General features: G+C 42.0%; 1 protein-coding gene across 5 annotated transcripts; it reads left to right on the top strand.

Moving 5' to 3' along the window:
* Positions 1–33,045: 33,045 nt before the first annotated feature.
* Positions 33,046–107,420, top strand: LOC138815810 (fermitin family homolog 2). Of its 5 annotated transcripts, none has more exons than XM_070005163.1 (18): positions 33,046–33,128; positions 34,678–34,843; positions 61,162–61,395; positions 76,620–76,754; positions 80,904–80,936; positions 81,258–81,483; positions 81,604–81,706; positions 83,884–83,991; positions 86,307–86,441; positions 89,828–89,877; positions 90,936–91,060; positions 98,773–98,879; positions 99,022–99,243; positions 101,929–101,952; positions 102,455–102,475; positions 103,190–103,314; positions 103,612–103,753; positions 106,167–107,420. In XM_070005163.1, exons 2-18 carry the CDS (start codon positions 34,687–34,689, stop codon positions 106,338–106,340), a joined length of 2,121 nt encoding a protein of 706 aa, XP_069861264.1. In that variant the 5' UTR covers positions 33,046–33,128; positions 34,678–34,686; the 3' UTR covers positions 106,341–107,420. The 5 variants fall into 5 exon arrangements, with proteins under 5 accessions (XP_069861264.1, XP_069861263.1, XP_069861266.1 ...); XM_070005162.1 differs by lacking the exon at positions 33,046–33,128 and adding an exon at positions 34,186–34,335; XM_070005165.1 differs by lacking the exons at positions 33,046–33,128; positions 80,904–80,936 and adding an exon at positions 34,187–34,335.
* The last annotated feature ends 22,769 nt before the right edge of the window (positions 107,421–130,189 follow it).

Consider the following 130,189-nt stretch of genomic DNA (forward strand, 5'->3'; position numbering starts at 1 on the left):
GGGCTTGCCTGGCAAGTACAAGGCTTGGACTCAATTCCTGCCACTCCAAGGGGAAAGTAAAAGGAGAAAAAAATGCAAAGACATGCTATAATAGTGTGACAGCTAGATTCTCCAGTAATAGTGTTTGAAAAGCCTGGCTTTTTCACTCAAGGCTGGCTTTTTCACACATAGGCCCCAAAATAAAACTGCACTCATGATTGCCCGTTCTTTGTGTCTGGCACTCAAACATATTGCTTACACGTGCCCCAGAATGCATTAGAGTCAAGAACAAAAGCCATTACTCAATCGGACAGTGGGAGTTCACACCTGTAATCCTAGCTACTCAGGAGGCTGAGATCTAAGGATGGTGGTTCAAAGCTAATCCGGGCAGAAAAATCTGTGAGACTCTTATCTCCAATTAACCACAAAAATAACTGGAAGTGGAGCTGTGGTACAAGTAGTAGAGCAAAAGGAGACAAGCAAGAGCACAAGGCCTTGAGTTCAAGGCTCATGACTGGCCCATGTGTGTGTGTGTGTGTGTGTGTGCGTGCGCACGTGCATGCGTGTGAGTGTGTGCACACACACACACATCCCCCCTCCCCCCAGGCCATAACACAGAGAAGCTGCTGTGCATGGGGCAGACTTCTGATGTGTGTATATGATTCACTGGGCTGGCCACAGCAGTGAGTGGCCAGCTCTAACGTGGAGGGCTGTGTCTGCCAAGCTTCAGAGGACAGCAACCTACGCTAATAGAGTAAATGTCATAGAGAAGGTCAGTTATGTTAACAGGCCTAGGTTACAGTTCTCTGACTGTGATTCCAGGCCATCTAAACCATCCAGGCTTTTTTGTTTAGGTTTTTAACTTCTTTGATTATTAGCAGTATCTCTCTCTCTCTCTATTTTTTAATTTACTTATTTCATGGTACTAGGGATTGAACCCAGGACCTTATACACACTAAACATGGACAGTACCACTTGAGCTGTGTCCCAGACCTTCTGCTTCTATTTGCTTTTGAGACAAGATCCTGCTATACTACCTTTGCTGGGAATGGCCTGGACCTCATGGTCCTCCTGTCTCTGCCCTCCAAGTGCTGGAATTGCAGCCATGTGCCACCATACCCAGAAGGATATTTCTTGCAGATTTACTCCCAGAAAGGTCCCTTTAGCCAGCTACATCTCCTAACAGAAGTTCACCCTTCCCCACTCCCCTCAATCCTAGGGCTTGAACTTAGGGACTGGGTGTTGTCCTTGAGCTTTTTTTTGCTCAGGCTAGCACTCTACCACTTGAGCCACAGCTCCACTTCCATTTGTTTACATACTTTTTGGAGACAAGAATCTCACACACTTTCCTGCCTGGGTAGGCTCTGAACCTTGATCCTCAGACCTCAGTCCCCTGAATAGCTAAGATTCTAGGCATGAGCTACAAGCCACCAGAAGTTCATTCTTATCCACCACTAGCCCTGGTTTCCTTGACTCCTCAATACCGGACACAGAGCTGGGTCTCCTGCTTTGTATGCTGGGGCATGGGGGGGGGGTGTCCTCAACTACTCAACCTGCTTAGAGATGCAGGGTACTGCAGCATCCCTCGCAGGGACACCTAACTCACATCTTTGCATTGTAGCTCTGCAAATGAGCCATCTTGAAGTTGTCTTCCTTTGAAGGTGCCACTTGCTCCCCAGGAGCCATCTGTATGAGATAGTACAGATATCCTCACTATATCGCAGTTCACTTACTGTGGCTTCATTGTATAGCAGGTTTTAAAAAAAAATACATACCTAATTCTGTATCACGGAGTTTTCACTAATCACAGGATTTTGCAATATATAGATAATTATATAATATGTATTATTTTAATTATTTTTGCCCAAAGTTTAAAACAATATAAAATACCTTTTTCATGTTAAAAGAATATTAAATTGAAATAAAAGACGGTATGTATTTTCTCGGTGGATAAATACTGTATTGTACATAATGGAAATGTAGTACATAACTGCTGCTTATGCAAGTTTGCATAGTGTTGCGCTGTGGTGTTGTGTTTTGGGGAACTTTTCATGAAAGTTTGAATGTATTTCAAGCCCAGGATGCCACCCAAATGTACTACACTTTCTAAGGCTTCTGGCAGTGAAGCCAAGCACCAGAGGAAGATGCTTACCATCAAAGAAAAGGTGGAACTTCTCAACATGTTAAAGGAAGGCAAAAGCTACAAGGCTGTAAGCCACCATGAAAGGATCAATGAATCTACTGTTTGCTACATAAAGAAAGATTAGAAGAATGTTAGGTCTATGGCAGCAATGACTTTTAACAAGACTGCAAAGAAGGTATTCACTTCCCTCAATAAGGCCACGTGAGGATGGAGTCTGCATTGACCCTGTGGATAAATTACTACAGGAAGAGCCGGGCGCCGGTGGCTCACGCCTGTAATCCTAGCTACTCAGGAGGCTGAGATCTGAGGATCGCAGTTCAAAGCCAGCCCGGGCAGGAGAGACTGTGAGACTCCTATCTCCAATAAACCACCAGAAAACCGGAAGTGGCGCTGTAGCTCAAGTGGTAGAGCGCTCGCCTTGAGCTGAAGAGCTGAAGGACAGCGCCCAGGCCCAGAGTTCAAGCCCCACGACCGACCAAAAAAAAAAGAAAAAAAAAATTACTACAGGAAGGAGAATATCTGCCCGACAAAGGCCAAGAAATTTCATGATAGTTTCGTGGAGAGCACAACGTTCACTATGGTCATGAGGATGAGGATGAGGACCACAACACAGAAGCAGGACAACCAGATCAATCCCACTCAGTGCCGGCAAATTCCAGAGATGCTTTTGACTCAAGATCATTTCTGTGCATGGAAAAGTTGCCTCTGCAGATAAAGCTGAAGCCAAGGAGTACCATGAACAACACGTTCAACTCCATCATCAAGCCTGGCACTAGTGGCTCACACCTGTAATCCTAGCTACTCAGGAGGCTGAGTTCTAAGGATCACGGTTCAGAGCCAGCCTGGGTAGGAAAGTCCATGAGACTCTTATCTCCAATTAACCATCAGGAAACCGAACATGGTGCTGTGGCTCAAATGGTAGAGCACTCACCTTGAGCTGAAGAGCTGAGGGACAGCACCCAGGCTCTGAGTGCTAGCCCCATGACTGACATACATACATACATACATACATACATACATACATACATACATACATACATACATACATATCCATCATTGAGGAAGGAGGCTATAAGTCTGAACAAGTTTTTAACATGGATGAGAGGAAGTCAGCAAGTGAAGAAGAGCATGAGGAACAAGATGATCTACAGGTTGGAGAAGAGGAGGAGGTTGGCCTAGCACTCGATTGTCTTGCACCCATGGTCAGAATGGTCAAAGAACTTCAGGGAGTGGCTAAAGAATGGGACCCCAGATGCTTTGTTCATTGCGCTTCGTAAATACAACCAAGAGTGGCATGTCCATTTATAAAAACCTTCTCATTCAGAAGAAAAAGCAGCTCCAGCAACTCCCCATACCTATGTTCATCACTTGGAGGAAGAGATCAGTTAGGACTATGCCTTTAGCAGAGATCGAAGTTATGGCCCAGGGAGAAGATACTATACCACCTGATAAAGCGCCTGATGACGTGGTGCCTTCAGAAGAACTGTAATGCTCCTGTTGGCGGTGCAGTACATTTACATTCATCTCACTGTTATCGCCTTCATCACCATCAGTACTACACGGCTGCATGATTCATGATCTTCATCATTCAAGTTGTAGTAGACTTCACTAGTGGGTACCCATATAGAATTTTATATGCTGTTAAAATCACGTATGTTTAAGAGTGTAGAAACTGTTTAAGAGCATATGAAGTGTTTATAAGAGTGTGGGACAGGTTAATAAGAGAGTAGAAAAGGTTTATAGGAGAGTGGAAAATAATACAAATAACATAATACAATGTATAATATAAATATAATATATAAATAATACAATAAATATAATATAAATAATAAAATAAAATATAATGCTGCTACTTTGTGGATTTTTCACCTAACACGGGGATCTCTAGAACATAACTCCCACGATAGGTGAGGGATCACTGTATTACTCTGTCTTCACTCTCTAAAGCACTGAGAGCAAATACGATCCTTGTTTCTACAACCCATAGAGCCGTTGTCCATTTCTGAGCCATCAGTAACTATCATAAGCCACATTTCATAGTAGCTCTCCTTCCTAGGAGCTTCCAGGAGCTTCCATGGAGCTTCCAGGTGACTGGAAGTTCTCCTCTCCCTACAACCATCTCTACTATGTAAGTCCCCTTAGCACAACATTCAAAGCCCCTCCTGGACTCTGTCTCCTCCAGCATCCTCACTGCCATTTCCTAACCCTCCCCATGGCAGGCTCCCTGCCCCCCTGGGTCCCCCTCTAAATCATGTGACATTGTGTGCCCTGTCACCCCCATCTTTCTGCCTGCTCCTCACTCATGCACTGTGATCCCCTAAAGGCTTAGATTGGCTAGTATCACTATCTCTCTCCTGTCTAGGTGCCGGCTGATGCATATCCTCCAGTGTTGATAAAGCTGAGGCCCGGAGAAGCCTCCTCTACTCCCCACCCCCACCTTCACAGGAGCTGGAACCATGGCGGTTCCTCTGGCAAACTCACCTCCCTCTCCCCCCAGAATGAAGAGCTAACTCCACAGCATTTACCCTGTTCACCTCATCACAGTGCACAATGTGTGGGACCTGAATTACTAAAGCTTTGCTCTAATCTATTCTTAATTTCATCCTTTAAATAAGCAATACATTCCCATGAGTCAAAACAGAAATATATAGAAGGTTCCATGGTGAAATCGCAGCAGCCAGTGTCTCACACTTCCCTCAGTTCTGACACTCAACAAGTAAGCACGCTCCCAACTATCTTACATATACTTGGTTCCAGGATTGTTTAAAGCACTTGCAAGAAAACTGCAACTATGCATATTTGCAGTATGTAAAGGCAGTGAAAATATGCAAAAGGCATATTTTTATGAACTTTGTCTTTTTTTCTTGTTGTTGGTCATGGGATTTGAACGCTGGGCCTGGACACTGTCCCTCAACTCTTCAGTTAGCGCTCTACCACTTGAGCCATAGCACCACTTCAGGCTTTTTCTGCTTATGTGAGGCTGAGGAATCGAACCCAAGGCCTCATGCATGCAAAGCATGCAGTCAACGACTGAGCCACCTTCCCAGCCCAAACTTTGCCTTTTTTAACTTAACGTAGATGGGAAATATGTTTTCTTACCTGGTTGCCTTTCCCTTTTGTACAGCTGTATAGTATTTCAGAATGTGGAAGCATCATCACTTATTTAACCAAACTCTTATTGATAAACATTTGAATTACTCTTAATTTAAAAAAAATAGTGTTTAAATGATACGCATCTACATTATACTCTTCAAAAAAAACTTTTCCTCTCTAAGCCAAATCAATACATGACATTTGCTAAAGATAAATTAAGGTTAGCCTAGATCAATAAGCTAAAAAGCTCTTCAACTTGATGAGTTCATTTTTGGGGACTTATCCACAACAATATTGGAAGCTACAGCAGTTCATTTCAATGGAGCAGGCAGGGGTGTGTGTTGTCAATGTTACCATTCCTTGCCAGGGTCATTTAAACACCGCATTCCAGAGTTTTCCTTGGGAAGGCTCTCAATCAATCTGGAACTTTTAATGAGCTGCGATATCGAATGCTAATACAGCCGTGGTTTACCAAAAAGGGGAGGGGCCGCGCCCATCCCTCTGTAACCAGAGGACCCCAGGCCCTTTAGGAGAGTTCAGTGCCCCATTTTCAAGACCCTGGCTCCTCTCGGAGGCTGAGAGGTCCGCTGTGGGTTCCCTGGCTGCTCCCCAGTGCAGAAGAGATGTGTGTGGGAGTCCTTGTTTATCTTACACATACCTGCTGCTGGGGATGGAAGGAGGCCTGTGTTCCATTTGGCCGAAGGGGAAATTCCATGTGGCTGCCCCTGCTGTAAGGTTTGATTGGCAGGGTGCCCAGGGAGGAGCATGCGCAGACATACCAGGCACATCTGCATCTGGTAGAAGGCAGTGATGGACTGAAGAGGAATAATCGAATATGGCTGGAATGTATCAAAGGTTCATGAGAGCACAGTTCCTCAAAGGGAAGCAATAGGCGTCACCACCACGCTGCTCAGCCAGTGCAGTGCCTGGGCTCAAGAAACCTGCAAGACTAATTCCAATCAAGAGGGCTAGATTTGCTCTCCTAGCTAAATCCAAGTAAGGGCCCTCCAGGAGGCCTTGCTACCCTCCACCAGGGCTTTCCTACCTGGCCACCAGATCTAAGTTCACTGAAAGCAGTACAGTGCCAGAGGTCTAGCAGTTTGAGATACATATACATACACATATGCATATATATATATACATATACATATGATTTCCAATTTGATGATGACTCTCTACCCCAAGAAAACAAAACCAGGCCAGGCACCATGGCTTATATTTATAATCCCACCTACTTAGAAGACAGAGACTGGGACAAGCCAACCTGGGCAGAAAGACCTCAAGACTCTATCTCCAAAATATCAAGCAAAAAAACATGACTGGGTATGGCTCAAGTGGTAGAGCACCAGCTGCACACAGAAGCCAAGTGAGCTCAAATCCAGGTACTATGAAAAAAAACCTTTTACTGACACAGTACCTTTCTAGTCCAGTAATATAGTCTGCTATGTAATGGACACCCCCCAAATTTAGTAGCCTTAAGACTCCATCATTTAACTTGTTCATGATTCCATAGATAAGGAATTTGGCTTGGGCTGAGGGCATTAGCTGGGCTCACTCATGGGTCTGCATTCACTCATGGGACTGCCATTAGGTGGGAGTTGGGTTGAGTGAGAACATGAAAAGTTTTGGGGCTTCACTTGGCCCATCTCTCCAGCAAAATGAGGTCTCTTATGCAGCCGCAGGTGCCCACCATGAAGCCTCAGTCTTGAAAATTATTCATCCCATCTGCCACATTTTATTGGTTAAAAGTGGCCACTACATGAGCATAGATTCAACAGAAGAGGGGAACTCTTGTTGAAGGAGTGCCGGGGTCTCACCAAAGGCTGCGTGGGGCAGGAGAATGTGCTGCGGCCTCCCTGGAAGCAGGAGCAGCCACCTTGCACTGCCGTGTCAGCTAGCTGCTGAGGGCCAGCCCATAGAAATGAACCATGAGTGAACCACTACTGAATGGATGTTCTTCCACTTATTTGTCTGATTTTTACAATGTATTAGCTGGGGGGGGTTCATTATAACCCCAAATTCTATCACTATCAGTCAGTATTTTAAGCTTGAGGACCCAAGAAGTAAATCTGGTTGCCATTACCAAAAAAAAAAAAAAAAAAAGCGTGTCTTTGTGTGTACGCATGTGTATGTGCATTCATGCATGAGTGTGTGTGTGTGTGTGTGTGTGTGTGTGTGTGTGTGTGTAGTTATACTGGGGCTTTAACTCGGGGCTTCATGTTTTCATTTAGGTTTTTTTTTTCCTTAAGGCTGGCACTCTACCACTTGAGCCATGCCTCCATTTCCAAAAGGAATTTTCTATTGGTTTCACTGGAGACTCCTGACTCCAGTACAGAAGGCAGGAACACTGGAGAACTGGACTCAGAACATGGAGTAACTGAAGGAAGGCATGCCCATCCTGCACTGCAGGGCACTCTGGGTAGGGCTGGGCCACTGCTGGTGCAACACTGGCAGTAGGCTCTCCCCCCTGCTGCCCTGTCTGGGCCTGGCTTTTCCTCTGTGGCTACCTGCTCCCTGTTGACTGGGAAATGGGGAAGGGGCCTCTTCCTCATTAAAAGGGTGGGGCTAAGATGGTTCTATCTCCTATCAAGACTTACATCATGGAATATCACCCCCAAATTAAAAAAAAAAAACTACTAGCCAGTACTGAACAACTCAAGTCATAGCCCAAATCAGGAAATTGCTATGATCTGCTGCTTGGGAATTCTCTGGTCACACTAAGCTCTAGCTGTAGTGCAGAACATTGAGTGTATTCTCTCTTCCTCCCCCACTCCCCTCACTCTTCTCCCCCTCCAATATAGTTTGAACTCAGGGCCTCAAACTTAGTAGGCAGGTACTCCTCCATTTGAGCTACAACCTCAGCCCTTTGGCTTTAGTTACTTTTCAGATAGGGTCTCTAGCTTTTGCTAAGACCACATTCCTCCTAATCCAACCCCTGGAATCTGGGATTATATATATGAACCACCACACCTGGGTTCTTCCTTGAAATAATGGCTCACTAACATTTTATCCTGGGTTGGCCGTAATTGAAGCTCAATTTTTCCTGTTTATGTCTTTCAGGTTAGCTGGGCTTACAGGAATGAACCATTATACCTCACCCCTTCTTCTTCAACTATCTACATAAATGCCATATTTTTCATAAGGCCTTCCTATAGCCCTTCTATTTAAAATTATAACCCCCTTGTCAACATTTTCTATTGTCTTATGCCTTATTTCCTCTTTTTTTTTTTTTTTGTGCCAGTCCTAGGGCTTAAACTCAAGGCCTGGGCACTGTCCCTGAGCTCCTTTTTGCTCAAGGCTAGCACTCTACTTGACCACTTGAGCCACAGGGCCACTTCTGGCCTTTTCTGTTTAAGTGGTACATTCCTAGACTCATTATTTCCTCTTTAACATTTAACACTATCTAATAAACCTATGTATATTTTCTCTCTGGAGTCACTTTAGTCTAGGGACTTTATCTATTTTGTTCTGGGCTTATGTCTATAACATCTAAGTTTATGCCTGAAAAGTGTGTGTGTGTGTGTGTGTGTGTGTGTGTGTGTGTGTGTGTGTGTGTGTCTGCATGCACATGTACACCAGTCCTAGGGCTTGGACTCTGGGCTTGGGTGCTGTCCTTGAGCTCTTTTTTGCTCAAGGCTAGTACTCTACTACCTGAGCCACAGTGCCACCTCTGGCTTTTTCTGTGATTAATTAGAGATGAGAGTCTTAGGGACTTTCCTGCCCAGGCTGCCTTTGAATCTTGACCCTCAGATCTCAGCCTCCTGAGGATCTAGATTAAAGGTATGAGCCACTGGCGCCGGCTAAGCATATGCTTTCAATAAATGTTTTTCCGTAAGTGAAGGTAGAGCCAGTAAAACATAATCCTTTCAAAATCCCTTTGAAACACACTTACAATGTGGCTGACAGTCATTTTCTTTACAAGTTAATCTTACCTATGTAACGACCTCAGGGATATTTTTCTTGTTTTAAATTATAATACAAGACAAAATGGAAAGTTTCAGTAGGTTTAAAAGTGTGTTTAATTTATTATTCTCTTTCCTTCACTAGGCCTCTGCATCAGCTTTGAAGGAAATTAGACAAGTCAGACAAGGGTTATTTATCACAAAACCATACCTTATGCTTTGTTCTCTCAGCCTTTCTAAACTGGACCTTTGCTGATTTATGACACTGCTTTTCAAGAAATTGCTTCATGCTTCATAATTGTCAAGGTCATCCCTTTCATTCTTCATTCAGAGAGGAAATAAACTTGGTTTTTGTCCAGTTTGTGGGAACGTATTAGTCTCAGATGCAGCCAGTGAGCAGGCCAGTGACCTTAACTAATTCATGATAGAGCCCTGAAAGCAGGACCTCAGGGACTGTGAACTGCAATACATGGATGGCACTCAGTCATCTGGAAGGCAGAGCCACTTCCTGAGTGTCCACAGATTGCAAGTCCTAGCTCATCATTGGCTCTTCTGGCTTGAGCCTTGCCTCCACCTGATGTGGGACATCTGCAAAGGGTTCAGCTGCCTTTTGCCCAGCTTGGGCAAACAGGAGGCAGAGGGGAAAGGATCCATCAGGGTCTGGAAGGCTCTTCATCATTTAAAGAATAATGAGTGAAGATGATCTCACATTTATTCGGTTATTTACAGAACACATAGTGAGCATGTGCTCTTCAGCAGGCATCATCAAAATAACACTGAACAAAGCTATGTCGCAGCTGTCGGAATGTCTGCAAGCTGATTGTGTTATCTAGTTTTCATAATCCTTGCTGTAATAACTACAAACAAATACAGAGGAGAGTGTTGATAGCTGGCAACAAAACAAAACAAACCATGCCAGTGCCAGTGGCTCACTCCTGTAATACTAGCTACTCAGGAGGCTGAAGTCTGAGGATCAAGGTTTGAAGCCAGTCTGGACAGGAATGTCCATGAGACTCTTGTCTCCAATTAACCACTGAAAAGCTGGAAGTGGAGCTGTGACTCAAGTGGTTGAGTACCATTGAAAAAAAAGTGAAAAAAGTAAGGGACAGTGCCCAGGCTCTGAGTGCTGAAGTTCAAGCACCAGAAGCAGTGTGTGTGTGTGTACACAAACTTGAGTCCAAGATTAAAAATGACAAAAGTCAAGCTATACCTGTTCTTGTTCAGACCCCAAACAAGCATCATCCAGACATGGAAAGAACCTCTCCTCAAAGTCTCCCCAATGGTGCTCCCTGATGGGTTGAGTTATGAATTATTGATGCCAAAATATTCTCAATGTGTAGGTATTAAAGGCTATCCAATATTATAGAATTTATACCACAGCAGTCTCTCACAACCTCCAAAGTCCTAAATGCAAAACAATCTATTTCCCTACTCTATCCTGATCAATTGGCATAGCTCATCAAGTTTTCAGTAAGAATTTGCTTGGTTTTCCATTTCTTCTTTGCCCTTGAGAAGATTGCCCACAGCATGCTCTTCTCTCTCTCTCCCTTTCTCTCCCTCCCCCCCCTCTCCCACAAACACTCTCTCTCTGTAGAAAATGATACTAAATAAACCCCAGGACTTTTGCATAGGAATGGCATTCATCAGCACTCAGAGAGCTATGTGCGGTGAAGTATTTTTCCATTGTAGGTAATGCTGTGGTCTGAATGTTTGTGTGTCCCCCAAATTCATCCAGGTTGAACATTCCTATGCTGAAAAGACAAATCTAAAAGGTTCTGAAATCTGGAACTTTTTGAGAACTTACATGAAGAATTTCAGATTTGGGGTTGTTCACATTAGGGATTCTCAACCTGTAAAGTCTATGCAAATCAGAAAAACAAATGATCAAAACAGAGTATCTGATACACTTCTGGTCCCAAGCACTTCAGATGAGAGGTCTCATCCTGGGTGTTGAAACTTAGTCCCCACTGTGATGGTATTAAAGACAGCAATAATGAAGTCCGGGACTCCATCTCCAGGATCCCAAAGGAGCTCAACCTTCCTCACCCACCAGGTTGGAATCACAGCAGGAGCTGTCTCACCAGACACCAGATCCTCTGGGGCCTTCACCTTGCATGTCTTAGCCTCCAAAATGATCATCAAAGAATGACTGCACTTTACAAATTGCACAGTGAGCTGGGTATAAAGCAACTCATACCTATAATCATAGCTACTCAGAAGGCTGAGGAGCACATATCTGCAATTAAATAGCAAAAAAGTCTAAAGTGGCTCAAGTGGTAGAGCATCAGCCTTGAATGAAAAAGCCAAGTGGGAGCTTGAGGCCCTAAGTTAAAGTTCCAGAACCTAAATAAATGAATAAATAAATAAATAACCTGATATAAGTTATTTTGTGATAGTATTTAAATACACTTAAAAAATAGTAAGTAAAAATTAAAACAATCTCGGAGAGCCTGGATAAAAAGGGACAAAAATTAAGAGATACCTATTAGATCTTGAACTTATAGAACACATATGGTCTTGAAACATCCTTTATCCTTGGCTTCCACACTCTCTTTTCTTGTTAGTCATGGGGCTTGAACTCAGGGCCTGGAAGCTATCCCTGAGCTCTTTTGTACAAGGCTCACTCTCTACCACTTTGAGCCACAGAGCCACTTCTGATTTTTGAGTGGTTTATTGGAGATAAAAATCTCCCAGGGACTTTTCTGCCTGTGCTGCCTTTGAACTGTGATCCTCAGATCTCAGCCTCCTGAGTAGCTAAGATTATAGGCATGAGCCACTGGCACCTGGCTCTCCTTTTCTTTTCATCTCTTTGGTGGCTTTTCAGCCAGTTTTGTGGGTGACCTTTCCTCTATCTGACCTCTTTTTTGGGGGAGGATGCCAGTACTGGATCTTGAACTCAGGGCTTTGTGTCTTTTCACTCAAGGCTAGTGCTCTAGCACTTAAACCACTTACTGGCTTCCAGCTTTTTGCAGGTTAATTTGAGATAAGAGTCTCATGGAATTTTCTGCCCAGGTGATCCTCAGCCTTCTGAGTAGGTAGGATTACAGGTATGAGCCACCTGAGCCGAGTTTATCTGACCTCTTCTTGGAGAGCTCCAGGGTACTTCCCTCAACATCTATCCTTTCTGCCTAGGTAATCTCATAATCCACTTGTCTTAAGGAGCAATGCTAATATTTGCTAATATATCTATATCACATAATTGCAGCTATGAATGTGTATGTGTATGTGTTTAGTACAATGACCCACAAGTGCATACCTCCAGCCCTGCTGTCTCCTCTGAGGTCCAGATCCATGTGTTTAGTGGCTTTTCAACATCTCCACTTGGGTATTTCAGATACCACCAGACTCTACCTGTCAGACCTGAATTCACATTTCCCTGACCGAACCCGGTCTTGCTCCTGGTAGCTCTAAAAGGGAGCTCCCTGCTCCCCCTATGATCCAAGCTGAAGACCCAGGAGGTCTGGAATTCCTTCCAACTTTCTTACAGCCTATATCTGTTTATCTCCCATTTTGGCCAAGTTTTTTTTTAACTTTTTAAATTGTTATTGTAAAGATGAAGTACAGAGAGGTTACATTTTCATAAGTCAGATAAAGAGTACATTTCTTTTGGGGGCTTTCATTCCTTCCCTTGCTTTCTCCCAGTCTTTCCCTCCCATCCCCACCTACTGTATAGCTCATTTTCAGCATAGTGTCTAGTGAGTACCACTGCTACATTTGCTCACCTTTTGTCCCTCCATTTTTGTGACTCCCCTTACCCTCCCAAAGACAGATAAATGAACAAAGAAGACAAGAAGAAAGGAAAACTAAAGCACCAATAAAGAAAAAAAAACTCTTGCTTCCATTTCCTGAAGTTCATTTTGATAAATGTTATTCCAAGTTTACTCTCTAAACGTCTCTGTAATCCATCCTGGTTTTCATTATTTCAGTCCACAAAGAGATCATGGGTGCTCAGGGTTCGACTTCCCCAGCTCTGCACATGCACTTGGCCTCTCTGCTTTCCACAGAGAAGCCCACGGCAGCTTTCCATGGGCCCCTGTGCCACTCCTGGGTGGATGCCAGTGGCCCCTGCTACCCCCTGAAACCTGTGTACCGCACAGTCTCCATCCAGCTCCCTAAGCCCTCACATTACACATCCCCTGCCACTGTTTAAAAAAAGTCGCAATGTTAAAAAAAAAAAAACTTAAAAAAAAAAGTCATCAATGGCTCACTCACACTTACAGTCCTAGCTACTCAGGAGGCTGAGATCTGAGGATCATAGTTTGAAACCAGCTTAGGCAGGAAAGTCTGTGAGCTGTGTGTGTGTGTGTGTGTGTGTGTGTGTTGGGGGGGGGGGTGTCATGGGGCCTGAACTCTGGGCCTGGGCGCTGTCCCTGAGCTCTTCAACTCAAGGCAAGCACTCAACAACTTGAGCCACAGTGCCACTTCTGGTTTTCTGGTGGTTAATTGAAGATAAGAATCTCACAGACTTTCCTGCCCTGGCTGGCTTTGAACTGCCCACCGTGCCCAGCTTCTGTGAGCTTCTTATCTCCAATTAACCACCAAAAAGTTGGAAGTGGAGCTGTGACTCAAGTGGTAGAGTGCTAGCCTTGAGGGGGAAAAAAAGCTAAGGGATCTCCCTTAGGCCCCAAGTTCAAGCCTTAGTACCAACACAAATATGCCAATAAATGATTTTTTAAGAGAAAGTTCAAGTAGCTAATAAAAGAATCAAAAAAATGCTAGGTGTTCAGGAAAGCAATGAATATCAGTAGTTCAAGGCATGGATTTCCTTGAAGACTGAAGAAATCGATTGCCTACTTTGAGTCTGTGGATACAGATAGCATATTTGCAAATGTTTGCCTTCTTCAGGGACGAAGTGTTTCATCTCCAAGAGAACAAAATGAGATTTAAAAATTCAGGTTGATTACTGGAAACACTCCGTATCTGGAAGATAAATATTAAATTATGAAATGGCCTCCTCAGGCAAATTGTGAAAGTCATCATCCAAAATATTAAAAATTAAATCAGATAAAACATTAGATGAGCCTAATGTAGGAAATGATTCTGCTCTGGTTTGGGGACTGGAGAGATTGGAGGACATATTGGGACTTTTCTATTATTAATTTGAAAGATTTTTGCCAAGAAACAAAACCCACACAACATAAGCTCCAAACTGCTATTTAGAGCTCCTGAAGAAACACGTTCTTAGGGGCTAGAGATAAAGCTTTGGATCTATTTTTAGTGTATTAAAGTAGAAAGCCAACAAAGCTGCAGTCCACATCCTCCTGACAATTCTCAGAAGTGAAAAATGACTTCATATATATTCAGATGCCCACCTCCTTTACATATGAGAAGGTCAAGAATACAAACCCGATTAAAAACAAAAACAAAAACACAAAACCTGGGGTATTTGTGGCTTACACCTGTAATCTTAGCTACTCGGAAGGCTGCAATCCAGAGGATAAAAATTCAAAGCCAACCCAGAGGAAAAACACCTTTGAGATGCATTATCTCTGAAATAATAAGCAAAAAGCCAAGCTGAAGGCATAGTTGGTAGAGTACTAGCTGAATGAACAGTACTCAGTTGGTAGAGTACTGGCTGAATGAACAGGCGTGAGGCTCTGAGTTCAAACTCGGATACTGCCACATCCACAATTCTCTTATATCCTTCATTGACTTGAAAGAATATTGGTGTTTGAAGATAAAAGGCATTGTTACAACTGGAGACTTTTCTATAGTTAGATTATTAAGGCTATATTTGAATTGGAGATACTATACATTTTTTTTTTGCCAGTCCTGGGGCGTGAACTCCAGGCCTAGGTACTGTCCCTGAGCATCTTTTGCTCAAGGCTACAACTTGAAAGAGGCTATACTTTAAAAGATAAACAAATACACAAATTTCAGAATTAAGGAAGAGAAGTAGTAGTACATGGAGAATGGCATTGTCCTACACATATAATGAAGACTTTGTAAAGGTCTTAGAAGGAATGTAAAAGAAAAATATGCAGAAATATGGTTTGCACAAAGATGGCAAACACCTGAGGATTTCTCAGATAAGTCTTGAACAAGCCATGAATAAAAGGTTCCTATTCATCTGTCCACTTTGGGTCCGCCAACATTTATTAGGTGTCTATATTTGTGCTTGGCACTGGTGCTGAGGACAAACTAGATTGCAGGAGGATATAGAAAAGGCAATCTTCCATCCAGGTGGGATGATATATATTAATCAAAGCAATAGCAAAAACCTAACTATATAGACTGTAAAATGCTATGACTGGCCGGGCGCTGGTGGCTCACGCCTGTAATCCTAGCTACTCAGGAGGCTGAGATCTGAGGATCGCGGTTCAAAGCCAGCCCGGGCAGGAGAGACCGTGAGACTCCTATCTCCAATAAAACCACCAGAAAACCGGAAGTGGCGCTGTAGCTCAAGTGGTAGAGCGCTCGCCTTGAGCTGAAGAGCTAAGGGACAACGCCCAGGCCCAGAGTTCAAGCCCCATGACCGACAAAAAAAAAAAAAAAAAAAAAAAAAAAATGCTATGACTCAAACGAATGTGACAAAGAGCATACAACAGGGTAAATGTATATAATTCAGGAGTGAAGGAAAGCATCCTTTACAAGAGTATTTCCATTGTGTCTTTGTGTGAGTTTGCCCCACAACAGTAAATGAGACAAGGGTTTAGGCATAAGTGATTTATTTTAGAAGTGATCCTAGAATGTGTTGTTAAGGAGTAGGAAAGGGAGAGATCTTGTTTCTTTCTGTTACTGTAACAAAATAACCAGAAGCTGGGTATTTCTAAAAGAAAAGAAAAGTCTATTTAACGTATGAGTTCCGAAGCTAAAATTTCAAAGTTGAGTGATCCTATCTATTTGGCATCTAGGGAGAAGCCCCTTGGCTGCATTCAAGGTGGGTGGGTGGGATCAAGACAGAAACCTGGGCCAGCAGGGAGAGAACAGTTACATGGCAAAACAAGAAGGAGAGAGGGGGGCTGGGAAGGTGGCTCAGTGGTAGAGTGCCTGCCTTGCAGGCATGAGGCCCTGGGTTGGATTCCTCAGCCCCACCTAAGCAGAAAAAGCCAGAAGTGGTGCTGTGGCACTAGGGACAGCATTCAGGCTCTATCACTGACAAAAAAGAAAAAAGAAAGAGCTCAAGGGTCAGGCTCTCTTTTAATAACAACTTGCTCCCATAGCAGGAGGAAAACCAATACTAACAGAGGGTCACTAATGAGCAAATGAACCACTGAATAACTGGACTTTGTCCCACAAGAGATAGGGAGACTTTGTGAAACACCCAAGCCTCTCACGGGTAGAAGCCGGTACATTATCCATCACTCCCATCCCTCACTAGTTAGGGAGTCTCTCCAGGAGTATTAAATTCCCAGCACCTGCTGCCTCCTCCTGGAATGGAGACGCAGGAAGCTTACATGGATGCTACATATAGACTAGAAGTCTCAAACCATGTGAATCATCTGGAGGTCTCAACAAAACCAATCTCAGAACTTTACCCTGGAGCTTCCAACTCCAGGGATGAGGGTATGGGATGAGGCTTGAGAGTTTGTATTTCTTTTTCTTTTCTTTTTCTTCCTTCCCAGTCCTGGAGCTTGAACTCAGGGCCTGGGAACTGTCCCTGAGCTTCTTTTGCTCAAGGCTAGCACCCTACCATTTGAGACACAGCTCTACTTCTGGCTTTTTGTAGTTAATTGGAAATAGTCTCACAGACTTTCCTGCACAGGATGGCTTCGAACTGCAACCCTCAGATCTCAGCCTCCTGAGTAGTTAGGAGGTATGAACCATGGGCACCTGGTGAAAGTTTCTATTTCTAGTTTTTTTTCTGGTTGACAATTAGGCTGTGACTTGGGGATAACACATTGAGAAGAGCTAGTCTAGGCCTGTTTGCCAATCATAATATCCTATTGGTCACAGGGACCCGAGAGCCATCTAGGTAGAGGACTCCCTGTACAACAGCCCTGAGGTAGGGGGAAATCTGATTCCAGGTGGCAAAAGAAATGCCCAATGGAGAGAGCATATAAAAAGATGGAGCCAGCAGAGTGCACAGGAGTCAATCAGGGCTCTTGGGCCATAATAGGGTTTGAGGTGTGCGTGTATGCAAACGCGCACATGCATTGGACTTTAACTCAGGGCCTGGTGCTGTTCCTTAGCTTTTCCACTCAAGGCTAGCACTCCACCACTTGAGGCACAGCTCTGCTTCTGGCCTTTTTGGTGTTAATTGGAAATGAGTCTCAAGGACTCTCTTGCCCAGGCCGGCTTCAAACCTTGATCCTCAAATCTCAACCTCCTGAGTAACTAGGATTACAGGTGTGAGCCCCAGGAATGCACAAGTTTAATTCTTTTGCCCAATAGAAGACCAAGGAGAAGGTTCTAAGGAATGGACCATCAGTGTCAAATCTGCCCAGACATTAGGAAAGGTGAAGGTGTGACACTCCCTTCAGGATCCTTTGTAAGAAGCAGCTATCAAGTGAAAGTGGTGTGAAGGTGAAGGTGTGACACTCCCTTCAGGATCCTTTGTAAGAAGCAGCTATCAAGTGAAAGTGGACCCTGGCAATGGATCCCCATGGAATATATTTACAGAATATATTTACAGAATATATTTACAGAAGTCATCAGGATTTTAGGGGATGTTCTGGAATGGTTGGCTGTGTGAGGCTAGTTGTTCGGATGACCTGTCTGAGCAGGCTCTGAAGGAGCAGAACTGGCCATCCCAGCCTTGGCTGCTTTTGCATCAGAACTATGTTGAGCTAAGTGCAACCAAGAGTCAACGAACGGGCTGGGAAGGTGGCTCAGTGGTAGAGCGCTTGCCTTGCATGCATGAGGCCCTGGGTTCGATTCCTCAGCCCCACATAAGCAGAAAAAGCCGGAAGTGGCGCTATGGCTCAAGTTGTAGAGCGCTAGCCTTGAGCTGAAGAGCTGAGGGACAGTGCCCAAGCCCAGAGTTCAGGTCCCACGACCAGACCCCCAAAAAAAGAAAAAAAAGGAGTCAACGGCACAAGAAAAATTATCTATATGTGCCTTTTCTGCCTAAAGTAAGGCATAGGTTGCTGCTGGTGGAAGGCATCTCTTGTAGTTGGGAGACAAGAACTGTCATTTTCACTAAAGGCAGAGTCAACACCAGGATGATCGTGTGTAACTTGGTCCTTGTCTGCCAGTACTTTACCCACATATTTCTACAACGGCTCCTCATTCGAAGCTTGTCAAAGAAAAAATTGAAAAAAATACACAAATAGAAACATTAAAGCTCTAAACAGCTTTTTCCAGAATCTTCTCAAAATTTGTTAAAAATTATCTTTTATTATCATTTGGGGAGGGATTAAACATAACATAGTTAACCGACCACTAGACTATGTCCTCTTTCCCAAAGGGTTTTTCTCTTCTTTCTTTTTTGGGGGGTGCAGGTGGGGGAGGGGTGCTGGTTCTGGGCAGGCCTGGGCACTGTCCCTGAGTTTTTTTTTTTGCTCCAGGACAGCTCTCTACCACTTGACCCACAGCTCCACTTTTGGCTTCTTGGTGGTTAATTGATGCTTGGGAGTCTCATACACTTTCCTGTCTGGGCTGACTTCAGATTCTCAGATCTTGGCCTCCTGAGGATTACAGGTGTGAGCCACCAGTACCTGGTATTTCTCATTTTTGTTGTGGACTTGAACTCAGAGCCTCAAGTTCTCAATTGGATTTTTTACTCAGGGCTAGTGTTCTACCACTTGAGCCACACCTCCACTTAGGGTTTTTTTTATGGCTAATTGGAGATAAGAGTCTCACAACCTTTTCTTCATTTGTCTTCACTTTATTGTAGAACAATGTCATTCTCTATGCAGTACTACTCCTCTTCTTTTTTGTTGTTTTGTTTTTGCAATCCTGGGGCTTGAAAATCAGGGTGTGGGAACTGTCCCTGAGCTTCTTTTGTTCAAGGCCAGCACTCTGCCCCCTGAGCCACAACTCCACTTCCGGCTTTTTCTGTTTATGTGGTGCTGAAGAATCAAACCCAGGGTTTTATGCATGCTAAGCAAGCACTCTACCACTAAGCCACATCCCAGCCCCTATTTTTCTTTAATTCTGATTTTATGTGTTTATCTTTTAAAGTATAGCCTCTCCAACCCAAGTGCAACCTTCATAATCTAGCTATAGAAAGATCTAATTTGAAGACTGAAGAAGATTCTATTTGAAGACTTCTTTTTCTCATCTCCTGAGAACTAGGATTAAAAGTTTGAGCCTCAGGCACCCAGCTTCCCAAAGGGGTTTTGTTGTTATTTTAACAGGAGATGCCCTTGTTTTAACAGGAGATGCCCTTGTGCTTCTTCAGATAAATCAAATCCAGTCTAATGGTGGTGTGTTTCTCCTGTGTTTTAGAAAAATCATTTTGACATTTCAAGTTGTTTGATTAGAACCATGGGTTCTTACTCTAGTAACTCCATATTGGTTTGCTCAGTATGAACAGTGGCTTCCCATAAACACAGTTTAACAAGCTGCAACTTTGTTTCCTTATTTCCTCAGCAGAGAAGTAAGTGCCTGTGTCCAGTCTCTTCAATTATAGCCAAGCTATTTTCTGCGACCCCATTATGTATAAGCATTAATAAAACTTATTTTTTTTTAAAGTCAGGCTAGGCACCAGTGGCTCACACCAAATTACTCAGTAGACTGGGATGTGAGAATCACAGTTCAAAACCAGCCCAGGCAGAAAACTCCAACGAACTCTATCTCCAATTAACCAGAAAACAAACTAGACTGGAGAAGTGGCCTGAGTGGTACATCACCAGTGTAAGTGGGAAAAGCCAAAATGAGAGCTTGAAGCCCTGAGTTCAAGCCCTGGTACTAACACAGGAACAAAATTCTGTGTTAAGAGCTGGGAAAGTGGCTCAATGGTAAAGTGCTTGCCTTGCGTGCATGAGGCCCTGGGTTCGATTCCTCAGCACCACATAAGAAGAAAAAGCCAGAAGTAGTGCTGTGGTTCAAGTGGTAGAGTGCTAGCCTTGAAGAGCTGAGGGACAGCGCTCAGGCCCAGAGTTCAGGCCCCACAATCAGACGCCCCCCCAATAAAAGTCTGTGTTAAGGAGAGAATCTGAAGCTCCAATGGATGGAGACTCTTAGGGAATCTGAAGCTCCGATGGATGGAGACACCTGGGGAAGGGGATGCAGGTTCAGGTAGACTATGCTCTGATGGGAGCAGGAACACCCATTCTGCCTGATGGACAAGAGGACATCTTGTGCAGGCACAAGGGGTTTGGATGTCTGTTAGAGTATGTCAGAGGGCTATGTCCTGATGATTTCAGTTAGTGGAAAATAGGAGTAGGTTGGCAGGGGCCAGAAGGACTACTGAAGGACAGTGGAGGTGAATGGAAAGATGAGAACAGGCCACTTCTGCACAATGATACACTTGCTCATGGCTCAGCTCTCAAAGATGTCGCACTAGTATCTGCACCAGTGGGCCCAAGAAACAGCAATGTGTCACTCCTAGTCTAAGCTCTAATGGCCTTCTAAGAGTGCATGTACCTGGAGTTCCTCTGTTTAAAGGAGCTCACACTCCAATGATGGAAAGGGCATGGAGATAAATGAACAAATATGTGATCATTTCAAATATCTGATGTCTTATACCAAACAAAAGTAGCCAAGGATAGAAGGTAACTGGGAAGTAAAACAGTTCTGAGCTGAGAAACAGAAAGCCACAGAGAAGTTCCAGGGCAAGAAGAGTGGTATGTGCTAAGATGGAAAAATAGGGTTTTGTCTGATGGACACAGCCAGCAGGTCAGAGGAGTGGAGCAGGTCAGAATATGGGAGGTCTTTCAAGCTGTGGCAAAAACTTTGAGTTTCATTCTAAGTGCGATGAAGCTGCTGATGCTCCTAAGAAGAGAGTAAAGTATTGAGATAGAGGCTTATCCTAGATACTGGACTAGGTAATGGATTGGAGGGGGAGGAGTTGATGGAGCAATTAGGAGCCACTGAATAAAGAGGGAAGACTAGGGAGGGATGGTGGAGATGGAGAGAGGTGAATCCATTTGGATCCATTTTAGAGACAGACTAACAGAACTCAGTGCTAAATTAGTCACTGGAGAAAGGCAGTTCAGGGAAGTGGAAAAATCAGGGCTGATTTTTTGTTTGTTTGTTTGAGCAAATAGGTATAATGGTAACACTTGATGAGATGAACAATGTTGGAACAGGAACAGATATTAGAGAAAAAGCTCTGAATCCCACTGCAAGAAGAGTTCAACGTGTCTGTTACAGGTGGATCTGTAATTCTGGAGCCACAAGGGACAGATCTGGGGTAAAATCTTGGGGGTTTTCAGTTATAGTACCTTAATTAAGCCTAAAGATAGGAAGAGATTAGCTGGAGAGGACATGTATGCAGAAAACAAAACAGGTCCTAGACAGAGCTCTAGAGCAAGCTGAATTTAAAGCTAAGCTACAGGAAAAGCCAACAAGGAAGAATGGACAGACAGGTGGAAACAAAACAGGATATGGCAATATCCAGAATATGACCCTGAGTTCAAGCCCCAGGACTGGCCAAAAAAAATTAGTAAAGTGTTAAAAAGGGTTGAGGAAGTAAAGTGATTTTTCCTTAACATCTGATAGTTCTTAGCTGGGACACCTATAATAAAAGATAGATTGCTGGGCACTGGTGGCTCACGCCTGTAATCCTAGCTACTCAGGGGGCTGAGATCTGAGGATCGTGGTTCAAAGCCAGCCCGGGCAGGAAAGTCCATGAGACTCTTATCTCCAATTAATCCCCAGAAAACGAGAAGTGACACTGTGGCTCAAAGAGGCAGAGCACTAGCCTTGAGCAAAAAAATCTCAGGGACAGTGCCTAGGCCCTGGGTTCAAGCCCCATAACCTCCCCCCGAAAGAATAGATTAAGAAAAGGGGGGGGGGAGTATGGTATGCCAGGTGCTGGTGGCTCACACCTGTGATCCTAGTTATTCAAGAGGTTGAGATTTGAGGATTGTGGTTCAAAGACAGCCTGAACAGGGAAAATCTGTGAAACCCTTATCTCCAATTAACCACAAAACTCCGGAAGTAGAGCTATAGCTCAAATGGTAGAGCACAAAAGCTCAGGGACAGCACTGAATTCAAGCTCCAGGTCTGGTACACAGAGACAGACAGACACACAGACAGGCACACGCACCACACAGACAGAAAGAAAAGAACACGTCTATAAATATACATGGTACCCATCATGTGGGAAAAACTTCAAATTAAACAACTCCAAGTGGTGACTGAGAACTCTAGTTTATATGGCATCTTCAAAATAGAACAAACAGGGGTGTGTTGTGGTGTGAATAATAGAGCACTTCTCTGCAAAGCTTAAGGCCCTGGGTTCAATTCCCAGTACCACAAAACAAGCAAACAACTAATATCCCACCTCCACCCAACCCAGAGGGCTTGGGGGGGACGGGGGGTGGGAGTGGGGTAGTGAGCATAGCTCAGTGGTAGAGCACTTGCCTGGCATGCACAGGTTCAATTCCTGGGAACAGAAAGACAGATGATAAGATGACAGATAGATGGGGGGGGGGGATGGGGTTGCTGCGGAGAGGAAAAGAGAGAAAATATAAATAGGAGAGGGAGGGGGAGGAAAGAGAGAAAGGGGGAGGGGGAGAGATAGCTGAGAACTGACAGGATGAAAGAAAGCTGTTTTAGACTTCAAAGGATAAGAAACTGTGGGAAGAAAACGAATGGATCCTCCCTCCAGTATCACATCTAGGCTCTAGTGTGAGTCAAGAGTTAGACTTTGTTTCCAGTGCAGAATTTCTCTGCTATCATGAGCAAAAAGGAAGATTAGAGATCTTTTCTGTCATTTACTGCTTCTTCATTACTTTCAGATCAAAAACACTTATTTTTAAGTCCAAGAGGCATAAATTCTTGTTTGCTTTAGAGGCCTGGCCTAAGTGTGGGAGGTAATTTAGAATTAAAGACATAGGGATCCTACACATACGCATCCCAAGTGAGTGGGGTTTTTTATTTGTTTAAGAAGACTATTGCATTAAATAGGTAGTGGAGGGATATGTGTAATCAAGACAGCTTATTTTCTATGTTTTGGAACTAGAGATAGTAGAGTTTTTGAATAGGACAAGAAGAATGACCTAAAAATAAGGGGAGAAATTAGCTACAGCAGGAAAAATGAGTCATATGGGAATAGGGTATCTCCAAGAAGACAATCCTACAGAGAGACTGGATCCCAAGTGAACAGCTTTTTTCAACTTTTTTTTTTTGTGCCAATATTACAGCTTGAACTCAGGGCTTCACACTCTCACCTGGTTTCCACTCACGACTAATGCTCTACTACTTAACCCATGCCTCCACGTCCAGCTTTTTGCTAGTTAGTTGGAAATTAATCTGACTTCCTCAGATTTGCTTGCTTGGGCTAGCATTGAACCAAGATCCGCAGATCTCAGCCTCCTGAATAGGTAGGATTACAAGTATGTGCCACTGGCACACAGCTTTTTTAAAAAATCCAGTTTTTATTGGGGTAAAACATGTAATATTTTCCTCCTTAACTATTTTTCAGTTTACAGTTAAATTCATTCATAATATTGTGCTACCCACCAATAACCCCCAATTTCTCTCCCCTGGAAACCTTTTTATTATCTTTTTTTTTTTTTTTTTTTGTCGGTCGTGGGGCTTGAACTCTGGGCCTGGGTGCTGTCCCTCAGCTCTTCAGCTCAAGGCGAGCGCTCTACCACTTGAGCTACAGCGCCACTTCCGGTTTTCTGGTGGTTTATTGGAGATAGGAGTCTCACGGTCTCTCCTGCCCAGGCTGGCTTTGAACCGCGATCCTCAGATCTCAGCCTCCTGAGTAGCTAGGATTACAGGCGTGAGCCACCGGCACCTGGCAAAAATTATTATCTTTAAGTAGTTGTACAGTGGATTTGTCATTCAACAAAGAAGTTTATGAATAAAACATGTCTTGATCAATGTCACCTCTATCAACATCTCACTCACCCCTTCCCAGCCCATCCAAAACCACCTTCTTCTAAATGTCCTTTCCATATTTTGACTACTCTTAAGTACCTCATATAACTGGACCACATCTGTTATTTGTTTTTGTGTGTGTGCGAGTGTGACTGGCTTATTTCACTTACTATACAGACTTGCAAACATTATCCATATTGCTGAATTTCTACCAGGAGGTTTTTTTGTTTTTCTTTTTGTTTTACACCATTTCCAATGCTTAATAAATTCTTCATGAGCTATTAATGGAAATTAATTCAAGGGAGAGAGAAGATTTACAATGACACCTCCCAGGCACCAGATGGCAATGTTCAGCTATTGGCCAGTTCTCTGTCACCTGAGAATACCTTCTTAAGACCTAGCTGATAAAAGCACTTTTGTCCTGTCAAGTTGGACTGAGTTGGCCCCAGGGTAATTGGAAATGCTGGTGACTTTCTGGTTTGGCTCTTTTAGTGGTACTGCAACTTCTGGCTTGGATAGAATAGAGACTGTATGCATTTGAAAAGAGCCTTATAATACAAAGAGCAAGAGGTAGAAATTGATTCTCAGAATGGGGGTTGGGAGTTAAGAGTTTACCTGCCACCAGAAACTAGAAGGAACCAACTGGACAATCCCAGTAAAATCAGCAGGGAGGCCTAGAATATTTATTAACAAACAAACTCTAATTGGGGTAATGTTTTGCATTATAGGATGGAAGCAGCTGTAGAAACTGGCCTCTTGGCCTGTGTCCTTCCAGTGACACACAGCATTGGCCATACTGGCTGTCTCAGACCAGTGGATTCCCTACCCCACCCTGAGCACACCTGTAGTATGGGCCCTCTGCACCTATGATGTAACCACTGACTTTCCCTTATGGGCCTCTCAATCTCTGCCCTAGTTGAACCAAGATAATCTTTCTCGATCACATCCTTCCTTTCTTACATCCCCACCCAGATCTGACCTCCTGGAGGGCGTTCATCTGAGCAGCACAATAACCCAACCAGCCCCACCCTCTTCACAGACTAATATTGATGGTATTTGTTTAAATACATTTAGACCTCAATTTTCTCTATCCTGACAGCCTTTTCACTGTTACAGGGTATTCAGAGCCTCCCACTAACCCTTCCTGTCTTTGCAAATTACTGTGTATTTCTACTGGCTTGGCAGTGTTCACTCCAATTTCCCTCATATCTTTTGGAATTATCCCAATGAGAAATCTTGGTTTTGATTTTAAGCAATCATTTCCTCCTTGTATTGTCCAGAGTCTTATGCTCAGGTCTCTTTTATTTTTTTTGGGGGGGGGGACGGTTGGGTGGGCAACATCTTTGCTTCTGCTGTCCCTTCAAATTACAATCTTGTTTCTTGTTTTGCTGCTGCCCAGGACCTCTTGGAACTCTAGAACTGTCCTCTTCAAGGTCAACAGTAATTGTCACCAGTCTCTGTTGTCCTCTTCTGCATCATTCGATACTGCTGACCACAATCTTTTCCTTCTTGAAATTGATTCCCTTTATTTTCTTTCCTTGCCTGTTACTGGACTAACCTGATTTTTCCCCCTCTGATCCTTCTGTTACCTTAGATGACTTTTCTTCCTGCTTCTGCCCTAGTCTCAATGAGGGGGTTGAGCCATTCCTTATAGCTCACCTGTGTACTGATTTCCCAGTGCTTTCTGATCCGCTCCCAAGATCACCAGGCTTATATATCTAATTTCTCTCTTAGTTTTACTGTAGGATATAATTCCAGCAGCAGCAGTTAGACATTTTATAAAATTTCCTCATCTTTCTCTCATCCCTGAAATCAGCATCTACAAATATCATTTTCCAGTTCATTGCTCCCCTGTTCTCCTGGTCATTTAAATATAAAAACTTTGAAGGATTTCTAACCACTTTTTTAGGCCTAAATTCTAATCTCAATGCTTGCAAATGCCAGCAGTTTGATTTATAACAATTTATATATCTAGATAACAAATGTAGCCATCAGTTAACTTTATTAAATAAGGATAGTAACAACTATTACTATTACTACTACTACTACTACCCTCAGGGTTATTTTGAGGATATTTAAGGTACATTTAAAGCATAGCACATTTAAAGACCATTACAAAAAAAAAGACCATTACAAATACTCTGCTTGTTTATTTTATTTTTTGAGGTTATGAGGCTTGACCTGAGATCTTTTTGGTCAAGGCTAGCTTTCTACCACTTTAAGCCACAGATCCACTTCCAGTTTTCTGATAGTTAATTGGAGCAAGAGTCTAAGAGTCAAGAGCCTAAGAGGCTCACAAAATTTCCTGCCTGAACTGTGATCTTCAGATCTCAGTCTCCTGAGTAGCTAGGATTACAAGTGTGAGTAACCAGCATCTGCCTGGGAGATTTTTTTAAATAATAATCCTTTTGGAATCTTCTACATACCTCATTCTATTATTTAACATACCAGTTAAAGTGTTTTAGTTGTTGTATTTTTTTCTTTCTCAATCTAAGTTGTGAACAGATTCCAAATCAAGCTTCTGAATCTTAGTACCTATTTCATCATGCATCTATCTATCTATCTATCTATCTATACATACATACATACATACATACATACATACATACATATTACTAGATTAATCTTTGGACATTGACTTTATGACATGGAAGCCTACCATACAGCAACCGTCAAATGGTGTTAGGGTTTCAACCTCAGAGTGTAACTTTCTGTCCTCTCTCCATCATTTCTCTGGCATTTCCTCCTTCTTTCTCTTGGCTGGGAAGCAAGCAAGTTGACTTCTGCCTCTCATATAATCCCATAAAACATTCCTCTCCATAAAACATCCCATCACTTTGCTAATAACTTGTGTGTGTGTGTGTGTGCGCGCGCGCATGCGAGTGCACGTGTGCCAGCGCAAGCGTGTGAATAAGCGTGCACACATGCATCAGTACTAAGCCTTGAACTCAGGGCCTTGTGTGTTCACTTGGTTTTTGCTCAATGGTGCTGTACCATTTGAGCCACACCTCCACTTTCAGCTTTTGCCTGATTAATTGGAGATCAAAGTCTCCAATTTGTCAGCTCAGGAAGCTTTCAAACATCTCCTGGGTAGTTAGGATTATAGGTATGAACCACCAGCACCAGGTTGCTAATAATGTGTGTGTGTGTGTGTGTGTGTGTGTGTGTGTGTGTGTGTGTGTGTGTGTGTGTGTGTGTGTGTGTGTGTATGCACGCATGCGCACCTATACTAGAATTTGAACTGAGAGTCTGGGTGCTATCTCTGAAGTTTTTAGTTCAAGGCTATGCTCTACCACTTAAGCCACAGTTTCACTTCTGGCTTTTGTGGTTAGTTAGAGGTAAAAGACTAATGGTCTTTCCTGTCCTGGATGGCTTCCACAGTCCTCAGATGTTAGCCTCCTGAGTAGCTAGGATTTCAGTTATGAGGTATCTGTGCTAATGACCTTTCGAAGTCCACACTATACCAGACCTCAGAATGGATCTGTGCTTCACAATCTAGCCTTTATTTTTTCTCCCTTCTCATTTTTTAAAAATGAATCATTGCTTTTAAATTAGAGCTTTACTGAGGCATAATTCACACACCACAAAATCTACTGTAATTCAGTGAGATTTCTCAGAAACATGCAACAATCACTACTAATTGCAGAATATTTTGTCACCCCCCAAATAAACATTGCACCCATTAGGACTATTGCCCACTCTCTTTTTACATCTCACCCCCCTCCTGATGGCCACAAATCTACTTTCTACGTCTTTGGTTTTGTCTATCCTAATATTTCTCATACACAAGGTTTTAAGTTATGTGGGTTGTTGTTGTTATTTGGTTGGTTGGTTGGTTATTTTGTTTTGTCTGCTTTTTCCAGGCTGGAGAATCAAACCCAGGGTAAGTGCTCCCCCCCAATTGAGTTGCATGCATCCCCAGCCCATGGATACAAGGTTTTATGTATATTTTCAATCCTCTTGCAAATGTATACTTAGGAGTAAAATTAGGGGGTCCTATGATGCTTGATCCATTTAGGCTTCAAAATAACACTAAATTGGATGCTTATAAACAGAAGCATCTATTTCTCACAGCTTTAGAAGCTGAGAAGTCCAGCTTTGGGTCTGCTGAGAGCACCCTTTTGGTTGTGTTCTAGCTGTGCACCTTACACCACCACCACCCCGTTCTTTTTATTTATTTATTTATTTAAATTTTATTTTATTTTATGTTTGCTGGTCCTGGGGTTTGAACTCTGGGCCTGGGCTCTGTCCATGAGCTTCTTTTGCTCAAGGCTAGCGCTTACCATTTGAGCCATGGTGCCACTTCTGGCTTTTTCTGAGTAGTTTATTAGAGATAACAGTCTCATGGACTTTCCTTCCTGGACTGGCTTTGAACTTCGATCTTCAGATCTCCTGAGTAGCTAAGATTACAGGTATGAGCCACCAGCACCTGGTGTAAATATTTTTTATTGTTACTATAAAGGTGATGTACAGGGGGTTACAGTGAAGTCAGGTAAAGAGTAAAAAATGTTTTGCCTGCCACCCCTTTTAAGAGAGTTAGTGATATAATCAAAGGAGAGATTTCATGATCTAACTGGAATCTACACTTCTTACTACCATCCTCTAGAGAGGAAGGTTTCAACAGGAATTCAGTGGAGACATGAACATTCTGACCATAGCATGTTTACTTTACAAGGGAACTGCCAAACTGGTTTACAGTAGAACTGACCATTTTGCTTCAGCAATGTGTAAGAATGGAGGTTTCTCCAGATCTAGCTGCCATTGTCATATTTTTTCTTCCAGTATTTCCAGTGGAGAGGAAGTGCTATCTCTCTGAGATTTTGATTTGCATTTCCCTGTTGACTAATGATGTCAAGTATCTTATTTTGTGTGTGTACTAGTATTTGAATTCAGGACCTGGGAGCTGTCCCTTAGCTTTTTCACTCAAAGCTGACACTACCACTTGAGCCATAGCTCTCCATTTCCAGCTCTTTGGTGATTAATTGAAGATTTCCTGGCTGGAATTGGCTTCTAACCACAATCCTCAGATCTCAGCCTCCTGAGTAACTATGATTAGGGCATGAGCCACCAGAACATACTGCTCAAGTGTGTTTTTATGTGCAGATTAGCCAATTTTATGCCTTCTATCTACTCATGTTCTTTGCCTATTTTAAATTATTTGTCTTGGGTTACTGTGAAGTTTTAATGGGTCTTTATATTACTCTAGATCCAAGTCCCTTAATAGATATAGTATTTGCAAATATTTTCCTCAAAATAATATGGTTGGTTGACTTTTGTAGTGCTAGCATTCCCCAGGCAAGTGCCCTAGCAATGGGCTGGCTACATTCCTAGACTCTAACATTTTGATGAAATAGAATTCCTTTAATTTTCCTTTTGTTACTTATTCCTTGATGTCCTAAGAAGCCAAGGTTTCAAAGGGGTTAGTCTGACTTCTTATTCTTCCTCTTCCTCCTCCTCCTCCCTCCTTCATTGTTGTTGTGTGAGTACTGTAGCTTAAACTCAAAGCCTGGGTACCGTCCCTTACTTTTTCACTCAAGTCTGGCACTCTACCACTTGAGCCACAGCTTCACTTCTGGCTTTTTTTTTTTCTGGTTAACTGAGGATAAGAGTCTCACTGACTGCCCTGCCCCAACTGACTTCAAACAGCAATCCTCAGATCTCACCCTCCTGAATAGGTAGGATTAGGATTACAGGAGTGAGCCACCCATACCTACCTTTTCTTGATTTCTACAAGGAATCTCTACTAATTCCCGCCAAGTGCTTCTGTAAGCTTCCTTCCCACTCAGAAGTCACAGCCTACTTCCCATGATTCTTTCTCACTATCAGTTTTGCCGAGTTTGGCAAGAAGAATGAGGCTCACCTAGTGTTTGGCAGGAATGATTCATGACATTTCACCTTTGTGACTTCCTATTACAAATTTAAGCCCCTTTTACACAAGCATATGAAAAAGCATACTTTCTCTTATCTCTGACTTCTTTTCTTCGTTCAAACCTTTTAGAAATTTTGTGTTAGAGAATAGAACCAAGAGGCTCAGTGGAAAAGCTGAAGTCAATCTGAGGATTACAATGACCCAGGGCTGCGTTTGACTGCAGCTCTGTGAGATATCATTTGGTCTAAATCTAAGTCCAGTGCTTGGCACCTTATTTGGATATTGCTGCTTTTAATGCGTGAGCTGTTCTTCCAAACACTGGCATTGTCGGCTACTTCTCAGTATGATGTAAGTACCATAAGTATCACATCATCTTAGGGGGCCTAGTTAGGGTGGGGGAGTTTCTGATGAGGTCCTGCATGAAATACATTGGAAACAGAATGTGGAAGTAAATATTTAAGAAATGCACTCGAAGACCTCACTTGATAAGCTCAAAAAACAAAAACATTCCTGGCTTCAGAGGTTTAGAACTGGCTCCTTGTTAATCTTCAAAGCAGCAACAGCTTGAAATGCTCAAAACCAAAGCCTGAAGGAACAGCTGTGCCCACCCTGATCTATACTCCTCCTGTGGTACTTAACTGCCTCCTGGTGCACACACTGCTTAAACATCTTGCTTGCTTTTTTTTTTTTTTTCCTTTCTTCCCCCCCCCCCCCCCCGCCCCTCTCCCCCCATCCTGGGGCTTGAATTCAGGGCCTAAGCATTGTCCCTGAGCTTCCTTTGCTCAGGGCTAGCTACTGTACCACTTAAGCCACAGTTCCACTTCCAGTTTTTTTGGAGACAAGGAACTCATGCACTTTCCTACTCAGGCTGGCTTTGAACTGAGATCCTCAGATCTCAGCCTCCTAAGTAGCTAGGGTTACAGGTGTGAACCACCAGCACCAGCAGGTTTTTGGTTTTATAAACACATGTTTGAAGCTGGTACCTGTGGCTCTCACCTTTAATCCTAGCTACTCAGGAGGCCGAGTTGTGAGGATTGAGGTTCAAACCCAATCTAGGCAGACAAATCTAAGAGACTCTTATGGCCAATTAGCTAGCAAAAAGCAGAAACTGGAAGTGTTGCTCAAGTGGTAGAGTGCCAGCCTTGAGCCAAAAAGCTATACAAAAGTGGGGATCCTGAGTTCAAGCCCCACTACCAACACAGACACACATACACAATTTGAGAAGCTGCAGTTATTCCCAGCTTACTGGAGTACATGCACAAGTCATTACAGTGCAATTCTGAAACTCATTTCCAGACCCATTTTAAATCCCTAGCCTACTCTTCTAATTCTCTGACCCCCAATCTCGTTTCTGTTTTGTATTAAACATAATGTGTGTTATCATGTTTATGAATCCTTTATACGTTGCTATATAAGATGGCAGAAATACTTAAAACTTTAAAGTGTAAATTTCTTCTATTTTTTAATAAATTTTCTTCTAATTTTCTCCATGGGATAAACCTATAGATTCTTTGACATCTGTATGGATGTGGTACTGGCATGTTTTTCTATTTTTCTTGTTCCAACATATTCATAATGCATGTACAGTGCAAAGGATTGAAAATCTCTGCTCTTAAAGAACTTCAATTTTATTTGTGGATACTAAAAACACAAAAGGAAACCTCTAAATATCCTTACCCAGGAGTCCTGCAGCTGATTTAGCCACTCTGCCATGGTGAATGCAATTGCATGGACAGAGAAATTGTGACACTGGATGCCAAGCTTGATGGTAATAGAAAACACCTAAACGTGGTTTGTGAGTTTATAGAAAATAAGTATGAGAAAAATAAACCTCTCATGATTTCAACCCCAAGATGGTGAGTTTGGTGAGTTTCTTTCCCTCTTTTGTTCTGGTGTGTGTGTGTGTGTGTGTGTGTGTGTGTGTGTGTGTGTGTGTGTGTGTGTGTGTGTGTGTGTGTGTGTGTGTGTGTGTGTGTGTGTGTGTGTGTGTGTGTGCGTGTGTGCGTGCGCTATTCCTGGAGCTTGAATTCAGGGCCCCTTTTGCTCAAGGTTAGAACCTTTTGCTCAAAGTTGACCTACGGCTCCATGTCCAGCTTTTTAGGTAGCTGTGGACCTTGTCTCATGGACTTTCCTGCCCTGGCTGGCTTCAAGTCCTGGTCCTCAGATCTCAGCCTCCAGCTTTTTTTCTTTTTTTTTTTTTTTTTAATGAGTTCCACTACTGGGTCTAGAACTCAGGGCCTGGTGCTCTGTCTAGGTTTATTTTGTTCAAGACAGGACTCTATTACTAGAGCTACACTTCTGCTTCTGGCTTTTTGCTGATTAATTAGAACTAAGTCTCTCAGATTTGTCTGCCTGAACTAGCTTCAGGATTCTCAGATCTCGGCCTACTAAGTAGCTAGGGTTATAGGTATGAGCCTAGGTTTTCTCTGATATTTAAAACCAGATAATCTCTTGATTTCATAGCTTCATGTAGTTTTTTTTTTTTTACCCTCACAAGGATTTCCCTATTTCATTACGTTTTTCTGTGTATTTAAATTTTTTAATTGCTATTGTAAAGGCGATGTATAGAGGTTGGCTACAGTCACATAGGTCAGGTAAAGAGTACATTTCTTTTTGGACAATGTCACCCCTTCCCCTCACCCAATTTTTCTCACCCAAGCCCATCCACAAGTTGTATATTTTCAACATAGTGTCTAGTGAGTACCTTTGCTGCATTTGTTCACCCTAGTCTATGTTCTTTTAACATCATAATTTACATAAACACTTCTTCCTTCTTAGACAATTATATTGTGCCTCCATGAACGCTTTGGAACATTCATGGGTAGGAATAATTGGAGAGCAGCAAGACTAGAAACAACGCATCAATTTCTCCATGATGACTAGCTTAAATTCACTATAGTGGTTTCTCCTATTTGTGTGTGTGTGTGCCAAACCTCTGGCATTTTGACTAAATTTTACTGTGTTCACTTAAGAGTCCCACCCGCTTTCTTCAGGCTCTACCCTCCAGCTGTGGAGCAAGAACACTGGATTATTTGCCCGGTTGGGACAGTTGGAGACCAAGCGACTTAGAAAACGGGCATCTTTTGCGGTATCTGTTAGGGAGTCTTTCCTGCCCTGGATATTTTGGAGTCGTGCATTTGCTAGTAAGGCAGTCTGCCTGGGTTGCTGCTTGTGAGTAGTCCCGTCTACACAGCGCAGCAGGCACTGTGCAGAGGCCAAGGAACCGGGCTGATCATCATCCCCGGCCAGTCCGCCACAGGTAAAGTTCTTCCCTTCTCCCCTGGGCCTGCAGGCACGGGGCGAGTGGAATCCCTTCCGAGCGCGGCGGTGGCGGGGTCCACGAGGTCCCTCCATCTACAATTGAGGTTCCCAGTGGCCGGGGGAGGAGGGGCTGCACACAGGCGCGCGCAGGGCACGTCCAGGCCGAAGGACGCGACTGGGAGCCCAGCCACCGCAGCCAGGGCTTCTCCCTGGGAGGAAGACGTGGGAGGCCGCCCCGGAGTCGCCTCGGGTGGGGGCTTCCGTCCTCGGTGCCGGGCTTCGCTGGCAGCGCGGTTGGGGCGCTTCCCCTCCCTCGGGGGGATCCTCATTCCTCCGTGGGGGTGCTCAGGGAGCTTGCGTGGACTTTGGGGAGTTCGTGCACCACCCCAATCCTCTCTCCAGCTCCTGGGGGCGAGACGGCGCCCCTCACCACGGGGACACTTCTGGATCCGCTCCAGGGGTGGGAAGGGGGCGGGAAGACCGCATCCCCCCCCTACCCCCCCATCGTCCCGGCCCTGGGAATTTCCTGTGGCCTTTTCTCACGGACAAGCCCCCTTCTCTCCCGTCCACCCTACTGTGGGGAGCGAGGGGACGCACCGTCCCTTGGGGGGGGCGCACCCAGCCCGCACCCCGCGCTCCGCTAACCTGCGGCGCGCCCCGCCGGCCAGCCGCGTCCCCGGAGAGGCCGCCCGCGCTCCCCGCGCTCCCCCTCCCCAGAACCCGCCGCCCAAAGCCCGGATGTTGGATTCCATCCCTGCGCCGGGTCCTTCTCTTCCATAAAAGGGCAGCGCGCTGAGATTGCCGCCGCGGCCTCCGGCGCCCACCGGCCCCGCCCCTCCTCCCCCCCCCTCCGACCCCTCCCCGCCCCGGGGCCCCGCCCCGCCGCGCTGCCCCCCTCCTCCTGGCCCGCGGAGCGCGGGGCGGCTCTGAGGGCCGAGGGGGGGGGAGGAGAAGGAGGAGAAGGAGGGCGGGGGGGGGGGGGGAGCGGACGCGCCCAGCCCGGGTGGACTGGGAAGGAGGGGCGGGTAGAGAGGGGTGGAGCGCGGGGAGCCAGGCGAGGGGCTGCGACGACGGGACTCCATTAGCCACTCGAGCCGGGCTGGGACGGTGCGCCTCGCCGGCTGTGGAGCAGGACGCGGTCGCCGCCGCCTTCGCGCCCGCCTGTTGCCGCGCGCGCCCCGTACCCCGAGCGCTCGGAGCGCACGGTGAGTCACCCGGGCCCGGCTGAGGTCCGGCCGGAGGGGCGGGGAGCCGCGGGCGCCAGGCTGCGGCCGGCTGGAGAAGCCGCCGAGGTCCGCTAGGCGCGGGCTGTGTAGCACAGGCGACGCCGGGGCCGCAGAGGGCCGCGCGGGCCGGGGCCGGGTCTAGGGCTGGGACTGGGACCGGGACCGGGACCGGGACCCGGGCGCGCCCGCCAGCCCGCTGGTCGGTCCTCGCTCCCTCGGCGTTGGCACGGGTCCTCCGCCCTCTCCCGGCCCACGCCGCGAGCTCGGGGGGGATTGGTCTTCCTTTGACGCTGACGAGAGCCATTTCCTCCACGCTCGCAGGAAGGAGCCATGGCCCTGGACGGGATAAGGATGCCAGATGGCTGCTACGCGGACGGGACGTGGGAACTGAGTGTGCACGTGACGGACCTGAACCGCGACGTCACCCTCCGGGTGACCGGGGAGGTGCACATCGGAGGGGTGATGCTTAAGTTGGTGGAAAAACTCGGTGAGTAGCACCCTCACCGCGTCCGCGCACCGACTCCCGCAGCGCGGGGAGGGGGGAGGGGACGGGGGCCCGAGGCCGTCGACGGGGAGGGGGGGGCGCCGCGGATCCGCGCCTCGCGTCCCCGGCTCTGGAGGAAAAAAAAGGGAAATCTGGCAATGTTTAAGCCGGGAGACCTGTCCCCCTTGGCATCTGTTCGGTTCCATTCTTCAGGGTTTTCCTAAGTGCAGCCTGCCCGTTAGGGAGGCGGGCGGACTCCTGAGCTCTTCTCCGCGGCCGATCCTGCCGTTGGAAGCCGTGCGGGGTGGGGTGGGGTGGGTCGGGGGAGACGGTGTGTTGCGATCGGGGACGCTCCACGTCCCCTCGGCGCGCCCCCCGGTGTGGGTGAGGCTTGGTGTGGAGGGCAGTGCGCCATCGAACTGGAAAATGTGCCACTCACGGGTCTGGAGTGTCTGCTTGTACGTGACGGGACGGCATTCAGAAATACAAAACACGTCCCGGCCTCCACTCCTACCCCGGGGTGGGGCACTGTGGGGCCAACTGGGTCTCCGTGGTGCGTTTCGGAAGTCAGCTATTTCGAGCATTCCGTTTTATACTAATACCAAGCCAGAGAACGAACTCTGTGCTACAAGGCGACTCGAACTAATTCGGGCTGCCTTCGGACCCGGTGTTAAATGGTAGGATAGCTTACAGTCTTAAGAACATTCCCTCCCCCCCCCCCACATATTTTGTGATGAATGGAAGTATTTTCACCAGGAAAGATCCACCAAATAGATGAATCTGGAGGTCATTACTCAGGGGGACTTCTTTCTTGGGGTTCTAAAGCTTTCTCTGTATAATGTAGTTGTGGTAAGGTAGTATGTATGGGATTGTCTTTCTTGGGCTGTTTTTGTTGTCTGTTTTCTTTTAAACAGCACTTAACTCTTCAAGCCAATTAGGAAAAGTAGAGAAGTTAGTTATCAGGGAATGTATTTCTTACTAAGAGTATTGTTTGAAATAGCAATCTGATAAGGCTTACAGAATTCATTTAAGTGGACCTTCTTTGTGATCCTAAAGGGAATTTTTAATTATTGAAGGACTAAAGGAAAACTCCTTGCAGGGTAGTCTCCTCCCTAGGGCTGCCCCTTGTTAGGCTCCAGGGAGAGTCCTCCCTCCCTCCCTTTTGAAAATTACATTTTGCTGAGTTAACAAATTAACTGTCAGTTAACAGTTTTATCTGGTTGGGATAATTAGTCGCTGAAATATCTATGGACGCACTGGCATGAGATTATTTAATGATGAAAATATCAAATGTAATTTGCATTTCCTGTTTTAAATGGGAACAAGCGTTTGTATCAGTTTGCCTTATATGTGATAAAGAGACTTTATAAAAATATTTGTCTTTAGGAAGATTTTTTTTTAATATGGCTGAAAAGGAGCTGCTGAAGGTGACTGAGACAACTTGTAATTCTCAAAAGCCAGGCTTTAATGAATAAATAATGCTTTCTACTATATTTATATTGTTGTATTGATTATAATTGCTGGTTATGAAATCGGTCAAAAATAGACATGTAGAGGATAAAGTATTTTCAGTAAGAGCTGATATGAATTTTAAGTAATTTTAATTTGTTATTGTAATTGTAATCTTTTAATGCTAATGGATTTTCAGTTGTAATGCAGTGTAAAGGAGCCTAATGCTAGGAAATGGGGTGCATATGAACCTTTTCATCTGAATCCTTTCTTTTTTTGGGGGGGTCTGTCGTGGGGCCTGAACTCTGGGCCTGGGGACTGTCCCTCAGCTCTTCAGCTCAAGGCTAGCGCTCTACCACTTGAGCCTCAGGGCCACTTCCGGCTTTTTCTGCTTATGTGGTGCTGAGGAATTGAACCTAGGGCCTCATGCATGCAAGGCAAGCACTCTACCACTGAGCCACCTTCCCAGCCCCTGAATCCTTTCTTGAAGTGAATAACTAATCTCACTTGTTTTAAGCTCCAAATAAAAAGTGCTTGTCAGCATAATTCTGATTTTCCTGTTTGAAAAAGTAGGGCTTCATTTTTATTTATTTATTTTTTTGGCTGCAGATTTTTAGAATTAGGTATTTTGAGTAAGTTATTTTGTTACTTACTGGCAAGTAGATGGAGAAGTTGACCAGGGCAGCATTTAATGTGCACAAGACCAGGCTTTGTCAAATTAGGAAAGAATTTTTGTAATTTTTCAGGTTTGCCTTCTGAAGCTCTGACCTATGTCACTGACAGTATTGAAGGGCAAACTGGATGACTGCTTGTCAGCAGTGGCTAGCTGAGATCAAAGCAGGTTGCAGAATCCAGATAAGAGGTGGAGATGGTGGTAGGGTTGTAATGGCACACAGCCTGGCATTCCTGGATTGCAGAGCAGTGATGGGTGATTAACAGAACCTGGCTGCAATGGCCAAGGAGCAGTTAATGACAGAAGGTATTCAGCAGCCTCCACTTACAATTTCAGAATTCCAAATACCTGTCTGATATGCCTCTCAATGTCATTGGATCCTGAATGAATACTGAGGCATTATGTTTTCAGGCTGTCTTCCTATGTGATGTTCAAGGCAGGAATTCATTTTCTGGACTTCAAAGATCCCAGGATGGCCCCTTTCAACTTTACATTAAGATGTGTGCACATGTGAAGCTCTGGGAAAAGGCTACCTGACTTTTTTTTTTTTTGTCGGTTGTGGGGCTTGAACTCTGGACTTGGGCACCGTCCCTGCGCTCTTCAGCTCAAGGCGAGTGCTCTACCTCTTGAGCCACAGCGCCATTTCCGGTTTTCTAGTGGTTTATTGGAGATAAGAGTCTCACGGACTTTCCTGCCCTGCTCCGGCTGGCTTTGAACCGTGCTCCTCAGATCTCAGCCTCCTCAGTAACTAGTATTACAGGTGTGACGCACTGGCGCCCAGCTTGGCTGCCTGATTTTTGTCTCAGATTTCTCCTTGTGATCAGAAAAGGTTTTGAGATGGTAGTTTAGCCCTTGAATATCAGTTTTATTGTGAAGCTACAAACTGGTTTTTGTTGTTGTTGGTGGTGGTGGTGGTGGTGGTGGTTTGGGGCTTGATTCCAGGCCTGAGTGCTATCCCAAAGCCTCTTTATGCTCAAGGCTAGTGCTCTACCACTTGTGGGGGGCACAGTGCCACTTTTATTTTTTTAGTAGTTAATTGGAAGTAAGAGTCTCACAGAGACATTTTGCCTGCACTAGCTTCGAACCATGATCCTCAGATCTCAGCTTCTTGTGTAGCTAGGATTTCAGGTGTGAGCCATTGGGGCTGGGTGAAATGGCGATATTTTAATTAAGTGAAAAAAAAGCATAAATAATAATTTTTGCACTTTATAAAGCATTTCAGAAAGGTCACCAAGATATTATTCTTAGATTTATGACTTTATTTTATTTTCTATGTTATTGGGGCTTGAACTTGGTCTGGGTACAATGCTGTTTTGTTGGGGTTTTTTTTTGCCATTCCTGGGGCTTGAACTCAGGGTCTGGGCACTGTCCCTGAGCTTCTTTTGCTCAAGGCTAGCACTCTACCACTTGAACCACAGCTCCACTTCTGGCTTTTTCTGTGTATGTGGCACTGAGGAATTGAACCCAGGGCTTCATGTATGCTAGGCACACACTCTACCACTAAGCCACATTCCCAGCCTCTGTCCCTTAGCTTTTTTTTTTTTTTTTTTTTTTGTCGGTTGTGGGGCCTGAACTCTGGGCCTCGGCGCTGTCCCTCAGCTCTTCAGCTCAAGGCTAGCACGCTACCACTTGAGCCTCAGCCCCACTTCCAACTTTTTCTGCTTATGTGGTACTGAGGAATCGAACCCAGGGCCTCATGCATGCAAGGCAAGCACTCTACCACTGAGCCACCTGCCCAGCCCTCCCTTAGCTTTTTTGCTCAAAGCTGGCACTCTACCACCTGAACCACAGCTCTACTTTCAGCTTTTTGGTGGCTCACTGGAGATAAGTGTCTTATGGACTCGCCTGCTGAGCTTTAAACCTTGATATTCTGTCTCAACTTCCTAAATAGCTAGGATTTATAGGCACCTGACAACTTTGACTTTAATTCAAAAATTTGAAAGTTCTCTTTCTAATTCTTAATGTAAAATACATTTGTCATTCTGCATTAGTACTGAAGAAAAAAAAAGTGGGGATGAGAATGTGACCCTAGTAGTAGAGCACTTGCCCTCAGCTCAAGCTGCAGTAACACCAGAAAAAAAAGGATTTAAGCTAGTACTAATGCTTAGCCAGATGTAGTAGCTCACAGCTGTAATTCTAGCTACTTGAAAGATAGGGATATGGAGAGACCTCATCTCAATAACTCAATAAGTAGATAATGGGGGGCTGGGAAGGTGGCTCAGTGGTAGAGTGCTTGCCTTGCATACATGAGGCCCTGGGTTCGATTCCTCAGCACCACATAAGCAAAAAGAAAAAAACTGGAAGTGGCACTGTGGCTCAAGTGGTAGAGCGCTAGCCTTGAGCTGAAGAGCTGAGGGACAGCGCCCAGGCCCAGAGTTCAGCCCCACAACCGGACCCAAAAAAAAAAAAAAAGTAGATAATGGGGATGCATCTATGGTCCCACCTATACTGGGTACCACAGGTTGGAGGACCTTCATCTGAGGTTGGCCTGGAGAAAAAAGCAAGACTGTATCTGGAGAAAACCCTAAAAGGAAGAAAGGGCTGGATGTTTGGCTCAAGTGGACCTTGAGATCAAACAAAACATGAAAAAAACAAAAAAATCTTTAGTACTAGAAGAAAGAAAGGGATAAAGAAAAATAAAATAATGTATTCATAAATGAATGGTCTTTGTTTTGGTGTTTTCTGTTTGTTTTTTTGTTTTTGCCAGTCCTGGGGCTTGAACTCAGGGCCTGGGTACTGTCCTTGAGCTTCTTTTTGCTCAAGGCTAGCACTCTACCACTCAAGCCACAGCACCACTTCTGGCTTTGTCTGCTTATGTGGTCCTGAGGAATTGAACCCAGGGCCTCATGCATGCAAGGTAAGCACTCTACCACTGAGCCACCTTCCCAGCCCTAACATTTGCTTTTTTAAAGACCAATTTCTTCCTCTCTACAAAATTCCTTTTAGATGGAGAGTAAAGAATTGATAGTAATGTAGTGCTCACTGAATGGAAGTCTCCAGCTCCCAGCTCCATGAGCTTGGAGGGAGAATTGCCTATGCGACTTAATTTCTTCTAGCTGGTTCTGTGAGAGTAAGGAACCATGACATTGGGTTAAGTCAGGTCCCACGATACAGATGCAGAAAGGCAATTTGAAGGACTCAGGATGACTAAAAAAAGGGTATATGGAACTAACTAATTTGTGAATAGGGCCTTTAGTTTTGAAGTATATTATGTCATAATAACAAAGTACATTTCTGCCAGAATTGCATGTTGAGATCCAGTTCGATTGTGAAGTTAGCATACATGACACTAAAAAACCTCATAGGTCTTAATAAAATTACCATTAAAAATCCTGTTTACTCAGGAGGCTGAGGTCTAAGAGTCACAGTTCAAAGCCAGCCCAGGCAGGAAAGTTCTTGAGATACTTACCTCCAGTTAGCCAGCAAAAAGCCAGAAGTGGAGCTGTGGCTCAAGTAGTAAAGTGCTAGCTTTGAGCAGAAAAGCTCAGGGATATCACCCAAGCTCTGAGGTCAGGCCCCAGAACTGGCATGGGCATAGCATGCCCGCACGTACACATACCTTAAAAATAATTGGGGAAGGGAGGGAGGGAGGGGATGGTAGGGAGAAAACAATGGAGGGGGTAACAATGTTCAAGAGGAAGTGTACTCATTACCCCACTCATGTAACTGTAACCCTCTGTATAGAATCTTTACAATAAAAAAATTAAAAAAAAAAAAAATAAGCCTGGCAGAGATGGTGGCCGCACACCTATAATTCTACTCAGGAGACTGAAATCTGATGATTCCTGACTGAAGCCAGCCAGGGCAGAAAAATCCAGACTTCTAACCTGCAAAATGCGAGAACTGGAGACTGTAGCTTATTAGAGCACCAGTTGTGAACAAGAAAGAGCTCAAGGCCCTGAGTTCAAGACTCAGTACTGGCTGGCACACACACACACACACACACACACACACACACACACACACACACACACACACACACACACACACACACACACACACACACACACACACACACACACACACACACACACACACACACACACACACACACACACACACACTGGCTGGCACACACACACACACACACTTCCCTAAAGAGATTTCCAAGTATTAATTTATTGCATCTCCAAAAATACGTTTCTTCAGTGAGCACCAGGTAAAGAAGTTAGACGGCATTAGGAGCATTGTTACACAAAAAATGCTGTAAACACTGGGATCAGAGCTGGCAAGATACATACAGGAAGAGAGATGGGCGTAACTGTGGACAGTTACTTTCCCATAGTCATACTTTGCTCCCTGGCGAAGATGCATGCACTTAGTGGGACCACGTCCATGCTGTTATAATACTGTTTTTCTCTTGAGGGCTTATGGTTGATATCATAGAAGTTAAATATCTACATAATGCAAACTCATTTCCTTTGTGGTAAAATATATTTAAAGAAATTTTTGCTGGGTGCCATTGGCTCACACCTGTAATCCTAGCTATTCAGGAGGCTGAGATCTGAGAATTGCTGTTTGAAGCCAGCCTGGGCAGGGAAGACAGCCAGACTCTTACCTCCAGTAAATTACTCAAAAATACCAGAAGTGGCACTGTCGCTCAAGTGGGAGTACTATCCTTGAGAAAAAAAAAAAAAAAATCAGGGCCCAGAGTTCAAGCTCCAACACTGGCAGAGAGGGAGAGAGATTTTTTTTTTACAGGAGGCAACAGTGGGAGGATCATGGTTGGAGGCCAGTCTGAAAGTGGCAAGTTAAAAGGATCAGGGTTCCAAGCCATTCTGGGCAAAAAAAAAAAAAAAAAAAAAAAGCAAAGACTTTACATCCGTAAAATAACTAAAGCAAAAAGTGCTGGCACTTAACAAGGCCCTGAATTCTAAACCCCAGTACAACCACCAAAAAAGGTTTCGAAGAATGTTGGAGTTGGGGTGGAAGGATCAATAGTGAAAACATATTAAAGTGAATCAAGTCTTAATTAAGTCTGATAACAAATTCACTCAGTTTATACACTCAGTTTTTACACAGTTTGTAAATGAGCCACAGGAACTGAATAGAGGACAGTCCTTAAACTTTATTGTAATCTTACAGCACCTTTCAAAGTGTGGAATATGTAGGTACATTGTATGGCATTTGCTGCCTTTAAATTTTTTCCTGCTATGTTTTGTGCCTAGTTTTTATAAAGTCTTGCTTCATTCTAGAATATGGTTTCATTCTAAAAAGTGCTGTTTCATAACTAGAATTGACTTATTTATAGGGATACAGTACTAAAAAAGAATATATCAGGTTTTATTCAGTTACTTAGAAAATACCTTGTTGGTAATGTCTAAAAGCTTTTGAATAAAATTGAGAGAAAACACTTCAAATTTAACTTCTATATCCAGCACTTCAATTATTAAAATTTGAAACTAGGTTCAAAAGGTAATTCAATGATACTGTATAAACTTCATCTGGACCATGTGTTAGTATTTTGGCATTTGTTTTCTCACCTTTTGGAGCCATTGGAGTAAGTTGTTGGCATTGTGATCTTTTATCCCTGAATGCTGGCCCTATCACTTACTGATCTGTATTATCCTTGGACAACTAGTCCTACATGCTGGGTAAGCTCGGACTGTGAAATGGGGTTCCTAGTAGATTTTGATGAGAATTAAATAGACAATATATAATGAAGATGCTTTATAGACATTTTTAGTGCTAGGTAAATGAGAGTGGTTATTTTTTAAGTAGATTGAAAGTCTCTGAGAATATTGAATTGATGAGAGGAGGAAAAGATGGTTAAAAGGTAATCTGGAATGTTTTAATAAGTTTTGGCTTTATTAGTGGGAAATTGTATTCCTCAGAGTTTAGTTGGGGAATTTTCTATTCCCACCCGTAAACAACAGGAAAAATAGTTGCCATTCCACTCTTAGGCTTTTGAAACAAACACCTGTGTCAGAAATGTAACAAAGAACTATTTTACTGCTGTTTTCCTGAGATTTCTGAAATGCAGTAGACCAATAAGTAGAAAGTAGTATTTCAAGGACTTGGAAATTTTATAGCCATGATAGTTCAGCAGTAAATTAATTCTCTACTTAATACATTTAATAAGAGCATTTTTTGTTTTTATTCTTTTACTCATTTCCAACAAAGGAATGATACAAAATTGTTTTCTTGGTATGTGCAAACATTGGTCTTTTAAATACTGTAAGAAAAAAAGGTAAAGTATGAAAGGCTTTTTTGGTGTGTCCTTTGGTTGTTGATACTGTTTTAGAGATGCTGAAGATCAAACTCAGGTTCTGGAAATGTTAGGCAAGCACTCTACCATTGAGCCACAGGCTCAGCATTGTCTGTAGTGTTCTCATTTAAATAGTTTCTTCATTTCCTTTAAAAAGGATATACCGGGCTGGGAAGGTGGCTCAGTGGTAGAGCGCTTGCCTTGCATGCTCGAGGCCCTGGGTTCGATTCCTCAGCACCACATAAGCAAAAAGAAAAAAGCCGGAAGTGGCGCTGTGGCTCATAGTGGTAGAGCGCTAGCCTTGAGCTGAAGAGCTGAGGGACAGCGCCCAGGCCCAGAGTTCAGGCCCCACGACCGGACCCCAAAAAAAAAATAAAATAAAATAAAATAAAAAGGATATACCTGACCAAGAAATATTTTGAAAAATAAGGCAATTTTTTGTTTTTAAGAGATGTGACACTGTAATTTGATTTATGGTACAAATTTATCTCTGCTGTAATTTTTTTCTGAAATGTATACAGTATGTTCATTAAAATTAGCTTATGCTATAATTACATTGTACATGAGGCATCATTCTTTTTTTTTTTTATGAGGCATCATTCTTAACAAATTATTTGCAGCATTATAGTATTTTTTTTCTTAAAATTTTTTTTTCCTCATGCCAGTTCTGGAGCTTGAACTCAGAGCTTAGGCACTGTCCCTGAGCTGTTTTTGATCAAGGCTAATGCTCTACCACTTGAGCCACATTTCCACTTTCATCTTTTTGTGGTTAATTAGAGATAAGAGTCTTACAGTCTTTTCTGCCCAGACTAGCTTTGAACCATGATCCTCAGATCTGTAGTTAGGATTACAGGCGTGTGCCACTAGCACCAGGCTTTTTTTGTCAGTTATGGGGCCTGGGCACTGTCCCTCAGCTCTTCAGCTCAAGGCTAGCGCTCTACCACTTGAGCCACAGTGCCATTTCAGTGCTGAGGAATTGAACCCAGGGCCTCATGCATGCAAGGCAAGCACTCTACCACTGAGCCACCTTTCCAGTCCCAGGCTTGAAGTTTTATTTCTCTTGGATAACAAAAATACCTAATTAGGACCCAAAGTATGTGCTTAAAATTATAAGAAACTGCCAAGCTGTCAGCACATTATATTTTTAATTCCATTTGGTATAGTGTGAGAATTTCTAGTTTGCTGGGTTCAATCTCCAGCACAAAAATAATAATAACTTGTTGGTCCCAGTCCTCCCCAACCCTCAGAATTGTCAGGTTTTGTTGTTTCACTTTCAGCCATTTAAATAAGGATATGGAGGAGCTCTTCAGGTACTCACTTACCTTGTGTACCGTCTTTTGGATGAGTTTTAGTTTGTATTGTGGATACATGTTGTCAGTTTTTGGTTTTGCAAATATTTTCTAACAGTCTACAACTTTTCCCTTCTTCCCCTCCCCTCCCCTTTTCTCCCTCTCTTCCTTTATTTCTCACAGATACATGTATTCATGCCACATAGTAATGGCATTTTCGCAAGTGTAGAGCAATGCTCCATGTTCCATCTAGCATAGTTCGCTGCAATCTTTAATGAGCAAGTACAGGATCAGAACCTTTCATACCTTTGCCTTTATCTGTACTCCTGATTTTATAAATGATGACCTCATTAACCTTACTGCTACTCAAATTTCTGGTGAAATGGGTTACCAGAAGGCTTCATAGAGACACGACAATTTTAATAATGCATCTTGATAGGACTAGAACCTCAGTCAGCTGTATCTTCAAGGGGCAGAAGTTTGTGTGTGTGTACACGTGTGTGTGCATGTGCACTAGTCCTAGGGGTTGAATTCAGGGCCTGGGCACTTCCCTGAGGTTTTTTGCTCAAAGCTAGTGCTTTACCCCTTGAACCTCAGCTCTGTTTCTGGCTTTTTGATGATTTATTGAAGCGTATCATAGTCTTCCTGCCCAGGCTGGCTTTGAACCACAGTTCTCAGATCTCAGCCTCCTTAGATAGCTAGGATTACAGGTATGAGCAACTGGTGGCCAGCAAATGTCCTTCATTTTAATGACGTTCAGTTTATCAGGTGTTTTTTGTTTTTATTATTACTTGTTTGTTTTGTTGGTTCTGGTGCTTGAACTCAGGGCCTAGGTGCTGTCTCTGAGCCTCATTTTGTTCAAGGCTGGGGTTCTATCATTTGAGCCACAACACCACTTCCAGCTTTTTCTGAGTAGTTCATTGGAGATAAGAATCTCAGAGACTTTTTTTGCCCAGGCTGGCTTCAAACTGAAATCCTCAGACCGAAGCTCCTAAGTAGCCAGGATTACAGGTGTTAAGCCGGTGACTGATACTCAGATCTCAGTCTCCCAAGTAGAATTAGAGGTTTCAACCTCCTGAATAGCCAGGATTACAGGCCCACCTACTCAGGAGACTGAGATCTGAGGGTCTCGGTTCAACGCCAGCCCAGGCAGGAAAGATGGTGAGACTCTTATCTCCAATTATCCACCAGAAAACCAGAAGTGGCACTGTGGCTCATGTGTAGAGCACTAACATTGAGCTGAAGTGCTAAGGGACAATACCCAGAGTTCAAACCCTACAACTGACCCCACTCCCCCAAATTGTCATATGTGAAACACCTAAAGGTCTAAACGATTTTGTTCTATACATTTTATAAATGAGTGATTGTGTATTTGAAAGGAAACAATTATGTCAATTTAAATACATCATACCAAGTGAAAATATTATTTTAATTTTTAACAATTATTTTTATTTTAGAATAGTCTTGTTTGTTGATTCCATTGGAAACTACTTTCATTCATAAAAATGGACCTACAGTGCAGTTTTTCAAGCAAAGAATGATCTCTTGGTCTAATTCTGTAGAAGAAATGAGTTAAATTTAGTTCCAGATCTTGGCCATGTACTATGTAGTTAGAGGAGTTAGGAGGATGGGGTCAGAGGAGGGGAGGGGTTATTCAAAATTTGTCCCCTGCCCTTTGTAAAGTGTACTATCATAGTAGCTTTTGAAAATTGTTCTTCGAATATAGTATCTCTGTAGATTAGAAGATATTAAAACAATAAAACACCTAAATATATTTAAGTGTATCTGGAGAGATACCATTATGGATGAAATTCAGTAATGAAAGTGTGATCTGCTTTGTATGCTGAGAATATTATATTTATTCATGTTGGCTTGCCAAGATTTATATATAGTTTATGGAATATTTTAAATTTAGATTAAAATGATATCTTTTTTTTTTTTTTTTTTTGGTCGGTCGTGAGGCCTGAACTCTGGGCCTGGGCACTATCCCTCAGCTCTTTAGCTCAAGGTGATTGCTCTACCACTTGAGCCACAGCGCCATTTCTGGCTTTTTCTGCTTTAAGTGGTGCTGAGGAATCAAACCCAGGGCCTCATGCATGCAAGGCAAGCACTCTACCACTGAGCCACCTTCCCAGCCCAGTCTTTAATTTTTATACCATACTGTAACTTCTAAATGCATCAAGTTTTTAAAAATCCATTATAATTTTACAACATCAATGTAAGAATATTTTTCTTAAATGAAACATGCAGAGCTGGACACTAATGACTCATGTTAATCCTAGCTATTCAGGAGGCTGAGATCTGAGGATCATGATTCAGAACCAGCCCCGGGAGGAAAGTCTGTCCCTTAGAGTCCATGCTGCACACAAGAACATTCCACTTCAGCAGAATCCCTTACTGTCTGCAGAAAATATTTTTATTTAATTATTTAAAAAGAGACTTTCTCTAATTAACCACAAAAAAGCAGAAGTGGACTTGTGGTTCAAGTGGTAGCATGCACAAAAGCTGAGGGACAGTGCCCAGGCCCCAAGTTCAAGCCTCAAGATCAGTGAGTGTGTTCGTGCGCACGCGCACACACACACACAATTCTAAATAAAGCACCAATAAAACATCATTATTGATTATTGATTATATTATTGATTATAGATGAAGTTGTATGTTGGGTGTTTCCCAGTTCAGGATTCCTTAATACAGTTCTTAGATGCAGATGAAAGAATTCTTAACTATCAAAATTAAACTTGAAAAAAAGCACATGATACATCAATTTAAAAAATGTTTTGAGGAAGTAGGGCTTTGGTTCACAGGGTAGACTGCTAGCCTTGAGAACAAAGAGGCTAAGGGACCGCCCCCAGGTCTTAGTTCAAGCCCTATAACCAACAAAAACAACAAAAAAAAAGTGCTTGTTTGTTTGTTTTTGTCTCTGGGCCTGGGGGTTGTCCCTTACCTTTTCAGCTCAAGATGAGCACTCTACCACTGAGCCTCAGTGCTACTTCCGGTTTTCTGGTGGTTTACTGGAGATAAGAGTGTCACAGATTTTTCTGCCCTGCTGGCTTTGAACGAGATCCTCGCCTCTCCTCAGCTCTCTGCCTCCTGAGTAGCTAGGATTACAGGCATGAACCAGGACTCCTGGCTCAAAAACAGTTTTGAAGCCAGGCACTGGCGCCACACACACACACACACACACACACACACACACACACACACACACACACACACACACACACACACACACACACACACACACACACACACACACACACACACACACACACACACACACACACACACACACACACACACACACACACACACACACACACACACACACACACACACACACACACACACACACACACACACACACTTCCCCCACCCCCTGGCTCAAAAACAGTTTTGAAGCCAGGCACTGGCGCCACACACACACACACACACACACACACACACACACACACACACTTCCCCCACCCCCTACACACACACACACACACACACACTTCCCCCACCCCCTGCAGGATAATAATGGGTTCTGCTGGAGGTGGAGTGTTCTTGTGCGCAGCATGGGCTCTGAGGGGCAGTCTGCCTGTCAGATTCCCTGCCTGTCAAAATCCTGTACCCTGTTCAGCTATGTGTGTACTAGGTTCTGTGACCTGCCACCTGTCTGTACTTCTGGTTCCTCATCTATGAGATGGAGATAGGATTTTGTTAGTTAATGCCCAGGAAGTGTTATAATATCTGTGATAGTAATGATTGCATTTGGGGCTATTTTGGTGGTTTATAAATCTTATACCAAGCGGTGGAAATAATAGTATTTTGTAAAAGATTAAAACTATATCTTTTTTTTTTTTTGGGGGGGGGGCGGGTCCGGTCGTGGGGCCTGAACTCCGGGCCTGGGCACTGTCCCTCAGCTCTTCAGCTCAAGGCTAGCGCTCTACCACTTGAGCCACAGCACCACTTCCGGCTTTTTTCTTTTTGCTTATGTGGTGCTGAGGAATCGAACCCAGGGCCTCATGCATGCAAGGCAAGTGTTCTACCACTGAGCCACCTTCCCAGCCCTGAAACTATATCTTTTATGAAGCTGAGGCCAATAATAGTAATTTAATTCTCTACAACAGTAGAATTGTATTTTAAATTCATTGTGCTACTGTTTACCAATATTCACAATATCATAAAGAACCAAATGCAAAGGTGTTTTAGGAGCAGTAGAGTTTATGCTTTAGCACATCTAAAATTGTAGCTAAACTGTGCCAAAATGAGCATTTCCATAAATTTAGCTAGACAGATGATTTCTTTAGAAGGTGAGTTTAGTCTAAGACCTGGCCACATAAGTAATAACAGGTCCTTGGATAAATTATAGAACTTCTAATGTTTAATCTCACTTTGTTTATGTAACTAAGAGCTAATATATTAACTAAATGTGGTTCAACAAAATTTTTAGTATTTAGTAGAATTAGTATAAGTAGTAATAAAATGTTACCCTTCAAATACTTTTTTTTGGGTCCGGTCATGGGGCCTGAACTCTGGGCTTGGGCGCTGTTCCTTAGCTCTTCAGCTCAAGGTTAGCACTCTACCACTTGAGCCACAGTGCCACTTCTGGCTTTTTTTTTTTTTTCATTTTTGCTTATGTGGTGCTTGGGAATCGAACCCAGAGCCTCAGGCATGCAAGGCAAGCACTCTACCACTGAGCCACCTTCCCAGCCCCCTTCAAATACTTTTTAAGCCTAAAACAAATTTCAGTTGTAACTTAAAATATTCTAATTGTAGTGCTTAATTAGAAACTCTTTAACTCTTGTCAATAAGGTGAATATTGGAAGATTTTCTTGTTTTTAATCAATTCTGTTTAATGGTTATGGAGTCTTTTAGTCTTTCTCTGAAGCTAGACTGCATGAGTTTGAAATAGTAGCTTTATTCCATATGAGCTTTGTGATCTCATTAGAGGAGTCTAAGCAGCCCTGCCATTTAGTTGCCTTCTAAGTAATATACCTCACCTCCGACCGTTGTGGTGAAAATTACATATGTAGTGGTGTGAAAAGCCCTTAGAATGTTCTTGTTTTTGCTTTTGTTTTTTGTGCAAGTATGGGGTCTGAACTTAGGACCTCACACTTTTGCTTAGCTCTTTTGTTCAAGATTGGTGCTCTACTACTTGAGCTACACCTCCACTTTGGCTTTTTGCTGGTTAATTGGAGATAAGAGTTTCATAGACTTTTCTGCCTAGGCTGGCTTCAAACAACATTCCTCAGATATTCCTGAGCTACTCCTAGTAGGATTACCTGTGCCTGGCTTAGGACAGTTGTTTGGTTTTTTTTTTAACGCACTTAATTAGTAGTAGCCATAAATAACTCGTGCTTACTTTGAGGAATTCCTCTTGGGTGCTGGACTTCTCACTAAGAAAGCATCTTACCTCATGAGTCTGGGGAATAAATATCTTAACCTAGAATGCCAGAGGTGAGATGACCCATTCAGCTGCAAACATTTCTGCATGTATGAAATTCTGTACACGGATGGTGTCTATTTAGGTTGTGGGGATGGAGGTACGTGAATTTGACCTCATTGGCAGAGCAACAGCAAAGATTTGTAGAAGACCAAGTATTATTTTAGGTAATGCAGTCTAATTCCCATTTTCAACATGAACAGTTTTCTGGTAACCACAATGAAAATAGAAAATTGCTTTAAGTTGATAGTTCTGTTGAAAACTGCCAAATAGTTGACATTTGAGCACAGCAAGATGATGGAGATCTGAAAGTATGAGTAATGGACTGGTCTTATATAAAGAGGCCAGATGGAAAAGTTAGGAAGAAGAAAGGCATTCTGGGTTAGTTGGGGATTACAGTGTTTGTGATGTGTAGCTAGTTTGGGGAAGTAGAAGATAAACTTACTTTAAGTAAGTGCAAGGTGACGATCGTTAATGCCTGCACTTGTTCTCTCATGTATCTTCTTAGTATTTTTAAATAAGAAAACTTGGAGTGAACAAATTTAACTCATTTTTTACCTTCAGTCCACTTAAAATCTTATTTAAAATTTTTTTTTGAATAGTAATTACAGTAATGTGGTGAGTGTTCTGGTAATTGAGATCGTGTTAGTACTGGAGTACTTGACCTGATATGTAGGAAAGACTTTCTGCAGGAAAGTTGCTTATAAGCTCAGATCTGAAGGTAATCAGTATTTGTTAGTGTTTTCTGAGAGAAGTTTAAAATGACACTTAATCTTTTGAATATAGCTATCCTTTAGAGACAAATCCAAATGGGTTGTGGTGGCTTAACCCTGTAATGCTAGCTTCTTAGGAAGTGAGATTGGGAGGATTGCAGTTTGAGCCAGCCTGGGAAAACAGTTATCAGGGGTGTATCTTTAAAAAGAAAAAAAAAAGCTGATCATGGTAACAGATGCCTGTCTTCCATCTGCATAAGAGGTGACAGTAGGAGGATCAAGTTTCAGGTTGTCTGGAGACCTTATCTCAAAAATAACTAAAGTGCTGGAGGTATGGCTCAAATGGTAGGGTACCATTTTAGCAAGTGCAAGGGTGCAAGTTCAAATCCCAGTACTACCAAAATAAGTAAGAGAAGGAAGGGGAGGAAAGGTTCCCACCTTTCTAGATCTGGACTCTGACTTGTCCTCCCAGAAACCCCATCTGCTCATATCCTCTCAATGAGGACTAGGATTTCACCATAGGAATTTGAGTGGATACAGACATTCAACCATAGCAGTTTCTAAAGGGGTTTCATAATTTGACATTGTCTACAGTGGTTAGCCATTGAAGCCTTACTGTAAAATCATGCTTTCCTTAGATTAATGGAAGCATTACTTTAACTGAAATTTGTTGGGAATTTGATATGTAAACAGTAGCTTCTGCTAATAGATTTAAAATGTTTCTTGAAATACAATAGAATTTTCTTTTTTGCCAGTCCTGAGGCTTGAACTCAGGGCATTGGCACTGTCCTTGAACTTCTTTTTTTTTTTTTTTTTTTTTTATTGTGGAAATACTGTACAGAGGGGTTACAATTACATGGGCAAGATCCTTGAACTTCTTTTGCTTAAGGCTAGCAATCTTCCACTTGAGCCACAGCACCACTTCTGGCTTTTTCTGTTTATGTGGTATTGAGGAATTGAACCTAGGACTTCACACATGCATGCTAGGCAAACACTCTGCCACTAAGCCACATTCCCAACCTAGGACTGATTTTGAAATCACTGCTTTTTGCAGTCAGTAGGCACATTTCAGTTACCACTAAAATAACACCAGTTTTCTAACAACATGGCTCACATTTTAACTCCTCCCACTTTAATTGTGTAATGTTATCTTAGAGTCAGTCTGTGGTTGGTCACTGCATGCCATCTGTGATTATTTACTACATACTTGTCAGTGATTTGCCACTGCATATCTGGTACACAGTTTACATTCAGCAGAGTGTATGCTTGCCTTACCTCCTTATCTCCCAGTGACAAACTTGTGTGTTATGTTATAAAAATGGATAATTAAAAGAGAACCATAAAGATAAAAGTGCAATAAAGTCAGCCAGGCATTGGTGGCTTGAGCCAGTGGCACACGCCTGTAATCCCTAGCTACTCAGGAGGCTAAGATCTGAGGATTGCTGTTTGAAGCCAGCTCCGGCAGAAAAGTCCTAATGAGACTCTTATCTCCAGTTAAGCACTCAAAAACCAAAAGTGATACTGTGGCTCAAATAGTAGAGTGCTAGCCTTGAGCAAAAGAACTCAGTGACAGGGACCAGGCCCTGAGTTCAAGCCCCATGATCAAAAAAAAAAAAAAAAAGTACAATAAAGAAACATAATAGATGTAGTAATATGATGCAAATTATATGTAAATGGAGCCACAGAAGAAATAGTACATCCTTTGTTTGTGATACTCTAGATATGCATGCAACCAAAGGAATTTAGTAAAGATAAATTTACTGACATAAGGAGGGTGGTGTAGGAGGAAGATGTCCCAAAGGAATTGATGCCAGGAAAAACCCCACTCATTAAAGGAGAGCAATCAAATATTTCAGACATTGAAAATACTCAGAATAGACACTGATCCAAACTTAAAAAAAGAAAATATAAATTTTTTCCTATGTCAAAGCACAAGAGATGCTTGTTCTACATGTTAATTTGCTAGGAAAAAGCAGGCACTGTTTGAATGTATTTATTTGTTTGATTGCATTGATGTTGATGAACTCAGGGTGTCTTGCTTTCTAGGCAGGTGCTTGAGACACAACTCCAGCCCTTTTTTGGTTTTAGCCCCTCACCCCTAGACAGGGCTCATTCTTAGACTGCTGTCATCCTGCCCTGTGTCTGGGATGACAGGTATTTACAATCAATCCCAGTTTGTTTGTTTAGAGGTCTTAACTTTATGGGTATGATGGTAGCTTTGTACCTCAGTCTTCCCAATTTCTGCTTCCTGAGTAGCTGAGATTACAGGTGTGTGCCACCATGTCTGGCCTCTGGAAATCAGTTAGTCTTTTTGTCCTCAAATTCAACATATCCCTGATTCTTTTTTCTCTTTAAAACAACTTTATCTTGATTAATGGATGAATGAATGAATTTGGATTGAAATCCTAACTCATGTCATGCTAACTTTTGTTACCTTAGGCCAAATTCTAGAATTTTGTTTCTCTCATTATAAACATTATAAAACAGGTATTATAAAAGTACTTATTCTTAGTGTGTTTTAAAAATTAAGTGAGTGAGTGCCAAGTGCTCAGGATGTATTAAATAAGTGAATTATAGTGTTGTGATTACTCAATTATCAGCTTGGCTATTTCCCTTCTAGTTGTCCTTCCCCAGGTGCACTAAATGTCATTGAGACTTAGGATTCTAACTGAGCCATTGTTCTTGTATTTGTTGTCTTCCCAGCAGCTGCTGCCTAAGGTCAGGCTGTGCTTCTCAGAATAGTAAAGTTCCTGCTGCCAGACACTCATACAGATTTTATTCCATTCTCATGAGTACTTTGTACGGCAGTCTCATGGAGAGTCGCTGTGTCTATAGGATAGTTTCTCTTTCTCTCCCTCCCCCCCCCCTCTGGTGGGGGAAGGGTTGAACTCAGAACCTTCTGCTTGCTCAGCTGCTACTCTACCATCTGAGCCATGTCTCCAGCTCTCATTTTGCTGGTCCCTTTGGAGATGAAGTATCTCAGACTTTTCTGCCAACACTGGTTTCAACCTCAGTCCTCCAGATCTCAGCCTCCTGAGTAGCTACACTTATAGGCATGAGCTAGAATTCACATATCTTTTTTTTTTTTTAATGCTTGTATATAATGTGTTCCAATCAAGCCCCCAACCACTCCTTGGCCCTCCTTCTCCCCTGCCCACTTTACTAACACAATTTCAAGAGGTTTCATTGTTCTATTTCCTTACTTACCAACAATTTATTTTGACAGTATCCATCCTCTTTCATCCTGGTCAGCCCAGCCCCCTCTCAGTAATTCTTCCCCACCACCAACAGAGCTTTTCCTTATATCTTTCAACTCCCTATTGATGAACAACTTTCATTGAGGTTCTTTATGCTGCTTGTATATATAGTCCAGTGTATTTCAAAATCACTCGCTTTCTTTTTCCCTTTCCCTTTTTCAAAGTAGTCCCTTAATTAGATTCATATTCTGTGTTTGCCCATTTATATAATTAAGTATGCAGATATACTCTCTCTCTCTCTCTCTCTCTCTCACACACACACACACACACACACACACACACACTCACACACTCACACGAATATACATCTTTCAGGGGGTAGCTTCCACAAATGAGAAAATATAAAATATCTTGTTGGGTTTTTTTTAGCTTGTTTGGTCACATTCAATACATCCTCCAATTCTATCCATTTTCCTGCTAATGACATGATCCATTTTACGATTGAGTAATATTCCAAGTATACACATACCATATCATTTTATTTTTTCTGGTCAGATGTGGGACTTGAACTCAGGGCATGAGTACTGTCCCTGAGCTTTTTGGTTCAAGGCTAGTACTCTTCAACTTTGAGCCACAGCTCCACTTCTAGTTTTCTAATAGTTGGTTGGAGATAGTTGTCTCACTGGACATTTCTGCCTGGGCTGGCACACTAATTTCCATAGTGGATGCACTAGTGTACTGTCCCATCAACAGTGTTTAAGAGTTTCTCTCCTTGCCTCTGTCCTGTATACTAGCCAGTGTTTATTGTTGTTTGTTTTCTTAATGACTGATGTTCTGCTGGGATGATATGGAATCCTAGTGTGGTTTTGATTTACATTTCCTTTAGAACTAAGGATACTGAGCATTTCTTCATCTATCTATTAACCATTTGTATTTCTTCGTGAATTGTGATTCAGTTGGCTTGCTCATTTATGGTAGATTCTTTGTTCTTTTGTTTAATTTTTTGAGTTGTTTGTATAGTCTGGGTATTAATTTTATCTGTTGAACAGCTGAAGAAGATTTTCTCTCATTCCATGGGTTGTCTCTTGGTTCTGGTGACTGTTTCTTTTGCTTTTCAGAAACTTGTTAATTTGAGGTAGTCTCATTTGTCAATTCTTGCTCCCCTCCTCTGGGCAGCTGGTAGATTCCAATATCTTTTAAGACCTAGGTAAAATGTTGGCCCTTCCTCTCTCTGCCTTGTAACTGCACCACAAGTGCTGCCTCCTCCACAGAAGCCAAAGGCAACAGTGCCAACAGACCATGGGCTGAAACCTTCAAAATCACGAACCAGAACAAACCTTCCGTCCTTACAACTTGATTGTACCAAGTTATTTTATTGCAATGATGGAAAGCTAACACAGGGTAAGAAAAACTTCTCTAAGCAAATGCAAGATGGAGACTGGGCACCAGTGGCTCACATCGATAATCCTAGCTACTCAGGACGCTGAGGTCTGAGAATCATGGTTCCAAGCCAGTCTGGGTAGGAAAATCAGTGAGACTCTTAATCTACAACTAAAGACCAAAAAAGCCAGAAGTTGAGCTGTGGCTCAAGTGGTAGAGTGCTAGCCTTGAGCAAAGAAGCTCAAGGACAGAGTGCAGGCCCTGAGTTCAAGCCGCAGGACTGGCAACATTAAAAACAAGAATATGAAAGATAGAGTGGAATAGGATGTACAAGGCCACTGAGACAGAAAAGAACTTACTGAGGATCCAGGGTGTCTGGAGCAGAGGAACAGTAGCACAGAATGAACTTGGAGTTGACAGCCCTTGTCATGAGCCTCCATAGGCCATGATGAGGCATTTGGATTTGCTTTAAATGCACTTGGAAGCTGTTGAAAAGAATTTGGCCTTCACAGGAACTGGCATAAAAGTGCTGACCAAGTCACTCTGACTGTTGGGTAAAATGCTGTGGAACCAAGGCAGTTCAGGAGCTATTGCCATGGTCAGTACAGAGGCTGGCAGTGTGAGGATGTCAGTGGAACATGGTGGAAGAGAAGTTGAGGCAGCTTGTTGGTAAAAGTGGGGGAAATCTATGACCTAAGTTCCTGAGCAACTGGGCTGCTGTTTTATGCTGTTTAATAGCAGTGAGGGTGGGGGAAATTGCGTTAAGTTGTAGATATCTATTGTTATTTACTTCTGGAATCCACTTTCCTTTTAAAGTCATCATAATGTTTTTGATTGCTTCTGCTCTTTAAATAAAGGAATATTTAAGTATGTATTGATATCAGAAATCTTTCGGTACCTGTGATTTAACTTGTGCCAGTAGAAATAAGCTATACTGTAAAATACTAGACAGCTTGAGTCCTTTGATGCAGTCTTGCATTGCCAGGCACCAGTGGCTCACACCTGTAATCCTAGCATCTCAGGAAGATAAGATATAAGGAACAGGGTTCAAAGCCTGCCTAGGCAGGAAAGTCCATGAGATTCTTATCTCTAAAAAGCTGGAAGTAGAGTTGTGGCTCAACTAGAAGAATGCTAGCCTTCAGGGGGGAAAAAAAAAGTTCAGGAACAGTTCTCAGGCTTTGAGTTCAAACCCCAAGACCAGCGGGGGGGGAGGGGGGTACGGGGGGGCGGGGAAGAACTCTTGCCTTGAGACACCCTTCTACTTTTCTCCCAGTGGTGGTGCAGTTAAATGTTTTTTGATTAGCAGTTGGCTCTTAAATTTACTTAGGCAGTTGCTTCTCAATTGGTGTATGATCACTTTTCTCAGCGTTTTTTGCTACTGGTAGATAGAATGGAATATAGTCTAGGGTATCCTAAGGAAAGCCACTTGTGGGACTTCTTGTGGAGATACTGTGTGAGTGGAGCTTTAACAAGAAAAACCAAAAATATTCCTTGAATCTGCCATCTCCTTTCTGTGCATATGGTATCCATCTCTCTGTGCCTTATTATAGAAAAGCTGCCTGTATTCCTCTTTATACTTCCTCACTGTGCAGCCATTGTGTTTCAGGTAGGCATTGTTCCTAGTCTCACATTCATTTTGGCATTCTGTGTTACTATACTATACTATACTATACTATACTATACTATACTATACTATACTATACTATACTATACTATACTATACTATGGTTTTCTTTTTCTGGGCTTGGATTTTGATCTCGGGGCTCTGTTGGCTTGCTTTGCTGGCAGGAGCTCTACCATTTGAGCCACACCTATGTCCCAGCTTTTCATTGGTTATTTTGGAGATGGAGTCCCAAGGACTTTTCTGCTCCAGCTGGTCTGACTCCCATCTGATTAGCTAGGATTTTTTGGGGGGGGGGCGGGTCTGGTCGTGGGGCCTGAACTCTGGGCCTGGGCGCTGTCCCTCAGCTCTTCAGCTCAAGGCTAGCGCTCTACCACTTGAGCCACAGTGCCACTTCCAGCTTTTCTCTTTTTGCTTATGTGGTGCTGAGGAATTGAACCCAGGGCCTCGAGCATGCAAGGCAAGCGCTCTACCACTGAGCCACCTTCCCAGCCCCCCTGACTAGCTAGGATTACAGGCGTGATTCACTGGAGTGTGGTCTTTAGTGATTATTTTGAAACACAAGTCACCCCTGCTTAAAGCCCAATTAGTCTAATGCTAATATTCTATAGTAGTAATTACTTTATAAGTAATGTTGATGGGGTTGGTGTAGTAGGTGGAATCTTAAAAGAATGCCATCAAGGGACTGGGAAGGTAGAGTAGAAGGCTCAGTGGTAGAGTGCTTGCCTTGCATGCCTGAGGCCCTGGGTTCAATTCCTCAGCACCACATAAGCAAAAAGAAAAAAATCCAGAAGTGGCGCTGTGGCTCAAGTGGTAGAGTGCTAGCCTTGAGCTGAAGAGCTGAGGGACAGCGCCCAGGCCCTGAGTTCAGGCCCCATGACCGGACCCCCTAAAAAAAATTAAAAAAGAAAAGAATGCCACCAAAACATCTACCATTTAACATGTCAAAAACTCCCACTCTTATCCTCTACTTTGCTGCCAGAATGCTTATTTTTCTGTTTCTGTTTCTTTTTTTTTTTTTGTCGGTCGTGGGCCTTGAACTCTGGGCCTGGCGCTGTCCCTCAGCTCTTCAGCTCAAGGCGAGCACTCTACCACTTGAGCTACAGCGCCACTTCCGGTTTTCTGGTGGTTTATTGGAGATAGGAGTCTCACGGTCTCTCCTGCCCGGGCTGGCTTTGAACCGTGATCCTCAGATCTCAGCCTCCTGAGTAGCTAGGATTACAGGCGTGAGCCACCAGCGCCCGGCCTCTGTTTCTGTTTCTTGACATTCGGGATAGCCTCTGTTTTTTTGTCATCTTAGTGCTGTTACCAGCCAGTCAGAGCCTCTTCCCTTCTGTGGTAAACACCACCCAAACCACCTGGTACATCTTGTCTAGCTTACTAGACAAGATGGTGGACACAGGTGCATTCGCTGCCCCTTTAATGAAAAACTTGAGGTAGAATAGATGAGAAGAGTCAGCTTTAAAGGGAAAGATCCTTTTGTGATTCATAAACGTGCTAACTGGGTTTTCCTCTCCCACAAGCTTTGCTAATACCTGGGCACATTACACATTTGCTGTGAGATGGACATCAGAAAAGTTTGTCTTTATGAGGACACGGTTTAATGCTTAATTAGTAGAAAGTTGCAATATTATTGTATCACTATCTGCGTAGGTCCAGAATGGCGTTGCTTATAGCAGGGAAAGTCTTATGTAAAACTCTAGAATCAGTATGGTGTTGGGAGTATTGAGGGCCATAGAGTCTCCATCAGGAACATACCTATGTTGTCATACAACCATGGAAGCAATTATAGCCAGCCAGTATCTGGACAGATACTCCATAAAACTCATCACTTATGGACACAAATTTGAATTTTGCAACCAGTTAAAAATATGAAAACCACCCTGAGGTAGAAGGCAGTTAATAGTTTGCCACCCCTCAGCTTACAGTAATGACATCCGTTGATGTAGTTTTTTTTTTTTTTTTGGTCCGTTCGTGGGGCCTGAACTCTGGGCCTGGGCACTGTCCCTCAGCTCTTCAGCTCAAGGCTAGCGCTCTACCACTTGAGCCACAGCACCACTTCCGGTTTTTTTCTTTTTGCTTATGTGGTGCTGAGGAATCGAACCCAGGGCCTCAGGCATGCAAGGCAAGCGCTCTACCACTGAGCCAACTTCCCAGCCCCCGTTGATGTAGTTTTGACTTGAGTATAATTTAGACTTGGAGTCCTTTTAGAATGTAGACTGTAACTTTTCTGGTTGGCGGCACGTTGCTTCTTTGTCAAAACTTATCTGTAACTTACGTTACATAGCTCCATATCAGAATTAGGTTTTTGCCTTTATGTTTAGATCTCTTGCTGGGCTGACCACATTGTTTTGAGTGTGTCCCTTGTTGTGACTTTACAGCATTGTTTCTGCCCCGCTACTGCTATAGAAGCAGCAGCACTTCTTCCAGGCCTTGAACCATCTGCTGAGCCTCACCCACCCCACAGTTATGGGAGGCAGATTCCTAATGTGTAGCAGATTTTTGTCCTCACTCACGGGCATTTCTGAGCTTGCTGTGTCTCATTACCGGAGCCCGTGTGTGCCAGAGAGGGAGAGCTAGCAACTGAACAGCCCCAAGAGCAACCTTTAACCTGCCTTCTCTTTGCTTCACAGGTCAGTTTTAAGACATGTTCTACCTGGTTCCTCAGGACCAGCTTCATTTGTCTCCCAACAGTTAATGAACCCTTAAGTTACCTTTCTGCCTCCAGGGTTTCACTCCAGTGTTTCTCACACATGCTACAGATATCCAAGTTCTCATCTCAGTGTTGCCCTTTGGGGGAACCCAAATGATAAAACTTAGTATTTTGGGACCCAAACTGACGTTTGCATGCATGCCAGTGTTGGAGCTTTTGTTTTGTTTTGTTTTTGTTTGTTTGTTTTTGTCGGTTATAGGGCTTGAACTCTGGGCCTGAGTGCTGTCTCAGCTCATCAGCTCAAGGCTAGCACTCTACCATTTGAGTCACAGTCAGTGTCTCTTCTGGTTTTCTGAGTGGCTTATTAGAAATAAGAGTCTCATGGGCTTTCCTGCCTGCCTGGCTTTGAACTGCAGTCCTCAGATCTCAGCCTCCTGAGTAGCTAGGATTACAGGTGTGAGCCACCCATGCTGGGCTGGAGCTTTAACTTAAAGTCTGGATGCTGTCCTTTAGTTTTTTCACTCAAGACTAGTACTCTGTCACTTGTATCACAGCTCCATTTCCAGTTTTTTGGTGGTTAATTGGAGATGAGGATCTCACAGACTTCCCTGACCAGGCCGCCTTTAAACCCAGATACTTATATCTCAGCCTTGGGAGTACTAGGAAGGTCCTGGGTCTTAAACTCTGGGCCTGAGCACTGTCCCTGAGCTCTAATTGCTAAAGGCTAGCACTATACCATTTGAACCACAGCGCCCCTTCCAGCTTTTTCTGTGATTAATTGGAGGTAAGAGTTTCATGGACTTTTCTGCCCTGGCTAGCTTTGAACCACAATCCACAGATCTCAGCCTCCTAAGTAGCTAGGATTAAAGGCATGAGCCATGCACGGGAGCACAGTTCAGATAGTTTTATTAGTATTACAGTTCTTTCCCTCCCTTTCAGCCTCTGGAAAATTAAGTAGTTTACTTAATGTTGATGTTGATACTAAAATTTGCATAAATGACTGGATGAAATGTAGGGAAGAAGATTGTAGTTAAGACAGGCAGAAATACTGAAATTTCAGTATGGTGTTATAATCACAAGTGATTACTTGTTAAAACACATTACGACTACTACTATTTTTATTTTTGTTGGTCGGGTACATCAGCTGATTCCATCATTTGGCTATTGTGAACAGGGCTGAAGTTAACAGGTATCTTTCTAATATTATGATAAAATATTTTTTCAATGCATAGGGAAATGAAAGTCTACTCATGATATGTTTCTTCCATGTGGCTTACTTTTAGCATACTCTCTTAGTTTAAGATACTGCCTGTGAACATTGCTGTTTCTAGGCTGCTCTTCTACACCTACAATGTTGGGGCTTGTTCATTTTGATTCTCAGTTTCCTGCACCAAAATATATATCTGCACCTTATATACCACAGCCTTTCTACCTGTTTGAGAATGCTTGAAAGCTGAGCTTTTACTCACCAATCCCTTTCTTTATTAATCCTCCTGTTCTAGCCCCAGGGTTCTATTTGTCTACCATCCTGAGTATTCACTCTGAGCTACCTTGTATACTTGCTATCTAAGGCAGACAAGGTTTTTTTCTCAGCACATTTACTGTGTGTTATTTATATTAAATACCTAGTTAAGTTTACTGTGTTTACATTAAATACCTAGTTTTCTATTCTTAAGTGTTTTGCTTCTTTATATTGTTTTCTTTCTGTAGATGTAAAAAAAGATTGGTCTGACCACGCTCTGTGGTGGGAAAAGAAGAAAACTTGGCTGCTTAAGACTCATTGGACATTGGATAAGTATGGCATCCAGGCAGACGCCAAGCTTCAGTTCACCCCACAGCACAAACTGCTCCGCCTGCAGCTTCCCAACATGAAGTATGTAAAGGTGAAAGTGAACTTCTCTGATAGAGTCTTCAAAGCTGTGTCAGACATCTGTAAGACCTTCAGTAAGTTTCGATTAATTCTTTATTAAACTCTACTTCATGTGATGTTACATATGACTGGTATCTGGTATTTAGCTCTTCTAAGGTGTGGGAATTGGGGTAACCTATGGTTTTTGTTTTTGTGTGCTCATACACCTATGGGGTAACCTATGGTTTTTGTTTTTGTGTGCTCATACTGGGTTTGAACTCAGGGGCTGGGCACTGTCCCCAAGCTTTTTGTTCAAGGCTAGCACTCTATCACTTGAGCCCCAACTCTACTTCTGGCTTTTGGTGGCTAATTGAAGATAAGAGTTGTGAACTTTCCTGCCCAGGCTGGCTTTAGACTGAGATACTCAGATCTCTGCCTTCTGAATAGCTAGGATTACAGGCGTAAGCCACTGGTGCCAGCTGGTATAAGTTATGTATTTTTATGTATTTTAAATTTTGATTTTAATATTTAAAGTTCTTAATGCTAATTTAAATAAATGTTGGATTCTGGTCTAGAATTGGCATATTTCTTGCTTTGTTCCTTCTGGTGATCTAGTTGCTTTTATGGGCAGGGGAAAGACATTTGCAGAGGGCGTTTCCTCCACGCAAGTCACTTTGATTGTAGTAATTCAGGCAGATAAGGTCAGGGAGTTTTTGGAGTTTTCCTCCACGCAAGTCACTTTGATTGTAGTAATTCAGGCAGATGAGGTCAGTTCCTTCAGTGAAGGCCTAACACTCTCCTGAGGAAATGACTCTTGAGTGTTGTCTTCCCTAACCCTTGTCCAACTTGAACACTCCTTACTCACTCTCTTTATACTGTCTGAAGTACCCAGTGGATTATTTTTGGCTGACCCAGTTATGTCAGATGACCAGAAGTCATCTGATCTTTCTCTAATCTACCATCAGAGACAGCATGAACCGCTGTCATTATCACTAGTATATACTTCTACTGTATTCTTTAAAAACAATCAATTCATGATGCATTTAGTGACTTTGTGTTTTGATTCCAAATAAAAGGGCTCTAGCCTTTTCATGTTGTGTTTTAAAATGATAACTAATAATTTAATAATAATGATAAATGATACTAATTATTAATGTATTATATAATATATTATTTATACTGGAGGGAGGAAGAGTGAACAAATTCAGTTACTGTATTCAGTGTACATTATGTAAAAATTGAACTGCATAACTTGCGGATAGGGTTCGGAGGAAGAAAGAGGAAGAGAACGAACAGTGTACTCAAAATTAAGCCTCTGTACAACTACTTTATAAAAATAATATAAAATAATCATGAATATATTATAAAATAATACATTGAATATAATATAAAATAATCGAGAATATAGACATAGTAAATTTCCCCTTCCTACAAGTAACTTTTTTCTTAAGTTTAGTGATTTTTTTCTAGTTTGTTCTTACATGCTGAATTTTTTCCATTAAAAGATCACTTTAGGGATTGGAGGCATGACTCAGTTGGTACACTAGTAGCCAATGAGTGAAAGCAGCTACTATCCAGTTTGAGTCCCCATCATGGACCTGCACCAAAAGAAAGAAAAGGATCACTTTATATGTTATTCATTTATTTATTTATTATTCTGGTCCTTGGGCTTGAACTCAGGAACTGACTCTGAGCTCTTTTGCTCATAGCTAGTGCTCTACCACTTGAACCACAGCTTCACTACTGGCTTTTTGGTGCTAAATTAGAAATAAGAGTCTCATGGACTTTTCTGCCTGGCTGTCTTCAAACCTTGATCCTCAGATCTCAGCCTCCTGAGCAGCTAGGAGATTACAGGAGTGAGCCACCGGTGCTCAGCTATTTTGTTTTGGTTTTGGTTTTTTTGTGTGCCAGTCCCAGGACTTGAACTCAGGGTCTGGAGCTATCCCTGATCTTTTCTGTTCAAGGCTAATACCCTACCATTGAGCTATAGCTCCACTTTTAGCTTTTTGGAGGTAAGAGTCTCTTGGACTTTCTTGGGCTGACATGGAACAGGCATCCTTAGATCTCAGCTTTCTGAGTAGCTAGCATTATAGGCATGAGCCATCTGTGTTCAGCATAGAACATAACAACCACTTCTTTTTATTATTTGTATTCTCAGTATAAAGCATAGCGATGACCATTAACTGAAGAATAAGAGAAAATTATTAAACATTGAGTCATTATATAAACAAATAAATGAGAATCACTTAACCCCATCACTGAGACTGTGTGGATGCCTATAATCTCCAGCTACTTAGACAATCGGGAAAACTGCAGCCTGAGCCAGCCCAGGCCCCACTGCTTCCCCTCATTCCCGCCCCCCTCCGCCTTGCAAAGTTCAGTAGACTTTTTTTTTTCATCTAAGCTACAGAGGAAAACATAAATAGGATTGTGATCCAAGCCAGCCCAGGCAAAAAGCACGATCTTATCTCAAAAATAACTAGTACTAAGAGATAGCAAAAAGAGAAGGAGGTAGAGCATCTGCCTAGCAAACAAAGCTCTGGGTTTAAAATTCCTCTACCACTCAAAAAAAAAAATCAAAACATGAAGGGCTTTTAAAAAAAAACAAAACACTTTTTTTTTTTGGTTGTGGGGCTTGAATTCTGGGTCTGGTCACTGACCCTGAGCTTTTCAGCTCAAAGCTAGTGCCTACCATTTGAGCCACAGTGCCACTTCCGGTTTTCTGGTAGTTAATTGGAGATAAGAGTCTCACGGACTTTCCTGCCTGGGCTGGCTTTGAACCAAGATCCTCAGATCTTAGCCACCTGAGTAGCTAGGATTACAGGCATGAGCCACCAGTGCGCAGCTTTTTTTTTCTTTTTTTTTTTCTTTCTTTGTCAGTTGTGGAGTTTTGAACTCTGGGCCTGGGTGCGGTCCCTCAACTCTTCAGCTCAAGGCTCGCTCTCTACCATTTGAGCCACAGCACCACTTCAGGTTTTTTCTGTTTATGTGGTGCTGAGGAATCAAACCCAGGGCCTCATGCATGCAAGGCAAGCACTCTACCACTGAGCTACTTTCCCAGCCCACTTTTTTTCTTTTAATTTTTTTTTCTTTTCCTTTTTTTTTACTTCTTTTGTTTGATTTTGGTGGCACTAGGGCTTCAACTCAAGGCTTCATGTTGCTAGGCAAGTACTCTATCACTTTACTCTTATCCCCTAACCATTTTTTTTTTTTAAGTCTGCTTTAGACAAGATCTTGCATGTTTACTCCGCCCAACCTCTGTCTGCATTCCTCCCACCTCCACCTCTTGAGTAGCTGGCATTACAGGTTTACACTACCACACATGGCCTAGCTTTTTTACATTTTCATTTTATTTTTTTGTTGGTTGTGGGCCTTGAAAACAGAGCCTGGGCATTCTCAGCACCACATAAGCAGAAAAAGCCAGAAGTGGCGCTGTGGCTCAAGTGGTAGAGTGCTAGCCTTAAGCTGGGACAGTGCCCAGGCCCAGAGTTCAGGCCACATGACCGACAAAAAACAAAACAAAACAGCAAAAAGCCTGACTGGAAGCATGACTAAAATGGTAGAATGCCAGCCAAGAAAACAAGCCAGGTGAGCTTGAAACTTATTTCAAACCCAGCTACCAGTCTCATCTTCCACCCTCCAAAAGAAAAATAAAAAACACTGTTCACAAATAAAGCTGTATTAGATACTATTAGATATAGTCATGTTCATTTTCTTAGCTGTTGTCTTTGGTTGCTTTTCCAGAGTTGAACAGAGCTACAGATCCAAAATATTTGCTATCTGGCTTATAGAAGAAGTTCACCAACCCAAGTTTAGCAATTAGGAGATGCTCTTGTGGATTATTTTCTTTCCATCACTGGAAATTGAATACTGACGTGACTATGTATGCATATTCTCAGGAATGATTTTTCCTAATATTTTAAGTTAATTAATATTCAAGCAAACTAATCAAAAACATAAAATGAATTCACTTGAGTGCTAGTCACCATGGTTCAGTTAGTTGAACTCTCTTGGGTCCATTCTTGTGGCAGTTGCTTAATGTTAAGTGCAGCAGAATAAAAACAAAGGAAAGCTGACATTTCCAGTTACCAAATACATTGTTACTTGATAGCCTTTCTCAGTCATGGGAAGGGCATGCCAGCTATGGGAAAGGGACAGTGAAGCAAAGCTGGAAGAGTACTTTTTACTTAAAGGGAAATAATCTAGTTTTGCTAAAAAGCTTTGTGTGTGTGTGTGTGTGTGTGTGTGTGTGTGTGTGTGTGTGTGTGTGTGTGTGTGTGTGTGTGTGTGTGTGTGTGTGTGTGTGTGTGTGTGTGTGTGTGTGTGTGTGTGTGTGTGTGTGTGTGTGTGTGTGTGTGTGTTTGCGTGCACACATGTGCTAGTACTAGGGTTTGAACTCAGAGCCTAGTATGCTCCCTTGGCTTTTTCGCTCTGTACCACTTGAGCCACACCTTCACTGCCAGAAAGTTTTTATTAGTTAAAAATTAATTTTCTTTTAAATTTAACTCTTAGAAATGGTCTACAAAATGATTAAGTGAATTTTAGTTGCTTTTTTACTTTCTAATTGTGAAAGAGACACTGTTAGCAAAAAATTCTGATTTCTTTTATACAATGCATATTTAAACTAAATAGCTTTTTTTGGTCAGTCGTGGGGCCTGAACTCTGGGCCTGGGCGCTGCCTTCAGCTCTTCAGCCTAAGCTGAGCGTTCTACCACTTGAGCCACTGCACCACTTCCAGTTTTCTGGTGGTTTATTAGAGATAAGAGTCTCAAAGACTTTCCTGCCCAGGCTGGTTTTGAACTGCAATCCTCAGATCTCAGCCTCCTGAGTAGCTAGGATTACATACCTTATTGTTCCATCTTGGATCATGGACTACTTAGCTACAAGGGAAGCTGAGAGAACATAAATATCTAATGTTCACAGTTTCCTTATGCTACAAACAAGCAGAGGAGAAGAGAGTTAAGAACTAGTAAAGTCAGGGACTGGTAGCTCATGCCTGTAATTCTAGTTACTCAGGATGCTGAGATCTGAGAATCGAGATTTGAAGCCAGACCAGTCAGGAAAGTCCAAGAGACTCTTTATCTGCAATTAAACCTCCAGAAAATCAGAAGTAGCATTGTGGCTCAAAGTGATAGAGCACTAGCCTTGAGTGAAAAGTGATAGAGCACTAGCCTTGAGTGAAAAACCTCAGAGACAGCACTCACGCCTTCAGTTCAAGCCCCATAAGCAACAACAGCAACAACAAAATGGTGTGGTACATGCCTGTTTCCAGCTACTTGGGAGGCAAAACAGGAGGACCCTGAGTTTGAGGCTAGTCTGGACAAATTAAGTAGTGAGACCTTGTCTTATAAACAAAAGGCTGGGGCTGGGAAGGTGGCTCAGTGGTAGAGCGCTTGCCTTGCATGCCTGAGGCCCTGTGTTCGATTCCTCAGCACCACATAAGCAAAAAGAAAAAAGCCGGAAGTGGCACTGTGGCTCAAGTGGTAGAGTGCTAGCCTTGAGCTGAAGAGCTGAGGGACAGCGCCCAGGCTCAGAGTTCAGGCCCCACGACCGGACCCCCCCAAAAAAAAAAAAAAACAAAACAAAACAAAAAGGCTGGGGTATGTGGCTAAAGTGGTAGCGTGCTTACATAGCATTCACAAGGCCCAGAGTTCAATTCCCAGTACCAAAGGGGGAGAAAACTTTGACCAGTTAATCCATCAACAGGCCTGCTTGCATAGTCAGTAGAACTGAGCAAAAGTCACAGAAGTTGGGGATGGTGGGGGTGGGGGGAGGGAGGAGGGTAATACCTAAGACCTTGCATAAGTTGTATCCTTTAATTTTACTTAACTTTTCATCAGTTTTCTTAAGGCATTCTTTAAAATGAAATAACCTTGCTGTGTACCAGTGGCTAACACATATAATCCAAGCTACTCAGGAGCTGAAATTTGAGGATCATAGTTCGAAACAGTCTAAGCAGAAAAGTCTGTGAGTCTGTTATCTCTAATTAACCACCAGAAAACTGGAAATGGAGCTGCGGCTTAAGTGCCAGAGCACTAGCCCTGAACAAAAAATCTCAGTGAGAAAGAAAAGGAAGAAAGGAAGGGAAAGAGAGACTGAGAGAGGGAAGGAAAGGAAGGAAGAAGAGAAGAGAAGGGGAGGAAAGGAAAATCTTACCAGAAAAATTCAGTTCATTTTTACAGTCATGCACCAGGATGATGTGACATGTTTTATCACTCTGAAAAGTTCTCTTCAGTCCTCTTTACCCTTCTAGCCTCAGCAACCACCAATCTGCCTTTAACCAATATGATGTGGCCTTCTTAAAAATGTCACATAAATGGTATGGATCTACTAGCTTAACAGCAGCATGCTTTTTGGCCTTCATGTTATTTTACATACCAGTTCATTTACTGTATAGTATTCTCTTGTGTGCATAGACCTATTTTGTTTATTCACCAGTTGAAGGGCACATGGGTTTTCTCCAGTTTGGGCTATTATAAATAAAGTTCTGTGACCATCTACACATAAGCTTTGTGGGAATAAATTTTGCATTGAACAAATAGGTATGAGTAATAATTTGGGGTGAAATTTAACTTATGTTAAAATCAGATATGTTTTCCTGAATTCCAGGAAATGGAGATAAGGGTTATTTATGCTGTTGGTGGTAGTGATGGTGTTTGTGTGTATATGTGTGCATTTTTTGTTTGTTTTCTTTTTCTGCTTATTAGGGGATTTGGGCAAAGGGGGAATGTAGAAAGGGAGTGAGGAAGGTAAACAAGTGTGTTCATTCTATACTATGTGGAAAATGAATTATGCAACTTGTGAGCAGAGACAGAAGGGGAAAAACAGTCTAGGCACAGAAATTAGGCTCACCTAGGTATTTTTATTTAGTCTTTCAAGGTTGGAATTTAGGTATCAGCAGAATTGATGACTTCCTAAATTTCTGTCTTCTTTTTTTCCTCTTAGAAACCATTAGCAAAACAGGCACTGATGGTCCACACCTGTAATCCTAGCTACTCAGTAGTCTGAGATCTGAGGATCACAGTTCAAAGCCAGCCCAGGCAGGAAAGTCCACGGGACTCTAATCTCCAATTTATCACCAAAAAAATCTAGATGTGGAGAAGTGGCTCTAGTGGTGGAGTGCTAGCCCTGAGCTTAGAGATAGTACCCAGGCCCTGAGTTCATACCCCAGGACCAGCACCAAATAAACAAATCCTCAACAAAACTATTAGCAAAAAATAAGTTCTCTTCAAAGTTATCTGACCTCTCCTAACTTACCTCCTCGTTGCTCACCCTGCCCCCACTAGTATATTGAGTGTGCCAGGTCCTGGATTACTTTCCTAAAATCAGTTTATTACATTATTTCCACTGTAAAGTCTCTTCACAGCAATAACTAGAGTATTATTCCATTGTATACTGAAAGTGTAGAAATCTTAAGATATGTCTTTAGAAGTCTGCATACACCCGAGGAGGCCTTTTGAATGTCTAATCATCATTTGCTGTCCATCCCTATATTTAGTAGGGGCACTAGCTGTCATCTAAAGGGTGACAGAAGGTACAGTATTTAGGGATTGAGTAAACTTTCACATATTGTGATCTCAAAGATCTTTTCCCTGGGGCTATTCAGGTTTCTTTTTTTTCTGAAAGATCATAAAGATGAGTTATGTGTGTTGAGTCCAGTAATGGAGCAGGAATGGAATGTTTAGCAGACTGTTTTCCGTAGTCTATTTCAGTGCCTCTATGCATGATGTTTGGCCCAGTGAGTCAGTTGGGTGTCCCCATCAGTGTCTTCTACTTACATGTCTCCATACCGATGAGCCATTTCCTGTTGTTTCATCTGGCTTCTGGCTTCTGCCTTTCCTTTACATTTTTTTCTGACATTGCTTATCTGATGCTTTGTCTCCCACTTACACACACACACTTTAAAAAAAACATGCAGGCTTCTACTTCTTTCTGTGTATGTGACTTTGGGAGACTGGTGAAAATAATGCACAGGCTCATATTCTTATCCAGCCAGAAGCTTTCAGGGAAGATTTAAGGATGAAATAGGGTGAATCAAAGTACATTGTTTGTGTTTTTGAAAATACCAGGAAATGCCTTACTGAGTACAGTTAATATATACCAATTTAAAAGATAAAATGAAAGTAAAAACTAAAATGATTACTTTCCTAAGAGCTCTTCTTTGTCCTTCAGTTAGTCTGTCTAGACTAGATTAGTCTTCAGTTTATTTCTAGTAGCCACCATTACAAACAATACATCTTGTATACTAAGACAGGTACCAGTTTCTCTAGAAGTTAAATTTCTCCCAGGGTAATAAGCTTGACTTGACATTCTTAAATTACCCTCTGAAGTTGATGTGCCAGTTGATCATTTTACCAGTAATGTACGAATTCACATTTCTGTGTTTGCACATCCTTGATGTAGCTTGTTTTTTTAATCAATAAATTGGCACTTTGATCCTTTTTAAAAAAATTTTTATACCTCATATTTCTGTAGATCTGTATTTTGGTGTAAAGCTATACTATTCTCCAATCTCACTCTTATACTTGGGGTTTCGATTCCTAAATTCACAAGTTTCATTTCTTCTTGATATGAAGCATAATCACCAATGGTCATGTAAATGAAAAAGTATCTTATATGAATGGTATGGATGATTTTTTTGTTGTTGTTACTGAAATAAAATGAAAACCTATGACTACTCAGTTCCAGTATGGAACTTACTACCATTAGAGAATCAAGGTGTCATTTTTCTCCCCTTCTCTCAGCTACTATTCAGTAATGAGAAGTTGGATTCAATTACCTGTACAGCTTTTATAAAACAAGTTTCTGGGAGCTCTAAGCTACTGAGATTATGTGTGTAGGGACATGGGTGTTCCAAGTATGTATTTTAATGTATTATTATTGGCTTCACAAGCAGTTTTCACAGGCTCAACTAGTTAAGAACTACTTCATCTACTTATAACTGACTGAAAACTGAATTGACTATTCATTGTTATACTATAATAATAGCTTATCTGTGAGCTGGACAGGAAATGACTTAGGAACAAAAGTTTCAACATATAAATCATGTAGTGAAGTAATTCTCAAGCCCCGGGCAACATGCCAGAAACATTTGCTTGCTTTCACCTCTGCCACTGGACACAGACTGTGGGTGGTACAGTGGAAGTACCTCACATCACCCAAGTATGGTTCATTTTGTGCCTGCAGTACCTTTCAGATCTTTTATGATTTACTAGTACATGACTTACTTAGCCAGAAAGAATGAATGAATGGAGAGAGCGATGACCTGACCTCCTGGAATTTGCTAATGCCTCTTTTCTCCCAATATGGCCAGGGTAGCATTTAAAGCCAGGGAAGAGTATGCTAAGAATAAAAGTGCACTCATAAATCACTAGGTTAGTTGGTCAGACTTTGTCACTATGACAAAAGTACCTGAGAGAAATGGTTTAAAGTTTGGACTTAGTCCATCCTGGTGGGGAGAGCATAGTGGAGCTAGCACATCATGGAGGCCACGAATCAGAGAGACTGCTTGTGCTAGTCATCTTTCTCCTTCCCCCTAGATAAAGTTGGCTTTAAAAAAATATCTTCTGGGCTGGGAAGGTGGCTGAGTGGTAGAGTGCTTGCCTTGTATGCATGAGGCCCTGGATTCGATTCTTCAGTAGCACATTAGCAGAAAAAGCCTGAAGTAGTGCTGTGGCTCAAGTGGTAGAGCGCTAGCCTTGAGCTGAAGAGCTGAGGGACAGCGCTCAGGCCGAGTTCAGGCCCCATGACAAAATAAAGACAGAAAGAAAGAAATATCTTCTGAGTTTCTGGATGTAAATTTATTGTAATTACCTATCGTGAAGCCCCTAAAAATTACGTTTGGGGATAAATGAGTTTGCATCCAGAGTATATAAGATTGAAGAAATTGCTGATTTTTAGTTGTGAAACCCTAGATGATAAATAGTTTGATGTGCTCATAACCTGACTTTGAGATTTTTTAATCACTTTGTACAAATAATAATTAAATAAATAATAATTAAAATAAATAGATGAAACAGTCATGCCACATGCCAGTGGCTCACACCTGTAATCCTAGCTACTCAGGAGGCTGAGATCTGAGGATCATGGTTCAAAGCCAGCCTGGGCAAGAAAGTCTCTGAGACTCTATCTCCAATTAACCACCAAAATACCAGAAATGATGCTATGGCCTAAAATGGTACAGTGCTAGCCTTATGTGAAAAAGTTCAGGGACAGCTCCTAGACTCTGAGTTCAAGCCCCACAACCAACCAAAAACAAAAGAATTAAAAAAAAAAAAAAAGGTTTGGTATGTTGGCACACACAAGTAGAGGCAGGAGGATTACAAATTTAGTAGCAAAACTCAAGGACAGTACCAAGGCCCTGAGTTCAAGCCCCATGACCTGCACAAAGAAAAAATACTAAAGAAATCCAGTATAGAGCCAGGCGCTCCTAGCTACTCAGGAGGCCAAGATCTGAGGATTGTGGTTGGAAGCCAGCCGAGGCAGAAAAGTCCCCATGAGACTCTTACCTCGAACCTACTGAAAAACTGGAAGTGGCACTGTGGCTCAACATGGTAGAGTGCTAACTTTGAGCAAAAAGAGCTCAGGGACAGCACTCGAGCCCTCAGTTCAAGCTCCACAACCAAGAGAGAGGGAGAGGGAGAGGAAGTCCAGTATAGTATGTAGTAGTTGCTGCCTTATATGTAAATTTTAAAAGTCTGATAAAAATTAAAAGAAATATTCATGACTAAGAACTCAGAAGTAGATAGATATCACTACTAGTTGAAGAAATGTAAAACAAGGTAGGTAGGTGGGTGGGTGGATGGATGGATGGATGGATGGATGGATGGATGGATGGATGGATGGATGGATGGATGGATAGATAGATAGATAGATAGATAGATAGATAGATAGATAGATAGATAGATAGATAGATAGATATAGATCGATCCCAGGTGCTAGTGGTTAGAATCCTAGCTACTCAAGAGGCTGTGATCCAGAGGATGGTGGCTGAAAGTCAGCCTGATCAAGAAAGTCCTCTAGCCTCCCATCTCCAGAATAACCAAGAAAAAGCAGGGTTAGAAGCATGGGTCAAGTAGAGTGCCAACTGAGGGAGCAAGACCAAGAGGAAAGGAGGAGGGAGAAAAGGAAGGAAGGAATTAAGTGAAGATTAAAACAAGATGTTTCCAAATAAGCACAAGATTTTTAAAAACACAAGTTCCTGTTTTGGTCCACTTTTGCCTTAAAAATTCCACAACCTTGAATGCAGTAATTTCACTGTAATAAATTTCAAAAAAAAATATGCTGTAGGAAAAATATACAGAAATGTTGGAAGATTTATAATGGGCACAGTATCATAAGAAGAGTAAGTTATGATAAATTTACACAGTAGAATATAATGCAGGTATTAAAATGATTGACTCATAAATTTTTGTTATTTTCATGGTTCTACTGTGATTGTTCCTTTACATTTGAGAAAAACATTACAATAGACATCATTTGTGCTTTTACTTTCCAAGGTTTTAGTTACATGTGGTCAGGCATGGTCCTAAGATACAAATAGAAAATTCCTAAAATATTATTCATTTTATTATTATTAATTTATTAGTTTTAAATGTGCCCCCTTTGGTGTGGTGAATTGATTTGTCAGGGAGTCTATGCAGTATATATGTACCCTGTTCCTCAGCCACTTAATGGTGTTGGTGGTATCAGATCAGCTACTATTTAAATAACTCCTTTTTTACTTCATAATGATCCTAAAAGGCAAGAGCAGTTTTGCTGGCCATTCTGACTTACCACTGAGAAGCCTGAATGTACTTCATCTCAATTCAATACAAAAATGGTGACTATTGTATTTTTTTTAAGGGGGAGAATATTGATAGTAGGGGCAGGAGGCTTATTCACATCACTCTGTGTGTGTGTGTGTGTGTGTGTGTGTGTGTGTGTGTGTGTGTGTGTGTGTGTGTGTGTGTGTGTGTGTGTAGAAGGCTTATTCACATCACTGTGTGTGTATGTGTGTGTGTGTAGGAGGCTTATTCACATCACTGTGTGTGTGTAGGAGGCTTATTCGTGTGTGTGTGTGTGTGTGTGTGTGTGTGTGTGTGTGTGTGTGTGTGTGTGTGTGTGTGTGTGTGTGTGTGTGTGTGTGTGTGTGTTGGACTCGGGGACTGGATGTTGTTCCTGAGCTGTTGAACTCAAGGCTAGCCTTTACCTCTTAAACCACAGTTCTCCTTCCAGCTTTTTGCTGGTTAATTGGGGATAAGAGTCTCACTGACTTTGCTGCCAGGGCTGGCTTTGAATCTCAATCCTAGATCTCAGCCCCTTGAGTAGCTAGGATTAAAAGCATGAGCCACCAGTGCCCAGCTGACTGTTAGTATCACTTTTATTAGTCTAATAAAATTATAATTGTTCTGTTAATTTCTTATTGTGGCTGATTTATAAGTTAACCCATAGCAGGTATGTAAGTATGTACAAGAAAAATAGTAACATGTCTAGGGTTCGGTATTGTCTGCCATTGCAAGCTTCCATTGGGGTTCTTGGAACATGTTCCCATGGATCAAGGGGAGACTCCCAGGATACCTATACTTACAAAGCAGTTGGTGTGTATTTAATTTTTACAGCAGCTCAGGCTGAGTACCTTACCTAGTCAGTCACACAGTAAATAAATACTTGGAGCTGGGATTAGAATACAGGGAGTTAGTATAAATGTGTCTTAAGTTTTACCTCTCAGCCATGAAGCAGTATGGTCAACCTTATTCTCAGGCTTCCTGAATTTTAACAGTGAGCCACATTTAGTAGATATTGTATATCCTGAAGCTATATAAACTTCAGGTATAAAGCTGTCATCCAGTAATTCAGCAGTCTGCATTTCAAGTCATGCAGTGATGTGTGCTGTCTTGTCTGTTCTCATATCCTGGTAGATTACAGACCTGGTCCCCCTGCTTTCTACTGTGCTTCTGTTTGTTTTGTTTGTTGTTCTTGTTCTTGTTGTTGTATTTTTGAGCTGTCTTCAGTTAAAAAATCAACTCAATTGTGATATAATGGACATACAGTAAACTAGCCATTTAAAGTGTACAATTTGAATTTCAGTAAATTCAATTATACCTGTCCAGTCACCACCACAATCAGCAAATAGAATTTCCTCAGCTTTGTCTTGCTGTCTGGTGCTAGAGATTGATTGACATTCTCTGAAATTTCATTAATGAAATTATATATTCTCTTTTTTCCAACTAGCTTCTTCCAATTAGTATGAGTTATTTAGATTTGTTTTATTGCATGTGTCAAAGGTGGGGTTTTATTGTTTTACTGATGAGTTTTATTCCTTGTAACTAGTCATTTTCATTGATACTACAAATGTCACATTTTTGTTTATCCATTTGTGTTATTAACTAAAGTTAAACCTGGAAAAGATTAGGTTATATGGTAGATGCCTGTTTACCTTTATAAGAAACCTCTGAACTCTCCTCATATTGTCTCATTTTGTATTCACACTGGTTGAATAGAGTTCCAGTTCCTCTTCCACATTCCCATCGTATCATGGCACCTAACACTGGGTTTTGCAAGTCTTTTAAACGCTGGCCAGTCTGATGGGAGTCTAGTGTGATCTTTGATGAAGTTGGTCTTATTGAGTTGTATGGGTTCTCCATTTATATTTGCAAATATTTTGGCCTAATATTTGATTGCTGCTTTATTTTCTTAATATTTTTCTAAGACAAAGCTGGCTAATTTTTTAATAAAGGAAAATTTTTCTTTTTTTTTTTTTTTGGTTATCTAAGAAATCTGATTTTTTTTCAATTTTATTGTTTTATTTGTTTATTATTTTATTGTTATATTTAGTCTAGCATCCAATTAGTATTCTTGCACACTGGGCTATAGAGTTTTTTTTTCTTTCTTTTTTTTTTTTGTCGGTTGTGGGGCCTGAACTTTCGGCCTGGATGCTGTCCCTCAGCTCTTCAGCTCAAGGCAAGCACTCTACCACTGGAGCCACAGCACCACTTCCGGCTTTTTCTGCTTATGTGGTGCTGAGGAATCGAACCCAGGGCCTCATGCATGCAAGGCGAGCGCTCTACCACTGAGCCACCTTCCCAGCCCCTACAGTTTTGTATTTTTTTTCTTTAAGGCCATATGTATCTCTCATTGTTGAGAAATGTTTGTTGAAAAGGTTTTTCTTTCTCCTTTAATTACTTGGCATCTTTGTGAAAAACTATTGACCAGTTCTTATAAGATCCATTTGGAGGCCCTTTTTTATTATTTGATTTATCTTCATGCACTAAATTTAGCCACTTTAGTGAGTGCCCTGGCACTAGTGTTACAGTTTTTATGTCTTAAAGTCGATTAGTGTAAGTCCTTCAACTTTGTTCTTTTTAAGTACTGCTTTAAATTTTCTAAGATGATTTTTATTTCCACATAAATATGCAATATCCTTGTTGAGTTCTACCCAGAAAAATCAGAAGCTTGACTGAGATCCCACTGACTCTTTTAGCTCAGAGTGGGAATAACCAGCTTCTTAATAAGTCTTGGCAATTCATGAACATAATGTAATATGTAATGTAATATGTAAGAAATTCCCTTTTGTTGGGATCATTCTTAATTTCTTTTGTCAGTTTTACTTAGCCATTTTGCCTCTGATTCAGATTCAAATGAAAATAGTAAAAAGGGCAAAGAGTAAGGAGGGAAGAGCCCAGAAACCACAAAAACTTGCCTCTATCAAACACACAATAGAAAAGCTTTTATCAATTAATTGAGATTTGCTAATGACCAAGTGCTTAAAGAAAATTACACTCATTGGATGTACTATGTATACCTTATAACGTACAAAATGTATGAGGACTATATTATAATATAAAGCTTGACTTCTAGCCTTAGATAAAAGCTAATATATAAATAAAGCTTCTAATATTTACTAGTAAAAATGAATTAAGAATGCTTGTGGTGCAGTTCAAAGCCAGCTCAGGCAGGAACTATCTATGAGACTTTATGTCCAGTTAACTACCAAAAATAGTGCTATGACTCAAAGCTTTGAGCGCAAAAGCTCAGGGCCAGTGCCAAGGCCCCAGGACGCACATACACACAGTGCTTGTGGTAGATTTTTTTTTTTTTTTCTAACGGCTGGGGATTGAATCCCAGACCTTGTTCGGCCTAGGCAAATGTTCTGTTGCTGTAGATTTTTTTTGAAAAGTGTCATACATCAATCTTCATATGCCATCAGTGTCTGACAGAATTTAGATACAGATATACACAGCAGGAAATGGCAAATTCTTATCTTGAAATAGATTAAACAGATTTACTAAATATAAATTGTTGTTTAATTTCTTCTAATTTAATCTGTATTTTCTAACAGATATCAGACACCCCGAAGAACTTTCTCTCTTAAAGAAACCCAGAGACCCAACAAAGAAAAAAAAGAAAAAACTTGATGACCAGTCTGAAGATGAGGCCCTTGAACTAGAAGGGCCTCTTATCACTCCTGGGTCAGGTGAGTCTGACAAATCAAGGAGCAGACTGGTGTCTTTTGGTTTAGAATAAATGGATCTTGTTAGTCGGGACAGTGGTCAAGTTAGGTAGTCAGTGTCCCTCAGAATCATTCTCTAATCATGAAATCATCATCACTCATTTAGTTGCTGTCATGTGTTAATAGATAAATCAATAAAGAGGAAACTTGATTTTCCTTGCTGGAAGAGTCAAAAAGGATACTTCTATAATTGGATTCAGCTCTTTGGATTGTAGAAATGGAGGTTGTTTTTGTTTTTTTAGTATGTAGACGTAAAAACCAATAATTAGTACACTACAACTTAAAACCTTACTTAAAACCATCTCTTTGCTTTGAATATAGTATTCCCTTTTGCCTCCTAGAAGTACTTTCAGTAGATAATCCACACACATCCCACCCCGCCACCCACCTCCATTCTGAGGATTATTACACCATGCCCAGCTTTAATGCTCATTATGAAATATAGAAGCATAGGTTCTTTTTTTTTTCTTTCTTTCTTTTTTCCCAAGTGCAGTGCATCAGTCTTCCATATGCTATCAGTACCTAAGGCTTACTCATTGAGAAGCTTTTTCAGATTACTGCCTATTACATAATTTTTCAGCCTCAGTTACATATAGTTTGGTCACAGTCATTAGACTTAATATTGTATTTGCACATTGTCTCCCAATAATTGTGAGCTCCCTAAACAAGGGCTCTCTCTTAACGTTTTATTACCAGGATCTAACTCAGTGTGTGGCATATATCACGTAAGTATAAGCAATGCACACAAACTATATATGAATTTTACCAATGGACACTTGTCACTATAACTCTCTGAAGAAGATTTTGTTATTGTTCATACTATTAGGATGAAAAAACTTAGGGCACAGTTAGGTTAGGAAAGTACCTTTGTGTGTGTGTGCGCACGCAAGCGTGCATGAGCATGCACTCAAGCACCAGCCCTAGAGCTTGAACTCAGTATGAGTGTTGTCCCCAAGACAAGTGCTCTACCACTTGAGCTACATACAGCTCCATTGTGGCTTTTTAGCCGTTTATTAGGTATAGGAGTCTCATAGACTTTATTGAGCGGGCTAGTTTTGAACTCCAATTCTCAAATTGCAGCCTTCTGAGTAGCTAAGATTATAGGCATGAGTCTTCAGTGCCTGGCTTAAGAAAGTAACCTCTGTTACTACTCAGGTTCTGATTATATTTTAAGACATAGAAATAAGACAATACTCAGGTAATTTATAGGTTACAAAAACATGGTTTCACCCGGTACCAGTGGCTCATCCCTATGATGATCCTAGCTCCTCAGGAGGCTGAGAATCACAGTTAAAAGCAAATACAGGTAGGAAAGTCCATGAGACCCTTATCTTCCATTAACCAGCAAAAAACTGTAAGTAGAGCTGTGGCTCAACTGGTAGAGAGCAAGCTTTGAGCTCAGAGACAGCACTAGCATCCAAGCCCTGAGATTAAGCCCCCAGGATCAACACACATATACACATACAAGATAGGAAGGAAAGGAGGGAGGAAGAGGGGAAGGAAGGAAGGGAAGAAGTAAGGACATAACTCCAATATTTAAGGGGTGGAATACATAATGCTAAAAGAATGTTGTAGAAATTTAGGCAGGAAACAGAATTACTCATTCTAGTACAGTATATTGTTTTATGAACTAAGGAATTAAATTTGTTAATTAAGCATTTAGGTTCCAGTTGCTAGAACTTTGATGGAAAGAGTCAAGCAGAAAGAGTGATACTAATAAAGAATAGCCTAGCAAATAAAAAAGTACAGCATAGGAATAAATCAGTTGAACTAATTTATTGGATAGAGACCTCTAAGGTATTTCAAGATCACATTAAAGTATATTTAATTGATAAATTTTGATTAGTGCACTACAGAGCCATTGTTTTCTGAGTATGTTACAAAATGAACAAATCAATATTTCATAATGAGCATTGAAGCTGGGCATGGTGCAGTAAAGCTAGACTTTGCATTAGTCACATTGTACTGGGTTTGTGAATAAGTGATGCACACTAGCTGGAAATGGCTCAAATGAATTATATACAGGGCAAGCATGTTCAACTACAAACAAGCAGGGCTAGCAGATTTATGGCTTGGCTCTGCAGAGCTCTTGATCTTGAGCAAGTTCTTTAATCTCTCTAACATGAAAAATAGAGTTGTTGGGAGAAGTAATGAGTTACTGCCTATAGAACAATTGGAACCATGAAGTGAGAAAGATGAAGTGTAAAGTACAGGTCAGAGCAGCTTGTGGGAAGAGGCTTGAAAGGACTTGGTGGTTGTCTGGTTCTATTAAGTGTGTGACTTAGGAAAAACATTTTCTCTGTTAGGAAGTTTAGATGAAGAAAACTGATTAATATCTAGCTTGACACCATTTTGAGTAGTAATTATAGCTTATCATATTTAGGAACAAATTTTCAATGTCCTGACATTTCTTAGCAAAGATTTACTTAACGAACTTTGGAATCCCCGAGTTCTTGCTAGAAGGTAATGTTTTGTACTCACTGTGGCAGAATTACCTCTGCCAAGCTGAGCTAGAGAAATGTCAGCCCTTGTGTGCAGTATCACACAAGTTTAAGTTTGAAAGTCACCATGACTGACTGTCCCAGTGTTGTTTAGTGTTGTTTAGTGTTGAGAAGGATTCACATTACATCTTACAGTTTTAGAACTAATGCCAGAAGAACACATATGAGAAGCATTGTTGAATCAGGCATCCTGTGGCTAGTAAGAAGTTGAATTATATTCAGTAAACCTCCTTTGATTTTTTTATTTTGCCTTCTCTTCCCAGTAGACTAGGTTGGGTTAATAACAGAAAGGGTAGTAATATTACCACCATTTTTTGGGAGGGCATGTTAGTTGTGGGACTTGAACTAAGGGCCTGGGCTCTGTCCCTGAACCTCTTTGTGCTCAAGACTAGCATTCTACCACTTGAGCCACAGCACCACTTCCATCACCATCATTTTTCACCCATCATTGTTTCCATCACCATAGAAGTAGAAGTTTGGAAGGAGAGGGATTCTTAAGCATAATTCTCACTTTGGTAATGGAGGAAAGCGTTTCTTTCCATTATCCATTTACAAAGATATCCTTATGTGACTTTTTAAAAAGAAATGATTACTGGAACAAGGTATAATTTAACAGAATTTACGATTGGGGGAGATGCTTTTACCCAGTGTTACTCTGAATTTTTTTAAATGTTTAAAGTAAATTTCATTTCCATAATTTTGTTACTTAAGTGAAGAAACATACTAATTTTACAAGCTTATATGTAGCCTCAACTGTATGCCTTAGCCCTATTGTGTTAAGGAATTGTTAAAAATAAAATAAGACCTCAGAAGAAATGCAAATTGTATCTTTGTTAGCCTCTTTCTAGAACACCATCCTATCCACCCTCTTACATTAATACTTTCTAAATCTATTGAAATTAGTTTTGATATTCACTGGGAAAATATTAACTCTGAAATTGTTTACCTAACTTACATAGATTTAATTATTTAAATTGAGTTGTCTTAAAACAATATATTTTAAATGATGATAAATACTGTGGACGTTTCACTATATTCTTGACTGGTACACAACTTCTTTTGGATTGAGGAAAAAACTTGTTTTACTTTAGACTTAGTTTAAAGTTTATAAAGTTTTTCTTTCTCTCTCTCTCTCTTATTAATAGTACATAAGTTGGAATTCAGAACCTTACACTTGCTAACCAGGCACTACATCACTTGAACCATGCCCTCAGCTCTTTTGTTTCTTTAGTTATTTTTTGAACTTTTTTTTTTCTGTGTTGGTCTGGACCGTGATCCTCCTATTTATATTTATAGCTAGGATGACTGGCATGCATCACTACACTCAGCTTTATAGATGTTGAGATGTGGGTCTTGTGACTTTTTTGCCCATGGGCTATAAATTATGATCCTCTCGGTCTTGGCCTATAGTTAGGGCTAAAGCATGAGTCACCTTTCCTGTCTTAAGGTTCTTTTCTCAGATACACTTGAGATATATAAACTTGAGTTTATAATTCACAATCAGGAACTATCTGGTTTTCCTTTTCTCCCATTTTCTTTTCATTCTTTTGTTTCTGTCCTCTTAATATTGTCTTTCCTTTACCTCTGAATTCCTTTCTTTCCTTTCCTATAGGCACTGATGTTCTTTACATTGGTCCTCTGAAAGGTGAGCCTGCCACAGTTAAATGCAGAAAGTGTTGGTCTGTCTGCTTCAGCTACACCCTTTATTTTCTAACTCCCTGGAATCGACTTCCTCACAATTTCTGCCACCTTAGTTATATTTTTATGGCTTTTTTGACATGATCTAATGCTGTACAAGTGGAGCTAGTCAAACATGCTTTGCAGTCAGGTAAAATAATGTGCTAAGCTTTCCTTCCAGACTGAAGTTTGTGTTTTATGTTGTGTTTTATGTTGTAGTATATGTTGTTAGTAAAAACTAATATTCTGTGCTTCATATTTATGGCCTCTTTATCTTGTTACTTCTTAGGAAGTATATATTCAAGCCCAGGACTTTATAGTAGAACAATGACTCCCACTTACGATGCTCACGATGGAAGCCCCCTATCACCAACTTCTGCATGGTTTGGTGACAGTGCTCTTTCGGAAGGTAATCCTGGTATACTTGCTGTCAGTCAACCAATCACATCACCAGAAATCTTGGCAAAAATGTTCAAGCCTCAAGCTCTTCTTGATAAAGCAAAAATTAACCAAGGGTAAGTTTTTTGTTTTTGTTTTTAAGGTATAGATACAGTTGAAGAATTTATCAAACTAGAGGTAGAAGCATTTGGTTAATTTTGTGGTGCTTTATTTGCTGTTCTTACTGATTGGCTCAGGTGGCTTGATTCCTCAAGATCTCTCATGGAGCAAGATGTGAAGGAAAATGAGGCCTTGCTGCTGAGATTCAAGTATTACAGCTTTTTTGATTTGAATCCAAAGGTACCAAGGGTTTGAAGGGATGGTTGATTTCTCTCTCTCTCTCTCTCTCTCTCTCTCTCTCTCTCTCTAGCTGGTAGCATTGGGTTTTTTTTTCTTTTATTTTGTTTAGTACCTCTTTCAGTTGTACTGTAAGGAAAGAAAATTTATGAATGTTTACCTCTTACAGTACTTTTAGATTACTAATTATATGGAAAAAGATCTATGCTAGGCAAGCATTCTACCACTGAGCTATAATATCTTTTCCTAATACTCAAGTCTTACCTATTTTTCTGTGGCTGGCATTATCTGTGCTACTGTTAAGCGCTTTGCTTTTGGGGTGAGATTTAGCTTGGCTGGGAAGATCAGGATTTTCCCCAGAAAATACTTGGAACAGCTACTTTAAATCTTCTTGCTCATCCTCTCTTGGCTATCCTGTAGTCCTTTTCATATCTGGATTAGTCTAGATTGTAATATACTAAATTTTAATGTGTGCTTACATTGTTTTTTCTATTTTAATTTTTTGGCAGTACTGGGGTTTTAACTAGGACCTCATGTTTGCTAGTCAGGGATACCACTTGCCCTTCCTACCTCCGTCTCTTGGCTTTTGTTATCTTTTTATTTTGTGTTTTTGGTGCTGGTTCTTGAGGTTGAACTCAGGGCATAGTCACACTGTCCCTGAGCTGTTTTTGCCTTTGGCTAGTGCTCTGCTACTTGAGCCATAGCTCTACTTAAGGCTTTTTGGTGATTAATTGTAGATAAGAGTTCCAGACTTACTTGCAGGACTGGTTTTGACCTTCTATCCTCAGATATCAGCCTCCTGAGTAGGATTATACGTGTGAGCCATCAGTGCCTGGCTTTTGTTATGTTTTGAGTAGGGTTTTACTTTTGGTCAGCCTAGACCTCAGTCCTCCTAGTTTATGCTTCCCAGGTAGCTAGGATGACAGGCTTGTACTGTTGGTCACGGGGGCTGAACTCTGGGCCTGGGAGGGTGGGGGCTGAACTCTGGGCCTGAGTGCTGTCCCTCAGCTCTTCAGCTCAAGGCTAGTGCTCTACCACTGGAGCCACAGCACTGCTTCCGTTTTTTTTTGTTTTTTGTTTTTTTTTCCTGTTCATGTGGTGCTGAGGAATCAGACCCAGGGCCTCATGCATGCAAGGCAAGCACTCTACCACTGAGCCAACTTCCCAGCCTAGCTTTTTATTGGTTGAAATGGGATCTTGTGAAGTTTTTGCCTGGGGTGACCTCAAATTGTAGTTCTGTGCTCTACCTCCCGAGTTTTCCTAAGATTACAGAAAGCTGTTGAGCTTTCATTATTATTTAGACAACACCATAAAGAATAATTTTAGCTGTGTACTTCTGGCTTGCACCTGTAATTCTAGCTATTCAAGAGGCTGAGATCTGAAGATTATGGTTCCAAAGCAAACGTGGGCAGGAAAGTCCATGAGATTCTTACCTCCAATTAATCAGGAAAAAAAAAACAACCAACAAACAAATGGAGACATGGCGCAAGTGTAGAGTGCTACCCTTGAGTGAAAAGTCCAAGTGAGAGGGTGAGGCCCTGAATTCAAGCTCAAGTACCGGCACCAAAAGGAAAAACAAAAACAAAAAACACCCATATAACAGTATATGGTAGTATAGGTGTCAAAGTCTAAATAAGATTATTGAAAAGCAATCTGTAGTTCTACCTTGCTTTCATACCTGCAAGTTTGATTTCTTTTTTGTTTATTTGAGATAGTCTTGCTCAGAGTGTAGCTCAGGGTGGCCTGGAACTTGGGATTATAGGTATGGACTATCACACCTGATTTACAATTGTAAGAATTCTTATAGTAGAGCTATATTTAGTAGTTGTATCCTAGAAAATAAATTCTTATGGTTCAGGTATTGAATCCATTGCCTTGTATATGGTAGTTGAGCACTGCATTACTGAGCTATAGCCTTGGAATCTACTTCTGATACTGGATAATTACTTTCTATCATGATTTAATGTCATTTTTAATGAAAATTAGATCTGGTTATGTATAGGTATTTCTAACCCTGTAGATATCTTTCTTAAAATTGAATACATATTAGTAAATACAGATCCCAGAAAAAAAAAACATACATATATTCATTTTTTCTTGTGAAGCTTTAAAAAATATTCAGTTGAAAACTTTAATGCTAAAAGACAATATATTACAAAAGTGTTTCTTTTGCTCTGCAGTATGATGCAATCAGAATCAATCAGCTTTATGAGCAGGCCAAGTGGGCCATCCTCCTAGAAGAAATTGAATGCACAGAAGAGGAAATGATGATGTTTGCGGCCTTGCAGGTAGTTGATGGGACCTGTTGGTGCAGGGCAGGGGTTATTTTAAAATAATAACTTGGTGACTAGCAACATTGGAGAATAACTTTTATATGTAGATAGTGAGTACTTTTGAAAAGTTAAATACACAAATTAAATTACTTGTATTATTTAAGAGTAGCATATTTGGTTGCTCTTCTATTTTCTATGGGGGAAGGTTATACTGCACCCCATGTATCTTAGCTTAAAGATGCTCATTTGATTTAAAGTCAGATTTCCAAGGTGATGCTTACCACATCATTTTATGAATGGCTGGGGAAGGAGTGTCTTTTAAGTGACGATATTTCAGGAGCCAAAATATAAATGTTCTTTTAAAATAATAATTGTTAAGAAGCGGTCAGCTAATATTGTCCTTAGATTAAACCGGTGTTTTTCTAGTTGTGATTCTTGCATATTTAACCTGCTTGAGAATTACTGTAACACTTACTTTAAAACACCCACTTATCACACACTAGTAAAATAGCATTAGTATGTGGTAATCTCAAATCAGCATTTTTAGAAATGACTGCCAGATTGATTATCGTCCTTCTTAAATTTCACATATGAATGAGGCAGCTCTTCATTGGTGAGGTTCACCAGCTAGTTCCCCAAAAGCCCAGGGAGCAGGAATGGGGGAATTGCCTGTGGAGCCATGAGTTGGGGTAGTGAAGTGAAAAGGTAAACTCTGAAGGAGAAGCCAATTCTTTTATTCTTTTATATTTACAATCTTAACATATAAACTATCAAAAGTATAGGAAAGGTTTTGTAGTGAAGTGAAAAGGTAAACTCTGAAGGAGAAGCCAATTCTTTTATTCTTTTATATTTACAATCTTAACATATAAACTATCAAAAGTATAGGAAAGGTTTTTGTTATTGTTAACAGTTTATAGGATCTGGTTTCTAGATGGAACAGTAAACTGGTATTGATTGCTAAATGTCAACTTTGCCATCTCAATTTAAGATGCAGCACTTGGAATTTACATGTCTTCTTACAGTATTGTTTGTAGTTTTTTTTTTTTTATAAAACCATAAGCAGTGTGTATTGTGATTTTTGTTTTTTAAATTCTCAGTTCTAAGTCAGGCTTTGGCCAGTGTTCTCCAACTGTGGTGGATTCTAGTCCAGATCCAGTTGATGCTCTTTAGTCTTCAGAGAGAAGTACAGGAAACAGAGCTGAAATTTGGGGAAAGCTTTCACTATGAAGATTTCTTTCTTTTCTTTACAGTTTTATTTTCTTTTTTCATTTCTTTCTCTTTTTTTTTTTTTTGCTGGTCCTGGGGCTTAAACTCAGCCTGAGCACTGTCCCTGAGCTTCTCTGTGCTTTATTTAAAAAATACTGCAGATTCATATAGAGCCTGCCATAATATGTACTCAGAAAGTATTTGTTGAATGACTTATCTATGCAGCTGTGAATGTCAGTGTGCTACAACCCTTCTCTCCTTGGCATGGAGCCACTAGATGTGACCTCAGTGGTTGGTTATAGATTTCAATTAATGGAAATTGATGAGTAGTCTCAAAGCATAATCCACAGATTCCATAAGAGAATTTTGGAGTGCAAATCTCCTTTTCAAAGACTGCCCAAAGGCTGCTAGGAGTCATCCACTACCACCAGGAAGAAGTTTTGCAAGTATGGTGAAAGATCCTAGTGTTTGTTATTCAGAGATGACCTATGCTCTGGATTCTTGTTGAGACATCCACATCCTTATGTAAAATAGATTCCCCACATACCTTTGAAACAGAACTGCATTTTATAGCAAGTCCTATACCTAGACCTTTTGCATCCGAATAACCTGAGCCACTGGTATCAATGCAGATTCTAGAAGGGTTTTACTTTTTATTTTTATTAGGTAGTCTGAGGCAATCAGGTTAATTTTCTACTTCTAAGTAATAGTAGAAGGTAAAGCAATCAATGTTAAACCTACATTTCTACGAGACTTTATACTTGTTCTGCACATTCACTCAATATTCATTTTTACCAAGGCCTGTTCTAGACATAGGGATGATGGCACTGAAAAAAGAAGAGGAGAAAAAAAGATCTCTGCTCAACTGAAGGTTTTAATGGAAGACCAGATAACTCTCTAATCTAAATTATGAATTTATCATGGTGGTACAAGCTTATAATCTCAGTACTTGAGAGGCTGAAGCAGGAAGATTTGGGGCTGGCCTGGGCTACATGAAGAGATCCTTTTGGGTTTTGTGTTTGTTGTTTTTTTTTTAAGGCATCCAGTATAGATTCAGATAGTAATTCCATTTTTAAGTTTTATAGTTACAAGTCATTTCAATAAAATGTCATTTCTGATTTCAGTATCATATCAATAAGCTGTCAATCATGACGTCAGAGAATCATTTGAATAACAGTGACAAAGAAGTTGATGAAGTTGATGCTGCCCTGTCAGACCTGGAGATTACTTTGGAAGGGGGTAAAACATCAACAGTTTTGGTAGGGTGAACCTTTTACCTGTTGATTAAGCTTGAATTGATGTTTACCTTTTTATGGGAGTGAGAGAGAGATAATGCTTTGAGAAGGGACATAAAGATTGTTTAAGGGATAGTGTTTGTGAGCTGCGTGGCTCCCAGTGCTGAAGACCTGACACTGCACATTCTGTCACTAGTTAGGGGGAAAACAATTCTGCAAGGAAACCTGCAATTCAAGTCATGGTGAAATTCATTTAATGATCTCTTCATTTGATTTGCTTCAGAAAATAGAGAAGCAAGCCAGACAGATGTGAGCAGGTGGCTCACACCTGTAATCCTAGCTACTCAGGAGCCTGAGATCTGAGGATGTGGTTCAAAGCCAGCCAGGGCAGGAAAGTCCATGAGACTCTTATCTCCAATAAACCGTTAGAAAACCGGAAGTGGTATTGTAGCTCAAGCAGTAGAGTGCTTGCCTTGAGCTGAAGAACTGAGGGACAGCTCCCAAACCAGAGTTCAAGCCCCATAACCAACCAAAAAAGAAAGAAAGAAAGAAAAAGTAGAGAATCAGCTCTCACACTGTCTTTTAAGTACTGAGCTCATTTTTTTTTAAGTTTTAATATGTACAGAGGGGTTACAGTTACATGAGCAAGGTAATGAATACATTTCCTATCAAGCATTGTTGCCTCCTCCTTGTTTTTCCCCTACCATCTTCCCTCCCACCTTCACAACTACACCCTCCCCACCTAAATTGTAAAGTTCATTTTTTAACATAGTGTCTTGTACATCTCATTGTTACAATGGGTCAACCTGTATCCCTATTTAAGCATTTTGTTTTTTCCTTCCCCTCCCCAAATTAGAGAAGTGTATATACAAGGTGCATGGCACTGACATCAAATACAGTGAAAACGGGTTATACCCTGGGGGAGGAACATACAAAGAAACAAAAAAAAAATCACATGGTACATTATAAATATGTTAGAAACGATAGCAAGAAAGAAAAAATCCCTTGTGTCCCTATCTTGGGGTTCATTTCGCTTAACATCTTATCTGGTCATATGTACGTATCTTTTGACCTTTTCTGCTTGTCCCAGACACATACTAGTTATTGCAAATAAGGGAAACCATGGGACCTATGTTTCTTTGGGCCTGGCTTACTTCACTTTATATATTTTTTTCCAAGTCTTTCCATTTCCTAATAAATGAGGCGATGTCATTCTTTCTGATGGAGGCATAAAATTCCATTCATATATATATAGAGAGAGAGAGACAGACACACACACACCACATTTTCTTGATCCATTCATCTACTGAGGGGCATCTGGGTTGGTTCCATATCTTAGCTAAGGTAAATAATGCTGCAATAAACATAGTTGTGCTGGTAGCTTTAGTGTGGTCTTGTTTGTGATCATTTGGGTTGAGTTCATTTTTAAAGCTACAGAATTAGTTTGCTGGAGAAGCAGCTTTCTAGGGGCTATTAAGAGCTACAGTCTTCCCATAAAAGTTCTTAAGATTCAATGGAAGCACAGTGGCTGGGTGCAATGGTGCGTGCTAGTAATCTCCAGTGACACGAGGAAGCACAAGAAGAGGATCATTGCCCAGGTTGGCCTCGTCATAATGTGAGAACTTATCTTGAAAATAACCAATGGAAAAAAGGGCTGGAGGCATGGCTCAAGTGGTGGAGCACTTACAACCTTCAATACCAATATATAAATTTTTATTTCTGATATTAATGAGTGAACAGTTAGTTGAACTGTTCTGCCCAATATGAGCAGTATCCACAAGTAGCTAAAAAAAATGAAGAACTTAGTACCTCAGTCTCATTAGCTGCTTTATCAGACAAGATTCCATTATTAGAGAAAATGTTTTGGGCTGCAATGCTATAGGGCACACAGTTGCATCCACACCTAATTTTTTTTTTTTGGGTCCGGTCATGGGGCCTGAACTCTGGGCCTGGGCGCTGTCCCTCAGCTCTTCAGCTCAAGGTTAGCGCTCTACCACTTGAGCCACAGCGCCACTTCTGGCTTTTTTCTTTTTTTGCTTATGTGGTGCTGAGGAATTGAACCCAGGGCCTCAGGCATGCAAGGCAAGTGCTCTACCACTGAGCCACCTTCCCAGCCCCCATCCACACCTAATTTTAAAAAAAAGCAAAGCTAGGTGTTGTTGGCTCATACCTATAATCCTACCTACTCAGGAGGCTGAGGTCTGAGGATTATGGTTCAAAGCCAGCCCAGGTAGAAAGAGTCTGAGACTTTTTTTTTTTTTTTTGGTAAAGGTAATATACAGAGGGGTTACAGTTACATAAGTTAGGAATTAAGTACATTTCTTATGGAACAATGTCACCCTTCCACTTAACCATCAAAAAGCTAGAACTGGAGTTGTGGCTCAAGTGGTAGAGCACTAGCCTTGAACAAAAGAAGCTCAGGGACAGTGCCCAGGCCCTGAGTTAAAGCTGCAGGACTGTTTTTTTTTTGTTTGTTTGTTTCTTTCTTTTTTTTTTTTTTTAAATAAAGGCAAGCTGGGCACCGGTGGCTCCCGCCTTTAATCCTAGCTACTCAGGAGGCTGAGATCTGAGGAGGATCTTGGTTCAAAGCCAGCCTGGGCAGGAAAGTACATGAGACTCTTATCTCTAGTAAATCACTAGAAAACCAGAAGTGGCGCTGTGGCTCAAATGGTAGAGCGCTCGCCTTGAGCTGAAGAGTGCAGGGACAGCACCCAAACCCAGAGTTCAAGCCCCATGACCTACCAAAAAAAAATAAAAATAAATAAAAATGAAGACAAATGACTCCATTTGAAATTACTTTTTTTTCAGAGAGAAAGGGATCCTAGGGATTCAGCCTTCAGCCTCACATATTCTAAGCAAGTGTTCTGCCACTGAGCTTGATTTCCAGCCCCCAGATTAGATCTATTTGATTAATTTTCTTAGTTGACTATGATATCAGAAGGTTCATGTGAAGAGTCACATAAGTATTCATTAGTAACTAAAATCCTGGACTCGTGATTTGTTTAGTTCTCCATTGATCATCATTAGACATAGAAGGCCTCTGGAGAATATTGTTAAGTGAACAAGGTACCTAATTTTACATGCTGATTGTCTAAACTTGAATTTTTAGTGTTGTTGTGATTCCACAGATTAATAAACAGGCTATGGTAAGAATTTTTTTTAAAAAAGAGTTACAGTCTTCACTTTGAAATTTCATCAACTTTCTATGCTGTTTGAAAATGTTTCTTGTTTGTAACAAGAAAATGTATGGTTCACACAAACATATAATATGATTTCATCTTTTAAATGTTTGTAGTCTATTTTATTTCTTTTTATTAAATAAGCAAGTTCATGATATCAGATACTAAATGAAACATTAGAATTTCGAATTTAAAAAAAGTAAGAAAAATATTTTATCATTTTTTCCCTAGGGTGACATTACTTCCATTCCTGAACTTGCTGACTATATTAAAGTTTTCAAGTAAGTGCAAAATGGGGGTGGGATTCCAAACATTAAGGGTTAATTACTGTCTATTTTATAATCATGTTCTCAATTTAAATTTACAGTAAGTGTGACTATCAGATGGATCTGTAAGGAGGTTTACCAGTTCGATGAAAACTAAATTGTAATGATAGGAAATAATCATGTTTATTAGAATAAGTCACAGTGATCCTTGTTTCATCTGGTGAACAGTTTTTTTTAGTAAAAGCCTGTGAAACCTAGATTGCACCATGAAGAGAGATACTGAAACGTACTAATACAATAGCACATAATGCACTATGACCACCAGTGGCTGTTTACTTGTTCAAAATTCCAGATGCTATTATTATGTTTGTTAGTGGTCAGTTTATATAATGACCACCATAGCCATCTAGATTTTTAAACATTCAATCCAGCTGTAGCCAGCTAAAACAAGAGAGCTGAGCAAGCTGGGCATGGTAGTGAAAACGTACAATCCCAGCACTTAGGAAGCTAAGGCTTTTGCCTCAGGACTAGGTGGGTGGGTGTGAAAAAGGTATTAAGGGACAGAATAATAAGAGGTGATACAGAGTATCCTTTTTTTTCTTTTTTCTAGTGTATAAATTTTTTTAGAATAAACCATTTACTGTGGCTAAAGATACAGTAGGCCTAGATGTGTAACATTTCTGAGATAAGGGTAAGATTTCAAGTACTACTGCCCTGCCTTTTTCATCCACGTGTACCTTCCTAGCTACACTGCCATCTTTTGTGTTTGGCACAACGTATCCTAGAGTTCAGATCTTTCTTCACTGCCAGGCATGCAGAGCATAGGCTGTGCTGAAGATAACCCTGAACCTTCAAGTGAATAAGATCCTAGAAATCTTCCAAGTTGGTTTACCTTTCTTTCCTGACCTTTCTGGGTAAACTGGGATCTTCCTCAGTGATTGAGAAGGGAGGGTAGATCCTACCCTATGGCATGTGTAAAATTGGGCCTCATACTTCAATACTGTGAAATTTGTCTACTAAACATTGACAGTTACTTCAGAGTAGATTTTCTGTTCCTTTTATCTGATTCATAGGCCAAAAAAGCTGACTTTAAAGGGTTACAAGCAGTATTGGTGCACTTTCAAAGATACATCTATTTCTTGCTATAAGAGCAGAGAAGAATCCAGTGGCACACCTGCTCATCAGATGAACCTACGAGGTAAGGAAGGCCTGCGTGCCTGGAATGTGAATTGTCTCATACTTGGTAAACTTCACTGTGATGGTGGTAAGGTAGCAGTTTCTTTCCTCCTATGGCAACTTTTATATTAGCTATGTTTTGTATTTCTTTTCCATAGATTTATTGAATTCCACAGGAATATTTTGCTGTGGTCCCTTTGAAGTAGTATTTTCTTTCTTTCTTTCTTTTTTTTGTCAGTTGTGGGGCCTGAACTCTGGGCCTGGGCCTGGGCGCTGTCCCTCAGATCTTTAGCTCAAGGCTAGTGCTCACCACTTCACAGCTCCACTTCTGGGTTTTTCTGCTTATGTGATGCTGAGGAATTGAACCCAGGGCCTCATGCATGCAAGGCAAGCACTCTACCACTGAGCCACCTTCCCAGCCCCTAGTACTATTCTTTCTTATCAAGTAAGTTTCTGGTTATCTGTTTTCTGACCTTCAGTGTTAAGGACATTGAGGTTTTTCCTCCTCCTACAGGGGCTGCTCTGCCTGTTTCACCTCATCTTCAGACCTATTATTGCCATCTCCTCTTCTCCACCTTTCCCTGGTAATGGGCTGGCCCTGCTAAGGGTCCTCAGCTTCTTGGTTTTCCTGGCTCACTAGTGGGACAGCTAGCTCCCTGGGGCTTCGGCCAAGTTCTCCTGTGCTGCCTGGTTTTGTCTGCCTTGCTTTGCTCTCAGCCTGGCTCCTGGGGCAAGCCCAGAATGCCCCCCTTAAGCTCCAAGATTCCAAGCACAGTTTCCTTTCACCTTGTTCATTCCAAAGCTGAGAACTAGGGGCTGATGTTTAAGGAGCAGGCATCTTTTCCCCAGTGGCCAAAAAAAAAAAAAAGTGGCAGGCTTGTTCCTTCAGCCTCGTTAGAACTTAAGCTGTTAGCTTTACTCTTTTTATTCATGAATGTGGAGCCATGATTTTATTTCCCATTTTGGTGGCTTCTGTTGACTCTTCACAGTTTCTTTACCTGGTAATAGAATTCTCTTGGCCTGGGTCTCCTGCAGCTAGAGGTCACTGCTCACTTGGTTTCCTTACAGAGCCTGTAGCTGATCTGGCAGATTGTTGGTGAGTCTCTTACATATGCTGATAGTACTCACAGAAGTCTCTTGTGGCTCACTTCCTCTCAGGTCTGTGTTCCCTGAGAAGCAGTCTCTCAGGAGCTCACACAGCCTTCTCCATGCTAGATGCCATCTTTCCTGGTGGAGGATGCAGAGATTGTCTTCTCAGTGTCTATCCCAAGCTCCTCTGTGTCTTCCCTTTTGACAAATGCTAGAAAACACTTTCCAAATTCATTCCCAGTGAGACTGAGACTCCAATCAGACACATACATTGCAGGCTGAAATTCCATGCTGGCCTCAGGGATTGGAGACAGTGGATAAAGGAGTGAGGTGTGTCTCTTAACAAGCTCAGAGCTGCAATAACAGCCTCTGTCTGCCCAGTTGATGGTGGCAAGGGTTATACCTCCCTTGGCCTTCCACTGCTGAGCTGCTCCTGGTGGCCCAGCTAATCTCTCTTTGGATTCATTTTGTATGTGCATGCGTATTGAAGTTCAAGCCCTGGGGCTTGAACTCAGGGCCTGAGAGCTGTTCCTGAGCTGCTTTGTGTTCAGGGCTAGCAGCCTACCATTTGAGCCTTGTCTTCCAGCTTTTTCTGAATAGTTTTATTAGAGATAAGAGTCTCACAGACTTTCCTGACCCAGCTGGCTTCAAACCATGATCCTCAGATCTCAGCCTCCTCAGTAGCTAGGATTACAGGCATGAGCCACATGCCCAGCAGCAATAGGCCTTTCTAACTAAAAATATTTTTATTTAGGTATCAAAGAAAAGCCCCTGACTTTGACAGTTGGGCTTTCCCCTTGGGTTCCTGGGCTTCCTGAACACCAGAAAAGCATCCAAGGGCTGACATTTACAGAAACAGCCAGTGATGCTTGAGACAAAAAGAATTTTCCCCAGTACAACCATGAGCTAGAGCCTAAACTCTTGATTTAATTTTTTTATTTTTTTGCCAGTCCTGAACTTGGGGCCTGGGCACTGTCCCTGAGCTTCTCTTGCTCAAGGCTAGCACTCTACCACTTGAGCCACAGTGCCACTTCCGGCTTTTTCTGTTTATGTGATACTGAGGAATCGAACCCAGGGCTTCATGCATGCTAGGCAAGCACTCTACCACTGAGCCACCTTCCCAGCCCAATATATTCTTCATTTTTCTTAGTACAGTTCAGCAAGTGAATTCTGCCCTCTGACCTGTTGCTTTACAGTTATGCACGAGGATTGCTATCTCCATATGTTGGAATTACTTGCTTAAACTCTGAAATTAGTCTGTTAAGTCAGGTGAGCTTTGTTCCTTGGTCTCTGCCATTATTTGTTACTTTCAGAATCCATTGCAACTTTGTCCCCATGTCCCTCTGCAGCTGCTGAGGAGTAGCCCACACTGTCCACCGTTGACCTAGACACTAGGCATGTCTTCTGGCCTCATCTTCTTCTGTCCCTGTCACAGTCATAACCGTGCCCCCATGAGGCTGGGAAGTCACCTTCAGGCATGGAGTTAAGACTCTCCCCACCTCTCCCCTGCCCTGCACATCAGACCCATGACACTAGGACAGGCCTTAGCCCAGGTCCTGCACTGCACTTCTACCAAACAAGCCTGTAGTTTTGTAGAGTAGCCTGTGTGGGTCTCCTTGTTTGCTCTGAAAAATGAAAGTGCTGGATTGTCATTAAGGTCCCTTAGAGATCTAAAACACAAAGTACTTGGAGGTCAATTCAGCTAACACTAGTTGAACGCCCATGCTACAAACTGTTAGGTGGTAAATGCATGAAGGTAGAACAAATTATACCTCTGGCCTCAGGATGGCAGCGGGGTAAGCAGGGAAGTGCCAGAGCCTTTGTCTAGTGTGGGTGAAACCCCGGTTCATAGCCAGCACCATCAATTAAAAACAAAGAGCAAGGGACTCAGAGTGCTGCGGTACTCCTCAGTGAGGGTGGAGAGGTTTCATGGGGGAAGTGATGTCTAAGTTATACGGCTTGAGGTGTAGCTCATTTGTGAAGTGTTTGCCGACAATGGGGGAGACCCTACGCTCAGTTCCACCACCAGTACATATACACATATCAAAAAAGATCCAAGATGAAATCGGGGTTTGTGGAAGAGAACAGGGGAATTGTTAACAGAACTTTCCAAGAGAGATCTGTCAAATGACATAAAAGCCAGGCAGCTGCCATGGGTCTTGCGCTGCTGGAACGTAGAATTGAAGGGGGAGGATGAATACTTCCTTAATAGCTACTGGTTTCTGCTAACGTGAGAGAGAATGCAGAAGAAACTGGCAGGAATTCCATGATTAAAATAACAAGATTGTTTTATAGTGCTAGAGATTGAACCCAGGACCTCTGCCTGCCAAGCAAGAGTTCTGCTACCCCAGCTACACTCCCCAAACCCAGAAGTTGTGTTTTGATCGGCAGCTGTGAACTGTTACTCATAGATTACTAACACAAAATGACTAGATCCATATTTATGATCAGCCATCATATAGAAGAGTAATTTGAGAGAGATGATAGTCAAGGGTTAGGTTAGTTCAGTGTAGAACACTTGGTTCAGGCTTTTGTGAGGCCCTGGTTCTTCCATGTGGAAGAGGGACAGATTCTGTACATGCTGAGGAAAATCCATCAACAAACAGGTAATTGACTTGGGAAGAGGCAGAAACCTGTGCAGATGGGCCAATCCAGTGATACTAAGATTGAAATACTGAAGAATGAAATTTAGAGAAAAAAAAAAGATTGTACAATGCTCGATGGGAAATAGACTGATTATCTTGTTCATGTAACTGTAACCCCTCTGATAGTATCTTTACAACAAAATATTTTTTAAAAGATGAGTGTAAATTCAGAATATTGTGAGGCATCTCAAAATATCCCTTGGTTCAGGGGAGATACATGTTACAGATACCAATGTAGCAATTAGTGCTAGTGGTGAATGTGGCTATTAGAATGGTTGTCTGGAATATTAAAAGGCTAAGAACAGAACCTTACAGAACACCCAGGCCTAAAGGACAGGGCTAGTCATGAAGTATAGCTGTTTAGGACATAACACATTGCCTAAGAAAACTACAAAAATAAGGGAAGATAAAGGCCAAAGCTTGTAGCAGAGCAGCCCATATGCCAGATGCTACAAAAAAGTAATACAGTTAAAGCCTGATGTATTGGAACATGAGAGGTGGTTAATGAGAACAGGTTCAGTGGGTTTCAGTAGTTCTTGGTATGGGAACCAAAGTATAGTCATTGAGAAATAAATAGGAAATAGATGGCTTTATAAATAACCCTATCTATGCCAAGGAAGAGAGAAAGTAAAGCAGTGACAGAAAAGTGGGATACAGTGAGGGCAAGAGAGGTTTCATGGTATAAGATTGGTGAGACTGGAAGTTAAATGCTGATGGAAACGGGACACCAGAAAAAGGGAGTTATATTGTCCAGAGAGAGAAGACCACATGGTGAGCAGGGGAGATTTCTCTCACACTGTGTGGAAATACAGTGGTTTCGTGTAGTGGCTGGAAGCCAAGGGGCTGTGCTTCTTTTCTCAGATTCATAAGAAATAAAATTGTTCCCTGAAAATGATTGGCACTGCAATTATCTCTGGGAAGATTTAAAACTGACATTGTTGACAGTGTCTGTATAAACTCAGAAGGATTGCTATGAATTTCTAATGAAACTTATCTGCTAGGTTTTGTGTTATATTGTTGGGTTAGGAGGGTTTGTTCTCCCTCTTCCCTTCTTCCCTCCTTCCCTCTCTACCTGGTCCTTTGCAATGCTAATCAGCCTGGGTAAGTAAAAGACAGATAGTTGGACTGAACCAGGATTAAGGTTTCGCTGAGTGTAACCAATGCTAAAACAGTGTTCTGGGGAAGTCTACGGTATATCTGGTGAATGGGGTCCAGACTGGATTGGAGAGAAAGAGGTATAAACCTCTGGTAGGGAGAAAGTGAAAGTGTGGGAAGACAAAAGTCTCTTAAAGAAGTTGAAGAATGGGGGCTGGGAATGTGGCTCAGTGGTGGAGTGCTTGCCTAGCATATATAAAGCCCTGAGGTTGATTCCTCAGTACCACATAAACAGAAAATGCCAGAAGTGGCGCTGTGGCTCAAGTGGTAAAGTGCTAGCCTTGAGCGAAAGAAGCGTAGGCACTGGCCAGACCCTGAGTTCAAGCCCCAGGCCTGGCAATTAATTAATTAATTAATTAGATTGAAGAACGGCTGGGTGCTATCACTATGCCTGTGAGCCTAGCTACTTGAGAGGCAAATGCAGGAGGATCAGGGTCTGAGGCCAGTCGGCAAAAATATGAATGAGACCCTGTCTAAAAAGTAAATGCTATCGGGGCACAGGTGGCTCACACCTGTAATCCTAGCTACTCAGGAGGCTGAGATCTGAGGATCATGGTTCAAAGCCAGCCCCGGCAGGAAAGACTGTGAGACTCCTATCTCCAATAAACCACTAGAAAACTGGAAGGGGTGCTGTAGCTTGAGTGGTAGAGCGCTCGCCTTGAGCTGAAGAGCTGAGGGACAGCGCCCCAGCCCAGAGTTCAAGCCCCATGACTGACAAAAAGAAAAAGTAAATGCAGAACCAGGCACCTGTGGATAATGCCTATACTACTAGCTACTGAGGAGGCTGAGATCTAAGGATCACAGTTCAAAGCCAGCCTGGGCAGAAATAGTCTGTGAGACTTACCTCCAATGAACCACCAGAAAACTGGAAGTGGCGCTGTGGCTCAAGTAGTAGAGCTCTTTGAGCTGAAGTGCTCAGGGACAGCCCAGGCCCAGTGTTCAAGCCCCACAACCAACCAACCCCCTTCCCCCCAAAAAAAAGGAAATGCAGGAGAGGAGTGGGGGGGGGCGGTGAGAAAATGAAGGAGTGGGGTGGGTAACACTGTTCAAAAAGAAATGTACTCATTACCTTACTTAGGTAACTGTAACCCCTCTGTACATCACCTTTACAATTTAAAAAAAATAGAGAAAAAAAGTAAATGCATAAAGAGCTGTGTGTGGCTCAAGTGGAAGAGCATTTTTCTAGCAAGGCCATGAGATGAAATGCAGTACCACTACCACTACAGGGGGGAGGGGGGGTGCGGTGGAGTGGGCAGGGACAGGAAAGGTGTGTTCAGAATGGGCTGTTTGTATAGCAATAGAAAGTCCAGGTAGCAGGAAATGAAGCTGTCTGAGGTAAAACGCAGGAAGTGTCTCTGGCCTACATTAAAACCAGAAGTCTGCCAGGCACCTGTGGCTCACGCCTATAATCCTAGCTACTCAGGAGGCTGAGATCTGAGGATCTCGGTTCAAAGCCAGCCCGGGCAGGAAAGTCTGAAACTCTTATCTCCAATAAACCACTAGAAAACTGGAAGTGGCACTGTGGCTCAAGTGGTAGAAGGCTTGCCTTGAGCTGAAGAGCTGAGGGACAGTGCCCAGGTTCAGAGTTCAACCCCCATGACCAACCAAAAAAAAAAAAAGAACCAGAAGTCTTCTGACTTTGTCTCCTTTTTTTTGTCTTGGGATTTTTAAAGAGGCTTAATTATTATAGGATTACTCTAAACCCAAATCTTATTGAGGATTAGTGACATTTGTGTAAACATTGTGAGTCTTTACAGTCTTTGGCCTTTACCACTTCAATTGTCACACTATCTTTGTTTCTATAGCTTCTATTTAAAAAAACAAAAAACTTCTGCTCCAGGCTCTCACGGCTCACACCTATAATTCTATCCACTCTGGAAGCTGAGATTTAGGATCACAGTTCAAAGTCAGCACAGGCAGGAAAGTCCATGCGACTCATCTCCAATAAACCACCAGAAAATCAGAAGTGGTGCTGTGGCTCAAGGAATAGAGCGTTCACCTTAAGCTGAAGAGCTGTGGGATAGCACCTAGACCCAGAGTTCAAGCCTCATGACCAACCCCTCTCAATGCACCCCCCTCAAAAAACGTCTTCTAAAAGGAGTTATTTATGTGTAGTAAATACCTTAAGAAAGAAAACATGAAAGAGAGAAAAATCCCTCAAATTTATGGTAGTTATTCTGAAGAGGACACCCCTCTACCTAAGATATTTCAGACACACTGATATTTAACATCTTACTCTTTGTGTTCTCCTTGCCAAAAGAAATGGCTCCAATACAGACATTAGGCCACAAGCCTTGGAGGGATGGCAGTGACAGGTGACATAAAGGAAACGAGATTCCAGTATCCATTAAGGAGCCCTCACATGTCCAAAACTGAGAATACTTAAGTGTTTATTGTTTGCATTCTCCCTCTCTCTCTTCTCTCTCTCTCCCCCTCCTCTCCCTCCCTCCCCCCCCCTTTCTCTCTCTCTCTCTCCCCCCCTCCCCCTCTCTGCTATCGCCCTGCCACTTGAGCCACTTCCAGCTTTTTCTGTGTATGTGGTACTGAGGACTCTAACCCAGGGCTTCATGCATGCTAGGCAAGCACTCCTACCACTAAGCCACATTCCCAGCCCATGTGTTTGCATTCTTATAGCCCACAAATCCGTGTGTTTCCAAAGCCTTTTCTGTGCAGTAGGATGTGAAGGCCAGAGCTGCTGTCTGCCAGCGCCCCTCACATGTTGCCGAGGCCCTCCCAGGCTGGGACTCAATTCAGCATATTCAAGCCCCACACAGAGGCTTTGTATTGGTTTGGGATTTTTGAAAAGTAAAATTCAGAACTTTTAAAATTAACTCATTTATTACAGGATGTGAAGTCACCCCAGATGTAAACATTTCAGGCCAAAAATTTAACATTAAGCTCCTGATTCCAGTAGCAGAGGGCATGAATGAAATCTGGCTTCGTTGCGACAATGTAAGTTTCCCTGAGAAAAGTAAATGCTAGTTTCCTGTGATCCCTGCTTGAGTTGGTCCATCATCCTCTATATCATGCTCAGAAAGTGACCGGGTGACATTTACATGAGCATGGCATTTCATCCCTCATTGCTTCTCTGCAGGAAAAACAGTACGCACACTGGATGGCAGCCTGCAGATTGGCCTCGAAAGGCAAGACCATGGCAGACAGCTCTTACAACTTAGAAGTTCAGAATATCCTCTCTTTCCTCAAGATGCAGCATTTAAACCCAGATCCTCAGTTAATACCAGAGCAGATCACCACTGATATCAACCCTGAATGTTTGGTGTCTCCTCGCTACCTGAAGAAGTATAAGAACAAGCAGGTAACTTGCATTGCCCTGTAGCAACTGCCCTATCTTGGTTTGTTTTACAGTTTTGTATGTCTACTGTGAATTTCTTTGCCCCTAATGAAAGTTTTTAGCCTTAATTTCACATTACCTGATTATAATATATAAAATAGGAAATAAAAAAGGCTTTAGTCAAATTGGGTCATTAAATCTTATTAGCTGGATGCCGGTGGCTCACGCCTGTAATCCTAGCTACTCAGAAGGCTGAGATCTGAGGATGGCAGTTCAAAGCCAGCCCAGGCAAGAAAGGCCATGAGACTTATCTCCAATAAGCCACTCAGAAAACTGGAAGTGGTGCTGTGGCTCTAGTGATAGAACGCTCATTTGGGGCGAAGAGCTGAGGGACCCCTTGGCCCAGAGTTCAAGCCCCACAACCAACCAAAAAAAAAAAATCTTACTATTATTTAAAACAAAAAAGAAGCACAGTCCCAAATAGGGTCTTTCTTTCCTCCACTACCACCCCCCCAAAAAAAAAAATTGTATCAAAGAAATAATGAAAAGAGTTAATCTCATTCACATAATAGATTCACATTTGAGATAGCAAAAAAAAAAAAATCAAGCTCTTTAAGGAAGGGGATGAAAACTTATGAAGAGGAAAAATAAATCTTACTATTGCCACCTTATTGAAATTAGTAGGCATCCCTTGTAAAAATCAAGACAAGCTGGGCACTGATGGTTTACACCTGTAATCCTAGTTCTCAGGAAACTAAGAGCTGAAGATCACGATTTGAAACCAGCCCTGGCACAAAAGTCCATGGGACTCTCATCTCCAATTAGCCACTGAAAAGCTAGAGGTAGAGTGTGGCTCAAGTGGTAGAGTACTAGCCTTAAGCTCAAAAGTTCAGAGACAGTATTAGGTCCTCTGTTCAAGCCCTAGGACCAGCACTTCAAAAAGAGAAAAAAAAAAATTAATAGAACAGATAATGAGGTGGAATAGTCAAACCTGTTTATTCTAAATTACTGTCAACAGAGTAGTCTTTTTTTTTTTTTTTGGCCTGTCATGGGGCTTGAATTCAAGGCCTGGGCACTGTCTCTGAGCTTCTTTGGCTCATGGCTAGTGCTCTACCACTTGAGCCACAGCTCCACTTCAGGCTTTTTTCTGTTTATGTGGTACTGAGGAATCAAACCCAGGGCTTCATGAATGCTAGGCAAACACTCTACCACTGAGCTACATTCCCAGCCCCAGAGTAGTCTTTAAAATATTGAGGGAAATGAAGATGGTCTTTTAATTGCTTTGTGTTCCTTACTTCATATCCTTTATATATACCAAGTAAATGGGATATAAGACAGTCCACATTTCCCAACAAATATTTATTACCTGTTCCAGCTGTTAGAATGGATTTTCCAAGTTTGGTACAAATAGTCTATACTCCAATGTTGTCTTAATATTAATAGAACCTGAAGGGCCTACACAAACTTTGAAAGTTTGATTAAATTTTAATTTGAAGTCACAGCTCTTGTCTACTCTTTCTAGAATTCTTGCCCTGGAAATGAATGCCATAAAAGGCTTGCTATTTAGGAAAATGGTTCTTGAGTACATCATGAAAGAGCCTTCCAGGGGAATTTTGCTGGAGTGCCCCCGGTATCCTCCGCACGGAATATCATGCCAAAAAAGGAAAGGCTCCAGTTCAGGCAGGGGAGCAGAGAAGACCTTTAAAATAAATATTGCGTTTTTATCTAGTTTTGTTTTATCTTTGTTAAGGATTAATTTTATAACATCACGAAAAAGCCTGTTAAGTACCAGAACACCAAATTCTTTAACTTTAAATACAGTGTTTATTATATGGGTCTAAATCATTTAGCTTTCTACAGGAATGGGGAGATGCTTTAATCAAAAGTATTTGGTGTTACATTTCAAGGTTGTATAAGCAACATGGAAGTGTTTATGTGGCAGTGTAGAGTTGGGGAGTGGAGAGGAGGAGGACGAGGAAGAAATGCTGCCCTGGGAGCCATATAGAATGCAGACTGTTCTGTTAAAAAGGGAAAGTAAAGGAAGTTCTCATTCCATTTTTTAACTTGTTTTTCATGTAAAAAATAAGAGATTTTGTCTTTCACTCTCAGGTGTCAGGAAATGATATTCTACAAAAAAAGGAATTCTAGACAGGAGTGTGAGATGAAAATTCTCTTAAAGTCAGAAACACTGTTGCTGTCTATAATACCAGGAGAGCAGTGCGTGTGGAGTCTGCCGTGTTCTACCCTGGATCTTATCAAATGCACATTCTGTTCTAATCCTCCTTTCTCTTTACTAGACATACAGGTCATTCCCAGAAGTTAGGAACCATGAACTACTGCCCGGTGCCTTGTGGGTGCCCTACAAGGCAGACGTGTAGTAGCTGTGATGGGTCAGATGGCATATGAGTCATCTGACATAACTGGCAGACCTTTCTGGTTGTAAGCCGAACCCCATACCCCAACTACAGGGTCATCCATGTCTGCCAGGCACAAGCACAGGATTTCTGTGGGGCCATCAGTATAGTCATTGCCATAGTTAACCAACTTTAGTTTCCCCAAGCTGCACATGTATTTTTTAATGAACGATTCAAAATGCAATTTTTAATATTAAAGAGTTAGCCTGGGTAGATGTCTCTCTGATAAAACTAACATGTTTCTAGCCATAATTCCTAGGGTAGCGTATGGCATCTCTTTATCTTTCCCTTCCAGGAGAAAGGATGCAAAAAACAGATGGTAATTGGGGGGCTTGCTTTCCTTGTAGTAATGAAGCCATATGGGCACCGCACTGACCTTAGCCTTCAGCTTCCTTTCTAGAAAGTAGCGCATGTATCATAGATTTGACTTCAAAGCCTTTGAATATGATTTTTCACTTTGCTACTAAAACAGTCTTTCCTAACAAGTAAGGACTGGTGCAGGAGGGCAAGGAGGTATTTATTTGCGCTTTTATTTTCTTCTACACACTTGTAGCCGGAATTTCAGTAACGTTTAACATCTCAGTGTGGAGTGCCCCTCGGTATTCTAGGTGGAAAGTAATTGTTGCTTCCTGGTTTTCATTTCCATTCTTGCATTTACTTTGCCTGTGTCTACCTGAAGCCGTTTTGCATGGTTTTGGCTGGAATTTTGGTTTGTAGGTTGCCGCAGCTTTTTCTTCGCTTCATTGCCATTTTTTTCTGACTGCCTCTTTTTTTTTTTTTCTTTCCGCTTCCTTTTTCTTTCCTCGCATTGCCATCTACAGCCAGGCTATATAAGAGATTTGGTAAGTTCTCCATATTTAACAAAAAAAATTATTTTATTAAAAATTTAAAAGCCATAGCTTTCCCTCCTGGTAGGAATAGTCATCCCAAAGTAGATACAATTTAAAAAGGGGGTTAGAGCATTGATGACTACTACAAAAATTTCTAAAAATAGAGATGATGGAGGTAACCGACTTGTTTTATATGTAGAAGGCCCTGGATTGGATCCCTAGCAATGCACGCACATGTGCATGCACACACACACACACAAAATCCCTCAAAATTAATGGGTGATTTCAAATATTTTAAAACTAATAACAAGTATTGCTGCTAGAAATTTGTATTCCAGACACTCATTCCAACTTGACTTCTTGTTAAATTTAAACTCATCACATACATACAGATTGGAATATACCGTTCTACAGTAGCTTATCATATGTGTGTGCTGGACTATGTCTCGTGTGACAGTTAAGTACTTATTTTGAAAAAGTGCTTTTATCACCTTATTAAAAATCTCCAAATGTAGCTGTATTTCCTAATCCCAGCTCTTTCATGTTCTTGTGGTGGCGTGTATAATCCAGTCTTTTGATCTTTTGATCCTCAGAAAAAGAAAAAACAAATTACGGAAAAGTCCTTTGTTTTCATATCTTTGGAGTTTGTCTCAGTCTGTGTATATTACTGTCTTGATTAACATGAAGCAATGCTATCTAATGGTATGGATGTTTGATCATGTTTAGATAACAGCAAGAATCTTGGAGGCCCATCAGAATGTGGCTCAGATGAGTCTGATCGAAGCCAAAATGAGATTCATTCAGGCATGGCAGTCGCTGCCGGAATTCGGCATCACACACTTCATTGCAAGGTCAGTGTTCATGTCATCACTGCTGAGCATCAGACAGGAGCATTGACAGCAGAGCCATCACCACACTAACCCATTTCACAGTAACTGCCAGAGGTGATGGAATGCGTTTTTGTATACCTTCAGTTTTGATAAACATTCAAAATGATTGCACTTGTTTTTACACAAAACTAATGCTTTCCTTAGGTTTAAGAGTACCTATCTTGAAGAAAAATAGACCAGGAGAAAAATAGCCCCCAGGAGTTGTAATTTTGTGTGTGTGTGTGTGTGTGTGTTTTTTCCCCCTCCATAATGTAATAGGTTTCAAGGGGGCAAAAAAGAAGAACTGATTGGAATCGCATACAACAGATTGATTCGGATGGATGCCAGCACAGGTGATGCCATTAAGACGTGGCGGTTTAGCAACATGAAACAGTGGAATGTAAACTGGGAGATCAAAATGGTAAGCCAATACAAGGTTACCTGAATATAGGTGTTTCCATAAAAGTAAGAAAACAGTTTTTATCATTCCTTTTTTTTTTGGGTCCGGTTGTGGGCCTGAACTCTGGGCCTGGGCGCTGTCCCTCAGCTCTTCAGCTCAAGGCTAGTGCTCTACCACTTGAGCCACAATTCCACTTCTGGCTTTTTGCTTTTTGCTTATGTGGTGCTGAGGAATCAAACCCAGGGCCTCATGCATGCAAGGCAAGCACTCTACCACTGAGCCACCTTCCCAGCCCTATCATTCCTTCTTAATGTACAGAACATATGGCTGGTTATTCATTGCTCACTTGAACTCACCTATCCATAACAACTTGCTTAGAATATTGGCCACATCTTTTTGTTTGTTTTCTTTTTACTAATTAACTTGTTATTTTAGAGATGATATACAGTGGGGTTACATTTACATGCAGTAGGTAATAAGTATATTTCCTTTCATATAATGTCATCTGTTCCCTCATTCTCTCCCATTCCCTCCCATCTTCACCCACAAGTTGCATAGTTCACTTTCATCAGTGTGCATTCCATGCTGCACTTGTTCACCCTTTTCCCTCAGAAACTTGTGCCCTCCCACAGCCCTTCCACAGATATGCACATTCATACACCATATATAAGGTAAAGAATATGGAATCATCAGAAATAGAAAAACAAATTAAGAAAAAGTCCTTTGTTTCCATTTCTTTGGAGTTCATTTCAGTATATGTATATTATTTTATAACATGAAAAAGAGGTGCTTGGATATTGCCCCTTTTTGATTCTCTCCTAAGACTATCCTATCCTCGTTTGGTCTCACTGTATGTGAGTATCTAGAGGCTTGTGTAATTTGTCATATCCCAGTGTGTTTTAGATCTAACTTCCACATATCAGGGAGAACATGCACTATTTGTCTCTCTGATCTTGGCTTACCCCACTTAACATTATTTGTTCTAGTTCCATCCATTTCCCTGGAAATGACATTATTCTTCCTAATGGCTGTGTAAAATTACATTGTATATAGGTTCTGATTTTGGGGATGCACCTTCTATTGTGGGACATCTGGCTTGTTTCCATATCTTGACTATGGTGAATAGTGCGGCAATGAACATGGGTGTGCAGATGTCCTTATAATATCCTGGTTCATAGTGCTCAGGGTAGATGCCAAGGAGTGGTATGGCTGGATCACAGGGAAGGTCTATGTTTAGTTTTTTTGAGGAACCTACAGACGGATTTCCAGAGCAGTTGTATGAGTTTACATTCCCACTAGCAGTGCAGTAGGGTTCCTTTTTCCCTACATCCCACCAGCATTTGTTGTTCACATTCAAAACATTGGCCAATCTAACTGGGGTGAGATGGAATCTCAGCATTGTTTTGATTTGCATTTCTTTTATGCCCAGGGATGGTGAGCATTTCCTCTGTGTTTCTTTGCCATTCTTACATCTGAGAATTCTCTCCTTAGTTCCCTCTTGGCTTCATCTTTTAAGACCTGTTAGTTACATTTACTAATACTAGATTGAATGCAGGGTCTTGTGCCTCTCAGCCCTTTTTTGCATTAGTTCTCTTACATGTAGAGTCTTATGTTTGCCCTGGCCAGTCTCGGACCTGAATCCTCTAACACACAACCTCCCAAATGACTGAAGTCACAGCCATGAGTTACCTCTGTCCAGCTTATTGATTGATAGGCCAACACAAACCCAAATAGCTGGGCTCACAGGTGTGAGCCACCATACCTAGTGAATAACAGTCCTTTACTAAGTATTTGGTTTAGAAGCATATTGAATATTTTGTATCAGCTCTTACTACTTAGTAAAACATTTCTGAAACACTGAAACATGATTACATAAAGGTTAAATGTTGAAGCAAATATTAAATAAAATACAGGAAATAGGGTTTTCTCCCAGGACTTGAAGAGAGACTTTCTCTCGTTAATTGAATCACCAGAGATCACTTGGGAACTTACTGACCTAAAACCTTTGCATTCTGTCTTCCTTTTCAGCACTTGAGAACTAAAGGAATGGGGGAAGGGCTGATACACTTTCCTTATTCTTTTGAACTTCAAGGCATTTTTACAACTCAGAGCCTGGCTCTTGATCATTCGCAGCTGGTATTGTACTACTTAAGCTAAGCTTCCAGACTCTCATTTTGCTGGTTAATTGAAGATGGGAGTCTCAGACTTTTTCTGCCTAGGATAGCTTTGAACTTATATTCTCCAGATCTCGGCTTCCTGAGCAGCTAGGATTAAAGGTGTGTGCCACCAGTTATTAGTTTAGTATTTTGAAGAGTGATTATTTGGAGACTGACAAGAGTTTGGTGATAGGGCAGGCCTTCAGCAGCACAGTTACTTCATTGGACTCAGCCCTGTGGAATGTCACCAGGATCAACAGTTCTTTGTCTTATTCCAGGTCACCGTAGAGTTTGCAGATGAAGTCCGATTGTCCTTCATTTGTACTGAAGTAGATTGCAAAGTAGTTCATGAATTCATCGGTGGCTACATATTTCTGTCAACACGTGCAAAAGACCAAAATGAGAGTTTAGATGAAGAGATGTTCTACAAACTTACCAGTGGCTGGGTGTGAATAAAGATACTGTGTAATTGAACTTCACGGCCATAACAATATTTAACTTCAAAGCTGATTTTTATTATATGCTGCTTAATAAAGTAAGCTTGAAATGTATCATTTTATCATGAAAAATGTTTTTGCCTTACCAGACTGGTTTTGTGTGCACTAACAAGCACGACTGTTAATCTGCTATGGTGATACAGTGTATGTGTGGACTGCGGCAAATGGCTCATTCCTTAAGACCATGAATTGATAATGGAAATAGTGGGCAAATCAGGAGCCAGCCGCCACTGATTTAAGCTAGCCAAGCTGTAAGAAGCCATCTACTCTAAAGTTATCCAGGGCTTAACCTATATGAAGTCTATTTATCATGTTTAATGCATGTGTCTTAATGTATGTTTAGTTGGATGTCATATTTTAAAATATCCTACGTCTGGTAACCATTTAACACCTCCTCTCTCCCTGCCCCACCCCCCATGAAATAAGGCCTACAAATAGGCCTGAGTTTTAGTGATGTCATTGTTTGACCTTGAAGGAAAATTCTGTTAGTCTGTTACGCTTGGTTTGTATTTGTCCTTGAACAAGCATGTGTGTATATTGTATGTTTTTATTTTTACACCGTATTGTATTACAACACTTTTAGTATTCACCAGCATATTCACTGTCTGCCTAAAATATGCAGTTTCTGCATTATGATATGAAGTAAAAGGTCTATGAAGTATGCATTTTGTGTAACTAATGTACAAACACAAATTTTATAAAATTGTACAGTTTTTTTAAACTATTCACAACTAGCAAATGGCTTAAATGTAGCATCCTTGCATTAAAAGGTATAATATGCAGTTTTAATACCTGCTAAATTAAGAATGACTTTGTTATGGTCATGACTTGCCACAGTGTCCTTAGCTCCTGCCTGGACAGGCCGGTTGGGTCTGTTCTGCTGTTACAGTCTGCATTGGTGCTAGTCAGAAAATTCCTAGCTCACAGCCCAAAAGGGTGCCAGGGTGGGGTGATTACCAGTATTGACAATAATCCATGCTTTAAAGATTGTATAAAAGCATTTTATTTTAAATAAAAGCAAAATCTTTTATTTAATTTTTTGTACTTTTTGTCTTTCGTATTTACATAGCATTAACTTCTTGAAATTAACTGTTGCTTAAGTCACTTGCAAAAAGCCCTAAGAGCTGTGTGAGATGGGGCCCACTCAGGTCCTTTTAGTCCAGCACAGCAGCTGCCTCTCCTCGCAGCCCCAGCACTCAACTGCTACATTCAGCTCCAATGGCAGAGTCCCCGGCAAGTACTCTGTGCTCGTGTTCATAGTCCATAAATGTTTCCTTCTACAAATGTTAGCCTTTGAAAGTGTTCCCTCTTCCTCCTCTGAGCTGCCAGCTATAATTAACAGGTATCAAAAGTAGGGTAGAAACCAGGTTTGCAGCTCCCCATCCAGTTGCGCTGTAATCCTAGATCCTCAGGAGGTGGAGACTGGAAAGATCAAAGTTCGAGTTAGCCTAGACCAAAGGTTAGACCCTATTTCAACACAGAAGTCAGGCATAATGGTATGTATCTGTGAGCATTGCTATTTAGAAAGTATAGGTAGAAGGGATATGGTCCAAACGTGAGATCCTATCTGGAAAATAACTAAAGCAAAAACGGATTGGGGTGTGGTTCCAGTAGTAGAGCATTTGCCTAGCAAGTGGCAGGCCCTGAGTTTAAATCCCAGTACTACAAAAAGTAAAAAGACCTTTCATGAACCTAGAGGAGCACTGTGGACAGTGGCCTCTAGGCCAACAGGCCTGCGAGACTGGGGGTGTGGAAAGACAGACAGATGCTTAACCATGCATGTCCAGGTTTGTGCTTTGTGATTCAGGTTCACATAGACACCAACCAAACAACTCTTTTCCTCACATCAGCAGTTTAGAGACCTGTTGGAAGCCCCTAATGTAGTTAATCAGTAATCTCAAAACACATTTCTATACAACCTTGAATTTGGAAAGTTGACCTCTTTAAAAAAAAAAAAAAAAGCCATTTGCCTTTGCTGATTCCCAACTCAAAACAGTACCAGACTTTGTCACTCTGTATATTTTCTTTTTTTTTTTTTTTTTTTTATTTTTCTTTTAGTTCTACCAGGGAGTTGCCATTCAACAAAGTAGTACATGTCACTCCTCTCATAATTCTCTCCCCATCCCTCCCCTCAATTTCCTTAATGTTGTTCAATATGCATTGAATTTTATAACTGCATTTCCCCTTCTTTTTTTTTTTCTGGGCCTGGGCACTGTCCCTAAGCTCCTTTTGCTCAAGGCTAGCACGCTACCACTTGTTTGTGTTATAACACCACTTCTGGCTTTTTCTGTGATCCACTGGAGATAAGAGTCTCACCAAAAAAAAAGTCTCACAGGAAGTGGCGCTGTGGCTGAAGCAGTAGAGCGCTTGCCTTGAGCTGAAGAGCACAGGGACAGTGCCCAAGCCCAGAGTTCAAGCCCCACGACTGACCAAAAAAAAAAAAAAAAAGAGAAAAAAAAAAGTCTCACAGGCTTGGTAAGAAATGTATGCATTATCCTGCCCATGTAATTGTAACCCCTCTGTACAGTATGTTCTCAAATAAAATAATATAAAATTAAAAAAAAAAAAGTCTCACAGATGTTCCTGTCTGGGCTGGCTTTGAACCAGGATCCTCAGATCTCAGCCTCCTGAGTAGCTAGGATTGCAGGCGTGAGCCACAGGCTCCTGGCTTGCCCCTTCTCTTTCATATTATAGTCTTACTAAAATGTTCCCAGTGCATTACCAACTAGTAACATGGAAGGATTAGGCTAATCTGTGTCCCTGGGAAAGATTCACACTGGGTTAACTGGAATTTTTACATAGTGTGGTGAAGTGGGGGGAGGAGGAGGGGTCCTCTGTGAAGTGGAGGAATTCTGCCCTCTGTCCTCTGGCTCTTATAATTCTTTCATAACAGCAGCCACCCTGTAAAGTTTGATGAGGGATGCAGCCAGTTTCTCATGAGTCACTTAACCTTTGGCAACACCTTGCTCTGCCAATTCAGAAAGTCTGCCAACAGAGCTTTCTGATGCCAGCCCCTTTGCAGCATCCTGTCGGTATTAGACTGCTTGTCCCCACCTGTCCACATGCACAGCTGCCACCTGCCATGCTGTCCTCTAAAACTAGCTCCAAAGCTTCTTCCCCCTACTCAGCAGTGGTGGCACTGCCTTCTCTGCCACCCTGGAGGAGCAGAAGGAAAAGAACTGACCTGATGTGCTAGTATGGCCCTCACCGACCCGGTCCAGCAAACTGACCCACGTTTAATTCTGCCAAACACATTATGATCATCTACACAGCCACGCACAGGAAAATGGGGTTTCTTGGAGGGATCTGGGCTCTGCAACAAACACTGTCTTTATCTGTTTCAGTTGCTTTCCTTTGGCAGCTCTAGAATGAAGAAAGGAGGGGTGACAAGGGAGGGGGACAGGAAATAGGAAATTTGCAGTCTGGAAGGGGGAATGACATTTTCAGTGGGTGTCAGTACGACTCAGAACAGGAAGCAGAGTAGCCCCAAAGCCATATCTGCCGACCTTATTCCCCACTGGGCTGTCCTGTCTTGTTTGCTCTGCATTAATAAACAACATGAACTTTCCCAGGCTGGATGTATACATAGAAACCCTCTGGCCCCCAAGTGCAGTTTCCTGCATAAGTCTCAGCTGAGCTTCCCGATTGCATATCAGTGCCTGGCTCTGCATCTTAACTAAAAATCACAAGCACTTAAAATACTTCGGGACCATTATTTCCTGAGATCTAATTATAGTCTCCTGTGGCTTTCCCTGGCCAGCATTACCCGTCTTACTTACTGATCAGGGAAGTGGTCTAAGTTCAATGTTAATTAAATCTGTGATTTAAAACAGCACAACCAGCCACACAAGTCTTAAAAATCCTGTCTGTATTAATACGATTTGTAGATACTGCATGAAGAAAACACGTCATTAGCATAAAATTCTCATCTCTGAGTTTTGGGAACTTTCTAGTTTTATGACCAAGTGAAATGGAAGGAAGTAATCCTTTCAATTAGCTCTCAGAACATTTGGGAAGCAGTAGAACCAGGAAGAGGCCAATCAGGCCCCAAAACCCACAGATGAGGAACCAGCCTTCTCAGACAGCAAATGGCAGCAAGCCATATGGAAAGTGGGTAAGCACAGAGTCCAGAGAGAGACTGCAGCCCAGCACACAGCCAGACTATGGTGTCTGAGGCCATGGGCACAGAACAAGGGCCTCCCAAAGACTCAGTCTGGCCACTATGTCCAGAAACAAGATTTTGGACCATTACCTCATACATGTATGTAACAGGTCCAGTCGCTTAAAAAGAGATTAAAGACTTAAATGTGAACAGAAAAACTTTGCAACCACAACAGAGCATATAACACTAGGAAAGATTTTTGTTCTAACACGAACAATGCAAATCAATTACATTAAGATGAGAACTATTAATATACTGAGAACAATATATTTGTAATACTAGCTACTTGAGAGTCAGAGATAGGACAACTACAGTTTGAGACCAGCCCAAGCAAAAGTCTGATCTTAAATAATAAGCCAGGCTTGGTAGTACACCTATAATCCCCAACTAGGCAGGAAACATGGGTAGGAAGATGTAATTTTAGGCTGGCTCAGACAAAAAGCAAGACCTTATCTGAAAACTAAAGCAAAAAAGGCTAGGGTTCATGGCTCAAGTGTTAGAGCTCCTGCCTAGCAATTACGAATTCTTGGGTTTGAATACCAATATCACCAAACACTTGGGATTACGTGCGTGCACCAACACACACACACACACACATGAAAAATGGACAAAACACTAGTTGGGTTATTGTCTAAAAAGAGGAAACCTGACATAGCCAGTGAACATGTGAAAAACAAGTTGGCTTTTCTAGTATTCTGGAAAATGGTTCTTCTAGAACTGGAGCTGAATCTAGCGCCTCAAGCATATTAAGTACTGTTCTGCCTTTTGAGCTACCAGTTTTCCATTAAAGTAGCTTCACATCTACCGTATCACTAAAAGACTGGAAATCTAGCAACCAAATCCTTTTGGAATCATTGGCATGCTGCTGGTTGATGGCAGTGGAGTTGGAACAGAAACATTTGCACATCATCAGATGATATTGCCTAAGTGTCCTGCAACTCTGTAATTCTAGGATGAGGTGGGTCATGGTCCCCTGAGGCTGCTAGCCATCCTTTTCCCACAGGCTGGATAGAGGCAGGAGGGGCCGGTTTGCGGTGTAGTACTTACAACACACAACTTGGAATAGACATCACCAACAGAGGAATGAATTCTAGCCCAGTCCCCAAATGGAATCCCAAGACTAATAAAAATAAATTCCACTGTATAGAACATGGCTGAACATCAGCCTAATGTTGAACCAAAAAAAAAAAAAATCTAGCTTCTGAAGACACTTAGTATGGCAAGATTTTTAAACATTTTTAAATGAAAGTGGAGGGTTAGGGGTATGGTTCAAGGGGTAGAGTTCAATCCTCAGTAATTGCAAAAAAATAAAAGTGACAAGTATTTTTCATTGTGGTGTAAAAGCTATGTTGGTGGGGGGAAAGGGGGTGGTATCGAACTCAGGACCTGGGCTCTGTCCCTTCGCTTTTTTGCTCAAGGCTAGCACCCTTCCACTAGAGCCACAGGTTCACTTCCCACTTTTTGGTGACTAATTGGAGATAAGAGCTTCATGGCCTTTCCTGCCTAGACTGGCTTTGAACCAGGATCCTAAAGTCTGAGCTTCCTGAGCAGCTAGGATTACAGCGGTGAACCACTGACCCTGGCTAAAGCTACACTCTGGAGAGACAGTGAGTCAAATACCCATGTGAAGCAGAGACCTAAAAGCTCCAATGGCTGCCAGAACCTTCCTAATGGGAGAGCAACTTCCTGGCGGAGGAGTCCTGCTCTACCAGCAGCTCCTCTGCTCTGGCTTTGATCTACATCTGCTCGTGAGTCCAGCCTCTGCTGCCAAATAGTCTCTTAATTGGTGGGTGGTTTGGCTGCCCTAGTTGAAGAATGAGCTAATGAGCCCAAGGCCAGGGGGCCAGTCCCCCAGGGGGTCCAGTTGGCTCTGCTCTGTTCCCTACGCACAGGCTGCACCACTGTCCTATAAATGTCACCAGAGGGACTGGACAAAGGAATTTCAGATCTATGACCTCTATAAGGAAATCAGAGAGAAACTCAAAACTGCTGAGTATGCAAATCCCCGTCTTAAGAAGCCCCACACCACTTCCCTCCTTCTTCTGAAGCCTTTCACACAGATGCTGCTGCCAGCAACTAACTCCACAATGAAGAAAGGACAAATGCTTCTTTGCTAGTAGCTGAACTAAATCCCTGCAATGCCCCATCTCTAGACCAAGGCCTACCCTTATCAACTTGACCTCTGTCACAGGCCCCAAATTCTTCCTAGGAAGATCTGGACAGATGTTTTCTTTCCCTGTCACTGGTTAAGACTCATCTGTGGAATGCAGAACTTCTGGAGTGTTCAGTTTTGTTTTGTTTGGGGAGGGAGAGGGGGAAGAGGGCAAACACAACATGACTTTGACAGTGTTTTGCTTCCATACCAAGAACTCAGGGGGTCAAATTACATTAATCTGTAAACAATAATTATTTCTAAACCAAACCTTATAAGCTTTGATTATAAACCCTCTTTTTTGTTTTATCTTTTGAGTAGTTTTAAGTTAAGAAGCTGTTTCCAGCAACGCTTGGGGCATGGTTTGCTTGGTTTTGTGTTTGCTTTTTTTTTTGTTTCCATGTTAGGCAAATGTGTCTTTAAAGGGGGGGTGGGGTAAATGATAGCTAATTGCTCAATACCTAGTGGACAGGGTGCTCTGTGTAAGCAAGAAGGCACAAGTCACTGATGGCCAGCAGCATGTTTGCTTCTAAAAGACCTCTGCATTCCAAAGGATTCCTCATCCTGGCAGGGTGGCTGCAGGCTGACCCTTGTAAGAAATGAAGACATTACCCTGCTTAGCCTAAGACCAAGTGGTTTCCAGAAGCTGAAGGCAGGTAAACAGAAAGCCAGAGGCTCTTTCACATTGCTTTTTTTGTCAGTCATGGGGCTTGAACTGAGGGCCTGGGTGCTATCCTTGAACCGTTTTGTTCAAAGCTAGTGCTTCTACCATTGTGAGCCACAGCACCACTTCCGGTTTTCTGGTGGTTAATTGGAAATAAGAGTCTCAAAGACTTTTCTGCTTGGGCTGGCTTTGAACTTTGATCCTCAGATCTCAGCCTCTTGAATAGCTAAGATTACAGGCGTGAGCCATCAGCACCTGGCCTGGCTCTTCTGTTTTAGTAAACAAATCTAAATCTGTGAGGGGAGAGAAGGGAAAGAGTACTAGGTAAGCCATGGAAAGGGCCAAAGATGAAGTTTACATCCGCTGAGCTGCTGTGTGTCACATGTGGATAATGACTAACTGCCAAGTGAGCGATGGAGGTGATAAGTGTTCAGGAGGCCCCAGCTGTGACAGGGAAAAGTGCCTGACCATGGAGACATAGCCGGGAAGGAGGCCCAGAGGGGAGGATGGGGAAGTGGGGCCAGCAAGAGACCAGCTGAAGGAGAATATCCAAGCCCTGCCTCAGGAAAGCCTTAGAGCCTCAATAGATAGTTATGAAAATGTCAAAGAAAAGAAACTGGTTAAAATATGGGGAGTGACATGTTTGAGTTACTCAAATGAGGTTAAATTGAGCCAACTGTTTCTGAAGTACTGGGGGAGGGGGGGAACCAGACTGGGATGGTGACAAACCATTAAAATCATTCTGAAGAAATCTGAAGAATCACAAGGACGTGTGAGGCACCTAAGTTCATTGAAATGCATATGTTTTTTTAAGAAGTGGTGAAGCAATGAAAAAGGGAGAGCCACACGGGAAGTGTGTAGGGGGAGGCAGTCTTAAGATAAAGGAGTTGAGCACAGTAAAGGGTCAAAAGCCCAGGGGTCAGGGAGAAGACCCGTGGGAAGGCCAGCTTGCACTTTCAAATTTATATTCAGGAGGAGGAGAAAGATGGGTGATTGCTGAGAGAGCAGGAGAGCCTGAGCCTGCACGGCCTCCGGGGAGGACTGGGAACAAGGCCCAGCCCGCAGCCAGAGCCCAGTGTGGGAACTCCGCCTCACAGCAGGGGTGTGCGGAGACCTTCAACCCCCACAGCTAAGCCACACTGTTTTCCTGAAACAAGACATGCTGGGCACCCAGAAGCTTCTGGAAAGAAGAGAGCAGCAAGCAAGGCTTCAATGTGGGGAGAAAAGAAGGAAGGGAGGACTTTGACCAAGAAGCACAAGACAGAAATGAGCTTTGTTCCATTGTAGCCTCCTTGTACACGCCTATGAAGTCTAAAAAAGAAGTCTTCACGACATGGGCATATCTATAATCCTGACCTGAGGATCGGAGTTGGAAATCAGCCCAGTAGCAAAGTCTGAGACTCTTATCTCCAATCAACGGTACAAAGCTGAAAGTAGAGGTGTTGTTCAAGTGGTACAGCATCAGCCTGAAGTAGAAAAAGCTCGTGCCCAGGCCCTGAGTTCAAACTGACACCCCATATTTTAACCAGTTTCTTTTCTTTGAAGTTTTCATAACTACTTGTTGAGTTCAAACAAGAAAAAAGTCTTCAAAGACAAGTCTTTCTAGCACATTCCATGTTGGTTCTCTAAAGAAAATGCCACCAACATAAACACTATGTAAAGCACAAAAAAGGAGCCAGTGGGGCCCTTCCCAGGGGACAGGCTCTGGGCTCATGACACCTTGGAGGGTCTTGCTGACCGCCTTCTCTGAGAGATCTCTGTGAGATCCTCTGTTCTGTCTCTCAGCCCAGGAACTCTAGGACCAAGCTCCCGATTACATGACTCAAATCAAACTCCTTGAGAAAGGCAGAGATGAAGGAAAGGATTAGCCTCCAATGAGAACAACATGGGAGTTAAAGCTGTTTATAAAAGAATCTCTAGCCAGGTGCCCATGGCTCATGCCTGGGATCCTAGCTAGCTACTCAGGAGGCTGAGATCTGAGAATCACAGTTCAAAGCCAGACCAAGCAAGAAAGTCCATGAGCCTCTGATCTCCAATAAACTACCCAAAAAAGTCAGAAGTAGCACTGTGGGGCTTGAGTGATAGAGGGCTACTTTTGAGCACATAGGGGCTCAGAGACAAAGCCCAGGCCCTGAGTTCAAGCTCCAGGACTAGCAAAAAATAAAATAAAATAAAAAGAATCTCTGTGCTGGGGATGTAGCTTGTTGGTAGAGCACTTGCCTAGTGAGTGCAAGGCCCTTCATTCTATCTCAGCCCTGGGGACAGAGTGGGTGAAGATTGTTAAACTCAGAGAGAACTGAATGTGTCCAGTCCTGAGATTGAATATAGTTATATACTTTATTATTATTATTAGCCAGTTATAGATTGTATTTTCTGCTATTTCTAGATCCAAAAACCTTAGCTTTTTCCCTACTACTAGTTGTTTTGAAGTCAGGAAACAGAGCCAACTTAAATATTGGTCCAATCAAAACAACTCAGTCACAGGTGCTCTAAAAAGAAAAAAACAACTAAGTGCAAATTCAAAATCAAACAAACAAGAAAAAAGGAGGAAGAGAAGGAAGGAAGGAGAGAAAGAAAAAAGAAAGAGAAAGAAAGAAAGAAAGAAAGAAAGAAAGAAAGAAAGAAAGAAAGAAAGAAAGAAAGAGAGAAAGAGAGAGAGAACGAGAGCTCTTTTGCTCAAGTCTAGCACTCTACCACTTTGAGACATAGGTCCCCACTCCTGGCTTCTTGGTGGTTAATTGGAGATAAGAGTTTCATGGACTTTTCTGCCTGAACTGGCTTTGAACTGTGATCCTTAGATCTCAACCACCTGAGTAGCTAAGCTTAAAGATGTGAGCTACCAGTGCCCGACACCTAGTCCAATTCTATGGCTACTGCCTTCCCCTGCCCTGGACGTGCACAGCTAGGGTGACTGAAAGTGAGTTGGCTCCAGCCTGGACCCACTCTTGTTTATTCCCAGGCAGGCACTAGAGCTGAAGGAGACTAGGGACTCGGAGAGAAATCCAGCTGTGGTCCTGGCCTTGGGCCCCAAGAGGCCCCAAGAGGAACTTTGCTGGGCTCTAGTTACAGTCATATTTCATAGTCATATACTGCAACCCAGTAACAGAGAGGAATGCCATAATTCCTACTGCCACCCCAGCGATGTGCCTCTCCAAGCCCCTAGAAGTAACTGATCATGCACTGTTGTCCAGACTGTGCCTGAGCACCACAGAGAGAGTGCAGCAGTTCTCACCTCTCTGGGGCAGCATTTGCACACATTATATAGACTTGTCTCGGGCTCCTTGTCTTTGCTAGGGCAGTAGAGCTGGAAGCCCTTGCTAATAGTAGAGTTGGCATCCACAGTGATCCAATGGGAGTCATCACTCTCATTATAGGAGTAGCCCCACCCTAAGCACCTAACAACCCACTGTCTGCACCACAGTGCACAGGTGTCCCCACACTCACATGACAGTGGGTCTCTCTAACTCCACACTACACCCTGTGGCCAAACTCAGTAGTGATGGCTGAAGATACTACAGGGAGACTATGCTATGATGCCAGCTAGAATCAAAGTCAGCATCCCATAACAAAATTTATACACTAAGACACATCTTTATGAGAAAGACACTAAGAAGGCCACCCACAAAAGTAATGAGGTATGAGACAAGCACATATATCTCTGCAAGAGCACACGATTCTAGTACAAACTCCAAAGCACTGAGATAGATAAAATGCCTGACAATAATGTTAAAAGAATGATGATTAGAATATAGATAAAATGTTACAAAAAACTTAAGAAGACAATACACAATAAGAATAAGAAATTCATAGAAGTAGTACTAATTTTATCAAAGAACCAAGTAGAAATCTTGGAAATGAAGAGCTCAGAAAGCAAAATAAAAGTATTGTTAACAGTCTCAGCAATAGTCTGGGAAGTTGGCTCAGTGGTAGAGTGCTTGCCTCACATGCATGAGGCCCTGGGTTCGATTCCTCAGCACCACATAAGCAGAAAAAAGCTGGAAGTGGTGCTGTGGCTCAAGTGGTAGAGCGCTAGCCTTGAGCTGAAGAGCTGAGGGACAGCACCCAGGCCCAGAGTTCAGACCCTACAACCGGACCGCCCCCCCCCAAAAAAGTCTCAGCAATAGACTAGGATCAGAAATTGAAGCTAGTTCTTTTGAAGATGGGTCTTTTGAAGTTAAAAGAGAGAAAAGGGTAAAGAAGCGAGGGGGAGGGAGGGAGCAAGGCAAAATGAACAAACATCTGAATTTTCAGAATGCCTGAAAGGCAAGGAAAATAAAGGTAGGTAAAGAAAATCTATTTAATGAAATAATAACCTTTCCCTAACCTTGGAAAAGATACAGACATCCATATATTGGAGGCTTATGGGACACCAAATAAACACAATAAGAAATGACCTCATCATGACATAAACTTGACAAAAGTTCAAAATCAAAAAAAAAAAAAATCTAAAACTTGTGGGTAAAAATGGGAAAGGGAGACTAAGGGAAAGTAAAGGAAGGTGTGGCATTGTCCAAAAAAAGAAATGTACTCATTACTTGACTTATGATATAGTAGGCTCTCTGTACAACACCTTAATAATAATATTTTTTTAAAAAAAGAAAATTCTAAAATCTGCAAGAGAAAAGCTAACAGCTGATTTCTTAGCAAAAAGCCTACAGGTCAGGAACAGAATGATATATTCGAAGTTCTTCGTTATATTCTACTAACAAGATTATAATACCCAGCAAGGCTATTCTTCAGAAATTAAAGAGAAATAAAGACCTTGCAAGACAAACCCCAGCAAAAGATGCTTAAAAGGGCGAAGTCTTATTCTCAGAAGTAAAAGAAAGGTAACTATAATCATGAAGTCATATGAAAGTATAAATCATACTAGAAAAAATAGATACACATTGGGCTGGGAAGGTGGCTCAGTGGTAGAGTGCTTGCCTTGCATGCCTGAGGCCCTGGGTTTGATTCCTCAGCACCACATATGCAAAAAGAAAAAAGCCGGAAGAGGGCGCTGTGGCTCAAGTGGTAGAGGGCTAGCCTTGAGCTGAAGAGCTGAGGGACAGCGCCCAGGCCCAGAGTTCAAGCCCCACAACCGGACCCCAAAAAAAAAAAAAAAAAAATTGATACACCAAAGGCAAAAAGGAAAAGAAAAAACATAAGAACAGTACCCATCATGTCATAAAGATGACTGTAAGAAGAACAAAATGTGAAAACAAGTACAAAGAAATCAACAAGTGATAGGAGTAAGTTCTTATCAGTTTATCTACCTATCTAGCTTTTGCTGCTACTTGGACTTGAACTCAGGGCCTTGAGCTCTTGCTCACCTTTTTCAACAGTTTAGGGCTGTTACTCTACCACTTGAGCCAACACCTCAACTGGCTTTTTGCTGGTTAATTGCTGATAGAGTCTCTTGGATTTGTCTGCTTAAGAGGGCTTCAAATTATAATCCTCAAATCTCCTCCTTCAGAATAGCTAGTATTATAGCCATGAGCCACTGGTTCATAGCTTACCTGCTTAAAACCTGTCAGTTTATAGCCTTGAATGTTCATGAACTAAAATTCTCTAAATAAAAGATACAAAAAGAAAAGAAAAACAAAAACAAAAAAACAAAATCAAATCAAAACAAAACAAAACAGTATTGCTGCCTACAAGAAATTGATTTCATGCTGGGAGCCAGTGGCTCTCGCCTGAAATTCTAGCTACTTAGGAGGCTGAGATCTAAGGATTGAGGTTCAAGGCCAGCCTGGGAAGGAAAGTCAGGGAGACTCTTATCTCCAATAAACCACAAGAAAACTGGAAGTGGCATTGTGGCTTAAGCGCTAGAGTGCTCGTCTTGAGCCTGAAGAGTGCAGGGATAATGTCCAGGCCCAGAGTTCAAGCCCCATAACCGACAAAAAGAAAAAAAAAAAAAGAAACTGATTTCAGACTGGATGTGGTGGCACAAACATATACTTCCAGTTACATAGGAAGCTGAAGAAGAAGGATCCTAAGTTCAGGCCAGCCTGGACAGCCTAGCAAGACTGTGTCCAAAATAAAGTAGATAGGTCTGATGTCATGGCTCAGTAGTGGAGCACTTGTCTAGCAGGTGTGTGGCCTTGGCTTCAATCCCCAGTACTACGGGAGAGAGACAAAGGGGGAAGGGGAGGGAGAGAGGGTGGGAATTCATTTCACCATTAAAGACAATGAGTAAATGAGTGAAAAATGATATCTCAAGCTACAGAAACTCAAAGCAACTCGAGTACCTATGCTTTTACTTTAATGTAAAAATTACAAGAACTCGTAAAGGTCACTACATCATGATCAAGTCATCCTCTCAGCCAAAAAGGACTACAAATCTATACATAGCGCCAGAGCACACAATTTCATAAAACAAACACTCTTTCAGATGTCAGTGCCTCACAGCTATAGTCCTAGCTACTTAGGAAGCTGAAATCTGAGAATTATGGTCTGAAGCCAGCCCAGGCAGGAAAGGCCATGAGACTCTTATCCCCAATTAATAACCAAAAAGCTAAAAATGGAGCCAAGGGTCTAAGTTGTAGAGAGCTAGCCTTGAGCACAAAAGTTCAAGGACAGTGGCTAGGTCCTGAGTTCAAGCCCCAGGACCAGCAAAAAACAACAACAAATTATTAAGTCAAAAGAAAGATTGACTCTGAAAAAATAATAGGGGTGGATTTCAACATTAGTGGGCAGAATACCCAGACCCTAAATACCAAAAGAGTATTTGATCTATACTATAGATAAGATAGACATTTCAAGACATTCCATCCCACAGCTGAACGATACATTTTTTTTTTTGTCTTTTCTTTTTTGGTACTGGGGATCAAACCCAGGACGTTGCACTTGCTAGGCAAGCGCTTTGCCACTGAGCTACATCCCAGCCTAACAATACATATTCTTTCCTTCCACGCACAGAATCTCTAGAATAGAACAGATGTCTGCTCATGAAACAACTTTATTAGCATAAATTAATTGTACTAAAGGGGTTAATTGTGATGTGTCCATGAATGTGTGCAATGTACTTTAATCAAGTGAACTTCCTCTATTATACTTTCTGAACCCCACCAAGTAACATTAATGATCCTCAAACTACTCCATAAAACAGAAAGGGAACGAATACTACCAAATTCTTTCTATAAAATTAATATTACTTTGATACCAAAACCAAATTAGAACAAGTTGTCAAATAACATAAAGATACATCTCAAGGACTTAGAAAACAAAAAACAAAAAACAAACAAAACCAAAATTGTCAAGAGGAAAGAAATAATGAACATCTTCCTAGACATGGACAAAACAGAGACAAGAAATCAATAAAACAGTTGGTGCTTTAAAATTATAAACAAGATCAACAAACCTTTTGCTAGACTTAGACTAGCTAAAACGCAAGACCCTATTTAAGTCTTTTTTCTATTGTTTCCAAACAAAATTACTGAGTGAAAAATATAACTGGTGCCACCGAAATATATATTTTAAAAGATACATTAGCAAATTAGAAAACCTAGAAGATCTAACAAATTTCAGAATACATATGAATGACCTACCAAAATTGAACCACAAAGACATAAAAAATGTGCAGAGACCACCTAAAATAATGAGACTGAATTATCAATAAAAAGTCTCCTGAACAAAAACAAACAAACAAAAAGCCAAGGACTGAATAGCTTCACTCACGAATTTCACCAAAGATTAGAACCAATAGGAAAAGAGAAAAGTCACATCATCCCTCTTTACAGATGATATGATTCCACATATAGAAAAAAACTAAAGACTTTACCAAAAGCCTTTATTAGAACTAATAAATGAATTCCTTATAGTAACAGGATATAAAATCAACATACAAAAATCAGAAACTGAGAAAGAAACAATAAAAGCAATGCCATCAACAATTGCTACTGAAAAAAAAATGCTTAGGAATTTAACCCCAAAACTGACAAACTACAATGAAAAATTTCAAAACTTTGATTTAAAAAATCAAAGAACCAGGTGCCAGTGGCTCACACCTGTAATCCTAGCTACTCAGGAGGCTGAGATCTGAGGATCATGGTTCAAAGGCTCAGGCAGGGAAGTCCATGAGACTCTTATCTCCAATAAACCACCAGAAAACCAGAAGTGGTACTGTGGCTCAGTAGGTAGAGTGCTCACCTTGAGCTGAAGAGCTCAGGGACAGTGCTCAGGCCCCAGAGTTCAAACCTCATGACCAACCCAAAAAACAAACAAACCATATGAAGAAAAAAAAAATCAAAGACAAAAATGGAAAATTTTTGTACATTCATGGATTAGAATAATTAATATTGAAAAAATGTCCACACTACCCAAAACTATGTATAGTTTCACTGCAACTCCCCTCAATGATATTTTTCACAAAACTATTCTTAAAAATCATAAAATTTATATGGAAACATTAAAGACCCTAAATAATCAAATTGATCTTGAAGTGGAATCATAATACCTGATTTCAAGATATAATGCAGATCTGCAGTAACCAAAATAGCATGGTATTGGCATTAAAAAAATATTGATTTGGCCGGGCGCTGGTGGCTCACGCCTGTAATCCTAGCTACTCAGGAGGCTGAGATCTGAGGATCGCGGTTCAAAGCCAGCCCGGGCAGGAGAGACCGTGAGACTCCTATCTCCAATAAACCACCAGAAAACCGGAAGTGGCGCTGTAGCTCAAGTGGTAGAGCGCTCGCCTTGAGCTGAAGAGCTGAGGGACAGCGCTCAGGCCCAGAGTTCAAGCCCCACGACCGACAAAAAAAAAAAAAAAAATTGATTTGATACTAGGACTGTAAGGATGGTTTGAAACAGGTAAATCAAAAAACATAATCCATGCCAGCTGAGAAGATAAGAAAATCATATGACCATCTCAACTGATGCATACCACTGGAACAGAATAGAGAATCCGGAAATAGGGCCCCTGTAGCTACAGCCAACTGATTTGTAATAAAGATGTCAAAAACATACATTATAGCACAGGCTTTTTGATAAATGCTGCTAGGAAACCTTGATATCCATATGTGCAAAGTTGAAACTTGACCCCTGTATCTCTCACCCAGCACAAAAGCAACTCAATATGCATTGAAAACCTAAGAGTAAGACCAGAAACTGAAACTAGTGTTAAGAAGAGACAGGTCTTATTGCATCACTGTTCACAATATGGGCTATGGAACCAGCCCAGGTGCCCATGAATGGACAAAGAAATTGTGGTATACCATGGGGTATTTGAAGCCATAAAGACATGGCTTGGACCTGGAGAGCATCATGTTAAATGAAATAAGGCAGACTGAGAAAGATAAATACCATGTTTTCTTTCATATACAGGTTTTTTGGGGGGTTGGTCATGGGGCCTGCATTCTGGGCTTGGGTTCTGTACCTCGGGACTCTACATTTAAGCCACAGTTCCACTTCCGGTTTTTACTGCTTATGTGGTGCTGAGGAATCGAACCCAGGGCCTCATGCATGCAAGTCTACCACTGAGCCACCTTCCCAGCCCTGGCCCTAAGCTCTTTTGCTCAAGGATAGCACTCTACTACTTTAAGCCACAATACCACTTCTGGTTTTCTGGTGGTTCATTGGAGATAAGAGTCTCATGAACTTTCCTGCTCAGTCTGGCTTTGAGTACGATCCTTAGATCTTAGCCTCCTGAGTAGCTAGAATTACAGGCATGACCCACCAGAATCTGGCTCATATATAGAATCTTTATTTATTTATTTATTTATGTTTGGTTGTGGGGCTTAAACTCTGGGCCTGGGTGCTGTCCCTCAGCTCTTCAGCTCAAGGCTAGCACTCTACCACTTGACCCACAGCACCATTTCCGGTTTTCTGGTGCTTTATTGGAGATAAGAGTCTCATGGACTTTCCTGCCTGGGCTGCCTTTGAACCATGATCCTCAGATCTCAGCCTCCTGAGTAGCTAGGATTACAGGCACCAGACTGGTATAGAGAATTTTGATGTTGTTAAATAACTACTATAGAAAGACTGCTGATATTATGAGATTTATTGAAGCTTGGGCTTACTTTGGGAGAGTTGACATTTTAGCACTTGCAGTTTTACAATCCACTAGTATATATCTCTTTCAATTTCCTGGAATCATTACTATTATTAGAAATGTCTTGCCTTATACAGCAGTTCATTTCTGCAATCCCAGTTACTCAGATGACACTGGGAAGATGGAAGTTTAAGGCAAAAAGTACAATATCGCATCTTAAACAAGCTGGGTATGGTGGTATATGACTATCATTATGGATAGGAGGAATGTAGTAGAAGGACAGCTAGGACACAAATCTTGACACTCTATCTGAAAAAGTGCTAGAGGCATGGCTCAGCTGGTAGAGCATCTACCTAAGCAAGCACAGGGCCCTGAGTTCAAGATCAAACCCTAATACTACCACATTGCCCTCCCCCCAAAGAAGGAAAATAGAAAAGGAAGAAATATATTTTCCAAGATTAAAAGTTCTCTTTATTTTTCTTTATCTTACTCAAAATCTTATTAACTAGTGGATTGTTTTAGTTAGCAATGACTCACATTAAAAAAAAAAAGACATAAAACAGGGGAAAATTATTCTTAAAGTATAAATAAAGCAAGTACAAATGATTTAATATTGTAAGATATCCAATACTATGTTGAGATATGGTCTTGTTTGGCATGCAATATTTCTTAAGCATCAGGTTAAAGGAAAAGCCACAGTCTACTAAGGAGGAGGAGGATTTAAGGTCTTGAAAGGGTTAGGCAATACTAGAAAACAAAAAAATCCAACTAGATTCTAAAGGAAAGACAATTGCAAATGAACACAGATTCTTAGTGATGACACTGTAAGGTCTGCATAGGGACACCTCCCTACCTCTTGGCTAAGTTTCTGCCCAGTATCTATTACTTAGGTAACTGGCAGACCCGGAAGCAGTCACCTTCCCCTCCTGCAAGGTCACGTCTTGGGCCACCTCTGGTCACATGCCTCCCATCAAGCCTCCCTACAGACCTTAGGAGGGTCCCAGACCCCGAGGTCACATCAGGATCCAGTGTGGCCACACCTCTTCCTGACCCTGGCCTAGATAAGTCCTGGCCCAGAAGTGGGTGGCCCCTTTCCTTTCCAGCCATGCCTCTCACTATGCATGGCTGGGCAGCAGTTCGGTAAATAAACTTTTCCTGCCTGATTAGCACGTGGTGTTCTCTTCATCGGCTACCTATTGAAACCTACCTACTTAATATACCTTACATATGGTGCCGTGATTCGGATGGGGTTTTTGAGTTGGAAATGTTAGACTTTCCTAACCACCCCTTTTCATGAAACAAATTGCCTTGAGACACCACGAGAGACTTTTCACCAATACCATTGCTGCCTTCACATCCACGTCCACACCACTTCTCTACTCTGGTGAGTGAAACTACTCTCTATGGTTCTCTGTTGCTCAGTCTCTGTCCAGACATGGCGCCACACCAGAGAGCTCCTACTAAAGGCCAGTCACCTCCAGAGCCGAGGATGCTTGGCTTTGGGGACTTGGCCATTTCTCTCTAGAGGGCTCTGGGGGAAGTCAGGACGCCACTTCTGCCTGGTCACTCACCAGACTGACTCTCCTACACATTTAATGGGGTGCAGCGAGTCACGTCCGAGCCGTGAAACCCCTTTGAAATGCCTCCTGCGCTCCTGGAAAGCCAGAGCGCCTCATTTCCAACTCAAAAACCCCATCCAAGTCACAGCACCATATGTAAGGTATATTAAATAGGTAGGTTTCGTGGCTGGGAAGGTGGCTCAGTGGTAGAGCGCTTGCCTTGCATGCATGAGGCCCTGGGTTCGATTCCTCAGCACCACATAAGCAAAAAAAAGCCGGAAGTGGCTCAAGTGGTAGAGCGCTAGCCTTGAGCTGAAGAGCTGAGGGACAGTGCCCAGGCCCAGAGTTCAGGCCTCACGACTGGACCAAAAAAAAAAAAAAGAAAATAGGTTTCATTAGGTAGCCAATGAAGAGAACACCGTGCTAATCAGGCAGGAAAAGAAGTTTACTTACTGAACTGCTGCCCTGCCATGAATGGTGGAGAGGCATGGCTGCAAAGGAAGGGGAGGACCCACTCCTAGGCCAGGACTTATCTAGGCCAGGACAGGAAGAGGTGTGGCCACACTGGATCCCGCTGTGACCTCGGGGTCTGGGACCCTTCTGGGGTCAAATGGGAGGCATGTGACCAGAGGTGGCTCTGGATGTGACTTAGCAGGAGGGGAAGGTGACTGCTTCCAGGTCTGCCAGTTACCTAGGTAACAGATACTGGGCGGAAACTTAGCCAAGAGGTAGAGAGGTGTCTTTGTGCAGACCTCAAACAAAATAGCTTCTCTCTTTTCATTACATGTTAACTCCTAAGAATATCTGTGCGGCCATGCACTGGTGTGTCACTTCTATAATCCTAGCTACTCAAGAGGTTGAGATCTGAGGATGACTTTTCAAAGCTAGGCTAGGCAGAAAAGTCCTTGAGACTTACCTCCACTGAACCACCAAAAAGTTGGAAGTAGCACTGTGGCTCAAGTGGTAGAGCACTAGCCTTGAGCAAAATTAGCTCAGTGACAGTGTCCAGACCCTGAGTTCAAGCCCCAGGACTAACACACACACACCAGGAAAAAACAACATGTGACTTGTTAAAGAGCAAAAGCACTGGCTGGAGTGATTTCAGACACTGTGTGTCACAAGGAGTGAACTCTTAGAACAGTACAAAGGGAGACAAATCAGGGAAGCCTGGATGGATAAGTAACAGCAAAGCCAACTTTTATTAGGGAACAAAGGGAGTAGTTTGTGGCTTCTAGCATAGTTTTTATGAGATTGAAATCCAGTTGTAATTAAGTCCCACATGGCCAAATTAATGACCAAGGGTGCATCAATGAAAGACAAATTGTGAGTGTAACCCAGGTAAACATTTTCCTTGAGGAATAAAAGCAGCTTTCAAGATAAGCAAACCAAAATTGAAAATGACATTTTTTCCCCTACTATGTAGTTAAGCTCATTATGGCTTAAAAACAGAAGCTTAGATGACAAAGTGATAGCCTTTAGTAATGTAAGATATCCTGATTCTTGGATTGTTATCAATGAACTACTAAAATATAATAGCTGTAGTCATCACAGGATATCCTGGCATTGATGATTCAGTCTACATTTTAAATATGTGCCATATAATTAATGCAACTGATTCAATAATTGGAATAATCACTGTTAGAGTTCATTGGACTTTGCCAGAAAATCATGCAGACATCCAGGTGCAAAGAACAAAGATAAGATGTATTGCCAGCAAAAGGAACCAGCAAGACCCCTTCTCACAAGAGAGAAGTGCCAGATATTGTCTGAGGTGACCAAGGTAACCTACAAGGTTCGGAGGCAGAGACCCAGGGGTGAACGTGTGGACCTGGGGCTTCATCATGGTGGGCTGGGAGTTATGGCTGCTGCCTAAGGGGCAGATAAGGGGTCTTGCAGTTGCTCAGACTTAAAGGTCACTCTAAGGGGCTTTTGTGGCCTTCTATGGTTGTAACTGCCCCCAAAGAGTGCCATCTCAAGGTAAACAGGGTGGAGGTTGACTATTGACTGCCTTTACTAAATAGACCTAGTGTTGCCTAGGAAAGAGCATGCTAAGCTCTGAGAGAGGAGGCTACTGGGCCAACCATTATAAAAGCCTGACAAATAGAAGAGTTGTTTGTATGTAGGCGAAGGGTAATATAAGGGTCACAGAAAGAGAATACTCCAATAGAGGTTTTACAAAACTCTATAGTTTCCTTTAAAAGACAGATTGGACAGACAATACCAAATAGCAGTGTTGCCAGGCCTGGGAAAGTGTTACTGATGAGGGATGGGTTAAAAATAAACACCAAAAGGGACTGAGCCCTGAATAAGCACATCTCGGGCTTTATTCACACTGGCTTCCAGGGCCTCTCCCCAACACAGCTGGCAGTGCTGGTCTCAGATCTACTTCCCCTTCTCATCCTCTCTTCCTAGTCCACTGGAGGTACAGTCCAAGCTGCTCCACGCCCGGGCCTGCCTTACTTGGAATGTGGCCTTGTCCCTAAAGCTCAGTTTACTTCTCACCAACATTCAGTAAAGGTGAAGCTCATGGGAAGCTGAGACTGGAAGACTGAGCTCAGGACTTCACCAGTAGCCTGGGCAACAGGGGGAAAAAATGTTCAAGTTCTCTTCTTCACATTTCATCAACTGGGAGGAAAGTTCTGCAAACAAATTCAAACCAGCACAAAGGTAACTAATGTTTTTCTTTCTCCTCATGTATATGGACATTTTAATTTGAACAAAATTATCATTTTGATAAACTAAAGAAATGGATACCTTAGGAGTAGAATATTCAAGAAAATTTGGGGAAGTCTGAGGTTCCCCAAACCATCTGCATTAGTCCTTTTTCTAATTACTGTGCCCAAATCCCTGAGGCTAGGTAACTTTTTTTAAGAGGTTTGTTTGGCTCACTGTTGGAGGTCTGCTGGGAATGTTTATGGGAGGGAGGTCATGTGGGCCTAGGGGAAGCCAAGGAGCCTGGTACAGGGCTAAGATTGTTTTATATCAATCACTCTTCTCTCAACCCATTCAAGGTGCCACAAGAACTACCTTAAGTTCTAGGTGCAGAAAGTCCCTGATGACTTAAGACCCTCACGCTAGGCTCACCTCTGAAAGGTGGACAACACTGAAGACTACAGTCCAACACCCAAAATCTGGGAAATTAACTAAACCATACTCTCCACATAGCACCATCTAAGTGTGCTGGTCTGGTAGAACCCTTCATAGGATCAGATCCTAGCACCTCTAAGAAAGGTAAAGTCACTACCTCCCCTCACCCCGCCCCATACTGATTCTTGAGCAAAGGCTAGAGAAAAACTGCCAGATGCATAGATTTTTTTTTTTAGAACTACTGAAAAGTGAAATGTTAATCTAAAAGTCAAGATGTGTCAAGACCTTCAGCAGGGAAAAGGATGATCTCTACCAGTGATGCTGGGAAAGCTCCATATCGACACAAACACATGAACCTGGATTCTTTTACAGTGTACAAAAATTTACTCAAATCATATTGACAGCTCAAGTGTAGAAGCTTAAACTATAAATAAATAAATAAATAAATAAACCAACAACTCTTAGGGGGGAAACATAGGCCAAAAGTTTCATGACATTTGTTTGACAATGAGCTCCCAAATGTACTCTTAAAAGCACAGGAAGCAAAAGAAAAAAGGAACTAAACTAGTTGTCATCAAAACTTACAACTTTTGTATATCAACATTTTCAACAGTGTGAAAAGTGAACCCATAGAGCAAGAGAAAATATTTGCACAGCACATTATATGGTAGGGGATTGATCTGCAGAATAAAGAATTCCTACAACTCAATTAGGAAAGAAACCCAGTTCAGTTCAAGAAGAGACAACATGCTTCACTAGGTATTTCTCTGCAGATGAGATACACAAATGGTCAGTAAGCACATGGGAAAAAAATGTTCAGTCTTACTAATCACCAGGGAAATACAAATCAAAATTACAGCTGGGTACCACTTATAGACACTAAAATAAGTGTTGGCAAGTGTGTGTGTGTGTGGCGGGGGGTGGGGGGGAGGTGGAGTTCATAGTAAGTGCTGGTAGAAAGGCAGGATGATGTGGCACTGTGGAACACAGCATAGCAGGGGCTCAAAACAATACACATAGTTTAAAAAGCCAAAGAAACCAACAATTCCCCTTTTAAGTATAAACTCTAAAGAATCTAAAGCGAATTTAGAGCCAAGACAAGCTAACTTAAAGTGAAGGACAGATCATTGTACACCCACAATCATAGTGATGGTAACCATAAGGTAACTTCTACCAGAAAGTACCAAAAGGTAGAAGTTACCCAGGTCTTTCACTGATAAATAAGCAAATGGTGGTGAATCCATACAGTGGAAAGGAAATTCTAACCCCAAGTCACAGTCTGAATCCTGAAGATATTATGATAAGTGAAATCAGCAAGTTGCCTTCCCCCATCCCCCACCAGGAGACCAAATTCCTAGAGACAAAAAGTAGAAGATGGTCATCAGGGGCTGGGGAGAAAAGGGAAAGGATAGAGGTGTTTAATGGATATAAGTTTAGTTTGAGATGGCGGTAGAGTTTTGGAGTTAGTGTTAATGTGAATGCACTTAAGCCAATGGACTCAGGAAAGATGAAATATTAAATGTTGTGATGTGATAGATAGATAGATAAATTAGATTAGATTAGATATGTCTCTATAGATAGAGATATTTACACATATGCACTACTCTTGTGAGAGAGCAGAGACATAACAGACATTGTTCCCATTCCCTCCTGCTTTAGGATCTGTAGACCCAAGCTTTGGTTTCTCTGGGGGTGAGGGGTGAGCACCAGGCAGAGCCTGTAGCCAGCACTGAGGAACTGGAGAGGCTGCTGACACTAGGTGACCTGGGATGCTGAGGCTATGCAATTCCCCTGCACTTGCCAGAGGCAACCCCAGGCAGCCTTGGACTTGAGTGTCCGAGTGACTCACTGGAGAAGCTCTCTCTTCCGGAGGAAGTGCAGAGCAGCCTCTCTGAATTCCCTTGGGTAAATGAAGGGGTAGAACAATCTCTTACACATGTGGGTTGGAGAAAAAGCCAGGACCTCTTCTTGGACACTGCAAGCTCATTCAAAAAGAAAAGACTGAGTCCCTTCCAACAATGAGAAAGAAGTTGTCTAGGCCCTGTCCGGGTAGTTCCTGCAGGCTGTAGAATGGAATGTCTAGGGAATGCATTGGGAGAGCTCTGCTTCCCCAGAGGTACCTCAGTGAGCCATGGCAGAGCTTCCCAGGGTCCTGTGGCCTTCCAGAGCAAGGAGGGGTGGCCTGGATGAGCAATGGACCATTTGTC

Source organism: Dipodomys merriami, unplaced genomic scaffold, assembly GCF_024711535.1.
Source record: "Dipodomys merriami isolate MVZ:Mamm:240054 unplaced genomic scaffold, mDipMer1.0.p SCAF_670, whole genome shotgun sequence".
Lineage (NCBI taxonomy): Eukaryota > Metazoa > Chordata > Mammalia > Rodentia > Heteromyidae > Dipodomys > Dipodomys merriami.

Bases quoted from the DNA above. Each gene is read 5' to 3' on its own strand.
- LOC138815810 (XM_070005163.1), top strand. From the start codon at position 34,687: ATGGCCCTGGACGGGATAAGGATGCCAGATGGCTGCTACGCGGACGGG. The intron at 76,755-80,903 runs GTGAGTCTGACA...CCTTTCCTATAG, and splicing joins TCTTATCACTCCTGGGTCAG to GCACTGATGTTCTTTACATT. The intron at 89,878-90,935 runs GTAAGTGCAAAA...TCTGATTCATAG, and splicing joins GACTATATTAAAGTTTTCAA to GCCAAAAAAGCTGACTTTAA.